At 42.9% G+C, this 144,179-nt stretch overlaps 2 protein-coding genes across 11 annotated transcripts; one reads left to right on the plus strand and one right to left on the minus strand.

Annotated features, from left to right (window-relative positions):
- Positions 1-12,315: 12,315 nt before the first annotated feature.
- COIL (coilin) lies at positions 12,316-25,782 on the minus strand. The gene is made up of 7 exons (XM_029213216.1): positions 25,521-25,782; positions 20,384-21,488; positions 20,174-20,260; positions 19,631-19,678; positions 17,681-17,750; positions 14,921-15,009; positions 12,316-13,271 (listed from the first exon to the last, which is right to left on the minus strand). The coding sequence occupies exons 1-7, from the start codon at positions 25,763-25,765 to the stop codon at positions 13,161-13,163; spliced, it is 1,755 nt and encodes a 584-aa protein (XP_029069049.1). The 5' UTR covers positions 25,766-25,782; the 3' UTR covers positions 12,316-13,160.
- A 9,033-nt stretch (positions 25,783-34,815) lies between these two features.
- On the plus strand, positions 34,816-108,036 carry SCPEP1 (serine carboxypeptidase 1). Of its 10 annotated transcripts, none has more exons than XR_003791937.1 (17): positions 34,832-34,936; positions 37,001-37,149; positions 41,840-41,929; positions 44,418-44,573; positions 44,918-44,992; positions 57,501-57,573; positions 61,515-61,552; positions 62,076-62,204; positions 62,836-62,929; positions 63,711-63,824; positions 66,368-66,505; positions 67,517-67,680; positions 84,197-84,338; positions 84,650-85,068; positions 87,416-87,528; positions 107,230-107,402; positions 107,795-108,036. XR_003791937.1 is itself a non-coding variant. In XM_029211728.1 (13 exons), the coding sequence occupies exons 1-13, from the start codon at positions 34,873-34,875 to the stop codon at positions 79,484-79,486; spliced, it is 1,347 nt and encodes a 448-aa protein (XP_029067561.1). In that variant the 5' UTR covers positions 34,816-34,872; the 3' UTR covers positions 79,487-79,649. The 10 variants fall into 10 exon arrangements, 3 of the variants coding, with proteins under 3 accessions (XP_029067561.1, XP_029067562.1, XP_029067559.1); XR_003791939.1 differs by having other exon boundaries at positions 84,836-85,068; XR_003791933.1 differs by having other exon boundaries at positions 84,197-85,068.
- The last annotated feature ends 36,143 nt before the right edge of the window (positions 108,037-144,179 follow it).

A 144,179-nucleotide genomic window follows, 5' to 3' on the forward strand; every position in this document is an offset into this window, starting at 1 on the left:
TAGACAGAGTTCATTTATACTTAGAACATTAGCCCATTCTTTTAACTGGACTCACAGAGGAAGCAATAGTTCTACGAATTCAAAACATCAAATAATTGCTTAACAACAAACAAACACGATGGGCATTTTAGAGCCCAGGAGTTTATCATCCTGAGTAGTATGCTTTACACTAATTTTAAAAATGAGTTGTGGGCCCCCCCTGGTGGCGCAGTGGTTGGGAGTCCGCCTGCCGATGCAGGGAACACGCGTTCGTGCCCCGGTCCGGGAGGATCCCACATGCCGCGGAGCGGCTGGGCCCGTGAGCCATGGCCGCTGAGCCTGCGCGTCCGGAGCCTGTGCTCCGCAACGGGAGAGGCCACAGCAGTGAGAGGCCTGCGTACCACAAAAAAAAAAACAAAAAAACGAGTTGTATTTCTATGCATTTTATCCCCAATGATATTCACTGTGGCTTTTTTTCATAATAACAGCAACCTGGAAACTTCCTAAACATTTAGTAATAAAGGACTGCTTAAGTAAATTGATACATCCATGTGATGTGACAGTATACAAACCTCCACAAAGATGCTACAGGCGAATATTTAAGGACATGGGGGAATACTTTCATGATAACTTTTTTTGTTTGTTTAGTTTTTGAGGTGATTGTATTTTTATTCTAGCTTTAATTCCATTTTAAGAAAAACAGTTTGCTAAAATGTTTTATTAAAAATTATGAAACATTTGGGGAAAACATATTTTTACTTTGTTTCCCTATCTCTCTTTTTTTTTCTTTTGAGAAAGACCAAAGACACACCATCATTTTGCATCTGTTATATTTACTTATATTCTTTTTTGTTGCTATTGTTCTAGCCATGATGTGATATTCTAGGTGAAGTTTTTAACCACTATATAGCAACATCATTTGGGAGTAGGTTAAATAGCCATTTGCCTGTATTGATTTTATCTTTCTAGATATTAATGTTTTTTCTTTTCTCCTTTTTGGTTTTCTTGAAGTATAGTTGATTACTGTTGTGTAATTTCTGCTATACAGCAAAGTGATTCAGTTTTATATATATATATATATATATATATATTCCTTTTTTATATTCTTTTCCGTTATGGTTTATCACAGGTTATTGAATATTAGTTCCCTGTGCTATATAGTAGGACCCTGTTGTTTATCCATTGTATATATAATAGCTTACATCATGATAACATTCTTTTTTTTATTATTATTATTTGCGGTACGCGGGCCTCTCACTGTTGCGGCCTCTCCCGTTGCGGAGCACAGGCTCCGGACACGCAGGCTCAGCGGCCATGGCTCACGGGCCCAGCCGCTCCGCGGCATGTGGGATCTTCCCAGACCGGGGCACGAACCCGTGTCCCCTGCATCAGCAGGCGGACTCTCAACCACTGCGCCACCAGGGAAGCCCCATGATAATATTTTTAAGTGAACAAAGCAACTATACAATTTGATCCTGTTTCATTTAAATTTATTTGTGTGTAGAAAGAGTTTATACATCAAAATGTTTAGTTATTTGTGGGTAAATGTATTATGGGCATTTTTCTTCTTTATCATTTATGCATATTCTAAATTTTTACAATGTGTATATTGTTTTTAAGAAGAAAAATATATAATTTTTAAAATGAGTTGAATGATATGAACAAAAAGGAGTTAATGTTAGAAATAGGGAAGATGTTGATTTTTATCAACTTTATTTCCACAGAAGAATGATGGTTCATGACATTAAGCAAAATGTTATTACATTAAATTAGAATCATACTAATGGTCTCATAAGGTGCCCCCCGCCCAAAAAAAGGAAGTAGTAAGTGAACAGTATTTTCTATAGTTTACCCTTCTTCTATAGGAAATGGCCAGGTACGCCTCTTATATACCAGGAGCTTTGTATCAATTTTTTAGGAACCCTCACAACTCTGACTTTGCGTTCTCCCTGTTTCTTCAGCTCCCCGTTTCTTCGGAGCTGTTAAGTGACTTGTCCAAGTTCCTATGACTTTTATATGAGACATCTGTTAAAAACAAACAAAAACAAACAAACAAAAAAACCCCAACAACCTACATTATAAGATTCCGAAATACACACTTGAGCGGGTTAAGATTCTTGCTGGTATAGCACAGCGGTCAGAGACACCAACACCAACTCCGGAGCTCAGAATAGCTGGTTTCAAATCCCAAATCTGCCGTTTATTCTGTGTGTCTTCTGGACAAATTACTTGGCTTCTTGGTGCCTCCGTGTGTTAGCCATAAAAGGGAGGCAACTTGACTTAGGGTTTCTGTGAGGATCAAATGAGTGAAGGTATGTAAAGCACTTAAAACAGTAAGAACTCAATAACTGATAAAGGTCAGCTGGAGTGCAATGTCACATCCATTCTCTTCCATCCTAGGAGCCAGATCATTGCTCAGATGCAGTATTGTCAGTGGAAAGCAGGGCTCCAACTCTGCTGATCTATTGTTCTTAGCTCCTGTCTGCCAGGGAGCCCTCAGTAGTTTAAATCGCCATGGCCTCTGAGGGTGTGCGACCTGCAAAAAGCTACCTTGAGGGTATGATCAGAGCGTTAGTATACTCCTTCAGTTAAATGAGCCAAAAGAAATTCTCTAAAGTTGGAGTTTTTCATCTGAGGTCCTTGGATCTCCAGTGTTACCAAGGTATTTAAAACTGTGTTTGTGGCTGTCCTTCAAACCCACACAGTAAAATCAGGGACATTATATTATAGTTGTACCTCATTTGGAAACAAAGATGGTATCTCCACTTTGTCCACCAAACTTGGCTGTTTCCAGAAATTAAATCTGGAATTCAAAATAGAAGATTAGCCATATTTTTATCACTGTCATTACTGTAATTATTTGACTAGCTTTCTCTAGATTGTTGCCCAGAATGAGATCCAAAGAGGGTTGGCGGACTGGCAGCTTTAATGCAATAAGTGTTTGGAAATCCAAGGGTTTTATAAGACAGCATTTGTTTTAAAAAATGGGAAGGGGGAGCATGTTACCTATATTTCTTCTATTTCTATATTGTTGTTAAAAATCTTAATATGACCATGCATGACACATCATACATTTGGATTTATATGGAAGGGAAAAAAAAAAAACTAAAAATATTTCACTGGTTATTATCATAAAGAATTAAAAAAAAAAAAGCAGCAAGACCCTTATTCATGTTGCACACAGAGCAGCTCATTCTAATTATCTATTAAGAGGCCAAAAACACATTCTGGAACTCAATTGTGCTTGGCTTTTTTTACCTAATGATTTTGCAAGAGCTCATTCTTAAGAGATTTAGCTCCAAACCTTTTGCTCAGCTCCTAACAGTGGAATTTTGTTTGTTTGTTTCTTCTTGCTCAGCTACTTAACCACGTGATGGGGAGGTGGGACCCTGCACGTTTGGCCACACCCCGTCAGCTGCTGGCAACTGGCCACTGCCAGGTCCAGACGTCCGCGGAGGCACCGTGATTGAGGCCCTGGGTCACATTTCCTTGGTGTCCCCCAGGCTCTCCGCCCCCACAGAGGGTTATGCTTTTGGACAATTGCAGATCCCTTATTCTTTCCGCCGTCGCCTGGGGTAACTGTGGAGCCTCAGGAAGACAGAAACATCTATGGTGGTCAAGGTTTGCTGTACATTTCTCACTCCATATTGGAAATCCATCAGGGCCTGTATCACTAAGCTGCTTCTGCATCTTCTCTCCCCGCGCCCACCCCAACCCTACAACTTCTGTCCTTCCTGTTGCCCAGTAGTTCTACTTTCTGATGTTTTCCTAAGTAACATTCCTACTGATACCATATCCCTTTAAAACCTACTACAAAATTATACAGGTATGGCATGCTTGTGGCAATACATTTACAGAGAGGAAGGATTAAAACAGTGAAAAGCCCCCGTCCATCAGTCCCTCTGTGCAGAGGTGATCACTATTAAGTTTCACAGAAGTCCTTCCAGAATATTTTTATCCATATCCTGTATCAGGAACCTCTTTTCTAATGCAAATGGGAAATATACTCTATAAATATATTATGTGCTACAATTTGCATTTTCACTTAATACTACATCTGTGTCTTCCCTGGAATCTCCTACTGCTGGGGAGGTGGTAGAGCTTAGTGGTTAAGAGGACAGACCCTGAAGCGGACAACCTAGATCTGGACCCCGGCTCCCTCATCTGCTAGCTGTGTGATCACAGGCAAGGGACTTAACCTCTGTGCCTCAGTTTGCTCTTCTGTAGAAAGGAAATACTGACAGTTCCTATCTCATGTAAATGAATTAACACATGTAAAGTGCTTAGAAAAACATCGGGCCCAGAGCTATCGTCATCACCTCTATTCTCCAAACTTCCCTGTCACAATCTTCTCACCTCCAGTCGTGGGTCTCAGTCTGGGGCCCCTCCTAGGCTATGAGGATGACTGGGCCAGCATGGTGGTAGGGCTGCTCAGAGCTGCTCAGGCCATGCTGGGTCCACTTCCTGCTCCTGAATGAACTGCTGTGTCATGAAACAGTGTCCAAATGTGTGAGGTGCCCAAAGGGCTCATGGCACCCTGTGTGCCAAGACTTGGATCCCCACAGCTTTGGGCCAGCCAGAACCCATGAGTGGTCACCTCTGGCCACTAACAGCATCATTTTCTTCTCCCAGTATGCCCTACCAATATAATTCTCTATGTGAGCCCCTGTGTGAGAAAGGTCACAAAGCACTGCTCACAGCCCTCACTGAATGTATCAGTCCTGGCCCAAATAAAACATTCAGCCTCTGAAAGCCCTGAGCCAGCCCCCAGTTGTAGTAGCTGCGTCACTCCCTTTTTCCTCTGCAATGAAAGAGAATCTCAGGTTTGCCAGGTCAGCCCCCAAGAGAAAGCTTCACAGCAGAGAGCAGGTGTAGTCAAGCAGAAGTCCCTTTGAGTAGTCTGATGGGCAGGGCAGTGCCAGCGTTCCGCCTGTGTCCTCCCCTGCCTCAGTACTTGGCAGATCTTCCTGTGCACGCGTCCCCTGTTTGGTTGGGGTTTGGTTAATGCAACTTCCGACACAGCAGGTCTGGGGTGGGCGGAGACCCTGCGTCCCTAATCAGCTCCCGGGGGGGGGGGGGCCGCTGCTGATGTGTGGACCCACGGAGCAGCAAGGTCTGGGCTCAGCCTGCTGAACCCTTTCCCTTAGTGTTTGAAATCCAGCAGCCAAGAGAGTGGTCTGTGCCATTGACCCCGAGGCTGTATCTCAGCGAAACCGACCTGGTTCAGTGGAAACTTGCTGGCTGAGATGTGTAACCAACACAACCAATGCCTTTGGACTCTGTTATGATGGGTTTGTTTTTTAAAAGAAAAAAATTCAGACATTACCTTATAGCCACATTTCATACAGAAAAACCCTCCCCAAACCCTGCCCCAATCCAGTCACTTAACACGTGGGGTAGCATTACTGCAAGGTTAACAAATTTACCAGCCTGTGTGTCCTGCAGAGCAAACTGCCAATCCCCTTATATCCCAAATGCATTTTTTCTGCGGTTTCATTATACTTACGTTCCCATAATCTCTCACTGGTTCATCTCCGAATGACTTTTCTGTTAACTGGAACAAAACAAAACAAAACAAAAAACCACCTGAGTTGTTTTCTTAATATAACCACTTTGAAAGTGGAGATCATGTGTTCTAAGTGGCTAGAAACCTGGGAGAAAAGCTGTACCACTCAAACATGAGAATAAGACACAACAGTTTGGAGATAATGGGTGGATGTGCAGGAATCTCCAAGCCTCCTATTCTAAAAAGCATCACTGATGAGAATTAGATGACTGACTTCCTCCTACCTGCAAGAGGAAATTAGAGAAAATCTAAACATGACAAATATGACATGAAATATGACACAAGTTATTTCTAACAGGTGAAAATAAATTAAAAATAAGGGGGTTCAAGTGCTACCAAAAATTTGGAGCAGGACCTTAGGCAAGTCACATAATGGAAACATAAATGATAACTAATGTCTCATCAAGCACTTACTGTGTGCCAGGGCCTGTGCTAAAATGCTTTACACGCATTATTATCTCACTCAGTCCTCACCACACTCCTACTGGCGGATATTGTGATGAGGAAAATCGAGGCTCGGAGAGGTTAGATAACTTGTCTTATGAAAAAACTACTAAGAAGAGTATAAGGCAGAACTGTACCTGGTTCATCAGACTCCAGCACCCATGTCCTAACCACAAGCATCTCTGTTATTTCACCTATGCTGAGTCTGCCGTTTCAGGGTAAAATGGAGGTTGGGCTTCATTATTCCAAAGGTGGCTTCTGGCTTTAACATTTTGTGACCCTACAATGACCGAAGATTGTATGCTTAGATTCCAGTAAAGACTCACAGTTCAGGGCTTCCCTGCTGGCGCAGTGGTTGAGAGTCCGCCTGCCGATTCAGGGGACACGGGTTCGTGCCCCGGTCCGGGAAGATTCCCACATGCCGCGGAGCGGCTGGGCCCGTGAGCCATGGCCGCTGAGCCTGCGCGTCCGGAGCCTGTGCTCCGCAACGGGAGAGGCCGCGATAGTGAGAGGCCCGCGTACCGCAAAAAAAGAAAAAAAAAAAAACGACTCGCAGTTCAGACCGGAGCTTTATTTCTCCCTTGAGTCCACTGGGACACGGAAGAGATGATATTCTCCTGGCTGACCCATTCCCATGGGGGTGCCTGGACTGTTTAAAGAGCTGGGTGCTCACTGTAACCCCACTCTCATTTAGGCAGTGAATCTTTAGAATGAACATCTTAAAACAGGATACCTAAATATAACTTGAAAGTGAAATGAATCCACCGTAAAGAATATCCTATGCTAATACTCAGTAGTGACTTTTCTTTCTGAAGTTTAAGTTGGAGTTTACTTCATTTTTATTTATTTATTTAATGGGGCCACGCTGCGTGGCATGGAGGATCTTGGTTCCCTGACCAGGGATAGAACCCGTTCCCCCTGCAGTAGAAGCACAGAGTCTTAACCACTGGACGGCCAAGGAAGTCCCAGAGTTGGAGTTTATTATTATTATTATTATTATTATTTGGCCACTCCACACGGCTTGTAGGATTTAAGTTCCCTGACCAGGGATCGAACCCAGGCCCTCGGCAGTAAGAGCAAGGAGCCCTAACCTCTGGACTGCCAGGGAATCCGCCAGAGTTGATTGATTAGCTTCTTTTGAGTCTTACTAAAGTCTTAAGAGTAGACCAATACTTTCTGAATGTAACGTTTTCAAGCATTACTTTAACACTTCATTATAAATCTAAGGGTGGGCTAGTCTCATTCTACAAATGAAGACACTCACCCTTTGTCACCCAGCTCAGATGAGGACCCAACTCGGATTTCAAAACCCGTTTTCTTTCCACTATGACAGCAGTTCTCCAGATGTAGTCTGTGGACTCCTGCAGGTCCTCTAGATGCTTTTGGCGGGGGTCTGTGAGGTCAAAACTCCTAAGACATCATTTGTCTTTTCACATCTTGATGTTTGCAATGACGGTTGCAAAAGCGACAAACTGCTGCACTCGAGCACCCATCTAGTCAGTGGTGTCCTTGGCCTCACTCGCAGTAGGAAAGAAAAAAAAAGCCAGTTGCGCTTAAGAATGTCCCTGATGGAGCAGAGACAATTGTTATTAAGTCGTGACCCTTAAAGGCACAGTTTCCACAGCATACCGCAGTACGGCAGTTGTCTCAAGGAAAACCACTCGTGCAACTGGTCCCATTGTGAGCTGGACTGCCCCATTTTTCAGGGAACACCAGTGTTACTTGAAATAAGTACAGACAGAAAATCAGTGGTCATTCTGACATGGGTATTGGCAGACATTGTCTTGACAATGAATGAAGTGAGCCTCTCAATTCAAGAACAACTGACAGTGTTAGTTGCCGATGAAAAAATTTGAGCTTTCAAGCAAAAATTAGAATTTTGGAAAACTCCTATCTGCTATAGTGAGCTGATAGCTTCCCACTACTTAAAGACTTTTCTGATGAGATGAGGTGCTTGGCAGTATTAATAAGTGTAATTTTAAAATACTGCGTAATTAAATGTGTCAGGATTTGAAAGATGGCAGATATCCAGCAACCCTCCCAACAAGGTCTGATCACAACCTAGGGGGTGAGGGTATTGCAGACTCTTCCTTGGCAGCTCTATCTCAGCCCTAGGGATTGTGGCTGCCCCTCATATATGACTCCAGCCCCTGCTATAGTTAGTAGTTCTCTGGTTGAATTAACGTGTGGTCTCTCTCTCTCCTGATTGGATGGAGGCTGATACAGCTGGCCTTGCAAGCAAGCGCTGAGATCAGTCACCAGGGAAGAAAACCAAACCAGAACAGTCACTGCTGTGAAGGGAAGAGAGCAAGGAGAGGGGCACGACCAACCACCCTCCTCATCTTTGTCAACAGCAAGAGCTGTCTATTTGACATGAAGGGGGGGCGGGGATGCGGTTTGAAGGAGAAAGTTTGGAACAGCTGCTTTTAGATATAAATAAAGAATTGAAAATTAGACTCAAGGGCTTCCCTGATGGCGCAGTGGTTGAGAGTCTGCCTGCCAATGCAAGGGACACGGGTTCGAGCTCTGGTCTGGGAAGATCCCACATGCCGCGGAGCAACTAGGCCCGTGAGCCACAACTACTGAGCCTGCGCGTCTGCAGCCTGTGCTCCGCAACAAGAGAGGCCGCGACAGTGAGAGGCCCGCGCACCGCGATGAAGAGTGGCCCCCACTTGCTGCAACTAGAGAAAGCCCTCGCACAGAAACGAAGACCCAACACAGCCAAAAATAAATAAGTAAATATTTTTTTAAAAAAAGTAAAATAAAATAATTTTTAAAAAAAATTTTTTAAAAAAGAAAGAAAATTGGACTCAAATAGTACCTACATCTCCAGCAGGCTAGTTCTTTCACCAGTGCAAAGAGTTTTCGTGACGTCATCCCTTCAGAACAGTTAAAGGACTAGGGAGTGAATGACCCAACCGGTTCAGGTTTGGAAGTAGCTTAAAAAATAGTTAACAGGTGATGAAGTTACCATCACAGTGTCCAAGATGAGGACAGCAAAGGGGAGACCAATCATATCAGTGACGCGAGTTGAGCTGGAGAGCTTGAAGGTTTCACAAGAAGAGGGAAAAGACCCAGTGAAATTGGACCAAGTCAGGGTCAGAGTCTTTCCATATAGAGTTGAACAGCTGAGAGCTAAAATAGTTTAGAACTTAACAGTGACCACGGTCACTGCAGCATTATTTACAATAGCCAAGATGTGGAAACAACCTAAGTGTCCATCCATGGTATGTATTATGTGGTAATACATACCATGGAGTATTATTCAGCCTTAAAAAAGGAAATCCTGCCTATGTGACAACATAGATGAACCAAAGGGCATTATGCTAAGTGAAATAAACCAGTCACAGGGGGACAAATACTGCATGACTGCACTTACATAAGGTATCTAGAAAAATCAAACCCACAGAAGCAGAGAATGGTGGTTTCCAGAGACTGGAGCTAGCGGAAATGGGGAGCTCTTGTTCAATGGGTATAAAGTTTGTTATGCGAGATGAATGCATTCTAGAGATCTGCTGTACAATATGGTTAAAAATACTGTATTGTGCACTTAAAATTTTTGTTAAGAGGGTACAAAACAAAACAAAACAAAAAAACAAAACAAAACCAAAAAGAAGTGTATGGAAACTTTTGGAGGTGACAGATATTACCTTGATTGTGGTGATGGTTTCACAACTGTGTGCATTTATCAAATTGAATAAATATGTGCAGAGTTTGGTATATCAGTTATAACTCAATAAAGCTGTTTTTTTTTAAAATTTTTAATCCAAACCAAAACAATAAACACTTGATTAAAAAAAAAAAGAAAAAAGAACTTAATGGTGAGGAGACAACGTGAAGATGGACAAAGCTGGGCCATGGGGCCAGAAAGGTAATTAGCCAGGAGGTTCACATGAGCTCCCAAGGATAAAGGCAGCAGGGGGAAAAGTGAGGCAGGCACCCTGACGCTGCTTACACTCAGGCCAAGACAGAGCCTCTTTAGGGACAGCCACCATCCTGCTCTGAAATGACACTAGACTCTCCCTCTTCTGCTTGGGTGGTCTTTGGCAAGTTATTCAATTTTGAGTTGAGAGGAGTCAGATGCTGTGAGCCCAGAGAATAATCCTAGAATAATACTGGCTGGCATCAAGAACCGTGCTTCTGGACCACCAGTCCAGGAGCAGCGAGGCACATTCAGTCCCTGGCATGGGCTTTTTGCCTAGCACCTATGTTTTCACCTCTCCTCTTCTCTGTCACTCCTAGGATAAACGGTATTGTTTAGAGTTTCCACAACTGAAAATTATGTCTGATTTCGAGCAGTAAGAAATACATTTACATTTTACATGGTGATCCAGGACACCTGGATACGGCATATGGCTATATGTAAATTACGTCTTTCATAAAGCAAACTGAAATTTACTAAATGTGGTGCACTATTTTTCTATTCTATTTCATTTTTCAAAATGCAGGTCATGACCCACTAAATCAATACCATGACTCTTCTAGTAGACTGCTATTCATAGTTTGAAAACCACCACCATAGAGGAAAAAGGTGACTAATAAACTGATTATAATCTGAAGAAAAGACACCCTGAGGTCAACACTTTCCTGTGCTCTAGTCAATGTTTAGTAGTTATCTTTTTTTTTAAACTGAGTTATAATTGACATATAACGTAAGTCTCAGGAGTACAATATATTCAGTATTTGTATACGTAGCAAAATGATCACCACAAGTCTAGTTACCAGACGTAGTAACAATTTTTTTTCTTGTGATGAGAATCTCTAAGATCTACTCTCTTAACAACTTTCAAATACAGTATGCAATACAGTATTAACTATAGTCACCATGCTGTATCTTACATCCCCAGGACTTATTTATTTTATAACTAGAAGTTTATACCTTTTGACCTCCTTCACCCATTTTGCCCACCACCCAGCCCCTGCCTCTGCCAACCACCAATCTGTTCTTTGTAAGTTTGGGGTTTTTTTGAAATTCCACAGATAAGTTGAGATCATACGCTATTTGTCTTTCTCTGTCTGACTTAATTCATTTAGCATAATGCCCTCAAGATCCATCCATGTTATCACAAATGACAAGATTTCATTCTTTTTTCTGGCTGAATATACATATATATATATATACACACACACACACCACATTTTCTTCATCCATTCATCCATCGATGGACATCAGCGTTTCCGTATCTTGGCTATCGTAAACAATGCTGCAATGAACATGGGGGTGCACATATCTTTTCGAGTTAGTGTTTTGCTTTTTTTCACATCTTTATTGGAGTATAAATGCTTTACAATGTTGTGTTAGTTTCTGCTGTACAACAAAGTGAACCAGCTATACATATACATATATCCCCATATCCTCTCCCTCTTGAGCCTCCCTCCCACCCTCCCTATCCCACCCCTCTAGGTGGTCACAAAGCACCGAGCTGATCTCCCTGTGCCATGCAGCAGCTTCCCACTAGCTATCTATTTTACATTCGGTAGTGTATACACGTCCATGCTACTCTCTCACTTCATCCCAGCTTCCCCTCCCCCGCCCCCTTGCCCTCAAGTCTGTTCTTTACGTCTGTGTCTTTATTCCTGCCCTGCCACTAGGTTCATCAGTACCGCTTTTCAAAATTCCATATGTATGTGTTAGCATACGGTACTTGTTTCTCTTTCTGACTTCGAGTCAGTGTTTTTGTTTTCTTTGGATAAATACCCACAAGTGAAATTGCTGGATCATATGGTAGTTCTACTTTTAATTTTTTGAGGAATCTCCATACTGTTTTCCATAGTGGATGTATCAATTTACATTTCCACCCATAGTGCACAGGGGTTCCCTTTTCTGCACATGCTTTCCAACAATTGTTATTTCTTGTCTTTTTGATAAAAGCCATCCTAACAGGTGTGAGGTGATATCTCACTGTGGTTTTGATTTGCATTTCCCAGATTAGTGATGTTGAGCATTTTTTTTTCATGCACCTGTTGGCCTTTACTATTTGTCTTGTTCTCCAAACCCCGGAAAGAAAGCATGCTTACACAAGAAACCCAGTGCCAAGATTCCATCATTCGTGTTAATCTCACTCTTTCTGGAGTCATACCTCTCAAATCAATAAATACACACTTTGATACACATCAATGTCATGCAAATTAAAACTGGACAGCATCTCCTTTGGTCCAATAGCTCCCAAATCTAACAAACTCCATTGGACTAAACCTTGCAACACCAGAGTCTTTAGTCAAGGCAAACCTTGCTCCAGAAATTTTTAATCTTTTGCACTACTATAAAACAAGACAGCAATTTGCAAAACTCAACCGAACAAGATGACTCAGCACGGAAGTTTAGCTCAATATGATTTTATTTAAAATCTGCAAAGCTGAAGGAGGGATCTGATGTTTTGTGAAAAGAAAACAATTTTCATACTATATATTTTAGCCTTTTTAGTTCTGTGCTGAATAATAACAGAAAAGGAAGTTTCTGTTCACGATCCTAACTCCAGCCCACTCAGCCAGGTGCTCGGGATCTTGCTACAAGCAAGATAACCCTGGTCTGAGCCCACAGTAAATCCTCTCCCCCGAGTGGAGCCCCAGTTCTTCCCCAGGCACACATACTTATTTCCACTGCTCTCCACAGGCCCTAAGAATCCTTCATTTTAAAGAAAGTTGAAAAGAGTATGAAAGGATTCCTTAACTCACTGCCTGCAATAAACCCAACTACTGGTTAACTCTTGACAATTACAAGTATAAAATACTTGAAATGTATAAGATGTTCCATATTGAATGGACCATCTTAAATGTTAAAAAATTAAGTCAAGTAACATGCTTTCACGTTTTAAAATATTACTTAATAAAACTTACTTGAGACAAGAAATGCAGCACTTTTTTGTACTTGGTATTATAAACTCCTACTGACAATGGCTACTTGATGGTCAAACAAAGTAAAAAAGAGAAGAAACCGTACATACTGCTTTATACACAATGCCTGAAGAATGTCATGTTTTGAATTTTGTTACTAAAATTCAGCCTGCGGAAAAAAAAGAGGTCTAAATAAGCAACACCCATGTTATTTTAAATGATGAGGTAGATTTTTTCCTATGCGGTAAAGATAACCAAAAATGCATACAACTCTCAAATTTTCTTTAAAAAAAAAAAAAAGAAGTTCAAGTTATAGTCACTTTCACAAATAAGACATTTATAAACCATGAGGTGGAGAGATCATACTCAGGGAAGCTCCGCACTTTGTGTTACTTGGAGATTCGATAATCAGTCTTGGATCAATTAATTCTCTCCAGAAAATGGTGATCTGAGGAAAACCAGAAAATATTCAGTTTAGAGACTTCATTTTGAGGTCGTATGAATTTTAGTCATTTAAAAAGTCAATTTCCATTTATGCAGAATGCTTGAAGACCTGGAGTAATTTGAGTCCCAGTAAACTCAGTTCAATTAGGGTAGAAGGTCTTGTTTACCTAGAATGCAGCTAAATTTTACAGTAAACATACTTCATCTTTCTTTGATTTAGAGCAGGGGCTGTATGGGGAGGGTAGCTGGTTACAAAGCGGTCAGGAGGATTTGCCCAGCAAGCCTCTGTGGAAAGGCAGCCCACAGACCTCCCGGGAGACAGATGTGGCCCAGGAAGGTTATCACTATACTGTTGATGCCCTTTTGTGCAGCTCTGTAGTTCTTTTCCTGTGCTGCCTAAAAATAGGAGGTATTTCACATTTTACCAAGAGAAAGCAAAGCTAACGTTGGCCATATGAATAATGAGAGCCACCTAGTGTCAAAAAAGGTAATTACAGGCCCTACTTCAGGCTGCTGTTTAGTAAGGCCTCCAAGAGGAAAGCCTTCAACGTTTAATTTTCCAATGTAGTTTCCAAGAATACATTTCAACAAAAAAGTGGGGCTGCATATATTGCAAATGAAGAAGTACAGGAGACTGGGCAATATCTGCTGGGCCTACCACAGACCCTAAAAATGTGCTTTTGGAGTAAATCCCTGAGTGGCATCTACCCCAAAGACGAAGCAAAACATACAGTCAGCTTAGGGTTTCCACAAATTCACATTTCAGATAAAACGTGCCTCCGCAGTACTAAAACTCAGAATACTATCATAACATTTCAAGTATAAACACCTTAAGAAGTGGTTTCTTAACTATAAATTCTACTCACTTTAATGCTACCATACTCTAATGAGGCAGCCGTTCCAGCAACTCTGCAAGTCTGCTGCCTACAAAGCTCTAAACCATATACTTCCTAAAATGGAAATTTAAGGACCGAAACAAAATCAAAAGACAGCTTCATCACTTCACGTCATTCTTCAAAATGACCTGTGCTGTTGTAAGTCAGAATCATGGTTAACGTTTGAGAGGTGGTAGTAAGTGCAAGGAGGCGTGATGGAGATTTCTGGAGGGGCTGCTCATGTGCTATTTCTTGATCTGGGTGCTGGTTACTACATGGGGTATGTTCATTGGTGAAAATCGCCCAAGCTGTACATTTATGTGTACTTTTGTTTTTAAAATGCTACTCTTTTCTACTGACACCCTTATAAAACTGTGATTTGGTTTGATTTTGATTTTTGGCCATGCCACATGGCTTGTGGGATCTCAGTTCCCTGACCAGGGACTAAACCAGGGCCATGGCAGTGAAAGCCCAGAATCCTAACCACTAGGCCACCAGGGAACTCCCAAAACTGATTTTATGCAACTGTACACTCTTAAATGAGATTTATTTGTGCATCTTGTCTTATAGGCTCTCTGACGTTCAAGATGGCACCCTAACTTGGCACTTGGCACCGTCACAGCCACCCTGCAGGCACGACAGAGATCCCCCAAGGCTGAGATCCTTTATGATTTTAACACAGGCAGTTCAGGAAGCTGCAGTGTCCCCTTCCAGGCCACCAGTGGCCAGTCAAGAGCGTGGACGACCAAGCAAATCCCAAGAAGAGAAGCGCGCCTACCCTCTTCTCCTGCGTCACCGCGTACTCCACTACCTCAGCTCCATTTTCGTTGTGATAAACCAGATCAAACTTCCCAGGTTCTTTCACGGCTGAAAGCAGACGGTAGGAAGGAGAGACAGTAAGTCATTTCCCAGTAGTGAAATGTTCCTCTACAGGGAATTCATATCATTAGAAAAACAACCACAAACACACTGTCCATTGATGTGGAGGCTGGCGACACACATGAAAGTATGGAGTGCTCAGTGACGGGAGAGCCTTCGAAAACCCCGCATCAAAAGACGGGAGCTTCTCGGCTACTGATCAGTGACAATCTTTCCTTCATCAAAAAGAAATGAGCTTGATCCGCTACCACTAGTAATCCCGGAAAAGAACGTGTAACCACAAGATAATCCCCAAAATAGCTGGTATGTTTCAACAAGGGAAGGTAATGTGAGTTCTGCCAAGTTTTTATATCTTGCTGTATCCTCAGAAATCACACAGGCTTACTACTTGGTAATACAGCAGTCCTCACCTTACGTGGTAGGGTGGGACCGTTAAAGTGACCATGCAGGCTGAAATCATGCAAAACAATCTTAATCATGGGGAAACTTATGATTGTCCCATGATCTTTAAAATTTTTTGTCAAAACTTTAAAACCTTTACTGTATAGGGAAATGAAAAAATACTACAACTGCTATTTATGTAGTACACGGATCTAATTTAAAGCAGAAATACTGAGAATTAAAGTGTTCTATGTCTTTGTAAGAAACTTATCAAGGGTACTTTAAGCAGTGCTCACCTTCTTGTCATGTAACCACAGTACACAGCGAGAACCTTTTCTACGCCTTACATAACTGTCATACTCCTCTGTTTGTTATTCTTTGAGCTTTTAACGTCATGAAATAGCTCTGAGAGTTTTTCACAGCTTTGCGAAGTTTTTGCTGATGTCACTTCTAGGACATCCTCATCCCTTTCATCACAACCACTTTCCTCGTTGACGTCAAGAAGCTCACATAAAGCTCAATGTCAACATTCCCACAGTGAGCTACTTCTTCTATGATTTCACTTAAACTCGATTTGGATGTCACTTTTAGCATTATCACTTTTTGTTTCTTTGCTGTGCTTTCATCTTTGTTGGCCAATTCCCTATTTCAATTATCCATTTTTGTAAAGTGTTATGTTACGTGGATTTATCACTGAGAGACAAGGAAGCAGCACAACTACACACTTTGCTGTGTTATGGGAATTGAGTAACAGATGCACGTGACCAACCACCAAAAGACTTTGAAAGAAGTGATGTGACTTGTCACTAATCATATGGCCATGTGTTATTTATGCAGTGATTTGTGGACAGGAGAGCTAGCGGTACTCTATACAGTTACTTTTAACAGTTAACATACCAATGTCACCGGGGAGCTGGTTTTATTTAACTAAATCATGGTAACTGAAATTCATGTATATTAGAACCATGCAAAGTGAGGACTACCTGTACTTTTGCTAGAAAACAGATGAAGTGTTTCTTGATGCTCCCAAAAAGGAAAGTTCTAATTGGATGTCATCACTGTCAATCACCTGACAAGAAGTGATCAGGCTGTGTCCACAAAATTTGATCATGGACAAACCTGTCCACCATTCCAAAGAAGAGGGATTTCTTCAAATGAAACCTAATCAGAAGAAAGCTGGAAAACCAGTGGAAGGTGTGTGTGTGTGTGTGTGTGTGTGTGTGTGTGTGTGTGTCTGTGTGCGTGTGTCCGTGTGTGTGTGTGTGTGTGTTTTCTGGCTGCACTGCACGGCTTGTGTGATCTTTGTTCCCCGACCAGGGGTTTCTCTGAAAAACCTTTTTGAATGATTTCTATGTACTGGAGTTTTGAATCTTTTACTCACTACCTTATTTAAACACGAACAGAAAATAATAAATTCCTTAGAGTCTGCTAAAGAAAAAGAGATCTCCTCTACTCCCTGGCCGGGGACCCCTGCAAACACAACCCCAGTTAAGCCATATACAGTAAAAGCCCTCTTATTCCAGGATTTCAGAACCAAAAATGGGTGGGGTGAATCAGGGATAAAGCAGGGAACCATTTAAAATAATGTGTGAGCGTGTGGATACACTTACACTTTAGACATTTTATTTTGACTTAACACACAGAAGTATGTTCATTTGCCAGTCTTTTGAAACAGAGCTAGCAGGTCTTATAAGTCCACCAACTAGAGCTGTCTTTCTTTTATAAATCATATCCTTAATGTATATATGTAATTTCCACAATTTTTGAGTTTTGAGGGTTTTTTTAAAGTGATGCAAGAATGAATAATAATAAAAAAAAGAATACAAAAGCTAGCAACACAATGTAAGTGTAGAATCTTCACAGATTTTTACCAAATTCCTCCCAATCTCTTATAGCTGACCCACCACATATAATTCAAAAGCAAATTTTTCAGTAACAATCCTGAGTCAGCATTCAACTTCGGTTTCACAGACATAATTTTTTTTGCCATCAATTTTCATCAATTTATGTAATTTTACGAAACTACATAACTACAGTAACAAGAACAACTCGCCTAACAGCTCTGGGAACAAACCCAACAACTCTTAGTAGACACGCACCTCCACTTGTGGCAATGCAGCACCCACCCTCCCGGCCGCTCTGTGCTGACAGAGGTATGCAGAGCGCCAGGCAGCCATGGGGGCCAAGGCAGACAGCAGCGCCTGCGTGTGAAAGCTGTTTAGAAACCAGTGCAGATGTGAAGAGCCTACATTGCCAAATTCTTTTCCAGAACACTCACCAGGTAAAGATGAAAGAATTTCTATATCTACTTGCTGGGTCTCCGGATTATGGCTTAATATTTTTCCTTCCTTTCAAAAACAAAAGCTCAAGTCAAAAATCAACATGTCAACTATTATGAATATACTAAAGCCACTGAATTGCACACTTTAAAACAGTTAAACAGTGAGTTTTGTTATGTGGGTTTTATCTCAACAAAAAAAGTTTTTAAATAAATCAACATGCATTTGAAATAAAACTCCCACATACCAAGCCAGCATTTCCCCTGGTCTCAATCATCCCAGGAGCAGGTACCAAACAGGGACAGCCCCTATAGCCAACAGCCTGCTACTTATTCAGACTAGCTGATCCTAAGCTGTCTCCCTCACCCTGCCTTGCCTACACCAAGGAAACCCCAATAAAAGCTCCTCCCTCCTGCTTCTGCCTCCCAGCCACAACCAGGTGCTGTCCCCTGTGGTCCTGCCTGGTGTGGCATCCCCCTCTTCTCTCGGGAAATGTAAGTAATAAATTCCTTTCTCAGTAGCACTGACTTCTCTGTGTCATCACTCAGTCACCTCCATAAATTAAAATTCCACGGATACAAATGAGACAGGTTAGAGGCTGAGGAGACTACATTCTCTGAAGGTAGATTTGACTTTTAAAGACAAGCTTAATGAATAAAGCCAATGATCTAGCTGGATAAAAGTACTTGACATCAAAGCAAAAAAGTGATACTGATTTTCACCCTTGAAAGGTTTTGAAAGCAACTTCAAAAAAGTTCTAAAAACACTGGGAAATAAAGTAAGCAAATAGCTTACCAAGATGATAACTATAATGACCAACATCCATTTAATATGAGTTTTAAAAAAATCAATATCATCTAGAATCAACAATTGGTAGAGGCTGTGGGACATACCAATTCATGTTTATCTCCATTTCCTCATGTACCACAGAATTGAATTAGTCATCTATGGCAGGGTGAAAAAACATCCTGGTTTGCCCAAGACAGGTCCCTTTACATTTCCTTTCAGTATAATTATTAATACAATATTCATCCTTTTCACTCACAAGTGTTCTGATTTATATAAGTTATGTGGTCACCTATATTAAGGGACTTAGATGATAAAACACCAGTTACCCAGAACTAACCAACCAAATCCCTTCATGAACTGATTCTTCTTCTAGCCTGCTTTTGAAGAAAGATTCTTACCAAGATTTTAAAAGGCTACCTAGGGATCAACTCAGATTGAATCAAATCTTCTTATACCTTATCCGTATCACTATATTAACGTTATCAATTATTCCCTTAAAAAAATGGACTTACATTCTGAATCTCACATCAAAATAAGAAAGTATGCATTTTAACAAGATTCTCAGCAAAATTTTGAATGCGTGAGAAAGGGAAGGAAACATGTAATTACTGATTGAGTCAAACTTTTACTGAACTGTGATAAAGTTCACATGCCAACATGAAGTCCATTACAAATATTAAGTGAGTAAATTCCAAGGACAGTATTTGTGAATTACCAGTGGTTAACTGGTAAAGCAAAACAAACCATATTAGATGATAATAACCAGTAGTAATGTACAAATATATGAAGTAGATTCCTCTGCTGAAAATAATCAAATTTTCTGGCTGAGAGCTATCTATTTTTCTCTTTCAAAGTTTAGGATCATGGGAGAGGGGTACTCAAATAACTTTGTGTATCTAAGCTGATTAGAAATAAATGAGTAATAAAAAAAAATTAAATTCATCATTCTCATTCTATATTCTTCCCGAGTATTAAGAAAAATAACATTGGGAGACTTCAAAGTGATACTATCAAAAAGTTTACATTTTGAAAATATTTTTTCTACTTTATGACATTATTTACTCCATAAAAATCCGTATTATCCATATTAGCAGTATTAAACATGACTTTAGCTTCTTTAATATACTGACATTTGATTACTTTAAAATAAAGAAACTTACCTTGTAGTCAGAAACATCAGGAGAATAATCGGATGTTAGTTCCAAAAGCTAAAAAAGAAGAAAAAAACTCACAAATACACATGCCCTGTGGCACCTTTCCCCTACTCCTGAGAAAACAAAACACGCAGTATTGGGGTGCAACTCCACCTCTCTGGGAGCCCTACCATGAGCCTGGGGCAAAACAGGGGTTCCAGTAGGAAAGTTTTTTTTGGGGTTTCGGAGGCTTTTGGGGTGATATGTAGAGGCTTTTTTTATTGAGCACTTGCTATGTTCCAGACACCAGGCTGAGCCATTTCTACTCATTCAGAAAACAATTACTAGGCACCTACTACATGCTAGGCAAGAGAACACGAAAGATATGATCCAGGAAGAGTTATTATAAATATGATTTAATATAAAGTAGTTTAATAAATTTATTAAATTTTATTAATATAATTTATATTAAATTTAAATATAAATGTAACCTGACACGTTAATGAGTACGTTTATTTAGGGGGGAATAATCTTTTTTGTTGTAACTATTGCTGTTTTTTAAAAATATACCTTAAATGCAATCTTTTCTCCAACTTGAGGGGCAGCTGCTAAAAGCGGTAAGAGACTGTAGTCCTTCTTGTGTGTCTCTATGGGATTCTGAAAAACAGTATTAGTCATGTGATTTTGTTACTAGTGAGAAACTGTGAACCCATGACATCAATTCCAGAAACACTACGTGAGGAAAGGGGAAGAGGTAAACTCACAATAAATAATACTTACCTGGATAACAGTAGATGAGTTCGTCACCATTTCATTCAACTGCTGTTGCTTCTGATAATCAGCATTTCTATTTAAAACACAGGGAACAGCATGCCCTCGTCCTCGACCTCTGCCCCGCATACCCCGACCCCTCGCTCCCTTCCAAGAAAGAAGGTCCTCTCCCCTACTCCAACCTCTTCCCAAAGTGATGGGGAGAGTCACATTGGGAGGAGGACCAAGGGCCTGTCTGCCACCATTTGAGTCCGACTGCTTCCATCCAGCAGCATTTGGAACCTGTGAGGATGGCCCTGGACAACGTTTTCCTGCAAAGAGACCTACAGTCTTTAAGAAATCTGCAGTACACACCGGGGTACTCTTTGACGTCACACATTGGTCATCTGACTCTGAACTAGAGTCTGAACTAGAAGATGATGTTCTGGAGGTCTTGCCCTTGATGGGGGTAGAGGTAAAACCAGTATTTGCAGCCCCTTTGTTCGCAGTTGTGGTTTTCGTAGAGGATCCTTCCTTTGATACTTCAGTCGAGATTTTCTCTGGGGAATGTGTGACCTCCAAGATGACATTGCTGAGACCATCACTGGTTGATTCATGATGAGACTCAGACTCTGAGGAGGAGTCGGGACTCTCTTTTGTACGAATGCCTGGGCCACCTTTTCTTTTGGCTTTCACAAGGCTGTTTCTAGCAGGAGGACCTTTTGGAGGACTGTACTTCAGGATGGTCCACTCTTTCACTGCCTGTGCTTTAGAAGACTTGGGAGTCTTTGCCTGCTTTTTATATTCACATTTCTCCGTTTTCTTTGGTGATTTTCTTTCGGTCTCTCCACCATCAGCATCCACTACACCACTTGTGGCTTTCTTTTTCCTCTTGTTTTTTTTACTCACACTCTGATCTGTGACAGCTTTTGGTTCTAGATCCAAGGTCTTCTCACTGTTATTGTTCTCATGCCTCTTCCAACGTTTCTTTGAATTTTTGTAATCTAGTTCGGTTTCTTCATCTTCCTCCAACTTAAATGCCCGCTTCTTTGCTTTTCTAGATAATAAACGAGTACTATCACCATTGTTAACTGTTACAGGACTCTCAGCAACTCCTCTCTCTTCTAATTTAACTCTATCAAAAGAACAAGAGAGAAAGCTTTAGTAAGTAATTCATAAGCATGTCTCCAGGATGTAGTTATATACTAAGAGGACTGCAAACTGTCACTGTCATCAGGCAATGAAAAAATGTCAAATCGCTTAAGGACAAAAGACTCTTTTTAACAAAATGGCCTATATGGCATCACTTACGGTCAACTTGCAAATGACTAATTTTATTTATTGATCAACTACTGCATCCTAAACATTTCCTATAGATTTTCTCTAATCTAAACACGACCATGAAGTAAGTATCTTTCATTTTAAAACAGATCACAAAATTACGGTTCAGACAAGTAACTGCCCAGGGTCCACAGCTAATATGCCACAGAAATAGGATTCAAACCTGTTTGTGTAACGTCAACGTTCACAATCTTTCCACTACATTATATGCCTACGCTAAATGGTGATAATGCTAACTATCCATTTTTGTTTTTAACTGTAAGCTACTATTTTAAAACTCAGATTTCATTTTTATTTTGCTTAAATTTAGGAAAACACCGAACAATTTATAATTTATGTTCTCTGGGGTACTGACAGCCATCGTAAAATTCCATAACATTTGGTGATTATTGATTTTATGTGCCAACTTGACTAGGCCCTGGGGTGACCAGATATTTGGTTAAACATTGTTCTGGGCATGTCTGTCAGGGTGTTTCAGGATCAGATTAACATTTGAATTTGTACACTAAATAGACTGCCTTTGTGAGCAGATGGTCCCAGTGTGAATGGCCCTCACCCAACCCACTGAAGGCCTGAACGGAATAAAAGGCTGAGCAAGAGGGAATCCGCTTTCCCTGCCTGCCAGTCTTTGAGCTGGGACGTCAGAAGAACTTCTGCCTCAGACTAGGAATCAGACTGAAACACACCATCTGCTTTCCTGGCCTTTGCACTTGGGCCGGAACTTTATCATCAGCTTTCCCAGGTCTCCAGCTTGCCGACTGCAGATCTTGGGACTTCTCTGTCTCCATAATCTCATGAGTCAGGTCCTTATAATAAATCTCATTTCTGTACCTAGAGCTATAGCTATGTCTATATCTATATCACCTCCTATTGTTTCTGTTTCTCTGGAGAACTCTAATATACAGTTCATCCAAAATCATTTCACTATAGTAAAGGAATTCTGTTCCTCCATGAACCGGCAACAGCTAACTCTAATAGGCACAGCCCAGTGACAGAGAGCTGAGTGAGTGTCGTCAATGTCAAGCACATAGTGGGTGCTTAAAAATGCCTGCTGGGGCTTCCCAGCTCCCGAGGTTTCAGGAAGCCAAACTGCCCTCAGCCTGGCTCAGATGCTCTGTCTTCTTCACTCCCACTGCCGGCCTCACAGACATATCAAGAGGGGCTTGGCTGGCTATCCAAGGAGCCACTAATCACAGCAACATGAAATGAGAGCTCATCTTTAATGTTCAGCATTTAATAATCAGTATTAAATGCCGCAGAGTCAAAAAAGTGACAGAGGAGAGAAGGCATTCTGTTTCCTCACAGAATGACTCTTCAACAGGGAGAGCTCACTCGCTCTCCAGGTGCTGCAGCCAGGCCTCTGTGAAGCTCTCTTCAGGGGGTGTTATGGGATGTACTGTGTCCCCTCAAAATTCTTATGCTGAAGCCCTAACCCATAGTACCTCTAAATGTGACTGTATTTAGAGACAGGGCCTTTAAAGAGGTAATCAAGTTAAGATGAGGCCGTTAAGAGCGGGGCCCTAATCCAATCCGACTGGTGTCCTTATGAGAGAGAAAATCTGGACACACAAAGAGACACCAGGTCACGTGCCTTTTTCTGAGGACAGAAAAAAGGTCATGTGAGGACACAGTAAGAAGAGAGACACCTACTAGCCAAGGAGAGAGGCCTCAAAAAGAAACAAAACTTGCCAACACTTAACCTTGGACTTCCAGCCTCCAGAACTGTGAGAGGGAAATTTCGGTTGCTTAAGCCTGTGGTGTTTTGTTAGAGCAGCCCTAGCAGATGGATGGGGCTCCAGGCAAATGGGAGCACTTCCTCCTCCCAGGGGAGATGGAGACCGCCTTGAGGAGCTCCACGTTAGCAGCCTGGGGGCAGAGGAAGTCAGATTCTGGGGGCTCAAAAGAAGGGGCTGTGAGGAAGTGGCCATGGCACACAAGTGTGGAGATGCTCGCGCCTCCAGGGCTAGTTCTCAGGATTCCCACAGCCAGGCTCCGCTTTTCCTCATGAGAGCTCTCTCAGCACTCCTGGCAATCCCAACAGAATTCTTCTGCTGGTCAAACTCATCCCTTCACCAAGTCAGGGTAGCTTTTGCCTCCACAACTGTACGAGGCTATCCAACCTTCAAGGTACTGTGAAATTCGCTGACCATTTGTGTTCCACGATGATCTCTTCTTTTCAACCATCTTCTGCACTTAGCAGCAAAACCTGGTATGATTATCCAGTCAGATAATTATCCACTCCACATGACACAAGAACATAATATACAGAAGCACAAAACTAGTTATTTTGGTCTACTCCAACAATACTGGGTACCTTTGAGAAAAGAAACTGTTTTCTTCTGTAGCTCTGAAGAAAAGTGAGTCTGTCAGGGGAAGACAGAGAATGACTATGGACATGAAACCACGAAAACATACAAAACTTTTCCAAATTCAACTTTTTCCTAAGGTCTGCCCCATTTACCACTGAAGCTAGCTGCAGAGGTATTTCTTGCCATATGCAATCGTGCATTCTGGTGTTTAGGAGGAATTCTGCCTGCCATTGTGCTGTATTTATTTCCCATAACAGCTTTCATGGTTTGCTTTTGACACTGTTGACTTCATTATAAAGAGTCTAATTTCCAGACGATTCATTAAATGAAGTATAACTGCAGTTAGCCATCAGCAAGTTATTAATTCATTAGACAGGAGATAGATCAGAAAGTAAACTTAACAGAAGAGGATGCAGTCCTTACAACTGCAATATTTAAATAGTCCCTGAATTGCAGAGAGAATGGAGATCTATTTCACAGTGAATAAAAAGGAAAAAGACCTCTTTCTGAAACTTGGATTATTCCAAATTGTCACTGGAAACAGCTAAACATTATTAGTAAATCAGTGTTCCTGATTTACTCCATTTATGCTCAAAGATGTAGCAGTTGTTCCAAGTTAAATTCCCTGATGCCCTGAAGAAATCTTATGAATCTGACATACTCTGGGGAAAGGAATATTCAACATGCAACAAATGGCAAGCAGAAGTAAGTAGCCTGGTTCACAACTCTAGAATTTTTTTCACTGTAGATGAAGCTTTTAAAAAGAAGCCCTGAATAAATCAGTCCAAGATATGAATCCGAACTGAAATCACCATTTTATTGAGATAAATCAGCCACACGTGAGCAATTTACACCACAACCGCTCCTTGATACTCATCTCAGTATCATCTTTTAAAACTTCTTTTAAAAGCATATTTAAAACTATTTTGTTTCCCAATCCACAACCCAAAAGGTTCCAAACACCTATTTAAGTGAACCCAGGTGAGACACTGAATGACGCCCACCAGTCCCAGCGGGTATCGCAGGAGCTCTGAGATTGGACACGCTGCAAGCGGTGAAGAAAACATGACTTTGGGTCCGTTTGCTTGGGTCTCCGGCACCTGACCCTGTGAACTGCCAGGGGAAGGCCGGGTCTCAGGCACGCCCGGCACCCCGCGCACCTAACACAGTGCCCGGCTAAGTGAGCGCTTGCTAAGTCAAGGCTGGAAGAAACGCGGGCCCTGCCCACACCCAAGATCAGGGTTTTTCCAAGTGTGGTCCACCAACCTTCTGCATTAGAAGCTTCCCGGGGAAAGATGCTCGTTACAATGCAGACTCCTGAGCCCCAAACCTGACTGGACCAATCAGAATCTCCGGGGTTCACGGAAGTGCAGTTTGACAGCCCCCCTCCCCCAGCTCACCCCGACCCTCACCCGGACCCACACCCACACGCGGTCTTCAGACGCCGGAGGCGCCCCCGGACGTGCGCAGGCTCGTCCCCGGCGCCCCACCGCCGTGCCCCCATCCCGCCCGCGCACCTGAGGCAGTCGTTGTCTCGTACGAGGCGCGCGCTCTCGGCGGGGGGCAAGAGCCCCCCCTCCAAGTAGAGGCCCAGGAGGGCCCCAGAACTGAAGCCGAAGCGCTGGCGGATGAGACTGATGAGATCCGTGACTACTCGGCATCTGTTCAAGTCGATGAGAAGCCAGAAGGACGTGCAGTGCGGGGTGGCGGGCGGCGGGTAATCAAATTGAAGGCGTAGCCTAACCGTCTCGGAGGCTGCCATCTTGCTCGATGCGCAACGGAAGCCTAGAGACTCCACGGGACCGCCGAGAGGCGTGCTCGGGGCCCGCCCCCTGGAGCCTGTTCACGGGTGCCACCTTTTGGTGGCAAACGGCTGCTCCAGGCTTTGTGAATGACGAGAACGCGGAGCGGGATTGATTCAGGTCCGCTCAAGACAGGGCCAGGGAAGAGAATAAGCGAAATGCCTTTATTCCTTTCCCGCTGAGCCCTACGTAGGGTCCGAATTTAGGCAACTCTCTAGATAAACAAGCACTGCTCAGCTGTGGTCTTCTTCTAAGATATTTGCTCATATACATAAAATAATTTCAAAAACGTAACTCCCAATGCATCTAGTTTACAAAATGTTTCATCATACAGAGTTGCAAAAGATGTAATTCCTAATGTATTGTAAATATTGACATTTTAAAATAAAACCATTAATCACTCTTTTCAAAGTATTCAGTGGAATTTAAATACCTTGGCAGTTTAATACCTACCACCATGCAAATTTTAAAATATAAAAAATAGTCCTCTTATTAACTCTTAGGTAAGTGAATCAGAAGTTTTACATCACTTGAATTTCCATTCCATTTCTTCCACATAGTATATTAACTCCTTTAGTTTTCCTTACAAAGGTATGAATTATAAGCTATTATTATTCCCATTTTGAAGATTAAAAAAAAACAAAAAGTTAAGAGAGGTTAAGTAACTTCCCCAGGGTCACTGGACTAAGTACGTGGCTAATACCTTGCAGTCAGTAGATACGTTTTAAAAAGTTTTTTTTTAAGTTTTATTTTCCTGTGAGCCTAATGCTCTAGGTCTTCTGGATTGAGTTATTACTATTATTAGAGGTACACAATTGATCAAAATAGCATAAAACGCCACACATTTTGTTACATAATTATTAAACGGAGAAAATAAAATGGACATGGACCATATCTATTAATAAAATAAATGGAGGTCTGTGTGGGTTTTTTTAATTAGTCCAAGTCTCTGTGAATGGATATTGCTAAATGAGACAGGGCTCCCCATCAATTCTGGACTTATTTTTTGTTTTTATAGATGTGACGTCCTGAGAAAACATGTTCATTTATGTAAGTAGATAAGAATGGAAGGACTTATGTTATTGGCTATATCAGTCAATTCCTTAAAACTCTTTCCAACTTACATGCTAAAATCACCTAGAGATCGTTCGTTAAAAATTATTTTCAGTACTCCTTCAGCCAACAATTCAGTTAGGTTCAATAATGTTAAAAACAAAGAACTGGGAATCACCTGACTTTCAAAGAAAGTGTTTACCCAGTCGCTAGAGTTGTTCACTTTCTCAATATCTGGGAAGGCTCTACTAAGATTCAAGTGATTATTATTCCACTTACTTTTACAATTAGAGGTGCCTTGTCTATGGAGCTAAACTTAGATGAAACGGGGGTAAAAATGACAATTCATAAAAATGGGGATTATGATCAAAGACCTGTATATTGATGACAGATGGATAGAGAGATGGATGATTATATATAAATCATCCCTATAAATCATCCATATATAATCATCCATATAAAACTCTTACATGTAGATTTATTAGCAATTTAATCTGATAGTTGAAATCAATTATGTTTATAAATATATTCATTTGATAGAATTGGAAGAGCATATCAACATCTAAGAAAGAAGAGTTAATCCCAATAAAATGAAGCTGGGTTCTCAAGTTCAGGGCATTGTTACATTTTTTGTATGAATGATTGCTGTTATGGACATGATTTACAGCAGAATCCACTACATGTTTCCCTAAAGTTAATCTAAATTTAATAATAGCTGGAGGAAACAAACAAGTACAGTAGGTGCCGTAAGGCTATGTGGATGGGGTCAGGAGGGAGAAAGACACTTTGAGGAGAACAGAAACAGTGCACAGGCGCATTCTCAGGCAATCAGCTGTAGGAAGGAGTCCCAGTGAAAGAGGGAGATGAACTGAATTCTCTTAAAACCACGCAGGCCTACCTCTCCTTAGAAAGTGCGTGCGACTCCTCAGGACACATTTACGCCCAGTTTGAAGACTGCTACTCCAAAACATGGAAAGTTAGCTAAGCAGTGTTTACCTGGCTAGTCTTGTTTCCTTTCTGGAGATACGCAAAACACCACCATTCCCCCTATTATCGGGACCTCGAGTGTGTCCTCTGTGGTTTCTGGTGAGAAATCTGCTATCCTTGGAATTGTCTTTACTTTATAGGTAAGGTGTCATTTTTCTCTGCTTTCAAGATTTTTTTTTTTGTCTTTGGGTTTCAAAATTTTAATTATGCTGTGTCTTGGCATGGATTTTTTTAGGTTTATCCTGCTGGAGTTTCACTCAGCTTTGAGAATCTGTAGGTTTATATCTCATGCCAAATTTGGGGCATTTTCAGCCATTATTTCTTTGGGTACTTTTTCAGCCTCTCTTCCTAGGATTCCAATCGCTTAAACGTTAGGTCTCTTATTATAGTCCCACAGATCCTTGAGGCTCTTTTTTTTTTAACTTTATTTTCTCTCAGTTGTTCAGATTGTGAATTTTCTATTGTTCTCTTTCAGATCACTGATTATTTCCTCTCTCCCCTCCATTTTGTTGTAGAGTCCATCACTGAGCTTCTTACTTTGGTAATTGTATTTTTCAGTTCTAAAATTTCCTTCTGGTTCTCCTTTACATTCTTCTATTCCTTTGCTGAGACTTTATATTCCTTGCTGAGTCTTTCTTTTCTTTCATTCATTTCAACATGTTTATCCTGTCTGCTTTAAAATATTTGTCAGATAATTCTAACATCTCCATTATCTCCGTGTCAGCATCTATTAATTGTCTTTTTTTCAGTTTGAGATCTTCCTGGTTCTGGGTATGAAACTGAAGAAGTTGAAATCTGAACATTTTCATATTATGGTCTGAGATTCTGGATCTTGTTTATTCTGTTTTAGCTGTCTTTCTCTGACACTGCTCTGGTGGGGGAGGGGAGGTACGGCAGGTGGGGATTGAAGTCCAAGTTCCTTACCTGGGCTATGTTAACACCTGAAGGTGCAAGTGGCAGAGAAGCTCCTCCTTGCTGAGAAGCTCCTCCCACTGGTGGGAGTTCCCATCCTGGTTGACATGTAAGAATGGACTCAAGCAAACTCATTTGTCTCTGGTCCCTGATTTATTTTTATCTGAGTTTGGAAATTTGAGAAACAAGGTGCATTCTGATTCACCCCACATATAGAGTTGAATTCCTGTTGTTGCACCTACAGGATTTAAATTTAGAAACTGAAGCTGAAACTAAGGAGCATGAAATAGCATTGGCCTCCTGGGTTTTCCTTGCTCCTAAGAATTATTTCTAGTCCATTCCTTCTCTCATATTTTCCTGTTCGCACTCAGCTTTGTCAAGCACATTTATATCTTCCCTCCTCCTTGACTGGGGGGCTTTGTTATGATTCCCTACCTGCTATCATCCTTTTTGAGTTTTGGAAATAATTGCTATGGCGTTTAGCCCGGTTCCTTCAGGAAATTAGCCCTGAAGAAGAGAAAAAACACTTTTGTTGCAACTATGAAACAAAATTGCCTGCCCCCCCACCCCCCGCAGATCTGGTCATGTGATTGCCTGCCGACTCCTCTTCCCCGGATTCACACCACCTGCAGTGAATCCTGAATTAGTAGCTTGTCAGCAGTAGCTGCATTCTGATCCAGACCAGCCAAGACCCCTTGTACTTTATTCTGCAACAATTCACTGGGAAGGCCTTTAACGAACCCCCAGGCAATGAGCCTCCATCAGCTTCTCATACCTTTCCCCAACATATAATTTAAAAAATAAAGTATTGTTGCAAACACAGTTTTGAGATAAGTTTCTTCCAATCCTGTTGCCTCCCCCAAAGCTCTATTACATTTTTGATCTGTCCCGAGAGGACGAGTTTACATCACAGAAAATGCAAGTTCAAACTGAACCACAAGCACAAGCATCGCCTTAGAAAATGTGCTTTTGCCACTCTCCATGAGAGAAAATTCCATTGGCTCTTCAGTCTTAACTCTCTTTTGCTGGTCTTTCGGCACAGTCCCCTTCTTTTCATCTATCTCGCTTCTTTCTCTCCTAGAAGGACACCAAATTCCTCTCAAATTCCTGTGCAGCACAGTTTAGCAAGTCTTTGTTGCCTTTGCTGATGCCCCTATACTCTCAGCTCCCACCTCCTCATGTCAAGGAACCAATAAGTTCTTTTTTTTCTCATTATGGTTTATTACAGGATATTGAATACAGTTCTCTGTGCTATACAGTAGGACCGTGTTGTTTCTGTATTTTATATATAGTAGTTCGTATCTCCTAACCCCAAACTCCTAATTTATCCCTCCCCACACCCTTTTCCCTTTTTAATCATCCATTGGTTTTCTATGTCTGAGTCTATTTCTGTTTCATACATAAGTTAATTTGGGTCGTATTTTAGATTCCACGTATAAGTGATATTTGTCTTTCTCTTTCTGACTTACTTCAGTTAGTACAGTGGTTTCTAGGTCCATCCATGTTGCTGCAAATGGCATTATTTCATTCAAAAATATATTTTTCTTAAACAAAGACCATTCCAGTTGTTGGGAGGAACTTTACTGCTGGCTCTTAGAATAATAATCTTTCACTTGGTTCCCAGGTGTGTTTTGTTGCTTTGATTCTAGTGATTATAAACTGTAAAGAAAAGGGGATATGTTAGTGTTTGCCCTCATAAAAGACCACCCAGTGTTGAAGGCCAGATTCAAATGGAGATTATGGTGCACCTACTCGCAGTGTGCCATACTTAACACCACATTTATCTACACAGCCACTGTAAGTGACTCATTGTTCGGTGATTCTTGTGTCATAAGAGCATTTTGGGGGGTTCCCTTGTTTGGTTAGCCTTTGCTTATATCATCAAAAACTTAAACAGATAAAATAGTATGCATTTCAGGTCCTAAGGCATTTTAAGAATGGACTTCTACAATCCATCAGAGGTCTAGTCCTACTTTTTCCAAGCTTTTTCCTTATATTTTATTATAAAAATTTCCGGACACATATAAAGTTTGAAAAAATATATAGTGAACACCCATATACCTGCCACCCATATTCTACCATTAACATCTTACTATAATACTTGCTTTATCACATATTTATCCATCTATTCATTGCTCTTTCCACCCATCATTCCATCGTATATTTTGGATACATTTTAAAGATTGCATACACTTCCTCCTAAACACTTCAAACCCATATGATTAACTAAAGGTGAAGTTTTGTTTACAATTTTTTCCTTTTCAAGCAAAATTTGTCTCTTATAAAACGAGCAAATCAAGTGTATGTTTGCTGAGTTTTGACAAATATATACATCTTTGTAATCCAAACACCTGTTACAAACAAGACAACAGGCCCCAAATGAAGTCACTTATGCTCAGCCCCACATCACCAAATCGAGACTTGATTACAGTTTTGGCTGTCCCAGAAATGGAATCTTAAACCAGTCCATCAGGATTTGCCTATTCAGCACTAGTTAATCTGCCTGATAGACCCCTGCTATCCCGTAAAGGCAAGTAAACTTGCAATAACCAACTTTTTTGTCTGTATAACTTCCTCATTCTGCTCCTTTCTACCTATAAAAGTCTTTCATTTTGTACATTGGAGCTCCTTTCTATCTGCTAGGTTGAATGATGCCTGATTCATGGATCACTGAATAAAGCCAGTAAGATCTTTAAAATTTACTCAGTTGAGGGGACTTCCCTGGCGGCCCAATGGTTAAGACTCCACCCTCCCAATGCAGCGGGCCCAGGTTTGATCCCTAGTCAAGGAACTAAGATCCCGCATGCTGCAAGACGTGGCCAAAAAAAAAAAAATTTTTTTTACTCAGATGAATTTTCTTCGTTAACACACCTATCAAAATGTGCAATATTACCACTACCCCCAGGAAATTTCATATCCCTTCCCTGTCAATGCCTGCCTTTTATCCCTTTGATACCTGCCTTTTATCAACCACAGTTTCTAGTTGATTTTTACTCTGTCATTTTATCAGGGAGTTCCCTCCCCTCCATTACTTCTACTGAATAAGCCCATCCCATGATTTAAAAATAACACTTTTAATGTTATATTCAGTCGCCCCTAAGTATCTATAGGGAATTGGTTCCAAATCACCCCACAGATACCAAAATTCACAGATGCTCAAGTCCCTCATGTAAAATAGTGTAGTATTTGCATATAATCTCCCATACACTTTAAATCATCTCTAGATTACTTATAATACCTAATACATGCTATGTAAATAGTTGTAGATACAGGCATGACTCATTTTATTGTACTTCACAGGTATTGCATTTTTCACAAATTGAAGGTTTGTGGCAACCCTGTTTCAAGGAAGTCTATTGGTGCCATTTTTCCAATAACATTTGCTCACTTTGCATCTTGTGTAACATTTTGGTAATTCTTCACAATTTGCCAATATTTCAAACTTTCATTATTATTATATTTGTTACGGTGATTTGTGATCTGTGATCTCTGGTGTTACTATTACAAAAAGATTATGACTTGCTGAAGGCTCAGATGATGGTCAGTATTTTTTTTAGCAATAAAATTTTTTTTAATTAAGGCATGTACAATTTTTAAGACATAACGCTATTGCACACTTAATAGACTAAAGTATACTGTAGACGTAATTTTACATGCACTGGGAAACAAAAACATCTGTGTGACTCTATTGGGGTGGTCTGGAATCAAACCGGCAATATCTCCAAGGTATGCCTGTACAATGTTAATGCTACGTAAATAGTTGCTTGCATGCAGTAAATTCAAGTTTTGCTTTTAGGAACTTTCTAGAATTTTTTCCAAATATTTTTGATCTCCTGTTGGTTGAATCCACCGATGAGGAATTCACAGATATGGAACCAGCCAATAGTGAGGGAGGGCTGACTTGCAGAATAACGGTTGCAGCCTTTAATGCAATAGTACCACTTCTATTTTATCTTAGAGAAATAACCCCAAATATGGAAAATACCATAGGCAAAATATAGATACTTATCATAGTGCTATTTTTCTGTGACAAAGTGAAGCCCTAGAGTCTAATTATGGAAGGGTTTAAGTGTATTTGAGGCTCTGGCGACACAGAACAACTTTGAATTGTTTAGCTAGGAAAAGTTTAGGACAATCTTTGTTACATCATTACTTCTGTTTGACTAACGGTGTAACTTTTATATAAATAATATCTTTCAAATATTTCTTCAGAGGCTCATCCCCAATACCAGCATTATGGGATTTTACTCCTTCTGGAGCATCCCATGCTAAAGTTTAAGAGAACCTGGTTGCATATTTCTCTTCTCTGGCCCAAATCTCAGCACCCTCCCCCTTCGTCTGCAGCACTCTGCCATTTCACAAGGCTACAGATGAAAACGTCTGTCCGTTAATTACCTGCAGGGGCAGAGGGTTAGAGAAGGGAACAGGAGAGAGAGAGTTGTCACATGTACTTCGTTTTTCTGTTTTGCCATGTGCACCTTTGAAGCAGAATATTTAGAAGTAACCTGACCCTCATACCGCCCTGCACATTCTTGTTTCCTAGCTCTGAGGTGAGTTATTCTGTACACCCTAAAATAAAAATGACATTTAGACACACACACACACACACACACAAGAAAACACCTCTCCCGTCCTTTCTCCTCCCTTCCCCTTCCCAAACCTCTAATTGTCTCTTTAAAATGACTGTTGTCGTGTTAACGAAACGGTTAGGTGTTATTTAGGGGGCTCGGTCCTTATGCCTCAGCGTAGAAAGAATTCAGCGAGGCAAACTGATAGATAAGAAGTGATTTATTAGAATAGGACACTTGTGAGGCTTAACAAGCAGTCGGGCAAGCATTGCGATGCCCCGAGTACTTAGTGGGTTACATTTTTAAAATCAGAGGAAGAGAGAGGAGGGGGAGAAGACCTTCTTTGTCTTTCTTGAGTAGATGTCATGCTTTCCTCATCGGTTCCTCCTCCAGATTGGGTTTTTTGTCCCTACATAGTCAGGCCAGGACTGTCATGGCACTTTGGAAAAATTATTTCAGGTCTCAGTACAATGAGGACCTTTCACTTTGATACGTCACCTTTCCATAAATGATTGTTTTTTGTGTGCAGACCATGTGCCGGTTGTCATTAACTTGATGACACCACTGGGCAGAATATAGGTCTCATGCCACCATTTTTGTATTGTTCCGGGGCATGTCTCAGGCTTCTGTTGCATTATTTTGTTGCTAATCAAGCTAGCTTTATTTTGTTGTTAAGCAAGCCAATCTGGCTTTGATGCTAAGCCACTTGTTCTGCTTTGAGTCAAGCAAGTCCACATTTTTTCAGGATTTTCCCATTACTTTCTTGAGTGATCATTAATCTTACTGTGGTCTCCCAAAGCTCCCTAAAGTTCCCTATCAACAATCCCCCTAACGGGGTTTCTAAGCTAACTATTTGATTATCCTACTCAATCCCTATCATTAACAACACAGGATTATGCCAATGACAAATTATCGAGAAAAAAAACAGAATAAAAAAATTTATTATCGTATTTAAAAAGATGACGTAAAAGACTAGAGGAAAAAAAAATCCCAAATGCCAACAATGTTTATGTAGTATCTAATTTTTCCCCCAAATTTCCAAAATGTCCATTATGTTCGTAATTTTATAAGAAAAATAATTTTAAGAACAAATCTATGAAAATGGAATCCCACAGTTTCCAGATTAAGCTGGCCAGGTTTAATCTGATTTGGAGCAGATGCAGCAGTTTGAAATGCCAGGTCTTTTGTTGGGGAAGGAAGAGATGGGCGGGGCAGGAAGGACGGTCCTCCTGGTTATTTCTCTGTAGCGTCTCAGTTCTGTCGCACAACCCAAGTCAAATCAATGCATTAAACGCCTCTTCCTTTCTGCTTGTCCCCCAAACGGCAAAAAGAACACCCCGAGCGCCGTTGCAGGGATCCTAGTGGGCCAGTTGGGCAGAGGGCGCGCGAGACGTCGCTAGCCTCTCCACCCGTCCAAGCCCCGCCCCGCCCCGGCCCCGACGCCCAGGCTCCGCCCCCGTCCCGGCTCGGCCTCGCCCAGCCCGCCACCGTCACGTGGTGAGGCGCGGGGCCCAGCCCGTAGCTGATGCTGCCGCGCGGTATTCGTCATGGAGCTGGCGCCGCGGAGTTGTCGTATGCCGCTGCTGCTGCTGCTCCTGGGCCTGAGCACGGGTAGGTTCGGGCAAAAGTGCTTCAGCGGCCGGTGCCTCCTTCTCTTCTTTAGGGATAAGAATCAGTTAGTGGGTTTGTGCTTTTTAAAGCATATTCCTTTTCCCCTGTTTCTGCCTTGTGTAATTATTTTTGCTTTTGAGCCTCACTTTTTTTTTTTTTTTTCCTGATTCAAAGTTCTTTTTCTACTTTTTTCTGGCTCTGGGTGGTCTGCTGCCTTGTTTCTTCCCTGCGTGTAGGTAGAAGCAGTTTTGCAAAATGTAAGATTTGGAGAAGCTCCTGATCAATGAGGGTTCCGCAATCTTAAGGCCACCTCCCTTTTCCTGCCGTGATTGGCTGCTAAATGAGATTATAAGGTCTTTTTATTTTGAGCTGAAACACACGGCACCAAGACTCTGAAAAATCCTACCACGAATGGGACGTTTAATTGCGAGTAAGCCTTTCTCCCTCTACCTGATCAGAACAGGCAAGATAATATGTCCCCTCACCGCAGTCCGTTTTGGCAAAAACAAATTCGTGTTTAATGGGATGACTTGCAAATTGATTTTCAGTCTTTTCTTTAAGCAAAATGAGCCCTGGTGTGAATCAAGAACTGAGAATTCGAACTAACCACAAACTTGCCTTGTGATCTTAGGCAAGTTGCTTAACTTGTTTTCCCTTTTGTAAAATGGGGATCATATGACCCTTCGACTTGTGTCTGGGAAATGTTGTCGAATAGGTTGCCCCCCCGATTTTTTTTATATAAATTTATTTTATTTTATTATTATTTATTTTTGGCTGCGTTGGGTCTTTGTTGCTGCGCGCGGGCTTTCTCTAGTTGCGGCGAGCGGGGGCATTTATTGAATGCCTGGTAAGTGCTAGGTATTGTACAACTATCTTGATTGTTTCAAGGATCTTGCATTTTTTTAGTTGGTCTAACGATTAAGGAAATACCGTTTTTCATATTTGCTGCCGACCTTTCTTTGTTGTTTTGCCTTTTATTTTTGTTGTACAGAAATGTAACAAGTTTCTGTCCTCAACTCTTAATATTTGTTTTATAGTCTCTAGGGTATGCTTTAATCGCTTCCCCATCCAGAGGTCAAAAAGACTTTCAACTCTATTTTCATATTATTTTTCACATCTAAATTTTAAAATTGAAATATCTGAACCACTTGGAATTTATTTTGGTTTAGAGTGTTAAGAAAGAACCTACATCTCTATAATCTTGCCCCACTAACTTGTGATGCTTCTCTTTGTTTTTTTTTTTTGGTTATGCGGGCCTCTCACTGTTGTGGCCTCTCCCATTGCGGAGCACAGGCTCCGGAGGTGCAGGCTCAGCGGCCATGGCTCACGGGCCCAGCCGCTCCATGGCATGCGGGATCCTCCCGGACCGGGGCATGAACCCATGTCCCCTGCATCGGCAGGCGGACTCTCAACCACTGCGCCACCAGGGAAGCCCGTGATGCTTCTTTAATTGTATATTAAATGAGGAACAAAAATCAACGTGCTGCATTTTGAGATTTTTCTTTTTTCCCCCAAGTGTAAATCTCTCTCTCTCTTTTAAACAGAATTATAAACACGTTTTATGCTTCCTGTTAAAAATCCAAACATTGGGCTTCCCTGGTGGCGCAGTGGTTGAGAGTCCGCCTGCCAATGCAGGGGACGCGGGTTCGTGCCCCGGCCCGGGAAGATCCCACATGCCGCGGAGCGGCTGGGCCCGTGAGCCGTGGCCGCTGAGCCTGCGCGTCCGGAGCCTGTGCTCCGCAACGGGAGAGGCCACAACGGTGAGAGGCCCGCGTACCGCAAAAAAAAAAAAAAAAAAAAAAAAAAAAATCCAAACATTACAGAGGGTGTAGGTGAAAACGTGAAAGCCTCCAGCACCCTGTGCCACTATTAAGTTTGGTATGTTTTTTCATAGCTGAGTTTTTTGAGTTTTTTTTCCCTTATCCCCACAATAAATTGGAGTAAATAAATTGTCTGAAGTATAAACCAAGTCATCACTAGCCAAACCCAGCCGTGTCTCCTGGGCTGGGAATTTAACTGGACATAGACATTCTTCCGGAAAATCGAACTGTGCTTCTGTTTCAGGAGCTGTCATCAGCTGGCCCACAGAAGAGGGCAAGGAAGTATGGGATTATGTGACTGTCCGGAAGGACGCCCACATGTTCTGGTGGCTCTATTATGCCACCAGCCCCAGCAAGAACTTCTCAGAACTGCCCCTGGTCATGTGGCTTCAGGTAAAATTGGTTTCACTGCCTGGCCTGAGGTTGAGGCCAGGTTTCCCCCACTTACCACCTTGCTTGCCCTTAAAGGCTCACAGCTCAGCGATGAAGAACTGATGTGGTCCAGCAGCCAGCTGGGGCTCTCCTAGGCTTGGGGATTCAGCGTCCTTCTGAGGCAGGCAAAGGCGATGGTACAGTCAAGGAAGCCAAATCAGAGAGTGAGAGGTTCTGGCCTTTTACGGGGGTCTTTTTCTATTGAGCCCAGCACAGGCAGCAGTAGGAACCCTTACTGGAAGCTCCTGAAGACACATTTGACAATATGCTGACAGAAAGTGTTTCTGGAAGGTTCCAAAGCAAAGACTGAGGTACCCTGACCAGCCCTTCCTCTCCCTCACCTCCCAGTCCTTTCCTAGACCTGAATTCCTTGCCCCTAGAAAAACTGGTATTTTGAAAGAACTCAGCCTTTTGTATCTTAGCATTAAGTGTTGGGCCCTATCCTTCTCCCTAAAGAGTGTTTGCATCTTAACCTTGAGCTCTAGTGGAAGGATTGAAGACAGGAAACTGGTTGGAAATTATTTGAGGGCAGGCAGAGGATCCTTCCTTTCATTCCTAAAATGTCTGTACAAAGGTGGCCCACACCCACCTGGAAGACCAAGATCTAGGGAGGGGTTGAGGAATGCGGTCTTGCTTCACCTTCTGGAAACTGTAGGCATGGCCCAGCTGGGGCGCCAGGTTGCTCACCAGTAAATAGGGCGCCCTAGGGCTACCCTGGTGGCGCAGTGGTTGAGAGTCCGCCTGCCGATGCAGGGGACATGGGTTCGTGCCCCGGTCCGGGAAGATCCCACATGCCGCGGAGCGGCTGGGCCCGTGAGCCATGGCCGCTGAGCCTGCGCGTCCGGAGCCTGTGCACCGCAGCGGGAGAGGCCACAACAGTGAGAGGCCCGCGTACCGGAAAAAAAAAAAAAAAAAAAAAAAATAGTGCGCCCTGATACTCACCCCCATGGGATGTAAATGTCACTTCCTCCAAAAATGTCATTATTCATAAGCAGCCTCCCAGTGCCCCCAGCTTTGCCTTCCAGACCAGTGGATACAGGCTTTCTGATGAGATAAGAAGAGCAGTTTGCATGGAGGGGCCTTTTTCTCTTGGGATTATCGCAAGTATTTTCTTTGAAGGCTGGGGTGAGGCTCAGCCCGAGAGTGCAGATATGAAAATGTCTCAGAAGAAGAACCCGTCTGTGTGGCCCAGGGAGCTTTTGTGCATCCCGGGCGGCTGGAGATGAAGCTGTGGCAGGGCTGTCAGGGAGAGCCGTGCAGTGGACAAGCCCAGTTCTGCCTTCCTGCCACTTAGAGCTGTGGCAAAACACTTCCCTTCTCTGGGCTTTGGTCTGTGGGATTTCAGCAGTTTTCAAACTTTTTATTAATCAGAAGAACTTCTTCCCCTCCCAAGTGAAGGCTTGCAGACCAGCCAAAGCAGAAGAAAGAAGTGCTGGGGCCGAGGTTGGGGCGGAGTGCCAAGTCCCACCCATTCAGCCTCCCCTTTGTCACATGCTGCCCCTCAGGTACTTTCTGGGCTTCCAGGGACACAATTTGAAAACCACTGAATTTCTGAAACTGCAAACCTTCCTTCTAGTTGACTGCAGAGTAGGGCAGTTGTTTTATTTGAATGAGTTGCCAGCATTTACAAATCAAGACATTTCCTTCCTTTTTCCAAAAACCAGGAGATGCGATTGCTTGGGGCCTGAACTTGCTGTCCCGGAGCGGAGTGGTGGGGCCCCTCCTGCACACAGGCAGGAGCTTCTGGGGGAGGGGACCCACCTGCCCTCTCTGCTCCGTGTGGTGTACTTCTGGCCCCTCGAGACCGTGCAGTTGGTGACCTTTGGTTTCTGTGAGCTGAGATGCTGTTTGATGGTTATCAACTGGTTCACTGTCCTGCTCTTCATCTCCTCAGAGGCCCAAGGGAAGGGGAAAAGTGTATGATTAAGGAAGAAATAATTCAGGTTAAAAGGAGATCTCTCTTAGCAGCCTACTGAGAATCCATGCACTGACTTCTCTGGACAGGTCTTTGGGAATCAAGGTCACGTCACCTGAGTGGAGTAGCTCTGAGTGATGTAGTGTGCTACTTTAGGTACAGTTTCAAGTCATTTAAGCGTTTTAGTTTGTCCTTGGACACACTTGCCATATTTCAGAGTCACTGCATAGTCCCGGGCCATGACAGTACCCCCATCCCAAAGTTCTAGACAAAGAGATTTTGCAGTGGTATGTTATCAAGTAGAACAGAACAGGAGAATGGGATTTCTCCCACAAAGACCATACCTCTAGGATTCCAGCTTCTCTCCTTTCACTTTGGTCCTATCCCAGCCCAGTAAGTCCACTAGGAAAAAGGGGCCCAGCTTTCACTCAAGGACCCTTGCTTTTATTTTATTTTGTTTTTGTTTTTCGCTTTGCTTTTTTTTAAATTGAAGAATAGTTGGTGTACAGTATTATATGTTACAGGTATACAGTATAGTGATTCACAATTTTTAAAGGTTCTACTCCATTTATAGTTCTATAAATATGGGCTATATTCCCCGTGTTGTACAATATATCCTTGTAGTTTATTTTATACGTAGTGGTTTGTATCTCTTAATCCCCTTCCTTTACATTCCCCCCTCCCTTCCCTCTCCCCCCTGGTAACCACTAGTTTGTTCTCTGTATCTGTGAGTCTGCTTCTTTTCTGTTACAGCCACTAGTTTGTTGTATTTTTTAGATTTTCCATATAAGTGACATCATACAGTATTTGTCTTTCTTTGACTTATTTCACTTAGCATAATACCCTCAAAGTCCAATCATGTTGCTGCAGTTGGCAAAATTTCATTCTTTTTTATGGCTGAGTAGTATTCCATTGTATATATATACACCGCATCTTCTTTATCCATTCATCTGTTGATGGGCCCTTAGGTTGCTTCCATATCTTGGCTATTATAAATAATGCTTCTATGAACATTAGGGTGCATGTATTTTTTCAAATTAGTGTTTATGTTTTTTTCAAATATATACTCAGGAGTGGAATCACTGGATCATGTGGTAGTTCTATTTTTAGGTTTTTTTTTTGCGGTACGCGGGCCTCTCACTGCTGTGGCCTCTCCCGCCGCGGAGCACAGGCTCCGGACGCACAGGCTCAGCGGCCATGGCTCACGGGCCCAGCCGCTCCACGCCATGTGGGATCTTCCCGGACCAGGCACGAACCTGCGTCCCCTGCATCGGCAAGCGGACTCTCAACCACTGCGCCACCAGGGAAGCCCCTATTTTTAGTTTTTTGAGAAACCTCCATACTGTTTTCCACAGTGGCTGCACCAATTTACATTCCCACCGACAGTGTTACAAGGATTCCCTTTTCTCCACATCCTTGCCAACATTTGTTATTTGTGGTCTTTTTGATGACCGCCATTCTGACAGGTGTGAGGTGGTATCTCATTGTGGTTTTGATTTGCATGTCCCTGATGATGAGCATCTCTTCATGTTCATGCTGGCCACCTGCATTTCCTCTTTGGAAAAATGTCTATTGAGTTCTTCTGCCCCTTTTTTAATCAGGTTGTTTGTTTTTTTGATGTTGAGTTATATGAACTGTTCATATATGTTGGATATTAACCCCTTATTGGTCGTATCATTTGCAACTATTTTCTCCCGTTCCATAGGTCTTTTCATTCTGTCGATGGTGAGGACGTTGCTTAGAGGGATTTATAGCCTCCCAGTTTTATAATAGTTAGCTTGGTGTCGGTTCAAAACATTCAATAGTTTCATAAACTCTCTGTTGGGGTCCTTTAGTTACCCCTGAGCCCTGACTCTATGTTGTCTTTTTTTTTCCTTTAGATTTCCCTGGACAGATTGCCCTGGTTTCTGTTTTGCCTGAGCTGTTTCCTTCCATCATTGTGTATCTCCCTTTCCTAACCATCTTGCACAGGGAGACAGCATCCTTTTATTCAAGGCCCTCGGCCTATCCTGTTGGCTCAGCTGACCCCTGAGGTTTTGTCCAGAAAAGCACTGACCATCCTTACCCCTGACCATCTCCTGAAGGACCTCCTCCCCTCTCTTAGCCCTTAGAAGCCATAGAACCTCTGCCTCCCATTGTCTGGGCCCCCAGCACTGAGCTTCTGTTCAGAATCCTGCCTCGCCCCTGGCCTTGGATGCCCACAGTGTTGAGTGCTTCCTGCCCAGGGACTTCCGCATTTACTATGTTATATCCTGGGGATCATCTTGATCAAACTGCCCCTCAGTCTGGGTCCCTTGTAAATCCTCAGGGACACTGAGGAGAGGGTGGTGGAGAGTCACAAGGCCCCGGGTCCAGTCCTGATGGAGCCCCTAATTGCCACGTTCCCTCTCTGGGCCATACTGCTCATCTTTGAAGGGAGAGGTTTGGACGAGATGTTTTGAGGTCAGCAAACCCCACGTGAGGCCAAGGCTCAAGCTCAGAGAATCAGAGGTAGGAACGTTCCCTCTGGGGGCTCTTAGCCCGGTTGCTTCCTTTTTTTAGAAAGACTTGAGCAGTTACCAGGGGGCTCAGTTAGTGCAGACACTGGATCAGTTGTGTCCTGTGTGTAAGGTTGACCGAGCCATCACTGACTCATAAATTGTTTATAGTGATTGGGGTCATTGTTGTAGTGACGAAGGTTTGACTAACATTTTCTCTGACTTTATTTTTGTTTGTTTGTTTTTTTTGCTTTCACAGGGTGGTCCAGGTGGTTCCAGCACTGGATTTGGGAACTTTGAGGAAATCGGGCCCCTTGACAGAGATCTCAAACCACGAAGAACTACTTGGGTACAGTGAGGAAGGCCTCGAACTCAAACTGCCGTGTGGCCTCCCCCAGGCTGAGTCCCACCCAGCCCTACCCCATTCTGGGTGGCGTCACAAGTTGAACGATCCCACTCCACCCCCCTCCCTCTTCCTCTGTGTCCAGGGGGACCTTGCGTACTTGTCCACAGGCTTCCTCTTTGGCCAGCCTCTTCCATTTCTTGGGACAGCTTATCCCACGCTGGACACCTTCCCAACTCGGTGACCTTTCTCTCCACTTGCCTGCAGAAACCTCTGTCTACTCTAGCAGACCCCCTGGACCTTGTCATTACCCACATATTGGCCATCCCTGCAATCTGAGACACCAGGGTCCCACCTTCTGGCCACAACCTGCAATCCTTTCCCCTCCTACCCTCCTACTTCCATTCTTGTCTTCCTCAGGACTTCAAACCCCTTGTCCTCTGCCCTTTTGATGTCTCTCTAGTTCTCTGTCTCACCCCGCCCCTTCATTCTTCGCTTCACTTCCTTACCTAACCCCCACCCCTGGTTCCCTCATTCTTCTCCCTCCGCATCCTTGCCACGCCCAGCCTGGGGTCAGTCCCCCTGTCCACCTGCTCAGCCCCTTCCTCCAGGCTGCCAAACACTGGTGGGTAAAACCACACCAGTGGGCAGGGTGGGGCTGTTGCTCCCAGCTGGTGGCCACCCTCTGCTCTGTGCTTCTCCTCTGCTCCTCTCCCATCTGTTGATGGACACTTAGGTTGTTTTCACCTTTTGGCTGTTGTGAATAACGCAGGGAACATTAGCGTACAAATATTTGTTTGGGCCCCTGTTTTCAATTTGGCAGGGCGGTGGGGAATTGCTGGGTCCTATGCTCTATGTTTAATACCCAAGTGTTGTTAATATTCTTCATCCACCCCTTTTCCATCGCCTCTCATGGGTGCTTTCAAAATGCCCACCCCCCACCCCCAATCCACTTCCCACATGGTGCTTGGGTGAAACCCTCCAATGCCAGTCACTCCTTAGTTTACTGTCTTTCAGTTCCCCAAAGATCGGATCCAGATTCCTGGGCATAAACTGGCTTCTGCTAGCCACACCTCCCAGGTTCTCTCCATGTGCACTCTCCTTGAGGCCTCTGCGTAGGCCATTCCTGGGCTTGCACTTCATTCCTTTGGTCACCCGGTCACACCTAGCTCACCATACTCACCTCTAAGACTCAGTGCGGGAGCATCTCCACCTGAAGATCCCCTCTGAGCCCTTTGATTTTCTTGTCTGTCTCCATACTGGTCTTCTTTAAGCACATTTTACTTTTGCCTCAGGGCCTTTGCACATGCTGTTCCCTCAGCCTAGAACATTCACATACTCACTTCCAGTAGCAGAGTACCCCACTGGCTTGTCCCCAAGCCTCCCACGACTAATAGGGTAATGTGACTGGGGCAGAGAGCCTGAACAAGAAGTGAGGAGATGCTGGCCTTGGTCCTGACGCTGCCATTACCTATCCAACTTTGTGACCTTGGACAAGTCCTGGGCCTTTCTGGGTTTTAATGTCCTGATCAGTAAAGGACATGGCTGTAGTGTGCCATCACTAGGGATCCTTCAGGATGTAAAATTATATAACTCTAAACCTCTTTGGGAAAGGTGTTAGAATAAATTCTGTTCTTGTAGTGTTCAGCAAAGCCAGGCCAATGTGGAAACTGGATTCATCTTGAAGAAAACAGATGTGTGGTATTCCGACCTCTCACTGCATCGAGCTGTTGCTCAGACTGACACTGCATGGTTCTACCTGCACGAATGAATTACATTCAGGACATTTGTAGTGTCTGAAAGTAACAGCCTAGATGCTTTGATCCCTGTGTATATGTTAATTTTTCCTTCTTGCCTCTCCTTTTCTTTGCCTTTCTTTGCTATACTAGTCTGTGTTCTGTTCCAATTTTTTTTTTTTTTTTTTGCGGTACGCAGGCCTCTCACTGTTGTGGCCTCTCCCATTGCGGAGCACAGGCTCCGGACGCACAGGCTCAGCAGCCATGGCTCACGGGCCCAGCCGCTCCACGGCATGTGGGATCTTTCCGGACCAGGGCACGAACCCGTGTCCCCTGCGTCGGCAGGTGGACTCTCAACCGCTGTGCCACCAGGGGAAGCCCCCCAATTTTCTTTTTTTAATCCATTTTAGTAACATCATAACCACACTGATATCCTCACATGTGTGGTTTTTGTTGAGCTCATATAAGGTGATCAAAAGATAGCTGGTGACTGGCTGGCTGATTGCAACATTTCTTTTTTTTTTTTTTTTTGGTACGCGGGCCTCTCACTGTTGTGGCCTCTCCCGTTGCAGAGCACAGGCTCCTGACGCGCAGGCTCAGCGGCCATGGCTCACGGGCCCAGCAGCTCCGCGGCGTGTGGGATCTTCCCGGACCGGGACACGAACCCGTGTCCCCTGCATTGGCAGGCGGACTCTCAACCACTGCGTCACCAGGGAAGCCCCTGATTGCAACATTTGACTTTCCTCTGTGGCTTGTAGCTCCAGTCGGCCAGTCTCCTGTTTGTGGATAACCCAGTGGGCACTGGGTTCAGTTATGTGAACAAGAGTGACGCGTACACCAAAGACCTGGCCATGGTGGCATCAGACATGATGGTTCTCCTGAAGACTTTCTTTGAATGCCACAAAGAATTCCAGGTAAGCAAGCTCGGATGGGGGCTCGCAGTTGCAGCACTGCATCCATCAGATGCAAACTTCCCTGAGAGTTACATGCCTAGCTGATTCCAGAGAAAACCTTTTTGCACCCAGGATCAGACTGTGGGCTTCTGTTTCAGTCATCACTAAAGGTGGTTTTAGCTTGAAAGAAATGACCCTGCAGCCAGTATTCTAATTAAACCTAATAATCAGATATGGGAGGAAAGATCAGCAAAAGCAGATTTGTTTTGTCTGGCCATTACATGCAATAGAAATTTGAAATTGATTCGTGTGAATTAAAAGACATTCAGGATATTTAATTCTTTGTAAATTCCTTTTCTTCCTAGATGATTCCATTCTACATTTTCTCAGAGTCCTATGGAGGAAAAATGGCTGCTGGCATTGCTCTAGAACTTTATAAGGTAACAAGGAAGATGACTTTGTTTTGATGTTGGACAGAAACTGATTATCTTACTTGTTATACTCACCTGATAATTGAATACTCTTTGAATAGGACCTTGTACCTACAGAGTAAGTCTGTAATAATAACCCTGAAAAGTTTCCAAAAGAACAATGAAGTTTGCCCCACCAGATATCGAACGGGCTATACAGCTAAGCGAGTAAAGCAATTTGGGGCTGGCATAGCAACAGAGAAATGCAGATACATGCATCAGGCTAAAGAATCTAGAAACATATTTTATATATACTTATGTATACGTATATATGTATCTGTGTATGTTTATAACACATACATATGTATCATACTTACATATGAACATATATAAATGATAAGGTGGTATTTCAAATCATTGAGGAAAACAGAACGTTCAATAAATGATATGGAGACAAGTGGCTATCACTTTGGAAAATAGTAAAGTTAGATTCTTGCCTTACATGAAACATCAGTTCCTTTTTTTAAAATTTAATTTATATATTTTATTTTTGGCTGCATTGGGTCTTTGTTGCTGTCCACGGGCTTTCTCTAGTTGTGGCGAGCGGGGGCTACTCTGTTGCATTGAGTGGGCTTCTCATTGCGGTGGCTTCTCTTGTTGTAGAGCACAGGCTCTAGGTGTGCGGGTTTCAGTAGTTGTGGCTTGCGGGCTCTAGAGCACAGGCTCAGTAGTTGTGGTGCATGGACTTAGTTGCTCCGCGGCATGTGGGTTCTTCCCAGACCAGGGCTTGAACCCATGTCCCCTGCATTTGCAGGTGGATTCTTTACCACTGCGCCACCAGGGAAGCCCCGGAACATCAGTTCTTGATAGATTAAAAATCTAAACATAAAAATCAAAACTGTAAGAGAACCTGAAAATATAGGAGAAAAGTTTTATAATCTTGGGTACGAAAAACTTGCTTTTCCTTCATAAGATGAAACACCCAAAAGCAAAAAGAGTAAGTTTGACGTATTTAGACCACATAGAAATTTAAAAGTAATTAGAGTTTCATAAACAATTTTAAAAGATATATACACACAAATAAATATATAGTAGAAGTAGTATTCACATCAATAAGTCCATTAAAAAAGATAATATTCTAGGGGGCTTCCCTGGTGGCGCAGTGGTTGAGAGTCCACCTGCCCATACAGGGGACGCGGGTTCGTGCCTCAGTCCGGGAAGATCCCACATGCCACAGAGCAGCTAGGCCCGTGAGCCATGGCCGCTGAGCCTGCACGTCCGGAGCCTGTGCTCTGCAACGGGAGAGGCCACAACAGTGAGAGGCCCGCGTACCGCGCCAAAAAAAAAAAAAAAAAAAAAAAAAAAAGATAATATTCTAATAGGATATTGGCCAGAAAATATGGGCAAACAATTTATAGAAGAAATGCAAACTGCCTATGGACATGTGAACAATGTTCAACTTTTAGTAGTAAGTCAAATCTGTGCGATTTGCAAATATTTTTAAAAATCGGTGGGAGGTCTCTGGGGGTCCAGTGATTAGCACTCCACACTTCCACTGCAGGGGGCACGGGTTCGATTCCTGGTCGGGGAACTAAGATCCCGCATGCCACGTGGCATGGCCAAAAAAACAAATAAATAAAATAAAATAAAGTAAAAATTTGGTAACCCCCAGTTTTGGTAAGCAGTCAGGAAAATAAGTGCTCTTGTGCACGTTTGATGGGAATGAAAATTGGTAAATCATTGTAAAAGGGCACTTTGGCAGTATCTATAAACTTTTAAAATGTATGTGCCCTTTGACCCAATAATTTCACTTCCAGGAATCTGTCCTGTGGGAATACTTATACACGTGTGTGTGTCAGAGGATGTTAAGTTCATCGTTGCTTATAATGTCCATAAACGGAAAACAAGATCAGTGGCTGTGTGTAGAGGATTACTTAACTGAAATACGTGGATCCTTCCGTGATGGACACTTTGAAGCCATCAGAAAGAATGGGTAGATCTGTGCATATGTATACATGTATGTATATATATATGCTTGTGAAAACAAAGAAAGGAGTTAGAAGGATATATACCATGTTAACTGGTTAGTGAGCGTGAGGGTGCAGGTGGGGCAGAGGTAGAAGTTTTTCCACATTTTCTCCTGTCTCCTTCTGTGATTAAACTTTTTACAGTGAGCTTGTATGAGCTTTTTTTAATTGAAGTATAGTTGATGTACAATATTATATAAGTTACACATATACAATATATGATTCACAATTTATAAAGATTATACTCTATTTATAGTAAAATATTGGCTATATTCCTCGTGTTTTACAGTATGAGCTTTTTTTTTAAGATTTATTAATTCTCTTTAAAAATGAACCTTTTATAAGAAGCAGTATAGGTGCCTAACAGAAAATTAGAAAATACAGCAAGCACAAATTTTAAAAATTAAAAAGAGATCACCATTGTTAACACCTCAGTGTATAGCCTTTAAATCTTTTTCTGCGCTTTTAGAAATAAGTAAATTTTTTAACCAATAGGAGATAGTAGTATACGTAATGTCTGTAGCCTGCTTGCTTCCGTCACTAGTCCTCCCTTTCCTACTTCAGTAAATTTTCATCTCAAATATTCAGGCTTTAATAATCCCAACACGTCCTTTGTGGTCAGTTTGTTTAAGCCAGGACTCAGTCCAGATCCGTGAATTACATGTGGCTGGGATGTCCCTAAAGTCCGTTCTCATCTAACACAGTTCCTTTTTTATGACCCCCATTTGATAAAGAAACCAGACTAACAGAATATCCCATTTTCTGGAATTGTGTGGTAGCATCTTCATGGTGTAATTTAGTTTATTCCTCTCTTCATGGTGTTTCCTACAAAACTGGAGGTCGTAGTTAAAGGCCTGATGCATTCAAGGTAAAAGTTTTGGAGAGAATATATTATAATAGATCAGATTTCAGGAAACGATGGCCTATAGGTCAAATTCAGTCCACCACCTGCTTTGTATACGACCCATGAGCCAAGAATGGATTTTACATTATCAAGTGACAGTGGTGGGGTGGGGTGGATTAAAAGAAGAATAATATTTCATGACACATGAAAATTGTGTGAAAATCAAATTTCAAGGTCCACAAATAAAGCTGGGTTTTTTTGTAATTTTTATTTTATTTTTTTAACATCTTTAGTGGAGTATAATTGCTTTACATTGCTTACACAATGGTGTGTTAGTTTCTGCTTTATAACCAAGTGAATCAGTTATACATATGTCGACATATCTCTTCCCTCTTGCATCTCCCTCCCTCCCACCCTCCCTATCCCACCCCTCTAGGTGGTCAAAAAGCACCAAGCTGATCTCCCTGTGCTTTGTGGCTGCTTCCCACTAGCTATCTATTTTACGTTTGGTAGTGTATATATGTCCATGCCACTCTCTCACTTTGTCCCAGCTTACCCTGCTCTCTCCCCATATCCTCAAGTCCATGCTCTACTAGGTCTGTGTCTTTATTCCCATCTTGCCCCTAGGTTCTTCAGAACTTTTTTTTTTTTTATGTTCCATATATGTGTGTTAGAATATGGTATTTGCTTTTCTCTTTCTGACTTACTTCAATCTGTATGACAGACTCTAGGTCCATCCACCTCACTACAAATAACTCAATTTCGTTTCTTTTTATGGCTGAGTAATATTCCATTGTATATATGTGCCACATCTTCTTTATCCATTCCTCTGTTGATGGACACTTAAGTTGCTTCCATGCCCTGGCTATTGTAAATAGAGCTGCAATGAACATTTTGGTACATGACTCTATTTGAATTATGGTTTTCTCAGGGTATATGCCCAGTAGTGGGATTGCTGGGTCGTATGGTAGTTCTATTTGTAGTTTTTTAAGGAACCTCCATACTGTTCTCCATAGTGGCTGTACCAATTTAAATTCCCACCAACAGTGCAAGAGGGTTCCCTTTTCTCCCCACCCTCTCCAGTATTTATTGTTTGTACATTTTTTGATGATGGCCATTCTGACCGGTGTGAGATGATATCTCATTGTAGTTTTGATTTGCATTTCTCTAATGATTAATGATGTTGAGCATTCTTTCATGTGTTTCTTGGCAATCCATATACCTTCTTGGGAGAAGTGTCTATTTAGGTCTTCTGCCCATTTTTGGATTGGGTTGTTAGTTTTTCTGATATTGAGCTGAATGACCTGCTTGTAAATTTTGGAGATTAATCCTTTGTCAGTTGCTTCATTTGCAAATATCTTCTCCCACTCTGAGGGTTGTCTTTTTGCCTTGTTTATGGTTTCCTTTGCTGTGCAAAAGCTTTTAAGTTTCATTAGGTCCCATTTGTTTATTTTTGTTTTTTTTCCATTTCTCTAGGAGGTGCGTCAAAACGGATCTTGCTGTGATTTATGTCATAGAGTGTTCTGCCTATGTTTTCCTCTAAGAGTTTGACAGTGTCTGGCCTTACATTTAGGTCTTCAATCCATTTTGAGCTTATTTTTGTGTATGGTGTTAGGGAGTGTTCTAATTTCATTCTTTTACATGTAGCTGTCTAGTTTTCCCAGCACCACTTATTGAAGAGGCTGTCTTTGCTCCACTGTATATTCTTGCCTCCTTTATCAAAGATAAGGTGACCATATGTGTGTGGGTTTATCTCTGGGCTTTCTGTCCTGTTCCATTGATCTATATTTATGTTTTTATGCCAGTACCATACTGTCTTGATTACTGTATCTTTGTAGTGTAGCCTGAAGTCCGGGAGCCTGATTCCTCTGGCCCCGTTTTTCGTTCTCAAGATTGCTTTGGCTATTTGGGGTCTTTTGTGTTTCCATACAACTTGTGAAATTTTTTGTTCTAGTTCTGTGAAAAATACCTGTGGTAGTTTGATAGGGATTGCATTGAGTCTGTAGATTGCTTTGGGTAGTAGAATCATTTTCACAATGCTGATTCTTCCAATCCAAGAACATGTTATATCTCTCGATCTATTTGTATCATCCTTAATTTCTTTCATCAGTGTCTTATAATTTTCTGCATACAGGTCTTTTGTCTCCTTAGGTAGGTTTACTCCTAGATATTTTATTGTTTTTGTTGCGGTAGTAAATGGTAGTCTTTTCTTAATTTCACTTTCAGATTTTTCATCATTAGTGTATGGGAATGCAAGAGATTTCTGTGCATTAATTTTGTATCCTGCTACTTTACCAGATTCATTGATTACCTCTAGTAGTTTTCTGGTAGCATCTTTAGGATTCTCTGTGTACACGTCTCTATGTATCACGTCATCTGCAAACAGTGACAGCTTTACTTCTTTTCCGATTTGGATACCTTCTATTTCTTTTTCTTCTCTGATTGCTGTGGCTAAAACTTCCAAAACTATGTTGCATAATAGTGGTGAGAGTGGGCAACCTTGTCTTGTTCCTGATCTTAGTGGGAATGCTTTCAGTTTATTACCATTGAGGATGATGTTGGCTGTGGGTTTGTCATAGATGGCCTTTATTATGTTGAAGAAATTTCACTCTATGCCTACTTTCTGGAGGGTTTTTATCATAAATCGGTGTTGAATTTCGTCAAAAGCTTTCTCTGCATCTATTGAGAGGATCATATGGTTTTTCTCCTTCAGTTTGTTAATATGGTGTATCACATTGATTGATTTGCGTATATTGAAAAATCCTTGCATTCCTGGAATAAACCCCATTTAATCATGGTGTATGATCCTTTTAATGTGCTGTTGCATTCTGTTTGCTAGCATTTTGTTGAGCATTTTTGCATCTATGTTCATCAGTGATATTGGCCTGTAGTTTTCTTTCTTTCTTACATCTTTGTCTGGCATTGGTATCAGGGTGATGGTGGCCTCGTAAAATGAGTTTGGGAGTGTTCCTCCCTCTGCTATATTTTGGAAGAGTTTGAGAAGGATAGGTGTTAGCTCTTCTCTAAGTGTTTGATAGAATTCGCCTGTGAAGCCATCTGGTCCTGGGCTTTTGTTTGTTGGAAGATTTTTAATCACAGTTTCAATTTCAGTGCTTGTGATTGGTCTGTTCATATTTTCTATTTCTTCCTGGTTCAGTCTTGGCAGGTTATGCATTTCTAAGAATTTGTCCATTTCTTCCAGGTTGTCTGTTTTATTGGCATAGAGTTGCTTGTAGTAATCTCTCATGATCCTTTGTATTTCTGCAGTGTCAGTTTTTACTTCTCCTTTTTCATTTCTAATTCTATTGATTTGAGTCTTCTCCCTTCTTTTCTTGATGAGTCTGGCTAATGGTTTATCAATTTTGTGTATCTTCTCAAAGAACCAGTTTTTAGTTTTATTGGTCTTTGCTATCGTTTCCTTCATTTCTTTTTCATTTATTCCTGATCTGATCTTTATGATTTCTTGCCTTCTGCTAACTTTGGGGTTCTTTTGTTCTTCTTTCTCTGATTGCTTTAGGTGTAAGGTTAGGTTGTTTATTTGAGATGTTTCTTGTTTTTAAGGTAGGATTGTATTTCTGTAAACTTCCCTCTTAGAACTGCTTTTGCTGCATCCCATAGGTTTTGGGTCATTGTGTTTTCATTGTAATTTGTTTTTAGGTATTTTTTGATTTGCTCTTTCATTTCTTCAGTGATCTTTTGGTTATTAAGTATAGCCTCCATGTGTTTGTATTAAGTTTATTAAGTTTGTATTAAGTTTATTAAGTTTTCTATTAAGTTTATTAAGTTTGTATTAAGTTTAGCCTCCATGTGTTTGTATTTTTTATAGATTTTTCCCTGTAATTGATATCTAGTCTCATAGCGTTGTGGTCGGAAAGTTACTTGATACAATTTCAATTTTCTTAAATACCAAGGCTTGATTTGTTACCCAAGATATGATCTATCCTGGAGAATGTTCCATGAGCACCTGAGAAAAATGTGTATTCTGTTGTTTTTGATGGAATGTCCTATAAGTATCAATTAAGTCCATCTTGTTTAATGTATCATTTAAAGCTTGTGGTTTTTAATTTATTTTCATTTTGGATGATCTGTCCATTTCTGAAAGTGGGGTGTTAAAAGTCCCCTACTATGATTGTGTTATTGTCGATTTCCCCTTTTATGGCTGTTAGTATTTGCCTTATGTATTGAGGTGCTCCTATGTTGGGTACATAAATATTTACAATTGTTATATCTTCTTGGATTGATCCCTTGATCATTATGTAATGTCCTTCTTTGTCTCTTGTAATAGTCTTTTTTTAAAGTCTGTTTTGTCTGATATGAGAATTGCTACTCCAGCTTTCTTTTGATTTCCATTTGCATGGAATATCTTTTTCCATCCCCTCACTTTCAGTCTGTATGTGTCCCTAGGTCTGAAGTGGGTCTCTTGTAGACAGCATATATACGGGTCTTCTTTTCGTATCCATTCAGCCAGTCTATGTCTTTTGGTTAAATTACATTTAAGGTAATTATCGATATGTATGTTCCTATGACCATTTTCTTAATTGTTTTGGGTTTGTTATTGTAGGTCTTTTCCTTCTCTTGTGTTCCCTGCCTAGAGAAGTTCCTTTAGCATTTGTTGTAAAGTTGGTTTGGTGGTGCTGAATTCTCTTAGCTTTTGCTTATCTGTAAAGGTTTTAATTTCTCTGTCAAATCTGAATGTGATCCTTGCTGGTTCGAGTAATCTTGGTTGTAGGTTTTTCTCCTTCATCAGTTTAATATGTCCTGCTACCCCCTTCTGGCTTGCAGAGTTTCTGCTGAAAGATCAGCTGTTAACCTTATGGGGATTCCCTTGTGTGTTATTTGTTGTTTTTCCCTTGCTGCTTTTAATATTTTTTCTTTGTATTTAATTTTTTTTTTCTTTTCTTTCTGTGGTACGCGGGCCTCTCACTGCTGTGGCCTCTCCCGTTGCGGAGCACAGGATCCGGATGCACAGGCTCAGCGGCCATGGCTCATGGGCCCAGCCACTCCGCGGCATATGGGATCTTCCCAGACCAGGGCACGAACCTGTGTCCCCTGCATCGGCAGGCGGACTCCCAACCACTGCACCACCAAGGAAGCCCTGTATTTAATTTTTGATAGTTTGATTAGTATGTGTCTTGGCATGTTCCTCCTTGTATTTATCCTGTATGGGACTCTCTGTGCTTCCTGGACTTGATTAATTATTTCCTTTCCCAGATTAGGGAAGTTTTCAACTATAATCTCTTCATATATTTTCTCAATCCCTTTCTATTTCTCTTCTTCTTCTAGGACCCCTATAATTCAAATGTTGGTGCGTTTAATGTTGTCCCAGAGGTCTCTGAGATTGTCCTCAATTCTTTCATTCTTTTTTCTTTATTCTGCTCTGCGGTAGTTATTTCCACTATTTTATCTTCCAGGTCGCTTATCCGTTCTTCTGCCTCAGTTATTCTGCTACTGACCCCTTCTAGAGAATTTTTAATTTCATTTATTGTGTTGTTCATCATTGTTTGTTTCCTCTTTAGTTCTTCTAGGTCCTTGGTAAATGTTTCTTGCATTTTCTCTATTCTATTTCCAATAAAGATTGGATCATCTTTACTATCATTATTCTGAATTCTTTTTCAGGCAGACTGCCTATTTCCTCTTCATTTGTTAGGTCTGGTTGGTTTTTACCTTGCTCCTTCATGTGCTGTGTGTTTTTCTGTCTTTTCATTTTGCTTATCTTACTGTGTTTGGGGTCTCCTTTTCGCAGGCTGCAGGTTCGTAGTTCCCGTTGTTTTTGGTGTCTGTCCCCAGTGGCTAAGGTTGGTTCAGTGGGTTGTGTAGGCTTCTTGGTGGAGGGAACTAGTGCCTGTGTTCTGGTGGATGAGGCTGGATCTTGTCTTTCTGTTGGGCAGGTCCACGTCTGGTGGTGTGTTTTGGGGTGTCTGTGGCCTTACTATGATTTTAGGCAGCCTCTCTGATAATGGATGGGGTTGTGTTCCTGTGTTGCTAGTTGTTTGGCGTAGGGTGTCCAGCACTGTAGCTTGGTGGTTGTTTAGTGGCGTTGGGTCTTGGTGTTGCGATGGAGATCTCTGGGAGATTTTCGCCATTTGATATTACGTGGTGCTGGGAGGTCTCTTGTGGATCAGTGTCCTGAACTTGGCTCTCCCACCTGAGAGGCACAGCCCTGACGCCTGGCTGAAGCACAAAGAGCCCGTCATCCACACGGCTCAGAATAAAAGGGAGAAAAGAAAGAAAGAAGAAGATAAAATAAAGTAAAATAAAACAAAGTCATTAAAATTAAAAATAATTATTAAAAATTTTTTAAAGTAATAAAAAAAAACAGAGAGAAAGAAAGAAAGAAGAGAGCAACCAAACCAAAAAACAAATCCAGAAATGATAACAAGTGTTAAAAACTATACTAGCGGGAAAAAAATGGACAGACAGAACCCTAGGACAAACTGTAAAAGCCAAGCTATACAGACAAAATCACACACAGAAGCATACACATACACACTCACAAAAAGAGAAAAAGGGGGAAAAAAAAAAATATATATATATATATATATCGTTGCTCCCGAAGTCCACCTCCTCAATTTGGGATGATTCGTTGTCTATTCAGGTGTTCCACAGATGCAGGGTACATCAAGTTGATTGTGGAGCTTTAATCCGCTGCTCCTGAGGCTGCTGGGAGAGATTTCCCTTTCTCTTCTCTGTTCGCACAGTTCCCGGGGTTCAGGTTTGGATTTGGCCCCGCCTCTTTGTGTAGGTCGCCTGAGGGCATCTGTTCCCGCTCAGACAGGATGAGGTTAAAGGAGCAGGTGATTCGGGGGCTCTGGCTCACTCAGGCAGGGAGGAGGGAGGGGTACGGATGTAGGGCGAGCCTGCGGCGGCAGAGGCCAGCATGACGTTGCACCAGCCTGAGGCACGCCATGGGTTCTCCAGGGGAAGTTGTCCCTGGATCCCGGGACCCTGGCAGTGGCGGACTTCACAGGCTCCTCAGAAGGGGGGTGTGGATAGTGACCTGTGCTTGCACACAGGCTTCTTGGTGGCGGTAGCAGCAGCCTTTGCATCTCATGCCCGTCTCTGGGGTCCGCGCTGTTAGCCGCGGCTCGCGCCCGTCTCTGGAGCTCCTTTAAGCAGCGCTCTTAATCCCCTCTCCTCGCGCACCAGGAAACGGAGGCAAGAAAAAGTCTCTTGTCTCTTCGGCAGCTCCAGACTTTTCCTGGACTCCCTCCCGTCTAGCTGTGGTGCACTAGCCCCCTTCAGGCTGTGTTCACACCGCCAACCCCAGTCCTCTCCCTGGGATCTGACCTCCGAAGCCCGAGCCTCAGCTTCCAGCCCCCGCCTGTTCCAGCGGGTGAGCAGACAAGCCTCTCGGGCTGGTGAGTGCTGGTTGGCACTGATCCTCTGTGTGGGAATCTCTCCCCGCTTTGCCCTCCGCACCCCTGTTGCTGTGCTCTCCGAAGCTTTCCCCCTCCGCCACCCGCAGTCTCCGCCCGCGAAGGGGCTTCTAGTGTGTGGAAACCTTTCCTCCTTCACAGCTCCCTCCCCCGGGTGCGGGTCCCGTCCCTATTCTTTTGTCTCTTTTTTCTTTTGCCCTACCCAGGTACGTGGGGAGTTTCTTGCCTTTTGGGAGGTCTGAGGTCTTCTGCCAGCGTTCAGTAGGTGTTCTGTAGGAGTTGTTCCACATGTAGATGTATTTCTGATGTATTTGTGGGGAGGAAGGTGGTTTCCACATCTTACTCTTACGCCATCTTGAAGCTCCTCCACAAATAAAGTTTTATTAGAACTCTCACTTGTTTACATATTGCTTGTGGCTGCTTTAGCAGTACAGTGGTAGAGTTGAGTAGCTGCAATGTAGTAGACTTTTGTTCTACAAAGCCTAGAATATTTAATATCTGCCCCTTATAGAAAAAATTGCCAGCCTCTGACGTAGGGGATGTTGTGCACTTCATTTTGCTTTGAGTCAGAGGGCACATAATAACCAGATCTAGTCTGATCCCTCCATTGGACTCCTATACCCTCCGCCTGGACAGAAAATGATCTGAGTGGTGTTATTTTCACCTGACATGGATGTCCAGTTCTTCATCCATCTTTCACTGAATAATGGTTTTAACATCAATTTTTAATTCTTACGCAAGTCAGTAATTTCATTAGGAGTTTCCAAATGATGGTTTTCTCCTCCCTTCATTTTGTTCGCATTTGTTAGCTGGTGTTCTCCTATAAAGTGGAACTTTTCCTCATCAACTGGTAGTATTTAAGTAACTTGAAATAAGTTCCTTTTGGAAAAGCCAAATAATGGCATAATTTTTTCTCTTTTATTACCAGTGTTCAAAGTCAGGCTATTCATTGTTTTCTTATTTTAGATCTCTGAATAGCCTGTGCATTCACATAATTCAAAATTCAAAATATGTAAAAGGTATGCTATAAAAATTCTCCGTCTTGGGCTTCCCTGGTGGCGCAGTGGTTGAGAGTCCGCCTGCCGATGCAGGGGGCACGGGTTCGTGCCCCGGTCCGGGAAGATTCCACGTGCTGCGCAAGCGCGGAGAGGCTGGGCCCGTGAGCCATGGCCGCTGAGCCTGCGCGTCCGGAGCCTGTGCTCCGCAACGGGAGAGGCCACAACAGTGAGAGGCCCGCGTACTGCAAAAAAAAAAAAAAAAAATGTCCGTCTTGCCTCTGTCCCCCGCCCAAGGCAACCTCTGTTAGTTTTTTCAGTACCTTTTCAGAGTATTTCATGCCTATATAAGCTAGTTCATGTATATTCTTTTCCCCCATTTTTATACAAATGATTGTATATACTGCACACTGTTCCACATGTCTCTTTTTTACTTTAACAATATACCCTGGAGATCTTTTTATATTCGACCATAAAAAGCCTTCTCATTCCTTTTGTTTGTTCGTTTGTTTTTTGTGGTATGCGGGCCTCTCACTGTTGTGGCCTCTCCTGTTGCGGAGCACAGGCTCCAGACGCACAGGCTCAGTGGCTGCGGCTCACGGGCCCAGGCGCTCCGTGGCATCTTCCCGGACCGGGGAACGAACCCATGTCCCCTGCATCGGCAGGCAGACTCTCAACCACTGCGCCACCAGGGAAGCCCCTCATTCCTTTTTTTAAGCTGCATCATGCACCATGGAAATAACCATAATTAATTTAGCCCACCGTATTGATAAATATTTCAGTTGTTTCCAATGTTCTGCTACTGGGCAGATGAATTCCTTTTAAATGGATAAAAGCAGCAGGGGGCATGAGTTCCCAGTCCTAAGGCATCCATCCCACCCTCAAGGACCTTCTGAGGAGGCCTCCCAGCTCTCCAGTGTCCACTGGAGACAGTGGCGATTGTACCCAGAGAGCCCCCAGAGCACCTTGTGAGAAATCAGAGACCTCCAGGGGAAAGAGTGCCAGCGTCCTTTCTAAGGAAGAGATAGGAGCTACACCAGGTCCCCCGCACATCCTGCCAACACCCTTGGGAAAACTCAAACAGTTCTTACTCATTTTGCAAATGGCAGCAGGAAAGAGTTACCCTTGCCTTCTAGTGGGCATCTGTTGTCTTTGGATATCCAGGGTATCCTGGGTGGGCAGGAGCTGTCTCTGCTCAGGAAAGGCAGTGTATAAAGGCCTGGCTCCCTCATGTTGAGGAAGGGATGGAGGCCCCTGGGTCTTCTTGACAAGGATATTTCTTGGCTTCTCTTTCAGGCCATTCAGCAAGGGACCATCCAGTGCAACTTTGCCGGGGTTGCTTTGGGTGATTCCTGGATCTCTCCCATCGGTAAGTAGGGAATTTTCAGACATTTTAAAAGTCCCTTTCCCTACCCTTCGGGACTTTGGCTGTGGTATCTAGATCAAAGAACAAGGCAATGGAATTCTCTGGGTCCTTGAAAAAGTCAGCACAGAAAGTGTTTGCTCCAGGAGTATTCCAAGAAATTCAGGAGTGAGAACTCACAGTGCACCTTCCATGGACTGCTACAGGCTGAACCGAGGTCTCTTATTTGATTTTCACAACAAAAGAATCAAATTTTACAGTTGAAGACATTCTAGAGACGTAGAAAGATGATGGAATTTGCCCTCTGACACACAGAATGAGTTGCCTGGGCAGGATACAAACCCAAGTCTGTTTGTCATCTCGTCCTGTCCACCATCCTTATGCTAACATGAGCATTTGGGGTGAAATTCCCACCTGTTGCTCATTTTGATGGTGAGGCAGGGCTACCATCTGGTCCTGTAACTCAGAGGTTCGAAGTTTCATAACCTGAGCATCCTTGTTGGGAGTATAGATAAAAGTTGTTTGGATTGTATACACCCAAGGTGTGGCTTCAGGCGTCTGAAATAGTCACTGTGGTAGGGTTAACTCTAGTGAGGATTTCTAAATCTCAGCAATGTTGATGTTTTGAGCGTCATGTGATTCTTTGTTGTGGGGGGGGTGTCCTGTGCAGTGAAGGATATTAGCAGCATCTCTACCCGTTAGATGCCAGTATTTCCACCCCAGCTTGGCAACCAACAATATCTCCAGACATATTGCCAAATGTCCCCAGGGGACAAAATCACCCCAGTTAGGAACTACTGCCCTAACCTAACAAAAGGTGACTTTTCACAGACAAAACCAAACGGTAGAGTTAGATTTCAGAAGAGAAGTTGCCTCTGAAATAGGGAGGGGAATAAGCTGGAAAGGGACACGAAGGAACTTTTTAGGCTCTCGTTGGGTGGTTGTTACGTGAGTGGATGTGTTAATCGAAACTCTTCTAAATGTATGTCTGTGGTTTGTGATGATGCCTCAGGTTTTTAAAAATAATAATTTATACAAGGTAATATTTTCCCCTTAAAAGATAGAGATTTGGCTTGTTACAGAGCCATGTCCCTGATGGATTCAAGACATTCTGAAGCTGCTTGGAATGGTTATTTCTTGCCCTCGTTCTTGGCATCTCCAGGGCAGGGGTTAAAGGACAGAACTGAAAGCTCAGTCCGCATTGTGAAAAGGGCTGCTCTTTGTGTTTCCTTCCTGGATGTACTTCCTAGGACGCCAAGATGTTGCAGAAGCCTTGACCTGAGGCGTGAGGGAGTCAGCAGGTTTCCTGACAGGTGTCTCACTCAGAGTGACGGTCCTGGCCTCACACTTCCTTCGAGGGTCTCATCACAGCTGTGTTAATAACACTAAACACTTTTCATGTGTTAACTTCACTTAATGTTTGCAACAGCTCCATGGGATGGATGGTATTATTATCCTAGTTTTGGAGGTGATGAAATGGAGACTCAGAGAGGTTAAGCAATCTTCCTAAAGTCACACAGCTAAAGCCAGGATGCACATGAAGGCAGCAGGCAGTGGAATCCATGCACTTAACCATTACCCTGCATTCCTCCCTGAGACCAGTAAGTTAGCCTCATGGCTTTGCATGTGCTCTTCATCTGGTCCAAAATCTCCCGAATTCACATTGTTGTGACCCACCTCCCCTTTTGAATCTTCCTGCCCAGCTCTTAATCCCTCCTTCCAGGTCCACCTTGATCCCTTCTTCCAGATCCACCTTACGTATCACTCTTCCACCCCAGGAGTACTCTCTTTTTTGAAGAAGTACTATTAATTTTCACAAGCAATTATTAATTGCTCGCTAGGGAGTAGTTGTTTTGTTGGGTGCTAGGAAAGATGCACAGACATGCTTCATTTCTTCAAGAGGATCTGCACAGTTCAATATGGTAGCCGTAGCCACATATGACTATTTACATTAATTAAAATACATAAAATTTTCCATCTTTCATTTGTACTACACACAATTTCAAAGTGCCCAGTAGCCACATGTGGCTGTTGACTATTGTTTTGGACCACACAGATACAGAACATTTTGAGAATTCCCTGGCGGTCCAGTGGGTTAGGACTCTGTGCTTCCACTGCAGGGGGCACGGGTTCAATCCCTGGTCGGGGAACTACGATCCCACAAGCCTCGCGGTGTGGAAGAAAAAGAAAAAGATATAGAACATTTCCATCATTGCAGAAAGTTCTACTGGACATCAGAGGTCCGCATCAGAGTTCAGCAACTACGGCCTCCAAGTCAATTCTGTCCTGCCACTCTGCTTTAGTAAATAAAGTTTTTACTGGGACACAGTCACACCTATTTATTTACATATCCTCTGACTGTTTGGAGGCTGCCGAAACAGAGTTGAGTAGTTGTAACAGAGATCAGCTGGCCTGCCAAGCCAGAAATATTTATTATTTATCTCTTTCTTTCAGAAAAAGTTTGTCAGTCCCTGGTCTAGATCAAGCAGGGAATGGGATGCATTGGAGAACTGCAGGTGATTCTTTATAAGAAACTGAGGGGGCTTCCCTGGTGGCGCAGTGGTTGAGAGTCCGCCCGCCGATGCAGGGGACACGGGTTCGTGCCCCGGTCCGGGAAGATCCCACATGCCGCGGAGCGGCTGGGCCCGTGAGCCATGGCCGCTGAGCCTGCGCGTCCGGAGCCTGTGCTCCGCAACGGGAGAGGCCACAACAGTGAGAGGCCCGCGTACCTCAAAAAAAAAAAAAAAAAAAAAAGAGAGAAACTGAGGCACAGGTTTGATGGTTTAGCTGGAGAGGTGAATGACAACTGGGTCCTGTAGGACCTGGTGTGCCTGCATTTCTCAGGGTGTGCTCTGAAGAATATCAGTCCAATGAAGTGCTATGCAAAGGGCTCCATGGCCAAATAAGTTTCAGAAGTGCCAAATACTGGTCCCACTTCCTCACGGTTCACAGGTACATTAAAGGCTCTGAGAAGTCCTGCAGTAAAAAATAAAAATATGTTGTCTTTTGCATAACCCCAAAGGTATTTCACCACCAAGTCATTTTTCCTTCTAATACTTTGGTTAACATTCTGTAGAACTGGGGTTATTTGAAACAAACTTTGAGATACTTGGGCTTAGGGGGAACCATTGAAGGCTTTTAAGCAAAGGAGTGACGTGTTCAAATGTGCTCTATAAGTTGTGGTCCTTGATGGAAATCAACTATACTTCAGTTTCTTTTTTTAATTACAGAAGAAGAAAATCACATAAGCCAAAAAAAAAAAAGTTGTGGGCCTTGCTACTTTTTTGGCACATCTCTCAATGGCACTAGCCGTACCTAGTGTTATGGTAGTTGTGAACTTGTCCAAACCAAGCCCAGCTATGCTCTTTGAAGTCAGGTGTTGTCTTACTCATGTTTATATCTTATAAAGCTCTTTACTGGCTTTTGGCCCATAGTAAACTCTCAATACATTTTCGGGATTGAAATGAATTGATTGGCAGTTACAGCACAGACACTTGTGAGGTCATTAGTCTTCTTCCTTAATTAGCTCCTTGACGGAAGCTGGCGTCCCCAAATTGGAGGAGCAGGCAGGATGCAGAGCAGAACTCTGAAGGTGGGGAAATATTTTAGGCTGTCACAAAGTCTAGAAGTCTGCAAATGAGGGCCTCCACTGCACACGCACTGCTTGGCTGTGGTGCCATCCCTGGCGACTCACTGGCTGTGCCAGTATCAGGCCAAATTAATGTAGCATTTAGTCCTGAGTCACCAGAAAGACCCCCACAGCCTCGCCCCACCTCCCAGCCACTGAGACATCAGCCCTGCATGGGCCCTGGTGAGTTAAGGGGCCTTCAGACCCAAAGCCACTGCATTTCTTCTGTCTCTTTCTGCTTTGGAAGGAAAACTAGTTAGGTATTTTGTGGGGAGGACAGAGCCACAACAAACTTATTTTATTATGTGGTTTCCTTTAGATTCAGTGCTCTCCTGGGGACCTTACTTGTACAGCATGGTAAGTAGATGAGTCCCCAACTCTGCACGTTCTGTGGTTAACAGCCCAGCTGACCTCTTCTGGCTCTGTCCGAAGGAAGGACAAAGCTAGCTGGGTTTGCCTGTGTGGTTGACATTGCCCCTTAGGGACTTATCAAATAATCTGTATCAAATCAAAGACCCTAAGCAACAGCCGGCCTTGGGGACAAATTTAAAGAAATATCAGCACAGTTACCCATTTCTCCAGCTATAAGAAATGCACATTTTAAAATTCCCCCCCCCCAGCTTTTTATTACAGACATTTTCAAATATGCAGAAAAGTTGAAAGATCATGGGGAACACCCATATACCCATCACTTAGACTCAGTTACCATTTTCCTATATTTCCGTCATCAATAAACACAGCACTTGTAATGCTGTGCTTTCATATGGACGGTCCCCTTTCTCCTTCCTGCCGTTCTTTCTGTTACCCATCCCTAACTGGAGCAATGCCAGATTTGTGTCTCTCACAAAGTGGGCCTTTTAGTTCTTGCTTTGCGTTCCAGTCTCTTCTCGACGACCAAGGTCTGGCAGAGGTGTCTCGGGTTGCAGAACAAGTCCTGGATGCCATAAATAAGAGACTCTACAAAGAGGCCACTGAGCTGTGGGGGAAAGCAGAAATGGTCATTGAACAGGTAAGAGGGGACGCGCTCGGGGCCAGCCTGCTTGGCTTTTCCCCTTGGGTGAAGGGACCTTGGTTGGTGTTGTTAGGATTGGGATCTATCCTGAGACTGCCCACAAGTCGAGAAATGCTGTCAAACTAAACGATAAATCTGACGAGTCTGAGCAAAGACGGGGTCAGAAAGCCACCCAGCCTGCAAGACTTGCCTGCCTCTTGACTGAAGGTATGGCTTCTATAAAAAAGAATATGTCCCACAGATTTGCCAAACACAGAGGCAAGTGTTTGGATCCTTGCCGAGCAGTGCTTTGGCCCCAGTGAGCCAGGAGGGAAGAATGCACAGGCTGAGGACTTCAGTATGTAGGACACTGTAGCTCGGTTTTCCCTGGTAATTAACACACAGGCCCTTGGTTTCCTCCTGCGGCATCGGAGCTCCACTCGGATGAGCTGCTCACTATGCCAGGAGACTGGGCTGACACTGCTGCTGGTCTCTGAGCCTTAAGGTCTACATTTCTTTCTGGTCCGAGCAAGTGTACAGAGTTAAAGCTGTCCTCGGATAAGGTGGAGAGCCAGGTGCCGTTCTGTTTTGCAACTTTGATAATGAATAAATAAAACAAACAGCCAAATATATTTCTTCTGTATTTCAGAACACAGACGGGGTGAACTTCTATAACATCTTAACTAAGACGTCTCCCACGTCTACCATGAAATCGAGTCTAGAATTCACCCAGAGCCACATAGGTGAGTGGACCTTGAAGTTGCTAGACCCTGTCTCAGCCTCCGTGTGAGAAGAAACCAATTTTTTAAAAAGCTTTATTGATATATAATTTACATACCATAAAATTCACCCATTTTAAGTGTGTAATTCCATGGTTTTTAGTTTATTTACAGAGCTGTGCACTCATCACCACAATCGAGTTTTAGCACATTTCCATCACCCCAGAAAAATCCCACATGTCTGTCTGCAATCAGTTTCTGTTCCCACGCCCAGCCCCAGGCAACCACTAGTCTGCTTTCAGTCTCTGTACATTTGCCATTTCAGGACATTTCACATAGATGGAGTCATGCACTAGGTAGTATTTTGCATCCGGCTTCTTGCACTTAGACAGTGTTTTGAAGTTTGGAAACCAGCTTCTGCACATTGAATTACGATGTCAGTTCTCCTAAAGGCTGGATTGAGTTGTCTTCCCTGTGGGTGCTGAATGCCTGGTATCCTTCTGCCATGTAGAAGCTGCAGGAGGCCTCTAGATTCCACTCAGCTGATTGCCTTTGGCCGTGCTGGATAATCTCAGTGGCCCCAGAGTACATAAAATGCAGCAATCAAAACCAATAAAGCATCTCCACTTTGAACATGTTCCTGACTCCCCCCACCCCCCCGCCATCTGGGGGGAATCAGGGGGACACCTTTCTTCTTCCAGGTGCAGGCCTCCCTCTTACACACAGCATCCCCGGCAGCTTAGAAAAGAGGTTCTCTTGGTCTTATTTCCAGTCTTTCGACTCACCGTGTACCAGTTTGTTTTAGTTTACCTTTTCCAGCGCCACGTGAGACACTTACAGCAGGATGCCTTAAGTCAGCTCATGAATGGTCCCATCAGAAAGAAACTCAAAATTATTCCTGAAGATTGCTCCTGGGGAGGTAACTTGTGTGACCTAATTAAAGCGTCTTTTGTAGAGCTGGGGGGTGGTGAAAAAGGTGGAAATTCAAAGGCCTTAATTTGTTGAATGGGCTTTGGTGGTGGCGATAGTGTGTTGCAGGTAGAATAGTATTGACATTGATAGATGAGCAAACATAGAAAGACAGTAAATAACATGCCAAAATTGGTTCAGAATCGGGGGTTGGTAAGGGAAGTGGGTGGGGAGAGAAACGAAGCGACTTTTTATAAGTGGAAGCCAGGAGTGAGTACATGGGAATCATCACACCCTCCTCTTTACTTTTGTATCAGTGTGAGGTTTTCCATAATAAAAAATTGAGATTAAAAAAGCCATGCCCAGGGTTTCCCTGGTGGCGCAGTGGTTGAGAGTCCGCCTGCCGATGCAGGGGACACGGGTTCGTGCCCCGGTCCGGGAAGATCCTGTGCTCCGCAGCGGGAGAGGCCACAACAGTGAGAGGCCCGCGTACCGCAAAAAAAAATAAAATAAAATAAAAGCCATGCCCAAGGCCACAGTTGGTTGTGGGTGAGACTTCCAGACAAAGGTCCTTTCGGACAGGGTTTGAGAAGCTCTCTCGGGCTGGCCTCTGCAGGCGTCCTGATGTGGATGTGGTCTGGCTTCTACTGCATTCTGGTCTGAAGGTCATAGTGGGGAAATACTGGGGTCCTCAGGGACCCCAGTAAGTTCCTGCTCAGTCTTATAGGGAAGCCGTGAGCAAGTGGGACTCCCAGACTCCTGGAGGGGAAACACTCAAGCTGAGGAGGGTTTTGTTCATGTCTAAGAGACCCCAAAGCTATGCCTCTGTTAGGGCAGAACGTTGACAGCGGCGGACAGGCTGGGACTTGGCTCTGGCCCTGGCTTCTTCAGGGGACACGGCCACCCTCTCAACACGCAGTCAACAGAGGACTCTTCCTAGACCTAGTGTCTTCATTTCCCCCCCCATCCCTTAGAGTTTTCTAGTAATGAGGGAAAAGTTAGCTCAAACAAAAGAATGTGGTGTCAGAACTTTAAGGGGTACAGACACCCATGGGAGGTTGGATGCTGAGAAGGAGGAGATATGAGCACCCCCAGGAGGCCAGGTGAAGGTCAAGCTCACAAGAGCACATCTTTTCAGCTCAACCCCCTCATCTTACCTTCATGACAGTGTTGTCCAGCCCCAGCTTCTCTCGTTATAGGGACCCTCCCTCGCTGCCCAGTGTGTCTGGACGGGCGAGCCAACTACACTTTTGCAGATGAAAACTGATAAGAGCAAACTCTCCCTGGCTCAGGTGTGCCTGTGTATGGGTCTGGAAAGGACAGACTGTCCTTTCCGGGTACCCTCAGTGTCCCAAGTCCAGTTTGTAGTTAAGGCCTACATACTTTGGAGTCAGCCAGGCCTGCGTTCCGGTCCCAGCTTGCCACTGGCTGTTTCGCCCGGGGCGTGTTGCTCAGCCTCTCTGAGCCTTATTTTCTTTAGCCATTGCACAGGCTAAAGAAGCTAACCTCGCAGGGTTGGTGAAGGGAGGAGGCAATGGGATGTTGCTTGCAGAGTGCTTACTTAGCACAGTGACTGGCAACTAAAAGTCAATGATGGCTGCTGCCGTCGTTCAGTACATACGATGACAGTGATGGTCAGGGATCCAGCAAGAAGGCTGTGCGGACCGCCTCCTCTCTTGCCTGGGGCTAGTCATCCATGTGACTTTACCAAGGGCCAGCTCCGGATTGGTTTAGTACTGATTTGTTGATTACTAAGGTAGCCCTACTGGTTCAGAGCTTAAAACTTGGCCCTGAAAAAGCAAAAACAAAGCAAAACAAAAAAACCTTGTCTCTGGTGTGACTCAGCAAAGGAGGAAAACTAATGCTGGCCCCAAATCAGTTTGTCCCCTGAGAGGACCAGCGCGATGGTATTTTCTTTTTTTTTAAATTTTATTTATTTTTTTGGCTGCATTGGGTCTTCGTTGCTGCGCGCGGGCTTTCTGTAGTTGTGGAGAGTGGAGGCTAATCTTTGTTGCGGTGCGTGGGCTTCTCATTGTGGTGACTTCTCTTGTTGTGGAGCACGGGCTCTAGGCACACGGGCTTCAGTTGTTGCGGCATGTGGGCTCAGTAATTGTGGCGCACGGGCTTAGTTGATCCGCGGCGTGTGTGATCTTCCCGAACCAGGGATTGAACCCGTGTCCCCTGTGTTGGCAGGCGGATTCTTAACCACTGCGCCACCAGGGAAGTCCCTCAAAGGGTATTTTCTAAACCTCCCTGTTTCCTTGGGTGTTAGCTTTCTCTGGGTTTCCATCCCTCATGACAGATGGCATCTGCTGTCATCACAAGCACCCGGATGACCGGACACGTGTGCTGTTTGGGATCCCCTTCTACACGGCCAGCTCGGGACACAGATTTCTGGGCCAGCTGGTCCCTGTTGGTGAAGCAGCTGTGTATTCGGTCTTTGTTAGGTGCTGCACGGTGGTCACTTTTGGGTGCTGGGTGCTCTGGGCTGAAAGGTGCCTCTTGTTCTGGCAGGTTCCAAGCTGCTACCTCTTTCTCCTTCCCCTTGTACAGGCCAGGCTGCCAGCGTCTTCCTGAACATGGAGGGGGACTTCATGAAACCCGTCATCAGCATTGTGGACGAGCTGCTGGAAGCCGGGGTCAACGTGACCGTGTATAATGGGCAGCTTGACCTCATCGTGGACACCATGGGTAGGAACCACTCGGGGCCCATGGAAGCAGTGTCGTGGGTTGAGCTGGAAGGGAACTGGCCTCTTGGGGGACTGTTGACATTGAAATGGCAGGAGGAAGGCCATTTCCTGTTACATGCATCCACCCCTGACCTTGACTCTTTGAAGAGGGTAGGGCTGCCCGAGGTTGTGACCCCTCAGAGAAGCCTGGCCTGTCCAGCTTTTGAGGCCTTAGGTATGATTACAGAAAAGGATAATACCCACGCCCACCTCGAAATTTAAAAAGAAGGCATTTCCCTAGCCACCGGACAGAGGCACCATTTAACTGAGGGAAAACCTCATTTTTGTGCAGCGTCACAGGGGATGGTAAAGCACTGCAGCGTGAATCAAGACAGCCCTGCTGACCCTGTAAAGATGAGGACCCAGGGGAAATGGTCTTGGTGGGGTCCCTCCCGCGTTGGCTGCCACCTGTGCCCACCTCTGGTTTCAGGGAGGGCCAGGGAGAAGCTCAGGCAGGTTCTCAGAACTGGCAGATAAATCGAGGCACATGGTCTGGAGGGTATGAGCATTCCTCAGAGTCAGCGGGATTGAATATTTTTGCGACTTGGGAGCCAAGGGTACTGAGGACGATTTGAAAAGGTTCTGTGTTTCTTCCACGACCTCCCCGATGTGATCCAGCATCTCCTTACCCTGAGGCTTCTCCGTCCTCCTGACAGTGCTGTCCACCTCCAGAGGTCCCCAATTTCCTTCCTACAGAGCGTAGGGCAGGGGGAGGGTCAGGAGCAAAAAGTAGTCACAGCTGTTAGGTTTCTCCTGGGCAGCCTGGCTGTGGCTGGGACAAACAGTGCTACAAATGCAGAGTCCCAGGCCATGCCCAGACCTACTGCATTGGAATGTGCATTTTAACAAGATCCCAAAGTGAGTTTTATGTACATCCCAGCTTGCAGATTCCATGCCGAATCATGGGACCCAGATTTTGGGTTCTCCTCCACTCAGCTCTTAATGCTGGGCCCTTCTTTATCCCCCTCACCAGGTCAGGAGGCCTGGGTGCGAAAACTGGAGTGGGCAGAACTGCCCAAATTCAGTCAGCTGAAGTGGAAGCCCCTGCACAGTGACCCTAAGACTTCAGAAACGTCTGCCTTTGTCAAGTCCCACAAGAACCTGGCTTTCTACTGGATTCTCAGAGCTGGACACATGGTGAGAGAGGGTCAGCGTTTGTTCCAGATTTGCCACTCGAGTTGGGGGTGGAAGAGCCACACGCACTGGTCTCATAAGTGCATTGGGCTTGGGGGTGTTTTGGGGTTGCTAATGAAACTCTGTTTGTGAGTAAATCCTCCTGAGAGACTTACGCTGGGTTCTCTATCCTCTGCTCTTTAGATTAAATGAGTTGAATGTTACTTTCCTCTGGACAGTTTGTCCTGAAGGAACAACTTGTCCCGAGGGAGGGAGGGAGGGAGAAATTGTCTTTCCCTGACATTTTCAGGGAGTGAAATCAGAGCTCGGTGGTCTGTAAGGCTGAGCACAGTGCAGAGCACAAGTGTTTGTGAGGCGCGGTGGCTCTGGAACTTCAATTCAGAAGTGGCTTCACCTGCAACGACGGGCACTGAGGCTGCAGCACTCTTGCACTTGCCTAGCGAACACGGTGTTTCCCCTTAGGCTGTAGGTGGACTGAGTAGCTTTCCCTGGGCCGAGGGAGATGATGGAGGGATGGATCCACTATGCAAGCACATGCACACACGTGCACACGCATACACACACAGACTACCTGCAAAGGAGCCAAAGACGGGAATGCCCAGGAAGCAGAGGGGCCCAGGTGTTTCCCTCACGGTTATGCTTTGGTCCAGCCGTTTAAATGCAGGCTCTCCTTTCGTCCCGGATGGCAGTTTGCTGGAGGAGATCTGTGGGAGGGATGGTAAGGCTTGGCGCCATAGCGCTAAGACAGAATCTCCACAGAGAAGGGGCTGAGGGACAGCTATCTGGCTAGAAAGGAGAGCCTAAGGAACTGGCCTTAAAGCTTCATTTGCACAGTGAGCACATCATAGAGCATTCACTTGGACCGCCAAGGAAATGCTGAGGGACTTGAGGGTTACCAACAGTGGTTCTCAACTGGGGTCAGTTTTGCCCCAAGGGGACTTCAGGGATGTCTGGAGACATTTGGGGTTGTCACAGCTTGGGGAAGGTTGCTACTGGTATGTGGTGGGCAGAGGCCATGGATCCTCGTAAACATCCTGCCGCACACAGGCCAGCCCCCCGCCACAGAGAATTGTGCTGCGTGAAACGTTAGTCATGTCAAGGGTGAGAAACCCTGACCTAGAGGAAAGTGGGAGCTTGGGTATATGGTATACCTGTTCTCACAATATTTATTAGGTATCTTAACCATGAATAACTTATCCTCAACCTCTCTGACCCTTAGTCTTCTATATTTTTTTATATATAAATTTATTTATTTTATTTATTTATTTTTGGCTGTGTTGGGTCTTCGCTGCTGCGCGTGGGCTTTCTCTAGTTGTGGTGGGGGGGGGCTACTCTTCGTTGCTGTGGGCAGGCTTCTTCACTGCAGTGGCTTCTCTTGTTGTGGAGCACAGGCTCTAGGCGCTCGGGCTTCAGTAGTTGTGGCACGTGCGCTCAGTAGTTGTGGCTCATGGGATCTAGAGCGCAGGCTCAGTAGTTGTGACGCATGGGCTTAGTTGCTCCGCGGCATGTGGGATCTTCCCAAACCAGAGATCGAACCCATGTCCCTTGCATGGGCAGGCAGACTCTCAACCACTGCGCCACCAGGAAAGCCCTTCCCTTAGTCTTCTCTTAAGAACCTCCCAGAGAGAGACAGGAAGATAGCAGAAGAGTAGGACGTGGAGATCACCTTCCTCCCCACAGATACATCAGAAATACATCTACACGTGGAATAACTCCTACAGAACACCCACTGAACGCTGGCAGAAGACCTCAGACCTCCCAAAAGGCAAGAAACTCCCCACGTACCTGGGTAGGGCAAAAGAAAAAAAGAAAGAACAGAGACAAAAGAATAGGGATGGGACCTGCACCAGTGGGAGGGAGCTGTGAAGGAGGACAGGTTTCCAGACACTAGAAGCCCCTTCGCAGGCAAAGACTGCGGGTGGCGGAGGGAGAAAGAAGCTTCAGAGCCACGGAGAACGCAGCAACAGGGGTGCGGAGGGCAAAGCGGAGAGATTCCCGCACAGAGGATCGGTGCCGACCAGCACTCACCAGCCCGAGAGACTTGTCTGCTCAACTGCCGGGGCGGGCTGGGGCTGGTAGCTGAGGCTCGGGCTTTGGAGGTCAGATCCCAGGGAGAGGACTGGGGTTGGCGGCATGAACACAGCCTGAAGGGGTTAGTGCGCCATGGCTAGCTGGGAGGGAGTCTGGGAAAAGTCTGGAGCTGCCGAAGAGACGAGACATTTTCTTGCCTCTTTGTTTCCTGGTGCGTGAGGAGAGGGGATTAAGAGCGCTGCTTAAAGGAGCTACGGAGACGGGCGCGAGCTGCGGCTAACAGCGAGGACCCCAGACACGGGCATGAGATGCTAAGGCTGCTGCTGCAGCGACCAAGAAGCCTGTGTGCAAGCACAGGTCACTATCCACACCTCACCTCCCAGGAGCCTGTGCAGCCCGCCACTGCCAGGGTCCCGGGATCCAGGGACAACTTACCCAGGAGAACACACGGCGTGCCTTGGGCTGGTGCAACGTCACGCTGGCTTCTGCTGCCGTGGACTCACCCTGCATCCGCAACCCTCCCTCCCCCCGGCCTGAGTGAGCCAGAGCCCGCGAATCAGCTGCTCCTTTAACCCTGTCCTGTCTGAGCAAAGAACAGACGCCCTCAGGCGACCTACATGCACAGGCAGGGCCAAATCCAAACCTGAACCCCGGGAGCTGTGAGAACAAAGAAGAGAAAGAGAAATCTCTCCCAGCAGCCTCAGAAGCAGCGGATTAAAGCTCCACAGTCAACTTGATGTACCCTCCATCTGTGAAATACCTGAATAGACAATGAACCATCCCAAATTGAGAAGGTGGACTTTGGGAGCAAGATAGATTATTTTTTTCTCCTTTTCCTCTTTTTGTAAGTGTGTATGTGTATGCTTCTGTGTGACATTTTTTCTGTATACCTTTGCTTTCACCATTTGTCCTAGGGTTCTGTCTGTCTGTTTTTTGTTTTGTTTTGTTTTACTTTTCAAAATTTTTTTCTTAATAATTATTTTATTTTACCTTACTTTATTTTATTTTATCTCCTTCCTTCCTTCCTTTTTTTTCTACCTTTTATTCTGAGCCATGTGGAGGACAGTCTCTTGGTGCTCCAGCCAGGCGTCAGGGCTGTGCCACTGAGGTGAGAGAGCCAAGTTCAGGACACTGGTCCACAATAGACCTCCCAGCTCCACATAATATCAAACAGCGAAAATCTCCCAGAAATCTCCATCTCAATGCCAAGACCCAGCTTCACTCAACGACCAGCAAGCTACAGTGCTGGACACCATATGCCAAACAACTAGCAAGACAGGAACACAGCCCCACCCATTAGCAGAGAGGCTGCCTAAAATCATAATAAGGCCACAGACACCACAAAACACAACACCAGACGTGGACCTGCCCACCAGAAAGACAAGATCCAGCCTCATCCACCAGAACACAGGCACTAGTGCCCTACACCAGGAAGCCTACACAACCCACTGAAACAACCTTAGCCACTGGGGGCAGACACCAAAAACAACGGGAACTACGAACCTGCAGCCTGCGAAAAGGAGACCCCAAACACAGTAAGATAAGCAAAATGAAAAGACAGAAAAACACACAGCACATGAAGGAGCAAGGTAAAAACCAACCAGACCTAACAAATGAAGAGGAAATAGGCAGTCTGCCTGAAAAAGAATTCAGAATAATGATAGTAAAGATGATCCAAAATCTTGGAAATAGAATAGAGGAAATGCAAGAAACATTTACCAAGGACCTAGAAGAACTAAAGAGGAAACAAACAATGATGAACAACACAATAAATGAAATTAAACATACTCTAGAAGGGATCAATAGCAGAATAACTGAGGCAGAAGAACGGATAAGTGACCTGGAAGATAAAATCGTGGAAATAACTACTGCAGAGCAGAATAAAGAAAAAAGAATGAAAAGAACTGAGGACAGTCTCAGAGACCTCTGGGACAACATTAAATGCACCAACATTCGAACTATAGGGGTCCCAGAAGAAGAACAGAAAAAGAAAGGGATTGAGAAAATATTTGAAGAGATTATAGTTGAAAACTTCCCTAATATGGGAAAGGAAATAGTTAATCAAGTCCAGGAAGCACAGAGTCCCATACAGGATAAATCCAAGGAGAAACACACCAAGACCCATATTAATCAAACTATCAAAAATTAAATACAAAGAAAACATATTAAAAGCAGCAAGGGAAAAACAACACACAAGGGAATCCCCATAAGTTTAACAGCTGATCTTTCAGCAGAAACTCTGCAAGCCAGAAGGGAGTGGCAGGGCATATTTAAAGTGAAGAAGGAGAAAAACCTACAAGCAAGATTACTCTACCCAGCAAGGATCTCATTCAGATTTGATGGAGAAATTAAAACCTTTACAGACAAGCAGAAGCTGAGAGAGCTCAGCACCACCAAACCAGCTTTACAAAAAATGCTAAAGGAACTTCTCTAGGCAAGACACACAAGAGAAGGAAAAGATCTACAATAAAACACCCAAAACAATTAAGAAAATGGGACTAGGAAAATACATATCGATAATTACCTTAAATGTAAATGGATTAAATGCTCCCAGCAAAAGACACAGACTGGCTGAATGGATACAAAAACAAGACCTGTGTATATGCTGTCTACAAGAGACCCACTTCAGACCTAGGCACACATACAGACTGAAAGTGAGGGGATGGAAAAAGATATTCCATGCAAATGGAAATCAGAAGAAATCTGGAGTAGCAATTCTCATATCAGACAAAATAGACTTTAAAATAAAGACTATTACAAGAGACAAAGAAGGACACTACATAATGATCAAGGGATCAATCCAAGAAAAGGTATAACAATTGTAAATATTTATGTACCCAGCATAGGATCACCTCAATACATAAGGCAAATACTAACAGCCATAAAAGGGGAAATCAGCAGTAACACAATCATAGTAGGGGACTTTTAACACCCCACTTTCACCAATAGACAGATCATGCAAAATGAAAATAAATAAGGAAACACAAGCCTTAAATGATACATTAAACAAGATGGACTTAATTGATATTTATAGGACATTCCATCCAAAAACAGCAGAATACACATTTTTCTCAAGTGCTCATGGAACATTCTGCAGGATAGATCATATCTTCGGTCACAAATCTAGCCTTGGTAAATTTAAGAAAATTGAAATCGTATCAAGTATCTTTCCGACCACAATGATATGAGGCTAGATACCAATTACAGGAAAAGATCTGTAAAAAATACAAACACATGGAGGCTAAACAATACGCTACTTAATAACGAAGTGATCACTGAATAAATCAAAGGAAATCAAAAAATACCTGGAAACAAATGACAATGGATACACGACGACCCAAAACCTATGGGATGCAACAAAAGCAGTTCTAAGAGGGAAGTTTATAGCAATACAATCCTACCTTAAGAAACAGGAAAGGGCTTCCCTGGTGGCGCAGTGGTTGAGAGTCCACCTGCCGCTGCAGGAGACATGGGTTCATGCCCCCGTCTGGGAAGATCCCACATGCCGCGGAGTGGCTAGGCCCATGAGCCTGCGCGTCCAGAGCCTGTGCTCCGCAGCGGGAGAGGCCACAACAGTGAGAAGCCCGCATACCACAAAAAAAAAAAAGAAAGAAACAGGAAACATCTCAAATAAACAACCTAACCTTGCACCTAAAGCAATTAGAGAAAGAAGAACAAAAAAAACCCAAATTTAGCAGAAGGAAAGAAGTCATAAAGATCGGATCAGGAATAAATGAAAAAGAAATGAAGGAAATGATAGCAAAGATCAATAAAACTAAAAGCTTGTTCTTTGAGAAGATAAACAAAATTGATAAACCATTAGCCAGACTCATCGAGAAAAAAAGGGAGAAGACTCAAATCAATAGAATTATAAATGAAAAGGGAGAAGTAAAAACTGATACTGCAGAAATACAAAAGATCATGAGAGATTACTACAAGCAACACTATACCAATAAAATGGACAACCTGGAAGAAATGGACAAATTCTTAGAAATGCACAACCTGCCAAGACTGAACCAGGAAGAAATAGAAAATATGAACAGACCAATCACAGGCACTGAAATTGAAACTGTGATTAAAAATCTTCCAACAAACAAAAGCCCAGGACCAGATGGCTTCACTTGCGAATTCTGTCAAACACTTAGAGAAGAGCTAACACCTATCCTTCTCAAACTCTTCCAAAATATAGTAGAGGGAGGAACACTCCCAAACTCATTCTACGGGGCCGCCACCACCCTGATACCAAAACCAGGCAAAGATGTCACAAAGAAAGAAAACTACAGGCCAATATCACTGATGAACATAGATGCAAAAATGCTCGACAAAATGCTAGCAAACAGAATGCAACAGCACATTAAAAGGATCATACACCATGATCAAGTGGGGTTTACTCCAGGAATGCAAGGATTCTTCAATATACGCAAATCAATCAACGTGACACACCATATTAACAAACTGAAGGAGAAAAACCATATGATCCTCTCAATAGATGCAGAGAAAGCATTCGACAAAATTCAACACCCATTTATGATAAAAACCCTGCAGAAAGTAGGCATAGAGGGAACTTTCCTCAACATAATAAAGGCCATATATGACAAGCCCACAGCCAACATCTTCCTCAATGGTGAAAAACTGAAAGCATTCCCACTAAGATCAGGAACAAGACAAGCTTGCCCACTCTCGCCACTCTTATTCAACATAGTTTTGGAAGTTTTAGCCACAGCGATCAGAGAAGAAAAATAAAAGGAATCCAAATCAGAAAAGAAGAAGTAAAACTGTTACTATTTGCAGATGACATGATACTATACATAGAGAATCCTAAAGATGCTACCAGAAAACTACTAGAGGTAATCAATGAATCTGGTAAAGTAGCAGGATACAAAATTAATGCACAGAAATCTCTGGCATTCTTGTACACTAGTGATGAAAAATCTGAAAGTGAAATTAAGAAGACACTCCCACTTACCATTGCAACAAAAAGATTAAAATATCTAGGAAAAAACCTACCTAAGGAGACAAAAGACCTGTATGCAGAAAATTATAAGACACTGATGAAAGAAATTAAGGATGATACAAATAGATCGAGAGATATACCATGTTCTTGGATTGGAAGAATCAACATTGTGAAAATGACTCTATTACCCAAAGCAATCTACAGATTCAATGCAATCCCTATCAAACTACCACAGGCATTTTTCACAGAACTAGAACAAAAAATTTCACAAGTTGTATGGAAACACAAAAGACCCCGAATAGCCAAAGCAATCTTGAGAACAAAAAACGGAGCTGGAGGAATCAGGCTCCGGACTTCAGGCTATACTACAAAGATACAGTAATCAAGACAGTATGGTACTGGCGCAAAAACAGAAATATACATCAATGGAACAGGATAGAAAGCCCAGAGATAAACCCATGCACATATGGTCACCTTATCTTTGATAAAGGAGGCAAGTGTATACAGTGGAGGAAAGAGAGCCTCTTCAATAAGTGGTGCTGGAAAAACTAGACAGCTACATGTAAATGTATGAGATTAGAACACTCCCTAACACCATACACAAAAATAAGCTCAAAATGGATTAAAGACCTAAATGTAAGGCCAGAAACTATCAAACTCTTAGAGGAAAACATAGGCAGAACACTCTATGACATAAATCACAGCAAGATCCTTTTTGACACACCTCCTAGAGAAATGGAAATAAAAACAAAAATAAACAAATGGGACCTAATGAAACTTAAAAGCTTTTGCACAGCAAAGGAAACCATAAACAAGACCAAAAGACAACCCTCAGAATGGGAAAAAATATTTGCAAATGAAGCAACTGACAAAGGATTAATCTCCAAAATTTACAAGCAGCTCACGCAGCTCAATAACAAAAAAACAAACAACCCAATCCAAAAATGGGCAGAAGACCTAAATAGACATTTCTCCAAAGAAGATATACAGGTTGCCAACAAACACATGAAAGAATGCTCAACATCATTAATCATTAGAGAAATGCAAATCAAAACTACAATGAGATATCATCTCACACCGGTCAGAATGGCCATCATCAAAAAATCTAGAAACAATAAATGCTGGAGAGGGTGTGGAGAAAAGGGAACCCTCTTGCACTGTTGGTGGGAATTTAAATTGGTACAGCCACTATGGAGAACAGTATGGAGGTTCCTTAAAAAACTACAAATAGAACTACCATACGACCCAGCAATCCCACTACTGGGCATATACCCTGAGAGAACCATAATTCAGAAAGAGTCATGTACCAAAATGTTCATTGCAGCTCTATTTACAATAGCCCGGAGATGGAAACAACCTAAGTGTCCATCATCAGATGAATGGATAAAGAAGATGTGGCACATATATACAATGGAATATTACTCAGCCATGGAAAGAAACGAAATTGAGTTATTATTTGTAGTGAGGTGGATGGACCTAGAGTCTGTCATACAGAGTGAAGTAAGTCAGAAAGAGAAAAACAAATACCGTATGCTAACACATATATATGGAATCTAAGAAAAAGGAAAAAAAGGTCATGAAGAACCTAGGGGTAAGACAGGAATAAAGACACAAACCTACTAGAGCATGGACTTGAGGATATGGGGAGGAGGAGGGGTAAGCTGTGACAAAGTGAGAGAGTGGCATGGACATATATACACTACCAAGCGTAACATAGATAGCTAGTGGGAAGTAGCGACATAGCACAGGGAGATCAGCTAGGTGGTTAGTGACCACCTAGAGGGGTGGGATATGGAGGGTGGTAGGGAGGGAGACGCAAGAGCGAATAGATGGGAACATATGTATATGTATAGCTGATTCACTTTGTTATAAAGCAGAAACTAACACACCATTGTAAAGCAATTATACTCCAATAAAGATGTTAAAAAGAAAAATACAGTCAATCATTAGGATGCTTGAAACAGGAAGGGAAGTGACCATAACATCTCATGTAGCTCAGAGTCTCTCTGATTATGTCACAGTGAGTACTTAAAACGCGTGCAAAACTTGAAGCAAAGCTGCCTGTTATTCTTTAAAAAAAGAACAAGTATCCCAAACTTAATGACCTTTTCTCTAATGACAAGTGGCTGTCTAGCAGGTATTTTACTGTTTGGTTCCTTTATTCACTGAGCAAAGATTTTAGTGTCTCATAACTACTCATCTCTGTGCCAGGTACTGGGAGTACACAGATGGATGATACACCATCTCTGTGCTCTGGGAGCTCATGGACCAGAACGGCAGACAGGCAAAGAGACTCTAGTAACATGGGGTGAGACATCCCACGATGGGGCTTGGCCCTGGGAATGGGGCCCAGCCCAGGCTTGGGGGTCAAAGACGAGGCCCTAAGGATGGGCAGGAGTTAGCTGGGTAAAGAGGAGAAGGTGTGGGGTCAAAGAGAGCAGTGCATGCAAGGCCAGAGGCGCCTTCAGGCAACTGCGGCCTCGGAGGGTTGTCTCCGCATCACTGAGGAGACATGAGGCTGGAGAGGGAGACTTTGCATGCCTTGGTAAGGAGCTTAGACCTACCCTGAAAGCAGTGATGTGCCACTGGGGGGTTTTAAGCAAAGGAGTAAAATTACCAGATTTGTCTAAGAAATAACATTCTAGCAATAGAGGGCATGGGACAAGACTGGAACAGAGAGCTGATCTAAGATGCTTTTATGATAATCCTGGCGGGGGTGACATACAGAGGAATTTGATGTTAGAAGGGAGAATAAGCAGGACTTGGTAACTGTTTTTCGATAGACCAGCCGAGTGGGCTATCCATAGGCAATTGACTATATAAACTGTGTATTTGTGGGTCTGGAGTTAAATGTTTGTCCTTAGAGATAGAGATGCGGGAGTCAAATATGGAAAAGGCCAGGGTCAGGGCCCTGGATACACCAGTATTTAAGAGGCAGGAGGAGAAAGAAGGACTCTCAAATGAGACTTGAGTAAAGAACAGCTAGAAAAGTAGGAGGGAGACCCGGGGCATCCCCAAAGCAGAGAGGGGCCAGTGGTGTCAAATGCTGCCAAGAACTCAGATAAAGGACTGAGGCGTAAGCAGTGATTTGGGTGCACCGATGTTGGTGGTAATTGTGGCAAAAGCATGTTTAGTGAATCGGCAGGCTCAGAAGCCAGCACGGAAAGGACAGAGTGAATGAATGAGCAGTGAAGACACCATTTAAGAAACCAGAAGGAAGTAGTAGCCCACCCTTTTAATAAACTTGATCCGAAGAGACAGTGGACAAGGCAGCAGGACACAGGGTTAAAAAGGCATTTTGTCATGGCTCTGAGTACCTTCGGTGTTGACTGGGAAAAGGCAGTAGGAGGTCTTAGAGCAGAACACTATTCCAAGAAAGGGTCTCTGTGGAGTCAGAGAGGAGGGGGAGGCAGGAGGAACCAGCTGTGGGCTGTCACTGGTGTGAGGAGTTCAGGCCCATTTCCTGTTGGTTTGTCACCCATAGAACAAGGCATCAGTTGGGGCAGCCTTAAAATAGCTGTTGGAGACTGTTATTAAATCATCCCCCAACCACTTCCTCTTTAGTTGATTAAGTGTCATTTTGGCATACCCCACCGTGCCTGTGCCTCCTGGGGACCGAGCCTGGCAGGAGAGTCGGCAGGAGTGTGAGAGAATCGTGGAGCCGCAGAATTTCAGAACTTGGAGCCATCTACTCTACCGCCATCCTTGTGGAGGACAAACTGAGGCCTCTGCCCCTCCCCCTCTTGATGGTGTGTGGGAAGGAGATTTTTTTACAAGGATTATTTGAAAAATCTTACAGGAAAACAGAAAGTTGAATAACTGTAAAAGCAGGGGTGCCCCAAACAAAGGGTCTTGTTGGTTTACAGATTTGCTGTTAGTTTCCCTTCCACTCTGGGACCCTTCCTACACATAGAATCCTTTAAAATGTTTACAATTTTCCCTCTTCCTTGAACAGGCTGGATCCTAGTAACATAAGCACAGCCCTTATAAAGAAATCAACAGGGACTTCCCTCGTGGTCCAGGGGTTAAGACTCCACGCTTCCACTGCAGGGGGTGAGGGTTCCATCCCTGGTTGGGGAACTAAGATCCTGCATGCAGTGTGGCCAAAAAAAAAAAAAAAAAAGAAAGAAAGATATCAGCAGATCAGCCCCAATGGAATAGGAGATTCCTTCCTAAATGCTGGCTTCTCTAGACCCCTGCAGCCCAGCAGGTGGGGGCCCAGACGTAGGGTCATTTCACAGAAGCGACAATCTTTTTTTTTTTTTTTTTTTTTTTAAGCAGAGGCCTTCTTAGAAGCCCATATGATTTAGATTTATTTATTTTTATTTATGACTGTGTTGGGTCTTCGTTTCAGTGCGAGGGCTTTCTCTAGTTGTGGCAAGCGGGGGCCACTCTTCATCGCGGTGCGCGGGCCTCTCACTATCGCGGCCTCTCTTGTTGCGGAGCACAGGCTCCAGACGCGCAGGCTCAGTAACTGTGGCTCACGGGCCCAATCGCTCCGCGGCATGTGGGAGCAACTTCCCAGACCAGGGCTCGAACCCGTGTCCCCTGCATTGGCAGGCAGATTGTCAACCACTGCGCCACCAGGGAAGCCCTAGAAGGGATGCTCTTTTACGGAGTGGCACCCAGGTGCAGCTGTCCTCCCAGGTTGCTGTCACAGAGCTAGCCCCCTTCCCGGGAGCAGGGTCTCGGGATGCCGGCCCCGACCCCAGCTCCAGGCATAGAAGCAGGAGTGCTAACGCAGACACTGCTTGCTTCCAGGTTCCTTCCGACCGAGGGGACGTGGCTCTGCAGATAATGAGGCTGGTGACGCAGCAAGAATAGGACGGCCCGGGCTGCAGGTGGGCTGCTTGGCCCTGGGGCACGGAAGCCGCAGCAAGCGCCCTGAAGGGGTAGGAAGCACTCTTCTCCCTTTGAATCTGACTCGGGGGGGGAGAACCTCACTTGGGCTGTGATTGTGAAGGGTCCCATCAGCTTCGACAGAGAACAAAATCAGTGCCTCTGTGACAACTTGGAAATCATTTCTGCTTCTGAAAACTGAGTTTTAAAAAACTGGATTTGGGGCTTCCCTGGTGGCGCAGTGGCTGAGAGTCCGCCTGCCGATGCAGGGGACACGGGTTCGTGCCCCGGTCCAGGAAGATCCCACATGCCGCGGAGCAGCTGGGCCCGTGAGCCCTGGCCGCTGAGCCTGCGCATCCGGAGCCTGTGCTCCGCAACGGGAGAGGCCACAGCAGTGAGAGGCCCGCGTATCGCAAAAAAAAAAATAAATAAATAAAAATTAAAAATTGGATTTCTTTTCATCAAAATAAAGGGTTGAAAAAGATTAACATTTTCTTACTACAAAAGCAAATTATGCGATTTATAGAAAAAACAGGAAATACAGGCAAGCAACAAAATGAACACTCATATGCTCCCTTCCCACGGATAAGCACTGTTACCACTTAAGTGTTTATTCTTGAAAATCTTTTTTTGCTGTGTATACATATATATTTTACACAAAAAAACGCAATCATTGCTATGTTATTTCACAGTCTACTTTGTTCACACATCAGTATGATGTCTGCTGAGCATTCCATTTTATGCATGTACCATAATTTACCTACCAAATGCCCAGTGTTGCCCATAAGCAGTGTCTAGTTTGTCGCTTTTATAAACGGTGCTCTGGTGATTTATCCTGTTAGTTACATTTTTACACACATCCTTATCATTTTCTTAGAATAATTTCCTAAAAGCATACTTGTTCAGTTAAAAAATTGTAACATTTCTTTAAAATTAAAATGATGAGTTTGGGACTTTAGAGTTTTAATTCATGGCTCAAGATCTGCAAAGGGACCTGATAGCTTCTATGATAGCCCTGAAAGAAATACTACTTCCTGTAGTTGTGGGGCTGAGATTTTGAAAACCAAACCCAAAGTCTCGTCCTGCAGTACGTGAGGAAAGAGTTACTAACAGGTTACGCCTACGTGACCAGCCCCTTCTGACCTGAGACTAAAAACAGGCTTCCTTGGGTGGTGCTCCACGCTTTCCCCACAGTTTGGTTTGCTGTTGGGAAAAGAGGGCTCCTGTACTCCTGTGTGGACGGGGAAGAATGCCAGAGGCTTGTGCTGGGCCCCCCTGGACTCCACCAATGCGTATCGTTCTCCTGCTGCTTCTGCCAGGTGTCATTTGCTGGAAAAAAATTGAGCTATGAGTATAACTAGTTACTGGGTCTTATGAGTCCTTTGGACGTTGAATTACAACACAAATTGAATTCCCAGCCTCACAGAGTCTTTTTGTTAGAGGTTAGGGTATTTCGGGGGAAGGAGTGAAAGTTTGAACATTAGGATATGTCATATGGGCAGATTCCAATGAACCTGGGACCTCAAAGCTTTTTTGCCATTGGGAGCAGCCCTTCCATCCCTGTCTGAGGAGGTTAGTCTCTTGTCCTAAGATCCTATAGCAAATTCCCAGACTTGCCTAAGGCCCCTGTTCCTGCTACATTGTATTCTCTCTCAATCCACACCCATGCCTTCATGGGATTCCCTATGATGTGTCGACTGAGGAAGAAAAATCTCAGGCTTGGTTTGTAGATGGTTCTGTGTGATATGCATGCATCGCCTGAAAGTGGACCGCTTTGGCACTGGAGTTCCTCCCTGGGACAGCCCTGGAAGATGGTGGTGAAGGGAAATCCTCCTACTGGACAGAACTGGGAGCAGTGCACCTGTTTATTTTGCCTGCAAAGAGAGACGGCCAGAAGAAAGGGTCTGCCCCGAGTCATGGTTTGGTTGGGTCGTTGAACTGGAAGGAGCACAACTGGAAAATCGAAAGGTCTGAAGGAGAGAGGTCTGAGGATAGAGCTCTCGGATTGGCAGAGCGTGAAGATATTTGGGTTCCACGTGAATGCTCACTGAAGGGCAGGGGAAGGTTTTAATAATCGGGTGGATGGGATGACCCATTTGGTAGACATCAGACAGCCCCCTTCCCCAGCAACTCCTGTGGACTTGTGAACAGAGTGGCCCTGGTGACAGTGATGGAGGCTATGCATGGCCTCAGCAACATGAACATGTGTTCACCAAGACTGACCTGGCTACAGCTGCTGCTCAGTGCCCAACCTGCCAGCAGGAGACAGCGCTGAGCCCCTAATGTGGCACCATTGCCGCAAGGAATCAGCCAGCTACCTGGTGTTAGGTTGATTACATTGGACCACTTTCATTTTGGAAGAGGCAGCAAGTTGCTCTTACTGGAATTGACACTTGCTCTGGACATAGATTTGCCTTCCCTGCCCACAATGCTTCTGTCAAAACTACCACCTGTGGCCTTACAGGATGTCTCATCCACCATCATGGTATTCACAGCAAATGACATGCAGCAGTGGGTTCATGCTCTTGGAATTCACTGGTCCAACCCTAGTCTTCATCATCTTGAAGCAACTGCTTTGACAGACAATTGAATGACTTTTTGAAGATTCAGTTATATTGCCGAATAGGTGGTGACATCTTGCAAGGGCTGGGGCAGTGTCCTCCGGTTTGTGGTAAATTCTCTAAATCAGCATTATGTTTCTCCCATACCCTGGATTCAGAAGTTCAGGAATCAAGGGAAAAATATGAAAGTCCATCCTCTCAGTATTAACCCTAATGATCCAATAGTCAAAGCTTTGCTTCCCATCTCTGCAGTTTTAGCATCTGCTGGTGTAGAGATCTTGGAGAAATGCTTTCACAAGGAGACACAGCAAAGATTGCATTAAATTGGAACTTGAAGCTGCCATCTGGCCTCTTTGGGCACTGAATCAATAGGCAGAGTGCTGGCTGGGGTGATTGACCTGACTATCAAGGGGAAACTGGTTTGCTGCTGCACGGTGGGGGTAAGAAGGGGTACTGCAGGAGACCCTTTGGGGTGCCTCTTAGTACTCCCATATCCTCTGATTAAGATCAATGGAAAACACAGAAACAACAAGGTCCTGCTACTGTATAGCACAGAGAACCATATTCAGTATCCTATGATGAACGATAATGGAAAAGAATATTAAAAGAATATATATATATATAACTGAATCACTTTTCTGTACAGCAGAAATTAACACAACATTGTAAATCAACTAGATGTCAATAAAACAAGCAAACAAAAATCAGTGGAAAACTACAACAACCCAATTTAGACTGCTAATGTCCCAGATCCTTCAGCAAGGGCTTGAGTCATTCCACCAGGCAGGGAACTATGACAACGGAGGTGTTTGCTGAGGGCAAAGGAAACGTGGAAGGAGCAGTAGGTGGTGATAGTTACAAATACTAGCTGTGGCCCTGTGACCAGCTGTAGAACGAGGACTCTAATAGTTTAAAGTATTTCTTCTTTATTTTGATGTGACTATATTTTAATAAATATTAACCAAAAATTTTGTATCTCCTCTCTCAATCTCTATCATCTAACCTGAGATGTGCTCATAATCACTTTATATGTAAGTGTTTTAAGTTACAAGATGTCAAAACAGGAGTGTGAATCAGCTAGGAAAAGAACGAATGTTATCCAAAGACGAAAAAGGGACCTTGATGCTCTCCTGGGGATGAGGTTAGAATGGTTTTGGTTGTAAGAGGGATAGTGTGTCATGTTAAGCAGAAGCATAGCTTTGTTTTTGTCTTTATTTGGAGATTAAATGGTGTTTCGGGCAACATGTGGGTGGCCAGTTGAGAAGGGGTAGACTGTAGTCTTTGTAATGTTTCAACTTGCCTTGGCCAAACTCTGTTTTCCAGAGTTAAATTTCCGCTATGTTTCTGATTAGAGTGGCCTAGAAGACTGGAGATTCTATGACCTTTGGAGGATGGAAATTGATTTTTCCTAGTTAGGCCAGCTGCTGTTTCACCTTGTGAACTGTTGTCTTCTCATCTGTTTCTTAATTTCTTATTTCATGAACTCAGTGTTTGCTTTAATTTCCTTGAGAGGAAGCAAAGTGTTTAGAGTTTCCTAGTACAAACCTTCCAAGGAATGTTTCTCATCTGTTTCATCTATCTTTTGTATTTTGTGTTGATTTCCTCCATTTTAGTTGAGGTTGGTTGTGTGTGTGTTTTTTCATGTTTATTGTGTTTGCTTGTTTATGTATACTTATCTTTGAATGAGGGTAGTTACAGAATAATCTCATTCCCCATCCTGTTCTTTTGGTTAATTTTTAGCTTGTCCCCTTAGTTCTTATTCTGGAAGATTGGATGTTGTGGGTCCATATGGTCTGTTTAGTTGTTCAGGTGCCTAAGGGAGGTGGATGCTGGGATCTTGAGCAATAAGAACAGATCTCCCTCGACTTTGATGGGGTTACATCCTGGTAAATCCATCGTAAGTTGAAAATAAGTCAAAACTGCATTTAGTATACCTAACCTACCTAGCTTACCTAGCTTAGCCTAACCTACCTTAAACGTGCTCAGAACACTTCCGTTAGCCTACGGTTGGGCACAATCATCCAACACAAAGCCTGTTTTATAATGAACTGTTGAATATCTCATGTAATTTGTTGAATACTGTACTGAAAGTGAAAGAATGGTTGTCAGTGTCTCATGATCATGTGGCCGACAGGGAGCTGTGGCTGCTGCTGCCCAGCATGACAAGGGAGTGTTGTACCAGGTGTCGCAGCCCGGGGAAAGATCACAATTCAAAATCTGATGTATGGTTTCTACTGAATGCATATTGCTTTTGCACCATCTAACGTCGAAAAATTGTAAGTCAAACCATTGTAAGTCGTGGACTGTCTGTATTGGGAACCTTACTTGGGGCCCTTATTCACTAATGGCAGAGGCACCTAGATTTTGTTGTGGTCTCCTGCTGCAGGATGGACCAATCACTTTGGGTTTTTTCTTTGTTTGTTTTTGTTTATTTGTTTTTTTGGACCAACCACTTTGGTAAGAAGCAAAGTCCAGAGAGACCTAGGGACTCCTTATTTGATGGATTAGTATTAGTTACCTATTGCTGCGTAATAAATCACCCAGAAATGTAGTGACTTAGAACATTATTATCTGATCGTTTCTGTAGGTCAAGTTGGGGTCTCTCCTGGGGCTGCCATCAAGCTATTAGCCAGAGCTGCAGTCATCTCAAGGCTCAACTGGGGAAGGATCTGCTTACAAGCTCGCTCATGAGATTGTTGGCAAGACTCAGCTCATCACAGGCGGTTGGACTGAGGGCCTCTCTCAGTTGTTTGCCATGTGAATCTCTCCGCAGGGCAGCGCATGACGTGGCAAAGTGAGAGAGAAGAATCAGGGAGAGAAAGTGAGCAAGGTACAGGTCACCGTCCTTTGTAGCCGAATCCCAGTGTGCTATCTTATCACCTTTGCCTATTCTATTCTTAAGAAGCAAGTCAGTATGTCCTGCCCCGTTCAAGTGGAGGGAATTACACAAGGGCATGAATACAGGAAGCAGACATCGCTGAGAGCCATTGAGAGACTGTCTACCAGGTGGGCCAGCACTCATTTTCTCATACCTCCCTCTGTCTTTCTTCACCTCAGAACTCTTCTTGTCATGAGAGGGGTCAGAGGAGAAAGTATGGTGATGTGTAGACTTTCAGGCTCTCCTCACACCTCACACTCCTGAGGTGGAAGAATGGGCTTCCCCATGGCCTTAGATTCAAGTCCAAAATCCTTAACCAGACCCTAAGACCTAATAGAATCAGGGCCCTCTTCAGCCTCATTGGTGTCTCTCTACCCCTTTCTCTTTTCACTGCAGTGCTCTTAGAAGTTGGGTTCCTGGAGAGGGCCCTATAAGTTGTATCCTCTTCCTTACCCAAGCTCTGAAACAACTGAAAACAACACAATAAAGTCAGCAGATAAGAAACCAAATAAACTGGAAGACGTAGCTCAGTGTGCGAATCAGAATGCACTTGCTAATTGTAAATACCCAGTCTTGACCTTGGACCAGCCCATCCAAGGGAAAGGGACAGTGTGTAGGGCAGACACTGCCTCCTGCTCATCCTGGTAGAGAGGGGAAAAGAAAGCCAAATCCCCCCAAGCCAGCATTCATGCTAGATTGGCTCTACCCAGTCAAGAAATGTAGACCACCATCTGTGCCCCAGTGTGACGGACACTATGAATTAGCTTGCCAGTCCACCCTCACAGGCACCTTCCGGAGTGCAGAGGTCAGAAAGCCCAAACTATACTCACAGATGCCTTTGTAGCTAGGGTTCGTATGTAAATAAGGTGGATATTAGATGGTGGCCCTTTTGGGTTTTTTTTTTTCTCGCAAGCCAGGTTGTAGAATCGTGAGATTTTTCAGCAGCAACGTTCCAGGACCCATTCTTCCTGTGTATGAAGGATCTTTTGGGGTGGCATCTTCTTGCCTGAGGGCTCCTGGTCCCTGACTTACAACTATGGTGGTCTGTGTTAAATCAGTGTTCCAGTGGTAGGAGCTACAGTAGTGGACGAGTTCTTCCATGTTCTTGGACTCACCCCTGGAGACCCTATCCTCGAGCCATTTCTTCCCTCCTTCCAGTCTTTCCAATGAAGTAGTGAGCACTGATACTGATAAATCCTTTCCTACCCAAAATATCTACAGTGCTTTCTATTTCCTGCACTAAACTTTGGATGATATTGTAGTGGAAGTGCCTGACGATTAGCTTATTTGATTGTAATGTAGGTGCCTGACATTAAACTTTCGATTGAATAAGCACATTGCCAGCTACACAAGTACATAAAGAGCCAGGCCACTGCACCTATGAAGTTCCCCCTTTAGAAAGCCCTGGGTGACCTAGATGACTGACCGCTTGAGTGATCCTGCTTTTTCCCTTCCTGCTCCTTCATTCCCAATCCTGTGTTCTAAATTAACCAATAAAGAGTGAACTCATGAAACTCTAGGCACCCCAGTAAAGGCAGAACCCAGGTATGCACTCTCTTTCTCTTTGGCCATGACCTCAGTATGTAGGCCCCAGGCATGCCTGTACCCTCCAGGGCTTGTGAGTAATCAACCTTGCTTTTTCAAAGTTCCCTGAGGGTTGCTGTGAGGTGCATCTTGCAATCATGATCAGAACCACAAGAGCTAATCCAGCCACAACACTGGCTCCAGTAGGGGAAGAGGAGGCTCACCACAGGTAGCAGGGGCCCAGGTGAGTGCCCGCAGGCATTCCGAGCAGATAGGTAGCATCACTGTCCATAGGCTGAGACTGCCACAAAACAGATACCCATCAGATAACTCAGCCTTCCTCATTGCGGAGGATTAAAGCGAGGCCAGAGCTCTGAGTCTTCAGGAAGACTTAAAGCCAGAAACAGGGAAGAAGCCTTTCCCCTCTCCACTCTTCAGCACCCAACACTGGACTTTTCATGTGTCCTTCTTACTGAAAGACCTCCTGCCCCTCCCCACGTAGCTACTTTCTTACTCATCTTTCAGGTTTCAGCATAAACCTGACCTTCTCTCATAAGCCTTCCCTGATTCCCCTGGGAAGTTAGCAGCCCCCTTACTCAGTCTCATAGCCCTCTACCTGTACTCTGTGATCCTCAGTCTTCTAGTGATTACTTCCTGGGGCCCTGGTACAGGGTAGGCCTTCAGTGTTCGCTAGTTGTTTGGCTGAGTGACACTCCAGAGCAGGAATGAGGAATGAACACAATGGACCTCTTGCAAATTGTGCAGTCCCTGAGCTGCACTTGAGTTTGCTTTGTTCCAGGTGCTTGTCTTCCTCATTGGCTCTGACTGGGATTTCACCATTCAGTGATACCCACTTTTTGCCGTATCTGTGCATGAAAATTTGCCACATTTTCTCGTTTCAAAAACTTGACCTTTTCATTTGTGCTGTTCTCTTTCCAACTTTGTTGGCAGATGTAGTTCACTGTTGCAGAAGTCTTGGGAGCAATGTCTTCAATGATAGCAAGAACAAGAATTGTATTTCTCACGAGGAACTGTGCCCCTGACTTAGGGCCATCTGTTGCAAGGTTAGTTACACTTTATGGAGGTCTATCTATGCTGTAGGATAGGTAATCGAGCAGGTTGTAGGCAGAGTGTGCCAGTACGAAAGCCCTTCTGAATGAGATATCACCTCACAGAGGTCAGAATGGCCATCATTAAAAACTCTGCAACAGTAAATGCTGGAGAGGGTGTGGAGAAAAGGGAACCTTCCTACATTGTTGGTGGGAATGTAAATTGGTACAACCACTATGGAGAACAGTATGGAGGTTCCTTAAAAAAACTAAAAATAGAATAAAGATGCAGATGTAGAGAATAGACTTGAGGACATGGGGAGGGGAAGGGTAAGCTGGGACAAAGTGAGAGAGTGGCATGGACATATATACACTACCAAACGTAAAATAGATAGCTAGTGGGAAGCAGCCGCATAGCACAAAGAGGTCAGCTCGGTGCTTTGTGACCACCCAGAGGGGTGGGATAGGGAGGGTGGGAGGGAGACGCAAGAGGGAGGAGATATGGAGATATATGTATACATATAGCTGATTCACTTTGTTATACAATGGAAACTAACACACCATTGTAAAGCAATTATACTCTGATAAAGATGTTTAAAAAAAAAAACTAAACTAAAAATAGAACTACCACATGATCCAGCAATCCCACTCCTGGGCATATATCTGGAGAAAACCATAATTTGAAAAGATATATGCACCCCAGTGTTCACTGGAGCACTATTTACAATACAGAAGACATGGAAGCAACCTAAATGTCCATCGACAGAGGAATGGATAAAGAAGATGGGATATGTATATACAATGGACTGTTACTCGGCCATAAAAAAAGAATGAAATAACACCATTTGCAGCAACACGGGTGGACCTAGAGATTATCATACTAAGTGAAGTCAGACAGAGAAGGACAAATAGCATATGATATCACTTATATGTGGAATCTAAAAACATGACATAAATAAACTTATTTACAAAACAGAAACAGACTCACAGACTTCGAAAACAAACTTATGGTTACCAAAGGGGAAAGGCTGGGGGGAGGGAGAAATTAGGAGCTTGAGATTAACATATACACACTACTATATATAAAATAGAGGGAGTCAAGATGGCGGTGTGGGAAGACAGGGAGTTAGCATCTCCCCACTACTAGGGCACCTGCTGGCTGCTGGTGGGAGACTCTGATGCCCAAGGAGACGGGCGGAATGCCAAAGTGAACCGGTAGGATGTAGGGGGACTAAGCGGGGAGGAGAAGTGGAGGCCAGACAGGATTGGCGCCACTGAGGGTGGGGAGATCAGGAGAGGCAGATGGGAGGGACTCTCCAGGAAGAGCAGGAGAGGAGTGGAGGGCGATTGCCTGACCCACTCGGGCCGGGGAGCCTGCTGAGCTCCCAGGCCGGTACCCCCACTCCAAAGCCCCATCCAGGCCACGTAGGTCCTGGGGGCATAGGAGGGAGGCTGGGGGGATCAGGAGAGGCAGGTGGGAGGAGCCACCCAGGAGGAGCAGGAGAGGAGCAGAGGGTGATTGCCCTGTTTACTTGGGCCTGGGGAGCCTGCTGAGCTCCCAGGCCAATCCCCTGCCATCGAAAGCACCCTCCAAACCCCCCTCCAGGTCATGTGGCTCCTTGGGGGCATAGGAAGGAAGCCGAGGGGAGAACAGGAGAGGCAGGTGAGAGGAGTGGGAGAGGAGCAGAGGGCAATTGCCATGCCCACTAGGGAGCAGGGAGGCTGCTGAGCTCCCAGGCTGATCCCCTGCCCTCCAAAGCCCCCTCCAGGCCACGCGGGTCCTTGGGGTCATAGGAGGGAGGCCAGGGAGATCAGGAGAGGCAGGTGGGAGGGGCCCTTCCAGACCAGATGAGCAGGAGAGGAGAGGAGGGCGGTGCCTTGCCCACTTGAGCCCGGGAAGCCTGCTGGGCTCCCAGGTGAGGTCCCCTGCCGTCTGAGACCGGGGATGGGTGATATGCCTGGGCCCCTTCTGTTTCTTGAACCGAAGCCCCACACCCCACACCCCACAGCTCCCAGGGCCTTTTCTGACTCTGTGGGTCCTGAGCATTGGCCCCACCCACCGCCCAAACCTTTCCCTTGTTTAGTTCCTGCCCTCCACAGCCAAGGCCTTTCCCCACCCTTTTTTTTTCTTTTCCCTCCTCCTTTTTACTATTGTGGTACTGATGTACCTTCTGGTTGTTGATTCATCTATATTTTTATTTTTATATTCTTCCTAACATATCTGTTAGTTTACTAGTCTACTTTTATTTTTTACTTTTTTTTTTCTTGCTGCCCCAGGCAGCTTGAAGGATCTTGGTTCACGAGCCTAGGGTCAGGCCAAAGCTCCTGCAGTGGGAGCTCTGTGTCCCAATCACTGGACTAACAGAGAACCTCAGACCCCAGGGAATATTCATAGGAGTGAGATCTCACGGAGTTCTTCATCTCAGCACCAAGACCCAGCTCTACCCAACAGCCTACAAACCCCAGTGTTGGAAGCCTCAGGCCAAACAACCAGTGAGACAGGGACACAGTCCCACCTGTCAAAAAAATAAATAAGATGACAAAAAAATGTCACACATGAAGGAGCAAGGTAAAAACCTACAAGACCAAATAAATGAAGTAGGCAACCTACCTGAAAAAGAATTCAGAGTAATGATAGTGAACATGATCCAGAATCTAAGAAATAGAATGGAGACATGGATTGAGAAAATACAAGAAATGCTTAACAAAGATCTAGGAGAAGTAAAGAACAAACAAACAGAGATGAACAACACAATAACTGAAATGAAAAATACATGAGAAGGAATCAATAACAGAATAACTGAGGCAGAAAAACGAATAAGTGAGTTGGAAGACAAAATGTTGGAAATAACTGCCAACGGGCAGAATAAAGAAAAAAGAAGGAAAAGAATTGAAGACAGGGGGCTTCCCTGGTGGCACAGTGGTTAAGAATCCACCAGCCAATGCAGGGGACACGAGTTGGAGCCCTGGTCTAGGAAAATCCCACATGCTGAGGAGCAACTAAGCCTGTGAGCCACAACTACTGAGCCTGTGCTCTAGAGCCCATGCTTTGCAAAAAGAGAAGCCACCACAATGAGAAGCCCACGCACTGCAACGAAGAATAGCCCCCGCTTACCGCAACTAGAGAAAGCCCACGCACAGCAATGAAGACCCAATGCAGCCAAAAATAAATAAATAAAATAATTTTATTAAATAAAAAATTGAAGGCAATCTCAGAGACCTCTGGGACAGCACTAAACACACCAACATTCGAATTATAGGGGTCCCAGGAGAAGAAAAGAGAAAGAAAGGGTCTGAGAAAATATTTGAAGAGACTATAGTGGAAAACTTCTCTAACATGGGAAAGGAAAGAGGCAACCAAGTCCAGGAAGCACAGAGAATCCCATACAGGATAAACCCTAGGAGAAACACACCAAGACACATATTAATCAAAGTAACAAAAATTAAATTCAAAGAAAAAATATTAAAAGCAGCAAGGGAAAAGCAAAAAATAACATACAAAGGAATCCCTATAAGGTTATTAGCTGATTTTTCAGCAGAAACTCTGCAGGCCAGAAAGGAGTGGCAGGATATACTTAAAATGATGAAAGAAAAACACCTACAACCAAGATTACTCTACCCAGCAAGGATCTCATTCAGATTCGATGGAGAAGTCAAAAGCTTTTCAGACAAGCAAAAGCTAAGAGAATTCAGCACCACCAAACTAGCTTTACAACAAATGCTAAAGAAACTTCTCTAAGTGGGAAACACAAGAGAAGAAAAAGACCTACAAAAACAAACCCAAAACAATTTAAGAAAATGGTAATAGGAACATATTGATAATAACCTTGAATGTAAATGGATTAAATGCCCCAACCAAAAGACACAGACTGGCTGAATTGATACAAAAACAAGACCCATATATATGCTACCTACAGAAGACTCACTTCAGTCCTAGGGACACATACAGACTGAAAGTGAAGGGATGGAAAAATATATTCCATGCAAATGGAAATCGAAAGATGGAGTAGTAATACTTGTATCAGATAAAATAGACTTTAAAATAAAGACTGTTACAAGAGGTAAGGAGGGACACTACATAATGATCAAAGGATCAATCCAAGAAGAAGATATAATAATTATAAAGGTTTATGCACTCAACATAGGAGCACCTCAATACATACGGCAATTGCTAAAAACCATGGAAAGAGAAATCAACAGTAAAACAATAATAGTAGGGGACTTTAACACCCCACTTACACCAATGGACAGATCATCCAAACAGAAAATAAATAAGGAAACACAAGCTTTAAATGACACAATAGACCAGATAGATCTAATTGGTATTTATAGAACATTCCACCCAAAAGTGGCTGAGTACACTTTCTTCTCAAGTGCACAGAGAACATTCTCCAGGATAGATCATATCTTGGGTCACAAAGCAAGCCTTGGAAAATTTAAGAAGATTGTAATAGTATCAAACATCTTTTCTGACCACAATGCTATGAGATTGGAAATCAATTACAGGAAAAAAAACCCTGTAAAAAACACAAATACATGGAGGCTAAACAGTGCACTACTAAATAACCAAGAGATCATGGAAGAAATCAAAGAAGAAATTAAAAAATACATAGAAACAAATGACGATGAGAACATGATAAGCCAAAATCTATGGGGTGCAGCAAAAACAGTTCTAAGAGGGAAGTCTATAGCAATACAGCCTCACCTCAAGAAACAAGAAAAATCTCAAATAAAACAATCTAACCCTACACTTTAAACAACCAGAGAGTGAAGAACACAGAAAACCCAAAGTCAGTAGAAGTAAAGAAACCATAAAGATCAGAGCAGAAATAAATGAAATAGAAATGAAGAAAACAATAGCAAAGATCAATCAAACTAAAGGCTGGTTCTTTGGGAAGATAAACAAAATTGATAAATCCTTAGCCAAACTCATCAAGAAAAAAAGGGAGAGGACACAAATCAATAAAATTAGAAAAGAAAAAGGAGAAATCACAGCTGACACTGCAGAAATAAAATGGATGATAAGAGGCTACTACAAACAACTATATGCCAATAAAATGAACAACCACGAAGAAATGGACAAATTCTTTGAAAGGTACAATTTTCCAGACTGAACCAGGGAGAATTAGAAAATATAAACAGACCTATCACAAGCAGTGAAATTGAAACCATAATTTAAAATCCTCAAACAAACAAAAGTCCAGGACCAGATGGCTTCACAGGAGAATTCTATCAAACATTTAGAGAAGAGCTAACACTGATCCTTCTCAAACTCCTCCAAAAAATTGCAGAGGGAGAAACATTCCCAGATTCATTCTACAAAGCCACTATCACCCTGACACCAAAACCAAACAAAGATAATCACACACAAAAAAGAAAATTACAGACCAATATCACTGGTGAACATAGATGTAAAAATCCTGAACAAAATACTAGCAAACAGAATCCAACAACACATTAAAAGGATCATACACCATGATCAAGTGACATTTATCCCAGGGATGCAAGGATTCTTCAATATACGCAAATCAATCAGTGTGATACACTACATTAACAAATTAAGGAATAAAAACCATATGATCATCTCAGTAGATGCAGAAAAAGCTTTTGGCAAAATTCAACACTGGTTTATGATGAAAACTCTCCAGAATATGGGCATAGAGGGAACTTACCTCAACATAATAAAGGCCATATGTGACAAACCCACAGCAAGCATCATACTCAATGGTGAAAAACTGAAAGCATTTCCACTAAGATCAGGAACAAGACAAGGATGTCCACTCTCGCCACTCTTATTCAACATAGTTTTGGAAGTCCTTGCCACAGCAGTCAGAGAATAAAAAGCAATAAAAAGAATACAAATTGGAAAAGAAGAAGTAAAACTGTCACTGTTTGCCAATGACATGATACTGTACACAGAAAATCCTAAAGATTTCACCAGAAAACTACTAGAACTATTCAATGAATTTGGTAAGGTTGCAGGATACAAAATTAATGCACAGAAATCTCTGGCATTCCTATGCACCAACAGTGAAAAATCAGAAAGAGAAATTAAGGAAACACTTCCATTTACCACTGCAAGATAAAGAATAAAATACCTAGAAATAACCCTGCCTAAGGATGCAAAAGACTTGTACTCAAAACTATAAAACACTGATGAAAGAAATCAAAGATGACATAAACAGATGGAAAAATATACCATGTTCATAGATTGGAAGAATCAATATTGTGAAAAGGACTATACTAACCAAAGCAATCTGCACATTCAGTGCAATCCCTATCAAACTACCAATGCCATTCTTCACAGAATTAGAACAAAAAACTTTACAATTTGTATGGAAACACAAAAGACCCCGAATAGCCAAAGCAATCTGGAGAAAGAAAAACTGAGTTGGAGGAATCAGGCTTCAAGCTATACCACAAAGCTACAGTAATTAAGACAGTATGGTAATGGCACAAAAACAGAAATATAGATCAATGGTACAAGATAGAATGCCCAGAGATAAACTCACACACATACAGGCACCTAATTTACGACAAAGGAGGCAAGAACATACAATGGAGAAAAGACAGCCTCTTCAACAAGTGGTGCTGGGAAAACTGGACAGCTACATATAAAAGAATGAAATTAGAACACTGTCTAACACCATACACAAAAATAAACTCCAAATGGATTAAAGACTTAAATAAGACCAGACCCTATAAAACTCTTAGAGGAAAACATAGGGAAAATACTCCTTGACATAAGCCACAGCAAGATCTTTTTTGAACCACCTCCTAGAGTAACAGAAATAAAAACAAACAAATGGGATTTAATTAAACTTAAAAGCTTTTGCACAGCAAAGGAAACTATAAACAAGACAAAAAGACAACCCTCAGAATTGGAGAAAATATTTGCAAATGAAACAACAAAGGATTAATCTCCAAAATATACAAACAGCTCATGGAGCTCAATATCAAAAAAACAAACAATCCAGTTAAAAAATGAGTGAAAGACCTAAATAGACATTTCACCAAGGAAGACATACAGATGGCCAAGAGGCACATGAAAAGATGCTCAGCATCACTAATCATTAGAGAAATGCAAATCAAAACTCCAATGAGGGGGCTTCCCTGGTGGCACAGTGGTTAAGAATCCGCCTGCCAATGCAGGGGACACAGGTTCGTGCCCTGGTCCGGGAAGACCCCACATGCTGTGAAGCAGCTAAGCCCAGAAGCCACAACAACTGAGCCCAAATGCCACAACTACTGCAGCCCACGTGCCTAGAGCCCATGCTCCGCAACAAGAGAAGGCACCACAATGAGAAGCCCACGCACGCACCATAATGAAGAATAGCCCCCGCTCACTCCAACTAGAGAAAGCCCGTGTGCAGCAACGAAGAGCCAACGTAGCCAAAAATAAATAAATAAATTTATTTAAAAAAAAAAAAAACTCCAATGAGGTATCACCTCACACCAGTCAGAATGGCCATTATCAAAAAATCTGGAAACAATAAATGCTGGAAAGGGTGTGGTGAAAAGGTAAATTGCTATCAATTTACAAAAAGGGATCAATTTACAATCCATAGTAAATTGATACACCCACTATGGAAAACAGTATGGAGGCTCCTTAAAAAACTAAAAATAGAACTACCATATGACCCAGCAATCCCAGTACTGGGTATATACCCTGAGAAAACCATAATTCAAAAAGAGACATGTACCACAGTTTTCATTGCAGCACTATTTACAATAGCCAGGACATGGAACCAACGTAAATGTCCATCAACAGATGAATGGATAAAGAAGATGTGGCACATATAAACCATGGAATATTACTCAGCCATAAAAAGAAACGAAATTGAGTTATTTGTAGTGAGGTGGATGGACCTAGAGTCTGTCATACAGAGTGAAGTAAGTCAGAAAGAGAAAAAGAAATACCGTATGCTAACACATATGTATGGAATCTAAAAAACAAACAGAAACAACGGTACTGAGTAACCTAGTTGCAGGGCAGGAATAAAAAGGTAGACAGAAAATGGACTTGAGGACATGGGGTGGGAGGGGGAAGCTGGGGCGAAGTGAGAGTAGCATCGACATATATACACTACCGAATGTAAAATAGATAGCTAGTTGGAAGCAGCCGCATAGCACAGGGAGATCAGCTCGGTGCTTTGTGACCACCTAGAGGGGTGGGATAGGGACGGTGGGAGGGAGATGCAAGATGGAGGAGATATGGGAATATATGTATATGTATAGCTGATTCACTTTGTTATACAGTAGAAACTAACACACCATTGTAAAGCAGTTATACTCCAATAAAGATGTTTTAAAAATAAATATAAATAAACAAATAAAAGAATGTGTCTTGCTCATCTTCAGATCCCAAGTACCTGTCCCAATGCCTGACATACAAGAGCACGTGGTAAATATTCGACAAACCAAACTAAATTATGAGCATCACGCAGGAAGCCTGGAACCTACTTAAGAAATGGAGAAGTGCATTTCCAGTTTCATGTTTCCAGTTTCATTTGGGACTTAGGTGATACATATATCTTTTCTAGTTAGTGTTTTTGTTTTCTTCAGATAAATACCCAGTAGTGGAATTGATGGATCATATGGTAGTTCTATTTTTAATTTTTTGAGGAATCTCCATACTGTTTTCCATAGTGACTGCACCAATTTACATTGCCACCAACAGTGCGTAAGGGTTCCCATTTCTCCACACCCTCACCAACACATGGTATTTGTTGTCTTTTTAATTAATTAATTTATTTTTTTGCGGTACTCGGGCCTCTCACTGCTGTGGCCTCTCCCGCCGCGGAGCACAGGCTCCGGACGCGCAGGCTCAGCGGCCATGGCACGGGCCCAGCCGCTCTGCGGCATGTGGGATCTTCCCAGACCGGGGCACAAACGCGCGTCCCCTGCATCGGCCGGCGGACTCGCAACCACTGCGCTGACAGGGAAGCCCCTGTTGTCTTTTTAATGATAGCCATTCTGACAGTTATGAGGTGATAAATCATAGTATAGTTTATTTACTGATTCATATGTATATATATATATACATATGTATATATATGTGTATATATATATATATTCTTTTTCAGATTCTTTTCCAATACAGGTAATTACAGGACATTGAATATAGTTCCCTGTGCTATATAGTGAGTCCTTGTTATTTATCTACTCACTGTGGTTTTGATTTACATTTCCTTGATGATTAGTGATGTTGAGCATCTTTTCATGTACTGGTTGGCCATCTGTATGTCTCCTTTGGAAAAAATGTTCTGCTCATTTTTTAATTGAGTGGTGTTTTTGATGTTGAGTTGTATGCATTCTTTGTATATTTTGGATATTAACCCCTTATAGGAGATATTGTTTGCAAATGTCTTCTCCCATTCAGTAGGTGGCCTGTTCATTTTGTTGATAGTTTCCTTCACTGTGCAAAAACTTTTTAATTTGAAGCAGCCCAATTTGTCTGTTTTTGCTTTTGTTTCCCTTGCCTCAGGAGATATATCCAAAAAAATGTTACAAAGACTGATGTAAAAGTGTAGTGGTTATGTTTTCTTCTAGGAATTTTACGGTTTCAAGTCTTTGATCCATTTTGAATTTATTTTTGTGCATGGTGTGAGAACATACTCTAGCTTGAGTCTTTTGCATGTAGCTGTCGAGTTTTCTGAACACCATTTATTAGGCTGTCTTTTCCCCATGATGTATTCTTACCTCCTTTGTCATAGATTAATTGCCCACACAAGTGTGGGTTCATTTCTGGGCTCTCTATTCTGCTCCATTGATCTGTGTGTCTATTTTTGTGCCAGTACCATACTGTTTTTTTTTTTTAATTTATTTTTGGCTGCATTGGGTCTTCGTTGCTGTTGCGTGGGCCCTCTCTAGTTGCGGCGAGTGTACGGGCACACCAACCCTCGCCATGGTGTGCGAGCTTCTCATTGCGGTGGCCTGTCCCATCACGGAGCATGGGCTCTAGGCGCACGGGCCTCAACAGTTGTGGCACGTGGGCTCAGTAGTCGTGGCTCGCGGGCTCCAGAGTGCAGGCTCAGCAGTTGTGGCACACAGGCCCACTTGCTCCACGGCATGTGGGATTCCCCTGGACCAGGGCTCGAACCCATGTGCCCTGCATTGGCAGGCAGACTCTCAACCACTGTGCCACCGGGGAAACCCCAGTACCATACTGTTTTGTTTTGTTTTTTTTTATGGTACGTGGGCCTCTCACTGTTGTGGCCTCTCCCGTTGCGGAGCACAGGCTCCGGATGCACAGGCTCAGTGGCCATGGCTCACAGTCCCAGCCGCTCCGCAGCATGTGGGATCTTCCCGGACTGGGGCATGAACCCGTATCCCCTGCATTGGCAGGCGGACTCTCAACCACTGCGCCACCAGGGAAGCCCAATACTGTTTTGATTACTGTAGCTTTGTAGTATAGTTTGAAGTCAGGGAGCATGATACCTCCAGCTTGGTTCTTCTTTCTCAAGAGTGTTTTGGCTATTCAAGTCCTTTTGTGTTTCCATACAAATTATAGAATTATTTGTTCTAGTTCTGTGGAAAGTGCCATTGGTATTTTGATAGGGATTGCATTGTATCTGTAGATTGCTTTGGGTATTATGGTCATTTTAACAATATTAATTCTTCCAATCCATGAGCACCGTATATCTGTCCATCTGTGTCATCTTTAATTTCTTTCATCAGTGCCCTACAGTTTCCACCTACAGGTCTTTTACCTCCTTAGTTAGATTTATTTCGAGGTATTTTATTATTTTTGATACAATTTTAATGGGATTATTTTGTTAACTTCTCTTCCAATAGTTTATTGTTAGTGTATAGAAACACAACGTATTTCTGTATATTAATTTTATATCTTGCAACTTTACCAAATTCTGATGAGTTCTATTAGTTTTTTGGTGGCATTTTTAGGATTTTCTATGTATAGTATCATGTCATTTGCAAACACTGACACTTTTACTTATTCCTTTACAATTTGGATTCCTTTTATTTCTTTTTCTTATCTGCTTGCTGTGGCTGGGACTTCTAATACTATGTTGGATAAAAGTGGCGAGAGTGGGCATCCTTGTCTTGTTCCTGATCTTAGAGGAAGTGCTTTCTGCTTTTCATCATGGAAAATAATGTTCAGCTGTGTGCTTGTCATATGTGGCCTTTATTATGTTGAGGTATGTTCCCTCTATACCCACTTTCTGGAGAGTTTTTAATCATAAATGGATGCTGACATTTGTCAAAAGCTTTTTTTCTGCATTTATTGAGGTGATTATATGATTTTTGTTCTTCAGTTTGTTAATGTAATGTGTCACATTGATTGATTTGTGGATATTGATCCATCCTTGCATCCCTGGGGTAAATCCCCTGGATCGTGATGTATGATCCTTTTAATGTATTGTTGCATAGGTTTGCTAATATTTTGTTGAGGAATTTTGCATCTATGTTCATTCATCAGTGATATTGGCCTATAATTTTCTTCTTTTGTGATATCTTTGGTTTTGGTCTCAGGGTGATGCTGGCCTCATTGAATGAGTTCAGAAGCATTTCTTCCTCTGCAATTTTTTGGAATAGTTTGAGAAGGATAGATGTTAACTCTTCTCTAAACATCTGATAGAATTTACCTATGAAGCCATCTGATCCTGGGCTTTTGTTTGCTGGAAGTTTTAAAATTACTGATTCAATTTCTTTACTGGTAATTGGTCTGTTCGTATTTTCTATTTCTTCCTGATTCAGTCTTGAGAGGTTGTACATTTCTAGGAATTTGTCCCTTTCTTCTAACTTGTCCATTTTATTGGTGTTTAATTGTGTCATGGTAATTTATTATGATCCTTTGTATTTCTGTGGTTTTGGTGTTGACTTCTTTTTCATTTCTGATTTTATTAAGTTGGGCCCTCTCTTTTTTCTTGATGAATCTGGCTAAAGGTTTATCAGTTTCGCTTATCTTCTCAAAGAACCAGCTCTTAATTTTATCGATTTTTTTTTTTGCCTCTATGTCATTTATTTCTGCTCTGATCTTTATGATTTCATTCCTTCTACTAACTTTGGGTTTTGTTTGTTCTTCTTTTTCTAGTTACTTTAGGTGTAAATTTAGGTTGTTTATTTGAGATTTTTCTTGTTTCCTGAGGTTAGCTTCTATCACTATAAACTTTCCCCTCAGAACTGCTTTTGCTATGTCCCATAGATTTTTGGATTGTTGTGTTTTCATTTTCACTTGCCTCTAGGTACTTTTTTATTTCCTCTTTGATTTCTTCAGTGACCCATTTGTCACTTGGCTTAATTTTCTCTATTCCTGATGATCACTGTCTGAGTACAGTTGTAAAGAATAGCTACCTCCCAAATACTTTTCCTGGACTCATGGTAGTTTCACACCTTCTTTCGTAACTTCAGCCTTACCATCTGGGATCAAGAAGAGAGCGATCAAGCTCAGGCACCATGTGGAAATTTAATTTTTATGTGTTTTTAGTCATCATGTATTTATATTTTATATCCTACCCTTTTTTTCATTTAATAGTATTTCATATAAAACTTTCCAGTTATTGGACCTTCTGGATTGGTGAACACATCAAGGTGCTGGGAGGGTGTTGTGTCTGGAGAGGACATGGAAGCTGTGTACCCCTCACCCCATACTGTGCCCTACGTATCTCTTCCATTTGACTGTTCCTAAGTTGTATCCTTCATAATAAACCTGTAATAGTAAGTAAATTGTTTCCTGAGTGAGTTGTTCTAGTGAATTATTGAACCTTGGAGATGGATTTGTAGGAACCCCCAAACTTTAGCCAATTTAGATAGAAGTGTGGGTACCCTAACCACCCCATTTGTGACCAGTGTCTGATGTATGAGACTGAGCCCTTAAACCTGTGGGCCTGATGCTAACTCTGGGTGGTTAGTGTCAGAATTGAGTTGAATTGTAAGACACCTAGTTGGTGTCAGAGAATCAGAGAATTGGTTGTTGATGTGAAAAAAAAAACCCACGTTTGGTATCACAAGTATTGTGTGTTAAAACAGCTCTTTCAGTGTCAGAAAAAATGTGGGATTTGCTAAAACGGCCTTGCTCACTGAAACATGTGATTTGGGAAGAGGAAAAGTGAGTGGAGTATAAGGAACCTTTAATCCCTGGGTAGTCATGTGGCCATCCACAGTATGGAGCAGCAGCTGTGGTGGGATAAATTACTAACAGTAAAAATTAATAGCTCCCAGGGAGTTGGTACACTGGATACATAAGAAATGCAAACGAGGGCTTCCCTGGTGGTGCAGTGGTTAAGAATCCGCCTGCCAATGCAGGGGACAGGGGTTCGAGCCCTGGTCCAGGAAGATCCCACATGCCGCGGAGCAACTAAGCCCGTGCGCCACAACTACTGAGCCTGCGTGCTACAGCTATTGAAGCCCGGGCGCCTAGAGCCCATGCTCCACAACGAGAGAAGCCACCGCAATGAGAAGACCGTGCACCACAACAAAGAGTAGCCCCGCTTGCTGCAACTAGAGAAAGCCCGCGCACAGCAATGAAGACCTAATGCAGCCAAAAATAAATAAATAAAAATTTTAAAAGAAACTGCAAACGAATAAGAAAAAAGCAAAACACACAGTCCCTAAGTTATTGTTATCTGTAAAGACTAAAATGATATTAAAAGAGAGTGCTGGGTCAGACCTTGATACTGAACCGTGCTCACATTTCTATCAGTCTGAGCTTCAGCCTCAAGCCTCAAAGCCACCCCAAAAGGATGGATTATGTGGGGACAACAGAGAGTAGCTCCAATACCTCTGGTCACCAAGGAGGTGGTCCACATTGGGGGAGGGCAAAATCAAGAAACAATTGAAACTAGAGGGTACAGCGTGAGGAATCTTATTTTGTGGATTGGTATCATCAGTTTCCTGAAGAACCTTTACTAGAATAGATTATGAGAGTAATTTAGGAGCACTGTCTCTGGTTTTGAAAGCTGCAAAGTGGAAGAGCATGTTTGGGTTGGTGTAGGACCCACAGCTCACGATGGAGCAATCACAGGTGGCTGTGCAAGATTCAGAAACATAACAGGCTGTTCCCAAGGAAACACCAGTCTGGTGAATGACTAAAATGTCTCCTGAGAAGGGAGACAGTCTGACTCTCCCTATAAAGGCCAAGTGAACACCGCACATGAAGCGGCTGGTATGCTCTGTATGCAAGCCGTGTGGGACTGGCTTTATGGTGACCAGGGTATTCACCTGCAGCAAAATGGGTTTATTTGGGAACAGCAAAGAACTACAATTCAGGACATAAAATCTTTGACGAAGCACCAGCAAGTTTGGAGAACAAAGGAAAAGAATGTTCCTTTATAAAGGAAAAGGAGGTATTGGGAGGGGCTGTTGTAAATAAAGAGTCCATTGGAGGAAACTGGGAGTGCCAAGTGTAGTGGCTTTTCATTGGCTGAGTGGTGACAGCCTCTCATTGGCTGGGCTGTTGCTGGGCAAGGAGAAATTCTTCCTTCTCCTGCTCGGTAGTAAAGTAGTAATCTTCTTCCTGTTGGAGATGCAAAGGTATGTCTCTTCCTATTGGGTCTGCAATTGACTACAAGTGGTAGTGCATAAGAGCTCCCCATTCTGGCCTCCTGACTCCATTTTATTTAATTAATTAGTTTATTTTGGCCACACAGCATGTGTGATCTTAGTTCCCCGACCAGGATTCGAACCTGTGCCCCCTGCAGTGGAAACGTGGAGTCTTAACCACTGGACCACCAGGGAAGTCTCATCCTGACTCCATTTTTTTTTTTTTTTTTTTTTTTTTTATGTGGTATGCAGGCCTCTCACTGTTGTGGCCTCTCCCATTGCGGAGCACAGGCTCCGGACGCGCAGGCTCAGTGGTCATGGCTCACGGGCCCAGCCGCTCCACGGCATGTGGGATCTTCCCGGACCGGGGCATGAACCCGTGTCCCCTGCATCGGCAGGTGGACTCTCAACCACTTGCGCCACCAGGGAAGCCCCTGACTCCATTTTAAATGAGGTTTCTGTTTATCAATTTTCACACCTGTAACCCAGGTCATGGTAAATTCTGTGGTTAAGGGGTGCCCTTTTTCGCTGGGCACCCTGTGTAACTTTACTGCTGCAAAATCAGCAATAATCCCAGAAGCCTTATCGAATTTGCTGTCTCAGTTTCTCCTCATGGGCTTTACAGATGCTAATAAAAACTCTAGGTTAATGAACAAGAGAATGTGGAAAGGTGGGGGGAGGGGCGGATCAAGGGATGCATCCCAGCAGGATGGAAATCCTTAGAAATGAGATAAATAAAACTGGACATTGATGGGATTGAAACAAAAGTCTTAATACAGCACGCTTGAAGGTTGGGTGGACAAAAGGGACCCCCTGGTGGCCCCAAACAAGTCCACTCTACTTACTTCAGTTTGAAGAAATTTTTGTAAATTTAAAAAGCTGGCAGACAAAGATCACAGTGAGAAACCTGACCTGGAGTAAGTTGGGGCAATAGCTAGGCAGTAAACCAAGATGAAGACTGTTAAAGTAACCAGATTAGGGCCAAGATGGAGTCACTCACGCTAAACCACATGTCATCAAACCAAAACTTCACTAAGTTTTTATGTTGGGCTCTCCTGGAAAAGGAAGACCTAAGCCAACCCATCAGCTCTTGCCTGCTCAGCACAAATTACCTGGCCCAGCTCTTCTAAGACTTCCCTTTGCTCCATGTAAGGAAAGAAACCCTGCCTTAACAAATCAGCAAATGCCCAGTATAACTTCCTTGTTCCTGCTCCCTTCTGCCTATAAAATTTCTTGCCTTGTATAGTTCTTTGAGGTTCCTATCTATCTATTGCTAGATTGATGCTCCCCAATTTATGAACCTCTGAATAAAGCCAACGAGGTCTTTAAATTTTACTCATTTGGGGCTTCCCTGGTGGCGCAGTCGTTGAGAGTCCGCCTGCCGATGCAGGGGACACGTGTTCGTGCCCCGGTTCGGGAAGATCCCACATGCCGCGGAGCGGCTGGGCCTGTGAGCCATGGCCGCTGAGCCTGCGCGTCGGGAGCCTGTGCTCCGCAACGGGAGAGTCCACAGCAGTGAGAGGCCCGCGTACCGCAAAAAAAAAAAAAAAAAAGATAAGCAAAGCTGAACACTAGCTAAAGTGGTGAGGCTAGACTTCATTCAGTAATACTTTTGCAACAGGAGAGTCCAGCATAAACTCAACTCAACTTCAATTTGTGCAGGGGTCTGAGATAGAATTATAAATTTGAGGTCAGTGGTATATAAATGGTGTGTTGATTGCCTTCCCAATATCATTTCTCTTCCTTTTTTTTCCCAGTTGAGATATAATTGACATATGACATTGTGTAAGTTTAGGGTGTACAGTGTGTTGGTTTGACACATTCCTGTGTTGCAATATGATTACTACAATAGTGTTTGCTAACACCTCTATTACGTCCCCTAATTATCATCTCTTTTTTGTGATGAGAACAATTAAAATCTAGTCTCTTAGCAATTTTGAAGTTTATAATAGAGCATTGTTGACTATAAGTACTATGCTATGCATTAGATCTCCAGAACTTTTTTATTTACTAGTAGCAAGTTTGCACCCTTAAACATCTCCCAGTTCCCCCACCCACCCGACCCCACACACCCAGCCCCTGGTAACCACCATTCTATTCTCTGTTTTTAGTTCAGCTTTTTAGATTCCACATACAAGTGATATCGTATAGTATTTGTCTTTCTCTGTCTGACTTATCTCTTAGCATTATGCCCTCAAGTTCCATCCATGTTGTTGGATGCAAATGGATGAATTTCCTTCCTTCTTTCTCATGGCTGAATAGTATTTCACTGTATATATTTAAATTTCCTCCCTTCTATCAGAGTCTTAAATTTGTTCAGGATACCATGTGCCCAGTTAAATATACCTTCCCTGACTTCCTGGCTGCTGGAAATTGTCAGCTCTGACCAAAGAGGTAAACAGAAGTAGTCAGGTAAGAGTTCCAGGAAACTTTATACAAAGTGATAGATTAGGCTTTCATAAATTTTTGTCATTCCCCCATCTACCTGCCTGGAATATGAAGTTGAACCTGGGGGCAGAGCATCTATCTTGTTATTTAAGGCAAAAAGAGCATGAGAATGAAAGCTACATGTGAGGATGGTGGAGAGGAACAGTCAAGGGTCCCTAGGACGCTGATGACATGGCAGAGCCCAGATCATGTATTTTTTTTTAACATCTTTATTGGAGTATAATTGCTTTCCAATGGTGTGTTAGTTTCTGCTGTATAACAAAGTGAATCAGCTATACGTATACATGTATAGCTATACATGTACATATATAGATATATAGTATTTTTAATCTTACTAGAAAAATAAGCCCCCGTTTGGTTAAGCTAGAATAGTCACTTTTTTAGCTGTACAGTCGTCCCTCAGTATCCATGGGGGATTAGTTCTGTTGCAGGAAAGGGGATCCCTCCCAGGGCTCTTGTCTAACACTCAGAAATGAATTGTCCGAGGAGACACATGCTGGCAAAGCAAGAGACGTTATTGGGAAGGGGTGCCCGGGTGGAGAACAGTAGGGTAAGGGAACCCAGGAGATCTGCTCTGCCACGTGGCTCACAGTCTCAGGTTTTAGGGTAATGGGGTTAGTTTCCAGGTTGTCTCTGGTCAATCATTCTGACTCAGGGTCCTTCCTGGTGGCCCGTGCATTGCTCAGCCAAGATGGATTCCAGCAAGAAGGATTCTGAGAGGTTGGTAGGACATATAGACTGGAGTCTCCTCTCTCCTTTTGACCTTTACCAAATTCTTCCGGTTGGCGGTAGCTTATTAGTTCCACGTCCCTTACCAGGACCTCCTGTTGTAAGATAACTCACGCAAGTGGTTAGGATCATATCTGGCCAGGGTGTGTGGTTTTGGTCAGTGGTTCCCCTAACAGTTCCAGAACCCTCCCCAAAAGGATGCCAAAATCTAAGGAAGGTCAAGTCCCTTATACAAAATGGCATAGTTGGCCCTCTGTATCCGTGAGTTCCACACCCATGGGTACAGAAGGGGCCAACTGTATGTAGGCAAATGCAGTCCTGACACTGATGGCAACTGAACCCAAGGGCCTTAATGCAATTGCACAGGGATAGAATCTAGACAGTGAGAGGAGAGGAGGGCCTAGGAAGAATCCTGTGAGAACTTGTAACACTTAACGGCCAGGTACTGGAGGCTGACTTGCAAGGGAGAGTGTTTGAGAAAGAGTGCTTGGAAGTATCGGCAAGACCAAGAAGGAGAGGGATTAAAAGAACGAGCTCTGTCACCAGAATTCAATCCTGGCTCAGGTTACTACTAGCCAGATGACCTACGGTGATTGACTTAATTGTTCTGTGCCTCAACTTCCTCATTTGTAAAATGAGGATAATAATAGGGTTATTGTGAGGATGAAATGTGAAGGGCATAGAGTAAGCCCTCAGTCAAGACTAGCTGCTGTTATTGGTAATCATCCCACAGAAAGAGGAAGTTTTTCTTTTTCGTAAAGGCTTATCTCTTGGGAAGCCTGGCACATGGTATTATCCCCCATGGGATTATCAGACATTAGTCATCAGACAGGTCTAATGAAATTTCTCTCTATGGTGTCGCAAAATTCCTTTTCCAAGTCTGCCTGGTTGGCCCTGTAGTTGTACACTGGCAAAAAGTTTTCCATTCAAAAAAACATTTAGAAGCGTTTGTTGAACCCCTTTCATGTGCGAGGACTGTGTTGGGTGATGGTGGGATACAAAGATGAATGTAATATTGTGTGTGTGTGTGTGTGTGTGTGTGTGTATGCATGGGGGAGGGGGCGGCAACAGCGACTGCTACTCTCTTGTTTTTGCTAGACTTGAACCAGATCAGATGCGAACCTGAGGGAAGCACCTTGTGGAGTCCAAGGATGAAGCTAACTTGGCAGACGGCAGAGCCAAGAGACAGAGAGATATAGAGAGTCCCAGTGCAATGGCATGTTTGAACACTGGCTCGAACAACGCCTTGTGAAAATTAATAAAGGGAAACCCTACTAAAATTGTCAGGAGGCCAGAAAGGGGAGATCTCATGCACATACAATTCAGATCCCAACCAGAAGAGATGTACCTTGCGTCTCCAGCAGGAAGTGACAATACTTTATCACCTCCAGAAAGAAGAAAAAAGATTCTCTTTGCTTGGCAAGAGCTCAGCCAATGAGAGAGTGTCACGACTCAGCCAATGAAAAGCCACTCTACTGGGAAACTTCCAGTTTTCCTCTAGTGGACATTTTGTTTGTAATAGCCCCTCCCAACTTCCCCTTCTCTTCTATAAAAGAGTCTCCTCTCCTTTGCTTTACCGGGACTTGCATGTGGTTTTCTGTAATTGCATGTCCCAAACTGCAATTTTTTGCTACTTCCAAGTAAACCCATTTTGCTGATAAAATAACCGGCTGTTTATTGTTTTAGGTTAACAAGCTGAAGAGAGTCGTATTTTCTAACTTTTCACGAATGGGATCCAATAAATTGCTTAAACCATTTTGAATTAGATTTTCCTTCACTTAGAATGGAAACAGCCCTAAATGATGCTGGTGATAACATTTGCCTCCTGCCTTAAAATTTACTAATGACTTTGTTCCCAGTTGTTAATGCCCTAATTAAATGAACTGTTGAAGTTGCATAGTTAGCCAGTTTCAGAAACTGGAGTAAATTCTAAGTATCTTTTTTCTTTTTAATTACATTATGGAAAATTTCAAACAAATACAAAAGTAGAGACAATGGTATAATGAACCACTATGCTTCTCTCACTCTTTTCAACAGTTAACCAACTCATGAACAAACTTATTGCACCTAGTCTGCCCTCCATCCCCTCCATCTGATTAGTATGCCCGGATCATAGGACTGCATCGTATCTGCCAAGGAGCAGGGAGAGGGGAGATCTAGCCCACTTTAGACCCCAAGACTCCTCCAGCAGAGGATTCCCCTTGATGGTGGTAAGTCAAAAAAGCTGACTTTCCATTTTAAGTGGTAATAACAGTAATACAAAAGAGAGAGAGGGTAATCAGGAAAAGCTTTTGTATAGGAAAAAGGATTAAACTGAGCTCTATGAGGTGGGTTGAATGTAGGTACCTAAAGAGACAAGAGAATAGGATTTATTTTTTATTTCGAATATAATAAATAAGTATAATAGTAAGAAAACTTGGAAAATTAAGAAATGTAGGAAAAATAGTCATTAAAATTCTTATTAACCAAAAAGCCATTGGGGTTTGGATTTTAATGTTTGATTTTTTTTTTGTTTTGTTTACTTGTTTTTTGTTTTTCTTTCTATATATAGGTTAATTGTAACTGTACTGCAAGTTTATATCCCTATATTTTTATTTAACAGGGTAAGCAGTATTCTAAGTTACCGTGGACTCTTTGTAAACATAATTTTTTTTTCTTGCTGTGCCATGTGGCTTGCGGGATCTTAGTTCCCTGACCAGTGATCAAACCTGGACCCCTGGACCCCAGCAGTAAAAGCACTGAGTCCTAACCACCAGACTGCCGGGGAAGTCCCTGTAAACATAATTTTTAATAGATGCATATTTCATTAAGGATGTATAGCATGGTTTATTTGATCAATCTCCCATATTTTGGCATTCTGATCCCTTTTATTGTGTCTGATTATATATAACTGTGTAATGAGTATATTTTTTCTTTAAAACTTTTTCTGAATTTTGAGTTAAATTGTAGCAAAATTACTGGTAAAAGAGTATGAATATTATAGAATGGGGTATTTCTAATACTGATTTTACACCATCTTATATTGTTATCTCAAAAGGTGATTCAAACTTCTTAAGGTAAAATTGATAGAAACATTAATTTTAAGAATATAAGACCTAGAGTGTATGTCACAGAAATATAATTTGGGGTTTGCTTTTTTTTTTTTCTGGCCGTGCTGCACGGTTTGTGTGTGGGATTTTAGTTGCCCAACCACCAGGGAATTCCCCTACAAATATAATTTTTAAGTGGGCACACAGCCATCCAGAAAAAAGACTACATTTCCCAGCCTCCCTTGTAGCTAAGTGTGATCATGTGATTAAGTTCTGGTCAGTGAGATATAAGCAGAAGTGTTCTCTTGGCAGTGGATGGAAACCTTCCCCAATGGGTGCTTTTTGCCTTTTTTTTTTTCCTCTTCTTTTTTTACTTTACTGGCTGGTAATATGCATGCCATCATTTGGGATAATGAGCATAAGGACAAAAGCCTAGTCACAGTGGGAGACAAGCTGGAAGAGGCCAGGGTCACTGAGAACTTTGAGGAATGCACCCACCATTCCACTCCCTCCACTTCCCTCCCCTTTGCATGGGAGAGAGGAAGTTCCATCTTAAGCCACTGGCGGTTTGGGTTTTCTACCACATACAGCCAAACCTTATTCTAACTAAATATGGCTTTAGAAACTAGGAATAGCATTGTTACACTCTTTTTCATCAGCCCAGAGAAGGAAAGAGTTACTGCCCTGGCAAAAAGCATTTCAAATGTACTTCGAGAACATGTCATTAGGTTTGGCTTAAGTATTGCTGATTCCAACAAAAAAGAAAACTTTAGTGGCAACAGCCGGAAATCCCAAGTAAAACTATAGGATTCATGATGTCCAACTTCCAATTTAGTTACCTCAAGTGTAAAAGAAAAAAAAAGAGAGTAGGGGTAGGGTAAATATATCCCAGTTTATCTTTTTTCCAGAGATTACCATCCCTACTCCAAGAACTATTAAAAAGTCCTCTTTAGAAAACTGAAACCAAAAATAAAGTGGCACTGGCATCTCTCTGGGAACACATTTAACTCTGCTCTGAGAAGGATAACCTGTTTTAATTTGCTAAAGCCCAAGTCTAGCTCTGTTTTCCTCTGAGCTGGGAAAAAGAAACCACTAAGAAAATATTTTAAAACAAAAATGTCAATCTAAAAAAGAGAAACAAAATGCCAAGTCAAAAGAAAGTCACGTTAGAATGTATTTTGGTGAAAGCACAGATAACTCTGGGGCTCAGATATGTTGGGAATGGGGAATCAGGGATTTTTGTTGTTGTTTGTCAAAATAAAGTGCCCATTTCTGGGGGCAGCGAAGTGAGTAAAATGTTTTGCTGGGATGTTTAGAAGCAATCCTGGCCCTTGCTTTTTCCTGCCATTAGGAATTTGTCGGCAGTTAAAATCAGGGTCAGGTTCAAAAGCAAAGAGCAGCCTGTAGGTGACCCTCTTCAGAATGAAATAGCATCGCCAATGACATAGCTTAATTTGATGTCTTCGGGTGTAAAGAACTCTCTCGACCAGATCTCCCCACTCAGTGTCCTCTTTGCCAAACCACGTGTGATAGGTCTGACCAGTTCCTGTAAGATGCCTTCTTTACCTCTAACTCATCCTGGATTGAAGCTTTGGGTGCTTGCAAACGAGCTATAGAGGGGCCATCCAGTCTGTGATTACACATGGCAAGATATCAACCCAAGCCAGCTTCTTCCCGCCGGTCTGCACACCTCTGAACTACTCCAATCAGTGTTCACCTGGGGAAAGCAAAGTTGAGTTTTGTCTTAGGCAAAGCCTAACAGAGGTAGCAAATCTGTTTCCAAAATAAATCGTATAGTGCATCTCAAAGCCAATGGGATTAAAAAGAAACCTGCAGGGCTTCCCTGGTGGCACAGTGGTTGAGAGTCCGCCTGCCGATGCAGGGGACGCAGGTTTGTGCCCCGGTCCGGGAGGATCCCGCATGCCGCGGAGCGGCTGGGCCCGTGAGCCATGGCCGCTGAGCCTGCGCGTCCGGAGCCTGTGCTTCGCAACGGGAGAGGCCGCAGCAGTGAGAGGCCCGCGTACCGCAAAAAAAAAAAAAAAAAAAAGAAACCTGCAAACATCCTCAGCCATTCTATTATTGTGATAAATAATTAACCTTCAGCAAGTCAAATTTACGTATGGACTTTAGGAAGTTTCTGATATCATAAGTCTTTTTTTTTTTTGCGGTACGCAGGCCTCTCACTGTTGTGGCCTAGGGTAAAGGAGAGGGTTGTAGAACTTGGCGATGAAACCTATACTCTCTTGGAGAAAAAGAAAAAAAGACTGGGGCGTATAACTTTAATCGCTGATGGGTTTTAGCATTACATTCCAGTGTGTTCCACCAGCGACACAGCTCGTTATTACCTTGGGCTTTTTCTTCAAAAGCCACCTGCCTGCTTCCCTAGCGCCTGGAAGGTTGCCCTTGTTCCTTGCTCACTTTCCCTTTAAGACTCGTTAGTGTTTCAGCTGGTAAAGGTCCAAGTGCCCTCTGGAATAATTGGCATGATGTGCAAATTTTCCATTTCGGAAGCGAAAGAGCCTGTTCTCCAGGGAGGGCTCTTCCAGGTAATTGCTCTCTGAGAGATTCCTGCCGCTACCTTTGGCAGCCTTCACCAGAGACAAATCCCTTTTGCTGTTAGGACAAGCTAGAAACCCAGAGATGGAAAAACAGGAGCTCAGGACAGACATGCCAAGAACTTTGAAACCAGTGACCTTTCCAAACAGAGGTCAGCACAGGCCAAGGCATATGAACCCCGCCTCCCCCCTCCCGGCAAGACAGGCACAACAGCTCTGCCCCAACATTTCCATCGCCTTCCTTTCTCAAAAGAGCTTCCTTTTTCGAAGGAGGGTTGGTAGAGGGAGCTAATGTATTAATCAGGATTCCAAGCAGGGAGAGAAAAGCCTTTAACAACTTGGGCTGGAGGGAGGCACCCAAAGGATGTGCTGGATGAGGAAAACTGGTTTGCTAACCCGAGGGCGCTCCAAGAGGAATTTGGGTGAGAAGGGGAGAGTGAGAAGGAGAGACTTGGAAAAGAGGGAAGTCCTCCCTCAGCCACCACCTGCCACCCCAGGCAGAGGATGTGTGGGGGAGGGGGGAGGGAGGCTGGAGGGAGCGGTGACAGAAGAACGGGTGGCAGGCTGGAAAGAAGCATGGAAGAATAAAAATGGAGTTGTTGTCTCCTGTGAGTTGTGCGCTGGAGATCCCCTTCCTCAGCTCTGCTTTGAAATCTTCAGTAACGTTTCTGTTGCTCCCTGTTGTGGTCAGTGCATCCTTTTGGTTTTTTCGTCGTTGTTCGTTTGTCTGTTTTGTTTTGCTTTTTGTGGGGCTATTTTGGCCCTGCTGCGTGGCATGTGGGATCTTGGTTCCCCGACCAGGGCTCGAACCCGCACCCCCTGCATCGGCAGCGCTGAGTCTTAACCACTGGACAGCCAGGGAAGTCCCGAGTGCATCCTTTTGGGGGACGCTGGGGAGCTGCTCATTCTGTGGTCTGTTGACACTGGGTGAAAAGAGGGAGCGGCTGGACACAGGAGATAGGAAAGCCCCGGCTGGGTTATGGCACTTTGGGGTGGAGAAGGGAGGCTCGAAGCCCCCAGGATGAGGGGAGATGTGAACTTGGAACTGCCTGACTCCAAAGCTCATGCCTTAATTATCTGTACAGTCGCATCTTCCCACACCCCCCTTTCCCAGCCCCTGCATGGAGCTTTGGGACTGTGGGAATTCATGTCTACGAGCTTCTGGCCCCTATATCTGGTAGGAGGAGCATAGCATGGGGCATAAATATGTGGGTTTTGGAGCCAGATTCTCTGGGTTTGAATCCTAGCTTGGCCATTTACTAGTAGTGTGACCTTGGGCAAGTTATTCCGATTCTCTGCACCTTTCTTATCTGCAAAGGCGAGACAATAACCATGCCTTCTTTAAAGAGTTGTTAGGGGAAGTAATTGAGATACGCACAGAAGAATTTTAGGACAATGCAGTAAATGTTAGTTGTTATCATTATTTCTGACAACAACACAGGATCATGCCACGAAGAGCCCTGCAGTTCAGTGATGGTTATGGTACCCTTATATCCATCTTTCTGATCCACAGAAAGAGTTCAGGTTCTGAGGCCAAACAGACTGGGTTCCAATCTCAGCTCTGCCCCTTCTGGCTGAATCACTCTGGGCAAATTACTTAACCTCCCTGTGAAAGGGGTAAAAAACCACCTCACCTGAGGTGCAGGCTTGTTGGGTGGGTAAACTAACATGAAAAGTAGCTGACCAAGGCCTGTCCATCTGTTTTGATCATGACACTGTCTAGGAGCTCCCCTGCCCTACTATGCTTTACTACACATATATTCTAAATAGCTCTGGGGGCTCCTAGGACATCAGACTTTTCCCACATTTGGTTAAGTTTGACTGGAGTCAAACTCAGTGAGAACTGTTCCCTCTGTTTTGTCTGGAAACCCAGTTGGCCTCATCTTAGCATCTTGCTGGGCAGGTTGGCTGAAGTATGACAAAGGCTATTTTGAGATTGCTGGGAAAACTAAACTGGCTAAGATGGAATAAACTAAGTCAAACACATTTATTATAAGCCAGAGCCTTTTCCTCTAGCTTTGGGCAGTTCTGCATGTTAGCTGCTTCCTCTTCCCCGTCCAGGGACCTCCCCAAAGGCTTTTGTCACTGATTGCCACAATCTGTAATGTTTATTCCTCCTAGGATACCAAGTCCCATTATAGTCCCTCTAGAAGGCTTGATTTCCCTTTGTGTGTTGCCCGGGGACCAAGACATTTTGTTTGGCTGTTGAAAGAGTAGCCCCAGAAAGTTGAAGGACTTGGGAGCATATATATCCCTATATATGTGGGTAGAGATGCATTGAAATTGCCCTAGAAGAATACACCTGAAGGCTAATGCAGCTATCTCTAAATGTGAGATAACATGTTTTGTTTTGTTTTTTTAATCTGTACTTTCTAATCTTTTCTACAATGAAAAGTATGGCTTTTGCAATAGGGGAAAAATAATTGTTAAAGATAAAAGTGATATTTTTAGCTAGAAAATCCCTCCAACAGATGTTTATCAAGGCTGTATTGTGGACAGCACTGGGCGTGGCACTGGATGAACAAAAGGGATAAGACCGCTGCACTCAGAGAAACTGTAATAAATCGAGGGAAACCTTCAGTAAACTAATAAATATGTCATGACAAAATGAGATGCATGCTTTGAAAGAAATGGCCTGGGTGCTATGGTTGAGAGTGATGGAACCTGCTTGAGAAAGCAGTTCCCTAGGCTCAGATTTTTAGGAGGAAAAGGAGGCTGCAATGCACAGAGCGGGCAGAGGACGGTTCCAGACACCGGAAGTGTCTGCAGGATGGTCCTGAGACAAGAGCAAGCTTGACACATGGGAAGGAGTGTTTGGAGAACAGAGGTGAGATTTGGAGGGGAGGGGCCAGTTCATGCAGAGCCCCTAGGCCTTGATAAAGAGTTTTTTGGTCTTTATTCTAAGTGCAAGAGGAAGACTGTTAGGAGGCTCTTGAAAGAAAGGAGGCTGGGATGGTGCCCATGGAGATGGAAAGAGGTGCGTGGATTTAGGGCATTTTGAAGACAAAACATGCCGTTGGACTGGAGGTGGGGAGTGAGAGAGGGCAGTGACACAGATGGCTTCCCATTTCCTGGCTTGGAATTATCCATCAAAGTGAGACAGACTGTGGGAGGAACAGGTTTGGACTTAAACTTCAGATGACTGGGTTTATTAAAAGGGCGGCATTCAGAGGTGGCTCAGACCTCTGATGTGATAAAGTTCAATGCAAACAAGAGAAACAATTCACCCAGTTGCTTTGGCCCAAGTTAACAGCTTTAAAAAGGTTTAGTTCCTTATTTATAGAACTGTTAAGGACTTAAAAGAGTCATGTATATGTTTGAGTTGTACTTGATTTCATTTTATGTCTGATAATACGTGCTAGAGGGGCAGTTGGTGGCTTGAGGTTTCACAAAGATAACAGGTATAACCCTTGTGCAATAAAAGTCTTATTTTTATGGCAAGACAAGAAAAATTTAAACAAAAATCTCTGCCCTTTGGCCTCCTCTCTCCCCCACTGTGCATTGTGTATCTGCATTGTACATTGACCAGACCTCCCCCATCGGTAGAAATACCTGCTCAGCCATAAAGAACAACATTCTCCCAGCATCAACAAGACAACTCCTTAAAAGATAGCATTCCTTCTTGATCTTGTAAGGGGTCACATGACCCACCACGATGAGGCTTATATCTGGATTATGTAAACTGTCAATAATACGTCATTTGAGGTACCGTCCTCTGTCTCAAAAAACTTATGTAACTGTGCCTTGACTTCTAAGGGGGTGGAACAGTTCTCAGAGCTTTCTGAGATGCTCTTCCCAGGTTATAATCCTCAAACTTGGCTTGAATAAAATTTTCCTTTTTTTTCTTAGATTGAATGATTAATTTTTTGTCGACACCCTCATGAAAATCAAAGGTCTACTATAGATATACTAGACAACATATTTTGGACAAATTACTGGAATAATTTCCAATAAACTTTATGGAAAATATAAAGTGGCTACTAGTTGGTATATAGCCTAAGGATAGACAATAGTTGTCCTTTTTTTTTTTTTTTACGGTACGCGGGCCTCTCACTTTTGTGGCCTCTCCCGTTGCAGAGCACAGGCTCCGGACGTGCAGGCTCAGTGGCCATGGTTCACAGGCCCAGCCGCTCTGCGGCATGTGGGATCTTCCCGGACCGGGGCACGAACCCGTGTCCCCCGCATCGGCAGGCGGACTCTCGACCACTGCGCCACCAGGGAAGCCCAAAAGTTGTCCTTTATCTAGCACTTACTATGTGTCGCTCATTCTGTTGTACACCGTAAATAAAAATCCTGTTTGAGCCCCACGTTATTTACCATCCAATTTACATGTGAGAAAAAAGGCTCAGAAAGGTTAAGTAACTTCCACAGAGTCACAGAACTAGCATGGGGCAAAGTCTGTATTGGACCCAGGTCTGGGCTGACTAGAAAGCTTGGGCTTCTATGAAGCAGCTGTTGTCTTTGGTTTGCAGAATGGGTTATCTGGGAAGCGTAGGCTGAGATGGGATTGGGAACGAGAAAGGTTTATTGGGGAGTGACACCCATGGAAAGGCAAGACTCCAGTGCAGACCTGTCAAAGTCTCTGGAGCCCAACGTGATCTGTAAGCAAAGACAGAGATGGAGATGGCCAAGCCCTTGTACCACTACTTCAGCTTACCTGTTGGCTGGGGAAGGCACTTAAGAAAAGTGTGATCTCAGCCTGAAAGCTGGGCTGGACCCCAAAGGCTGTCAGTTAACTGTACTCCTTGCATCTGGGCAGGAGTCCATCCTTAAATGGGGATCTGAACACTGCATCTCCTTGTTTGCCACATGCTCTAAAAATTACCAGCGCTTCTTCATCCAAGAAAAGGCAGTGTATTAGTCATCCATTGCTGTGTAACAAATTGCCCCCAAATGTAGTAGCTTAAAACAGCAAATATGCATTATCTCATAGTTTCTGTGGGTCAGGAATCCAGGCCCAGTTTGGCTGGGAGCCTCTGACTGAAGGTCTCTCAAGAGGTTGTAGTCAAGCTCTACTGGGGCCACGGTCTCATCTGAAGGCTCCACTGGAGAGGGAATATGCCTCAAAGCTCACTTGTATGGTGGTTGACAGGACTTCGTCCCTCATCCCAGGGACCTCTCCTCAGGACTACCTCATTACGTGGCAGCTGACTTCCCCCAGGGACAGTGAGAAAGAGGACCCAAGGTGGAAGTCATGGCCCTTTATAATCGAATCTTGGAAGTGACATCTTATCACTCCTGCCACATTCTATCAGGAGGCAGGGACCATTGGCAGCCATTGCAGAGGCTTCCTCCCATAGGCAGGTGCATATTCAAGTAAACAACACTGATGACAATAATAATTTTAGCCACCATGTGTTGACCATTTGCTATGAATCAGGTGTGGGATTTGGCCCTGAATACATCATCTCACCATGACGCCTTCATTCACACAAGATTCATCAGGTATCAGGCCCTGTGAGCTGCTGAGAGCAGAATGATACATGATGTGCATTTCCTGCTCTTGAGGTGCTCATGTCCAGGGATACAATTTGACAAAGGAGGAAAAGAGAGGTCACACAGTTAGTGGGTAAGTGGCTGAGCCAGGAGGGCAAAACTGGTTAGTGTGACTTCAAGGCCAGTAATTTTTATGAAGACAGCCTACTCCAGAAAACATTGCTAGTCTAAGAACAATTGGGAGGAAGGAACAAGTCACAAGAATATATGCAATGTCCTTCCATTTGTATGAAGTTCAAATACGGGGGCTTGCGGCTTCCCTGGTGGCACAGTGGTTGAGAATCTGCCTGCTAATGTGGGGGACACGGGTTCGGGCCCTGGTCTGGGAGGATCCCACATGCTGCGGAGCAACTGGGCCCATGAGCCACAACTACTGAGCCTGCGCATCTGGAGCCTGTGCTCCGCAACAAGAGAGGCCGCGATAGTGAGAGGCCCGTGCACTGCGATGAAGAGTAGCCCCCGCTTGCCGCAACTAGAGAAAGCCCTCGCACAGAAATGAAGACCCAACACAGCCAAAAAATAAAAATTAATTAATTTTTTAAAAAACTGGCTTGCTTAGCGGTGCACAAATAGTCATAACCCTAAAGAGAAAAGCATGGAAATGATTTGCACAGGTTAGGATAGTGACCGTCTCTGGAGGAGGAGGGGAATATGATTTGCGATGGGGGCCTCACAAGGCTGAGTGCCCTTTTAGACCTGGTTGGTTGTTATATGGGTGTCCAGTTTATAATGATGCATTAAACTGTACATGTGTTTTTATTTACTCCTCTGTATATATCAGATATCTCACAATAAATAAAATGACAATAAAAAACCAATTGCATTGAGTGGGGTGTTATTTGCCAGGTGCAGGCACCTGTGATGGCAGGTAAAGAGGTCTCTTTTATAGACATGAGGGGCATAAGGTCTTTTTGCCTTTGGCACACATAGATTCACAGCCTGGCTCACCCCTATGTTCTTAACATGTGTTACACCCAAAATAAATTCTGAGGAGGACAAGCGCTTGGTGAGATCATCTTGCAATTTGATACAGCAAGGCTGAGCAAGTGGGGTTTTCCTATTCCAGAAAGGGCTGCTGGAGACGATTCCCATTATAACAATGGCCACTTAGATCAGTACAAAGCAAAGAGCAACTTTGTAGAGAAGTGCCAGGGAAAGCTCACTCCCTGGGTACCTCAGATTAATTAGGCTTTAATTTATTCCCTTTTAGAATCTGTCCAAAAAGCAGAGGGGTCTTTTAGGGTGGGTTCTGTGTGAGGCTGTGAAGCCAGACCAGCTGGAAATACTTGAGAGGGATTTGGAAGCCAGTCTCTGTCCATCGGTAGGTTAGGGGCCTGGGGGTCAGGAGCTGGGAGATGTCCTATCCCCTTGGGGTATTTGGAGCTCCTTCTAACCAGTCCCACTTTAGTCAGTTGGAGCTTTGCTCTCTGAATTACCAGCCCTCTAGATGCCCTGGGCTCATGACAGCATCCTTCCACCATCAATTTCAGAGGAGGTAAGGTTGCCAGATAAAGTACTGGATGCCTGTTAAATCTGAATATCAGATAAACAATGAATAACTTTTTAGTATAAGCATGCCCCAAGTATTGCATGGGACATACTTATACTAAAAAAATTATTCATTGCTTATCTGAAATTCAAATCCAACTATTCAACTGAGCATCCTCTATTTTTATTTGTGTATTTATTTGGCAACCCTAGGGGAGAGAGTACCCAGCATCTAGCAAAGGAAAGGACAGCTGGATGCAGGCAAAATGCTCCTGGGCTCTGTGCAGCCAGCAGTGCCTACACTTGCTTGATCTGCTCACATTTCTCTCCCTTTTGCCAGCCCTTGGGGGTTTCTACCTAGTGTGCAGGATGCACACCTGCTTTGCACTGGATATTTGATAATATTAAGGAATTATTGTTGATTATGAAGTATAATAATGACATTTGGGTTTTTTTCATTTTGTTTTTTACTTTTTTTTTGGCCACACAGTGTGGCATGCAGGATCTTAGTTCCCTGACCAGGGATCGAACCCATGCCCTGCTGCAGTGGAAGCACAGAGTCTTAACCACTGGACCACCAGGGAAGTCCTGACATTACATATTTTTAAGGAGCTCTTATCTCTTAGAAATGTAGAGTAAAATATTTATAGATTAAGCAATATGTGACATTTGCTTCAAAATAATATGAGGAGGGAACGTACGTTGTCCAAAAAAAAAAAAAGGCAGCTCATGGTTGCCTGAGGACAGCAGCAGAGGGAGGGATGGACTGCAAATGGGCACAAGAAAATTTGGGGGATGATAGAAGTGTTTTGTGTTTTGATTATGGCAGCGGTTTCAAGGATGTATATATACATCTGTTAAATCTCATCAAATTGTACACTAAAATGGATGCAATTTATTGTATATAAATTTTACTTTAATAAAGGTATAACCTCAATAAAGGCATACCTCAATAAAAGTACTAGTTGAGGGCTTCCCTGGTGGCGCAGTGGTTGAGAGTCTGCCTGCCGATGCAGGGGACGCGGGTTCGTGCCCCGGTCCGGGAAGATCCCACATGCCGCGGAGCGGCTGGGCCCGTGAGCCATGGCCGCTGAGCCTGCGCGTCGGGAGCCTGTGCTCCGCAACGGGAGAGGCCACAGCAGTGAGAGGCCCGCGTACCGCAAAAAAAAAAAAAAAAAGATAATAAGGAAAAAAGAAGAAGAAAACTCCAAATTAGATGTTTTGGCATTTCTCAATAAGAGACAGCTGCTAAAAAAAATTAGATTTGATTCAAATAACTGCAAATGACTGAAAGATAATTATTTTCTGGAAAAATGCTATACTTAGATCTCCTCTGACTGCAAATTTTCACTGCACATTAATGAAAACAAAACACGAGAATCCAAAAGAGTGGGAGTGCAAAATAATACAGCCGCTTTGGAAGACAGTCTGGCGGTTTCTGAAAAACTAGACATAGTCTTCCCACATGATCCGGCAATCAGATTTCTTGGTATTAACCCAAATGCGTTGGAAACTCATGTCTACACACAAACCTGTATCCAAATGTTTATAGCAGCTTTATTCATAACTGCCAAAACTTGGAACCAAGCAAGATGTGCTTCAATAGGTGAATGGATAAACGAATCATGGTACATCCGTACAATGTAATATTATTCAATGATAAAAAGATATAAGCCACTTGGGGGCAGGGGTGGGGGAAATATTGGTCAAAGAGTACAAACTTCCAGTTATACGATTAACAAGTTTGGGGATCTGAGGTACAACGTGGTGATTGTGGCTAATAATACTGTTTCATTTACTTGAAAGTTGCTAAGAGAATAGATCTTAAATGTTCTCACCACAAAAAAAAAGGGAGGAAGGAGGGAGGAAGGAAGGAAGAGAGGAAGCAAACAAGCAAGCCACCAAGCCAGGAAAAGCCATGGAAGAACTATAAATGCATATTTCTAAGTGAAAGAAGCCAATCTGAAAAGATTACATACTGTATGATTCTAAATATATGGTGTTCTGGAAAAGGCAAAACTACAGAGACAGTAAAAAGATCAGTGTTGTCAGGGGTTGGGAACAGGGGACGAATGAGTAAGTGGAACACAGGGGATTTTTAGGGCAGTGAATCTATTGTCTGATACTGTGCATGACATTATTATGCATTTGTCAAAACACATAGAACTGTATGACACAAAGAGTGAGGCCTAATGTCAACTAGGGCCCTTAGTTAATAATAATGCATCATTATTGATTCATTAATTGTAACAGGTATAACACACTAATGCCAGATGTTAATAACACGGGAAAGTGTATACTTGGGGAGAGGGGGTATATGGGAACCCTTTGTACTTTCCGCCCAATTTTTCTATAAACCTAAAACTGCTCGAATAAATGTCTACTAATTTTTTAAAAGATAAGGAAAATAGAAGAAAAAATCCAAATAAGATGTTTTGGCATTTTTCAAAAGATAAAAATTTTTGGAATTAAAAAAAAAATCATTGGAATTAGATTTGGTTGAGACAACTACAAACACCTGGAAGAAAATTATTACCGTCTAGAAGGATTGTACACACAGATTTTCTCTACAAATGTGCCCTTTGGTCTCTCTTTGTTTAGCCCAGCGGCATCTTGCCTGTAACTGTCCGGTGTTTGCACCATTGTTCTCTGGTTCAGAAGGGTGACTCCCGTTCACAAAGGGTGAAAGAGCAGGGTATGCAGGGAGGCCTTCCAAAAATTTGACAAGAGTGAGGGGGACTTTGAAATATTAATCCAGCCACACTTACAAATCCTGCTGACAAGGCTGGGAAGTTGGGATACTGAGCTGCTTATAAGCCTTCTCGCAGCAGGGGTGGCCTCCTTTAGCTGTTGGGAACCAGCCTCCAGCCTCGTGTCCGTGTCTGGGAGGACACACCCAGTTCTGACTAAATGAGAACGTGAAAGGTTCTGACTGGATTCTGCTGGCTGGGAATGGAGCCACCTGTCTGGAGGGAGAACAGGTCGTGTCTAACTCAAGGGTGCTCCCAAGTGGCTGTGGACCAGCAATGGTCCCCTGCAGAGAAGCAAGAAATGTGAGCCCAACTCTAAGTATCAGGACATGGAGAACATGGAGAAGCCTGGGATACAGGATCCTTGACTGCAACTTCCACTAGTGGGCTGGATATGTGAGCATCACAGGGTAAACCAGAAGTTCAGAACAACTACTGATGATAACTAATATTTATTCAGCACTTACTCTGTACAGGCATTGGGCTATGTGTTTATGTGAAATACCGCATGTAATCTTCACAACCATCACAAAGCAGTTACTATTTGCATCTCCATTTTAAGAGATTAAGTAACTTGCCCAGGTCACAAAACTATTACGTGGTAGAGCTGGGATTTCACTCTGCCCGCTGGACCTTCCAGCCTATCCTCGTAAACACTGTCCTAGTGAGGAGGAGGGCAAAGAGATTAGAAAGAGGGAGTGTTCTTTAAATGGCTACAATGGCTTTGAGTCATTACTGCTTGATGAGGCCTATAGATGGGTCTAGTGATAATACAAGAACCTGAAAGTGGGGGTGGGGGGTGGGCAGGGAGTCGAGGATGACGAACAGCTGTGATGAGTTGATGAACAGCTGTGATGAGTGCCCTCTTGCTGGATGAAAGCTTTTCAAGAGCAAAAGTGTGGTCTCTGTAGCCCCAGTGCCTAGCATGGTGATAGGCACATAGTAGGTGCTCAATAAAGGTCTGCTGAATGAATGCAAGAAAGAATTTTTTTGGCCATCAGAGCCATTTACATGGAACTCTCCCATAGGGCCCTAATAAATACCTGATTGCCTGCTCCTGATATTTTTTATTATGATAAAATATAGATAGCATAAAATTGACAATTTTAACCTTTTTTTTCCAGAAGAAAGTAACCTGGCCTTTTAATGTTATCTTCAGAGCTGTCATAGGGCATCATACTATATCCGAACTGGAGAGTGGAATTTTGAAATTTGGTATTGCTCATGGTTACAGTCCAATCAGAAACCTCATATACATGCCCCTGCATTGCTCTCTGTGCTGTAGTGGGATTGAAGATGGACAGAAGTGGAAGGGGCTACATCAGTCTGGTGCTGAGCTAGGTGAGAGTGAGCAACTTTAAAGTGTAAATGAAGAGCATCATTCATGAAGGTGACTGATGTCACAGCTCCGGTACTTGGGATCACAGCCTGCAGTAAAGTGGTGATGATACTGTAACCCCCTTAAAGGGGCTGTGCCGTTTTAACCATTTTTAAGAGTACAGTTCAGTGGCATTGTGTATATTTACATTATTGTGCATGCTGACGATTTTTAAATGATACACAGATTAACAAAGCAATAATCCCTTTCCTTTCTAAACTAGTGTATATTAGTGTTGGTCAGGATGGCATAGGTTATGCTGCAGTAACAAAAAACTCCAAAATCTCAGTAGCTTGAAAACAATAAAGGTTTATTTTTAGCTCACGCTACATGTCCATTGCAGGTCAGCTGGGAACCAGGCTGACGGGAGAGACGCTATCTGGAGTATTGCTGGCTGCTACGGCACAGAGAAAAAAGTGGCATATCTTGTACTGGCTCTTAAAATATCTGTTCACACGTAATTGGTCGAAGCAGGTCCCATAACCACCCCTAACTTAAAGAGGATGTGGAAGTACAGTCCTATCACGTGTCTGGAAAGAAAGAAGCAGAGTATTTGTGAAGAGCCCTGTGAAAGCTACAAGTCTCTTTCAGTTACAAATGGCAAATCATATTTGAATCGGCCAGAGCAGTAAGGGGAATTTGCTGACTTACCTGAGTCTAGGGGTCGTTTGGCTTCAGACACAGTTGGATCTAGATACTCAGAGTCGTCTTCAGTGATCCAGCTCCCTTTTGTTTGGGCTTCATTCTCAACTAGTGTCTCCCTAGTCATGATAAAAATAGCAACCAGCAGTTTCTTATTATCCACCAACTCTGAAAGGAAGAGTCTCTTCCCATTATTTCCTACAAAACTCCCTGGACTGATTTTCTGGTCCTCCATTCTCTGGGGCCCCCTCCAGTCTTGTGGATCCTAGGGGCATAGGAGGGAGAGAGGAGGGGGGAAGAGGAGAGAGGCTGACGGTGGGGGGCAGACCCTCCAGGACTGGAGGATCTGGGGTGGCATGGAGGGTATCTCCCCCACCCACTTGGCCCCAGGAAGCCTGTTGGGCTTCCGGGTCTGGTCCCCTCCCTGCCTTCTGGGGCCCCCTCTGTCCGTATGGCTACTAGGGGCATAGGAGGGAGGGGAGGGGAAGAAAAAGAGATGCCAGTGGGGAGGGAGCCTCTGGGATCAGGGGATCGGGGGGAACGTGCCTAGCATTTCCCCCACCCATTTGGGCCCAGTGAGCCTGCTGGGATCCTGGACCTGGTCCTCCAACCTCCAAGGCCAGAGGCACTCCTGGACCCCTCCTGCTGAGTTAAGCCTAAGCCCCACCCCCCAGCCAAGGCCTTTTCCAGCTTCTTCTTTTTTTTTTGTCTCCTCTTTTTTACTACAGTGGTTCTGTTTTACCTTCTGGTTGCTGTTTCATCTATATTTTTACTTTTTTACTCTTTCTAACATATCTGTTAATTTTCTAACCTTATTTTATTTTTTACTCTTTGTTACAGTTCTGCACCTTTTATTCTTTTCTGTTTTTTGCTGCCCCACACGGCTTGTGGGACTTTGGTTCACAAGCCCGCGGTCGGGCCAGAGCTCATGCGGTTGGAGCTCCAGGTCCAAACCACTGGACTAACAGAGAGCCTCAGACCCCAGGGAATATTCATCAGAGTGAGGTCTCCAGGAGGGCCTCATCTTGGCACCAAGACCCAGCTCTACCAAACAGCCTACAAATTCCAGTGCTGGAAGACTCAGGCCAAACAACCAGTAAGACAGGAACACAATCCCAACCCATCAAAAAAAAAAAAAAAAAAAAAAATGAGGGCATCTCTGGTAGCGCAGTGGTTGAGAGTCCACCTGCTGATGCAGGGGACACAGGTTCGTGCCCCGGTCCGGGAAGATCCCACATGCTGTGGAGCGGCTGGGCCCGTGAGCCATGGCTGCTGGGCCTGCGCATCCGGAGCCTGTGCTCCACAGCGGGAGAGGCCACAACAGTGAGAGGCCCGCGTACCACAAAAAAAAAAAAAAAAAAAAAAAATGAGATGACAAAAAAATATGCCACAGATGAAGGAGCAAGGTAAAAACCTAAAAGACCAAATAAATAAAGAGGAAAAAGGCAACCCATCTGAAAAATAATTCAGAGTAATGATAGTAAAGATGATCCAGAATCTCGGAAATAGAATGGAGGAACAGATTGAGAAAATACAAGGAACGTTTAACAAAGGTCTAGAAGAACTAATGAACAAACAAACAGAGATAAACAACACAATAACTGAAATGAAAAACACACTAGAAGGAATCGATAGCAGAATAACTGAGGCAGAAGAACGAATAAGTGAGCTGGAAGAAAGAATGGTGGAAATAACTGCCAAGGAGCAGAATAAAGAAAAAAGAATGAAAAGAATTGAGGACAGTCTCAGAGACCTCTGGTACAACACTAAACATGCCAGCATTCGAATTATAGGGGTCCCAGAACAAGAGAGAAAGAAAGGGTCTGAGAAAATATTTGAAGAGACTATAGTGGAAAACTTCCCTAAGATGAGAAAGGAAATAGGCACCCAAGTTCAGGAAGCACACAGAATCCCATACAGGATAAACCCTAGAAGAAACACACCAAGACACATATTAATCAAACTAACAAAAACTAAATTCAAAGAAAAAATATTAAAAGCAAAGGGAAAAGCAAAAATAACATACAAAGGAATCCCCATAAGGTTATCAGCTGATTTTTCAGCAGAAACTCTGCAGACCAGAAGGGAGTGGCAGGATATACTTAAAGTGATGAAAGAAAAAAACTTACAACCAATATTACCCAGCAAGGATCTCATTCACATTCAACGGAGAAATCAAAAGTTTTACAGACAAGCAAAAGCTAAGAGAATTCAGCACCACCAAACAGGCTTTACAACAAATGCTAAAGAAACTTCTCTAGGTGGGAAACACAAGAGAAGAAAAAGACCCACAAAAACAAACCCAAAACAAGAAAACGGTAATAGGAACATACATACTGGTAATGACCTTGAATGTAAATGGATTAAATGCTCCAAACAAAAGACACAGGCTGACTGAATGAATACAAAAACAAGACCCATATATATGCTGTCTACAAGAGACCCACTTCAGACCTAGGGACACATACAGACTGAAAGTGAAGGGATGGAAAAAGATATTCCATGCAAATGGAAATCAAAAGAAAAATGGAGTAGCAATACTCGCATCAGATAAAATAAACTTTAAAATAAAGACTGTTACAAGAGATAAGGAAGGACAATACATAATGATCAAGGGATCAATCCAAGAAGAAGATATAACAATAATAAATATTTATGCACCCAACATAGGAGTACCTCAATACATAAGGCAATGCTAACAACAATGAAAGGGGAAATGACAGTAACACAATAATAGTAGGGGAATTTAACACCCCACTTACACCAATGGAAAGATCATCCAAACAGAAAATAAATAAGGAAACACAAGCTTTAAATGACACAATAGACCAGATAGATTTAGTTGATATTTATAGGACATTCCACCCAAAAGTGGCAGAATACACTCTCTTCTCAAGTGCACACGGAACATTCTCAAGGATAGATCACATCTTGGGTCACAAATCAAGCTTTGGGAAATTTAAGAAAATTGCAATCGTATCAAGCATCTTTTCTGACCACAACACTATGAGATTGGAAATAAATTACAGGAAAAAAACTGTAAAAAGCACAAATACATGGAGACCAAACAGTGTGCTACTAAATAACCAAGAGATCACTGAGGAAATCAAAAAAGAAATAAAAAAATACATAGAAACAAATGACAACAAAAACACAATGACCCAAAACCTATGAGACACAGCAAAAACAGTTCTAAGAGGGAAGTTTATAGCAATTCAATCTCACCTCAAGAAACGAAAAATCTCAAATAAACAATCTATCCTTATACCTAAAGCAACTAGAGAAAGAAGAACAAAGAAAACCCAGAGTCAGTAGAAGGAAAGAAATCATAAGGATCAGAACAAAAATAAATGAAATAGAAACAAAGAAAACAAAAGCAAAGTTCAATAAAACTAAAAGTTGGTTCTTTGAGAAGATAAACAAAATTGATAAACCTTTAGCCAGACGCATCAAGAAAAACTGGGAGAGGATGCAATTCAATGAAATCAGAAATGAAGAAGGAGAAATCATAACTGACACCACAGAAATACAAAGGATTATAAGAGACTACTACAAAAAACTATATGCCAATAAAAAGGAGACCCACAAAGAAATGGACAAATTCTTGGAAAGGTACAGTTTTCCAAGACTGAACCAGGAAGAATTAGAAAATATAAACAGACCTAACACAAGCACTGTAATTGAAACTGTAATTAATATTCTTCCAACAAACAAAAGTCCAGGACCAGATGGCTTCACAGGAGAATTCTATCAAACATTTAGAGAAGAGCTAATACCTATCCTTCTCAAACTCCTCCAAAAAATTACAGAGGAAGGAACACTCCCAAATTCGTTCTATGAGGCCACCATCACTCTGATACCAAAACCAGAAAAAGATAAAACAAAAAAAGGAAATTACAGACCAATATCACTGATGAACATAGATGCAAAAATCCTGAACAAAATACTAGCAAATAGAATCCAACAGCACATTAAAAGAGTCATACACCATGATCAAGTGGCATTTATCCCAGGGATGCAAGGATTCTTCAATATATGCAAATCAATCAATGTGATACACCACAATAACAAATTAAGAAATAAAAACCATATGATCATCTCAATAGATGCAGAAAAAGCTTTTGGCAAAATTCAATACCGATTTATGATAAAAACTCTCCAGAAAATAGGCATAGAGGGAACCTACCTCAGCATAATAAAGACCATATATGACAAAACCACAGCAAGCATAGTACTCAATGGTGAAAAACTGAAAGCATTTCCACTAAGATCAGGAACAAGACAAGGATGTCCACTCTCACCACTCTTATTCAACATAGCTTTTGGAAGTCCCAGCTGCAGCAACCAGAGAAGAAAAAGCAATAAAACGAATACAAATTGGAAAAGAAGTAAAACTGTCACTGTTTACCAATGACATGATACTGTACATAGAAAATCCTAAAGATGCCACCAGAAAACTACTAGAACTAATCAATGAATTTGGTAAGGTTGCAGGATACAAAGTTAATGCACAGAAATCTCTGGCATTCCTATACACCAACAGTGAAAAATCAGAAAGAGAAATTAAGGAAACACTTCCATTTACCATTGCAACAAAAAGAATAAAATACCTAGGAATAACCCTGCCTAAGGAGGCAAAAGACTTGTACTCAGAAAACTATAAAGCACTGATGAAAGAAATCAAAGATGACATAAACAGGTAGAGAAATATACCATGTTCTTGGATTGGAAGAATCAATATTGTGAAAATGACTATACTACCCAAAGCAATCTACAGATTCAGTGCAATCCCTATCAAACTACCAATGGCATTTTTCACAGAATTAGAACAAAAATTTTACAATTTGTATGGAAACACAAAAGACCCCAAATAGCCAAAGCAATCTGGAGAAAGAAAAATGGAGCTGGAGGAATCAGGCTCCCTGAATTCAAACTATACTACAGAGCTACAGTAATCAAGAAAGTATGGTACTGGCACAAAAACAGAAATATAGATCAATGGTACAGGATAGAAAGCCCAGAGATAAACCCATGCACGTATGGTAACCTAATTTAGGACAAAGTAGGCAAGAATATACAATGGAGATAAGACAGTCTCTTCAATAAGTGGTGCTGGGAAAACTGGACAGCTACATGTAAAAGAATGAAACTAGAACACTACCTAACACCATACACAAAAATAAACTCCAAATAGATTAAAGACCTAAATATAAGACTGGACACTATAAAACTCTTAGAGGAAAACATAGGAAAAACACACTTTGACATAAACCCCAGCAAGATCTTTTCTGACCCACCTTCCAGAGTAATGGAAATACAAACAAAAATAAACAAATGTGACCTAATTAAACTTAAAAGTTTTTGCAAAGCGAAGGAAGCCATAAAGAAGATGAAAAGACAACCCTCAGAATGGGAGAAAATATTTACAAATGAAGCAACGGACAAAGGATTAATCTCCAAAATATACAAACAGCTCATGGAGCTCAATATCAGAAAAACAAACACAAAAATGGGCAGAAGACCTAAATAGATATTTCACCAAAGAAGACATACAGATGGCCGAGAGACACATGAAAAGATGCTCAACATCACTAATTATTAGAGAAGAGCAAATCAAAGCTACAATGAGGTATCACCTCACACCAGTCAGAATGACCATCATCAAAAAATCAACAAACAATAAATGCTGGAGAGGGTGTGGAGAAAAGGGAACCCTCTTGCACTGTTGGTGGGAATGTAAATTGATACAGCACTATGGAGAACAGTATGGATGTTCCTTAAAAAACTAAAAATAGAACTACCATACGACCCAGCAATCCCACTACAGGGCATATACCCTGAGAAAACCATAATTCAAAAGAACACATGTACTCCAATGTTCATTTCATCACTATTTACAGTAGCCAGGACATGGAAACAACCTAAATGTCCAGAAATAGATGAATGGATAAAGAAGATGTGGTACATATATACAATGGAATATTACTCAGCCATAAAAAGGAATGAAATTGGGTCATTTGTAGAGACGTAGATGGACCTAGAGTCTGTCATACAGAGTGAAGTAAGTCAGAAAGAGAAAAACAAATATCATATATTAACGCATACATGTAGAAAAATGGTACAGATGAACCTATTTGTGGGCAGGAATAGAGACATAGATGTAGAGAACATGGTGGGGAACACGGTGGGGAAGGGTGCAACAAATTGGGAGATTACGTTTGACATAAATACACTACCATGTGTAAAATAGATAGTTAGTGGGAACCTGCTGTATAGCACAGGGAACTCAGCTTGGTGCTCTGTGACGACCTAGATAGGTGGGATGGGGGAGTGGGAGGGAGGTCCATGAGGGAGGGGATATAGGTATACATACAGCTGATTCACTTCATTGTACAGCAGAAACTAACAGAACATTGTAAAGAATTTTACTCCAATAGAAGAAAAAAAGAGTTAAGGGGGAACTAAAGGGTAGTTTCTACTTCTCCAAGACATCCACAACTTATCCAGGGAAAGAATGAGAACATTTTCTACGTCATTGCCTCTGACCTTACTCTCTCTTCTGGTTTTCCTTCTTTTGATCCTGGATTATATGCGCACGTGTGTGTGTGTCTACAAATACCCATGCACATCCATGTATATGATGACATGCTCGCCTATATTTACATATGTTTATGTATATCTTTTGATTGTTGATCTCCCTACTACCTGTTGATCTATCCATGTTTCTAACTAAAAGGTTATTAGAACACTCAATTCTGCTAATCAGAATTATTATCATATTGGTTAAAAACCTGAGCTCTGTCAGCAGAGAGAACTGGGCTCCAATCTGCTATGCCATTTACTAACTCTTTGGCATATTTTAACTTACTCAATCTCTCTGAGACTTAATTTCCTAATCTGTGAAATGGGGATAATAATGCCTACTTCCCAGGGTCACAGAAATGATTAAATGACATAGGTGAAGTGCTTAGTATAGTACATGGCACATAGAAGTAGCTATCATATACTGAGAATTCATTTTCAATAATAATAATCATGATAATATAGCAGAAAATTCGAAGCCATGAAAACCTATTCATAATATTATAGATTAAAAAGTCAGATTGTCAAAAGAGCATTTACAACATGATCTCATTTTTATTAAAATACACACACACACACACACACACACACACACACACACACACCTGGAAGGATATACACCAGAGTTTACCAATGATAGTGTGGGTAGAACTACAGGTGATTTTTAAAATTATATTTTACTTTGCACATATGCAGTTGGCTGTATATTATTCTGCCAATCTGTAATTCCTCTAGTTTGTACAATACATAGCAACTCTTATGGAATGATAAAAAGAAACAAAAAAAAACATGTCACTGTAAAAGAAAGAGAAACAGTGAGTGATTTTCTGGAAGATCTAGCAAAGCTTCATGACCAGATGCCATGGGATGGATAAGGTACCAGCCTATCTTGGCAGGCTTCAGTTGTCCTATTTTTTTTGTTTTGTTTTGTTTTGTTTTTTGTTTGTTTTTTCACTCTCTCAGTCTGTCTTTGATGAATACAAGCACCGCTCCCAGGGAAATCCTACCACACAGACTCAAGGCTATCCTGGACATCAAAGAGCCTGGAGCAGTTTGTCGCTTATCTGGATGTGGGCACAGCTTGCCACTAAATTCTTCTCTTTACAGCTACTCTTAAGGATCTGTGATAATAGAAAGGAGCAGTGATAGAAAACATGAGGAGATCCTCCAAACTATTGGTGATTGAACCCAGGGTGTTCATCTACAGGTACTTAGTTTTTGTTTTTTGAACCAGCAAATGTACTGCTCTGACAATTCGAAAGAGCTTGTATCCCACAAGAGAGTGGCTGATGAGAGAGGAAACCAGGCTGGGGACTTTGGGCGAAGGTAAGGGTCCAATTCATACAGGAGATCAGTAATTTGAATAATTAATACGTGACTTCCCCGACTCTACACAGCCATTTGAGTTCACACAGACGAATGGCCATGACATAATTAGGCTCTGGATGAGGAAGATTAGTATAAACTTAAATCTCTCTTCACTTCCCATAGGTCTGGTACTCCAAACACTAGTTGTCTGGGAGTCTAGAGTGTGGGAGAAAGAAGTAGGATCATTTCGTCAGCTGGTAAAAGTGTTCATCTGTGAGGCTGCTCCTCACACATGGTTGATTTAGTATGTTTTACACTTTGGAGACTTTTATGGTAGTTACATATGTGCCCTTGTGCCTGAGACCTGATGGTACATCAACAACTAGCTATGTGGGTTGTGGAAGAAGCTGGGAATTGGTGTGACCAGGACTTGGCAAACTGGTGTAGCTGCAAGTTGGGTTCCTAAAGGCTCTGAGTCTGCAGACCTGAGAAAGGTGGTGGGTGGCAACTGGGTCTACACCTAACATTTGCTGGGCCCAAGTAAGAATATTAAATAGATTCATGTACCATATGTCTAAATAATTAAGAGTTTAGAATCAAACTAATAAACGGTTAAATAAATTCTAACTCTCACATACAGCGTCATCACAACAAAACAAACATACTTTCATAACAACAAAATTTTTTTTAAATCCATAAAACTGTGGTTTTTAACATGACTTAAAGCCAACAAAATAGCAAAGATAACTGAATGTAATTATTACTGCAGTGAATATTAATTTCAATTTCCTTGTTTGTTTTTTTTCCTTCTGGTGGTTCATCGATATATGTAATATATACGACTTGTTTTCCATGACTTTTGAAATGTTACCTTTATAATAATAAAGAAAAAGAAATAATACTTTTGATTATATTCTGTAATAGATCTAAGTAAATTGAGTACCTAAGTACAATTTACTTCTAAGTATGTTGTATATGATTTTTCCTCTTACTTTAAAACACATTAAATTAATAATCTCATTTTGAGTCCTCCATTCTATATAGTGATCATCTGATGCATTTTTAAAATTTTTTATTTTTTTTTTGCGGTATACGGGCCTCCCACTGTTGTGGCCTCTCCCGTTGCGGAGCACAGGCTCCGGACGCGCAGGCTCAGCGGCCGTGGCTCACGGGCCCAGCCGCTCCGCGGCATGTGGGATCTTCCCAGAACAGGGCACGAACCCGCGTCCCCTGCATCGGCAGGCAGACTCTCAACGACTGCACCACCAGGGAAGCCCCATCTGATGCATTTTTTAACCTATATTACATGCGGAACATTTTTTCCCTTTTTTGTAGTTGTTTTTTCTTTTTTATCTTTTGTTTTTCTGTTTTTAAATTTATTTTTTCTTTTTTTCTCTTTTTCCATGCTGAACATTTTTGCATTATGTTGTAAAATAATTTTTATGAAACTGAGAAAATTTCCATTGTTTTCTGTAAATATTGAGCTGCCATTGCCACAAAAAGCATCATTATGCTTGATTAAATATTGGACACATACTATTTTATCCTCTAATTTAAAAAATTATTTTCCATTATGGTTTATTACAGGATATTGAATATAGTTCCCTGTGCTATAGAGTAGGATCTGGTTGTTTATCCATTCTATACATAATAGTTTGCATCTGCTAATCCCAAACTCCCAATCCAACCCTCCTCCATCCCCCTTTCCCTTGGCAACCACAAGTCCATTCTCTATGTCTGTGAGTCTGTTTATTTTGTAGATAAGTTCATTTGTGTCATATTTTAGATTCCACATATAAGTGATATCCTATGGTATTTGTCTTTCTCTTTCTGATTTATGTCGCTTCATACGATAATCTGTAGGTCCATCCATGTAGCTGCAATAGCATTAATTCATTCTTTTTTATGGCTGAGTAGTATTTCATTGTGTATATGTACCACATCTTCTTTATCCATTCATCTGTTGATGGACATTTAAGTTGTTTCCATGTCTTGGCTATTGTAAATAGTGCTGCTATGATCATGCGGGTGCATGTATCTTTTTTTTTTTTTAATTTTATTTATTTATTTATTTATTTATGGCTGTGTTGGCTCTTCGTCTCTGTGTGAGGGCTTTCTCTAGTTGCGGCGAGCGGGGGCCCCTGTTCATCGCGGTGCGCGGGCCTCTCACTATCGTGGCCTCTCTTGTTGCGGAGCACAGGCTCCAGACGCGCAGGCTCAGTAATTGTGGCTCACGGGGCTAGTTGCTCCGCGGCATGTGGGTCCTTCCCAGACCAGGGCTCAAACCCATGTCCCCTGCATTGGCAGGCAGATTCTCAACCACTGCGCCACCAGGGAAGCCCTCATGTATCTTTTTGAATTATAGTTTTGTCTGGATATATGCCCAGGAGTGGGATTCCTGGATCATATGACAAGTCTATTTTTAGTTTTTTAAGGAACCTTCATACTGTTCTCCTAGTGACTGCCTCAATTTACATTCCCATCAACAGTGTAGGAGGGTTCCCTTTTCTCCACACCCTCTCCAGCATTTATTGTATGTGTTTTTGTTTTTGTTTTTGTTTTGTGGTACACGGGCCTCTCACTGTTGTGGCCTCCCCTGTTGCGGAGCACAGGCTCCGGACGCACAGGCTCAGCGGCCACAGCTCACGGGCCCAGCCGCTCTGCGGCATGTGGGATCTTCCCAGACCGGGGCACGAACCTGCGTCCCCTGCATCGGCAGGTGGACTCTCAACTACTGCGCCACCAGGGAAGCCCTGTATGTGTATTTTTGATGATGGCCATTCTGACTGGTGTGAGGTGATACCTCATTGTAGTTTTGATTTGCATTTTTCTAATAATCAGCGATGTTGAGCTTCTTTTCATGTGCCTATTTGCCATCTGGACACATACTATTTTATAAGAGCATCATACATAATATAAGAACATCATTTGTCTCTGTTGAGTACTATTTTTGTTTTGCTGTTTATTCAATCTTTTAAAAATTAATTGTAGTAGTTACATATGTAATACTTTTTGTGTGCAAGTGGTGTTTCATTTTAGTCAAGAACCTAAGTGATTCCAGAAACAAATACCTTAATTGGCCAAAACTGATCATGAGGCTTGCTTTAAAATTTTGTCACAGCGGTAACAAAATACTGCTTTTGGACCTAGGATATAAAAACATATAACAGCTATTTCTACAATTTCTTTCTCCATCTAAAATAATTTTGCTGTAAAATTAAATACTAAATTTAATTCTGCCATATTCATACAATGGAAAATTGTACTCATTAATTTGAATTGGATTGCATCTTGCTAGAAATATATTTACACTGTCAGAAAGACGTGACAGCCATTTTTCAGGATCACTGTCCAATAAGCACAGTAAAGCTCCAGAGGTTTTTCGTTTTCACATTCAATTTCAGCTTTTATAAATGCAATTTTCTTCATATGCTATCGGACAGGCCAGAATTGCATTTGGCTCCCTGAGTCATAATTTTGTTATGAATAATTCTTTTTGTTGCTGTTATCATTTTAATCAATAATTAAGCCTTTATTTAATGGAGAATATGAAGTTGCAGGGATTTCATCTAATCTTTCCAAAATGTGAGTTGGAAATTATTTTGTTCATTGTTATTTGATTAGTAATGAAATCTTTATTAGGTAAAAAATTTGTAAAATCCTGTCTGTCTCTTTATGTGGGTCATGCTCAGCAGAAACCTGCTCACTTTCATTGTTTCTAGTTTTTAGAAATTTAAGCACTGATTTTTTTTCTTATTGAAGTGTAGTCGACTTACAATGTTGTGTTAATTTCTGCTGTACAGCAAAGTGATTCAGTTACACATACATATATGTATGTGTATATATATATATATTCTTTTTTATATTCTTTTCCATTATGGTTTATCACAGGATATTGAATATAGCTCCCTGTGCTATACAGTAGGACATGTTGTTTATCCATTCTATATATAATAGTTTGCATCTGCTAACCTCAAACTCCCAATTAGTTCCTCTCCCACCCTCTCTTCCCCTTGGCAACCACAAGTCTGTTCTCTATCTAAGCGGACTGCTTTCTGAATCAATACTTCCTTTTCCTTCATCTTTTTTCTTTACTGAGCTTCACTTTTGTATTTTCTATCTCTATGATGATCTTGTACTCATTTTCAAAATTATTTAAATAAAGCTGAAATGTATATCTAAATTTTGGAAAAATTTACATCTTATTCAAATGTTAATGAAAATTAATCATTTTAGCATTCAATGTGCATCTAGTTGCCACTGTATTTGTCCACCTAGTTGCCAATTCATATAATGTTTCCTTAATGTTGCATCTAAACTTGCATATATACAAATTTAAGAGTGATATGAATTATTTAGTGTTACAAAATATCCCTTAGCTTTTACTTGCAACTCTTGCAAATACCAGAACCATGCACCACCGGGAAATGATAACCTTGTTATGCAGGAATCTGTTGCATTCAAGCTAGCTGAGAGGAAGGATTTGGCAAGTTAATTGATTTGTCTTTTTTTCTTAAATTCTTCCTCCTCCTCGCGCTCGGAGGCAATGTCTAGCTCTATGTTAGCGGTAGCACCACTGACAAATCTTCATGGCATTTGGTCTCAGTCCCTTTGTATTTCAAGGACATAGGGTTAGAAATGTAAGGAAGCCATTTCTTGGGACCTGAGCAGTGTGAGTCATGAGAACAAATGTTTAGGGTTTATGGATTGTGCTGTGGTAGCACTGACTGCCAAACCCCAAATGATGGGCACTCTTACATTCCTTAATACACTTATCTGTTGTGTAAAGCTCAAGGCTTGGGCCCCTTTTGCCTGGATTAAGGGCTGTGGTGGCCACTTTGGATGTTGTCTTTGGAATAGTGAGAATCTATGGAGACTGGAAAACCTGGCAGATCAGCAACTAGGAGAAAGGAGACCCGCTAGGTGAGATTTGGGAGAGCGGGCAGAGGCAGATCACCATGAGGCTAAATGAGGCTTAAGCTTCCAAGCCCTTTATTTGCACAGACTGCTCCAAGACCCATACCTAATTTTCTGTTCTTTTTCTTAAAGGTGGCCCCCAGTCCATAAAACTTTTCAAGTGGAATACCAGGACTCAAGACAGGCAGGGAACTTCAGGACTGGTCCTCCTTCTGGCAGCATCCTGGAGTACTCAACAGGGACTAGAGGCATCTGAGCTGGAAGCAAAGCCTGGTCCAACCCAGTCAGGTTTCACAGTAATAAAAGAAACCCCAGCAGCAAGATTCATCCAAATCCCTAGAACGGCACTGATCAATAGAAGTATAATGCAAGTCACAGGTGTAACTTTAAATTTTCTAGTGGCTACATTTAAACAAGTAAAAATAATCAGGTGAAAGGAATCCTAATGGTATATTTTATTTAACCCAATGTATCAAAAATGTTAATGAAGTTCCTAAAATCTGGTGTGTATTTTACACTGGCAGCACATCTTAATTCAGACCTCCCACCTTTCAACTGCTCAGTAGCTACGTGTGGCTATGGCTACCATATTGGACAGCACGGCTCTAGATAAGCCCTCTGTCTCTACCTTCTAGTCAATGTTGGCTGGGGCACTGTATTAGTTTCTTATTGCTGCTGTAACAAGTCACCCCAAATTGAGTGGCATAAGACAACACAAATTTATTTTCTTATAGTTCTGGAGATCAGAAGTCCAAAATGGGTATTACTGGGCTAAGATATTGGTCAGGTTGCCTTCTTTCTGGAGACACTGTTACCTCGCCTCTTTCAGCTTCTAGAGGCTGTCCACATTCCTTGGCTCATAGCCCCACATCATTCCAACTTCTGCTTCCATAGTCACATCTCCTTCTCTGGCTCTAACCCTCCTGCATCCCTCTTATAAGGACCGTTTTGATTATGTTGTGCCCACACAAATAATCCAGGATAATCTTCCCATCTCAAGATCCTTCACTTAATGACATCTGCCAAGTCCCCTTTGCCCTGCAAGGTAGCATATTCCCGTGTTCTGGGGATTAAGATGTGGACATCCCTGGGAGGTACTTAGGAGAGGCTGAGGCTTCAGGGAAAAGATGCTAGGGCCTCTAGACAAAGTAGGGTCAAGATAAAAAGGAATGGCTCCATTTTTTTTTTTTTTTAAATGGGCTGAAGATCTTTATTATTTTTTAGTTGAAGTATAGTTGATTTACAATATTATATGGGGCTGAAGATATTAACCTCATCAAAGAAGATATACAGAAGGCAAATAAGCATATGAAAAGATGCTCCACATCATATGGTATCAGGGAAATGCAAATTAAAACAAGATCTACCATACAGCTATTAGAATGGCCAAAATCCAGAACACTGAACACACCAAATGCTGGTGAGGATGTGGAGCAACAGGAACTCTCATTCATTGCTGGTGGGAACACAAAATGGTATAGTCCTTTGGAAGACTGTGTGGCAGCTTCTTACAAAACGAAACATACTCTTAGCATACAATCCAGCAATCGTACTCCTTGGTATTTACCCAGAGGAGCTGAAAACTGACGTCCACACAAAAACCTGCACACAGATATTTACGGCAGCTTTAATCATAATTGTCAAAACTTGGAAGCAACCAAGATGTCCTGCAGTAGGCAAATGGATAAATTAATTTTGGTACATCCAGACAATGGAATATTACTCAGCACTGAAAAGAAATGAGCTATCAAGACATAAAAACACACGGAACAATCTTAAATGCATATTACTTAGTACAAGAAGCCAATCTAAAAAGGCTGTATGCTGTATGATTCTAACTATATACCGTTCTGGAAAAGGCAAACCTATGGAGACCATAAAAAGATCAGCGGTAGCTGGGATGGGGGTGGGAACAAATGATTATGCAGAGCACAGAGGATTTTTAGAGCCGTGAAAATACTCTGTAGGATATTATAAGAATGGATATATGCCATTATACATTTGTCCAAACCCTTAGAATGTACAACACCAAGGGGGAACCCTAAAGTAAACAATGGACTTTGGGTGATTATGATAGGTCAATGTACGTTCATCCTTGGTAAAAAATGTACCATTCTGGTGAATAACGTTGATAATCGGAAAGGCTATTCATGTATGGGGGTAAGGAGTATATGGGAAACCTCTGTACCTCTGCGATTTTGTGGTAAATCTAAAACTGCTCTAAAAAAATAAAGTCTTAAAAACAAAACAAAACACCTGATTGACAGAAGTCTACACAGTGAGTTGGGTATTTAATTTTGATAAAACTGGTCTTCATTAGGAGTAAATGTCTCCAAGGCACTATGGTTTGAAGGAGGCAGCATGAATTCCAGAGTTCAATGATGCAAAGAATTGACTGGACTGTAAATCCAGTGGAGACTTAACCATGCTGCTCTTTTTATTAGGATTGCTATGGTTTACAAAGTTCTATTGGTTTTGAGTGATCTATCCCTAACCCAATCCCCCACCCCCTGCCACGCTTAAGACCTGTTATTTGTGTCGCGTACTTCTGTAGAATGCAGTTTTTCAGGAACGCATAAGGTTACTAGAGTAGAAGCACCTCTGTTATTTGTATATAACAAAGTATTTTTTGGGCTGGATACACCGGGACAGACGAGGGCATCTACTGATAACATAGCTCAGCTTTTAGACTTAAAAACCCTTAATAAAAGAACGCGGGACTAGGGAATCACAGTACTCCACATATTGAAAAAGTGCTTCTGGTATAGCATATCACAGCTTACAGCGAGTGAGGACCGAGAATCAAAACTCTGCTTTAGGGATGAGAAAACTATAACCTAGAAGTTATTTTCTACTTCGCATCTTGCCTCCCTAGTAAAGTGTTACAACAAGCCTTCTTGTATAGGCCAATGTTCATTATGCCAAATAACTGGCCATCTTAACAGTTTCTGCATCACGTTACAGCCAAGTCAACAAGGAGGCTTTGTCCTTCCCCAATGCAGTTCCAGTTTTATTCTGTGGTTCCACAGCAACCTCAGCAACTGCACATCATGTAGTACTGCAGTATTTACAGAAAAAAAAATCCAGGTAAAGGTAGATTCTCACTGCTCAGACAGCTGTTGTTCAAGGGTTAACTACAATCACCTTTCTCAATCCTCATAACTGACACCCCCAGTTCCGCCACGGTTGCCATCACCGTCCTCCTCTCCTTGGGTAGCAGCCCCCTGTGTCTTCTGGCTCCATTTTGTCCAGAGAAAGAACAAGAATGAGCTGAAATTCTAAGGGAGGAAACCTAGGGGAAGCTGAAGATGTTGAATCTTTGGGGGAGCCTGGCTCAGGGTCATCCCAACCAGCAGGCTGTCTACTTTTACTGCCATTTGGGAAACTTGTCACACTTATCAGTCCTAGAATAGAGCTTCTTCTCCAAGGATCATATCCATTCCACACCACCCCATCCCTCACTATTGGCTACACACACACACACAGACACACACACACTCAGCGCACACATCAGAGGCAGACTGCTCATGAGGTCCTCAGTAGCAGAACGGATCATGTGAACATTAACATATTCATTGAATGAAAAAATAAAGATGTATTTCATTTCTTCATAGGAATACTATTAAAATGGGACAGTGGGCTCCTAACCAAGGACTCAGCATTAAATAAGTCAGAGACATGGTCAAAAATACATCCTAGGAGAAAAGATTATAAAATCTGTTATCACCTAGAACAATAAAAGTGTGCTGCTTCAACTTCTATAAAACAGACTTAAATATAGCTGCAATGATTACACAAGAGCCCAATGAGCTGTAAGTGCATAAAAGTGCCATTGGATCATACACTTGAGCTAGAGCCTAATTTGATGGCTATAAAGGGTAAATGCTAATCTTGCTCAACTTGTTAGAGTTTAGATGGCTCATAAGAGGTGATTTAATGATCTAAGATATCTTACGGATTCCTGTATTTTCTCTTGATATGTTTCCCTGGAACCAGCTGAGGTATTTAAAACTATTTCCATGAGTCAGTATATCCAGTGTTCAATGTGTTATTGGTAATGGCAGCCATCCTAGCCAATCTGGTCCAGAGCATTGAAGAAACAAGGTGCACTGGAAGGGGTGGGGACCTGGCACTTGACACACCCACCCAGGATATGCCCTGGGAATGCAGCCCACAGGTTGGGGTGCTAGGAGGCTCTCCAGTGTTGCAGGCAGAACATGGAATCTGGGGAACAGGGCAATCAATGATAAGCAGTTGTTTTGTAAAATAGGAGACATCAGGGTCATCTGATACGACAAGAGGCGGATACAGGGTAACAACAGAGCAGCTAATAAATTAACACCCTTGGCATTCTTGGATGTCACAGTCACCACTTAAAATACTTTTGAGGGACCCCAAAGATCCATGACATGCAGCCATTTGTCATTCTGCCAGGACAAGCATCTTAAATACCTGAGCACGGGTGAGCTAATTGAGCGAATGACTGGTCTTCCATCTCACCATGATGCTGTGCTTCTTTGCTCATTGTTGGGCATAGAGAAATTTTCCTTAGGTAATTAAAAAATAACAATAACCACAATGTTTTTTTTTTCTTTGAAAGAGGAAGTTAGCTGCTGATGCTGGTATTAAACTGAAGAGAAATTTAGTCAGAAAAATGAAATATAACTGAATGTCAAACTCAGCTGTGCTGGGCTGGAAGGGATGAACAGGTCCACTTGTGTTCTATACAAAAAAAAGAAATTAAAGAAGCTGTTTGTGTATGGCACAGAAACTGGTCATCAAAAGAGAGTTAAATTTTAGTGAACGTTGAAAGGGAGGTGAGTAGGTGATGAGAGGCTACACACGACAAGCAGGTGACCCTTTGATTCTGGAGAACAAGAGTCACTTATACAGGGCTTCCCTGGTGGCACAGTGGTTGAGAGTCCGCCTGACGATGCAGGGGACACGGGTTCATGCCCCGGTCCAGGAGTATCCCACATGCCGCGGAGCGGCTGGGCCCATGAGCCATGGCCGCTGAGCCTGCGCTCCGCAACGGAGTCACTTGTACAATGTTGGGGTTCGAAATGGCTTGGAAGAGTATTGCTCAAGCATGTCATGGGTTTGCTGCAATTGGAAATCAAGCCTGTAGGCGCCGGTTTCGGGAAAGCATGTTTGCAGGTAGCAGCCATTTCTCCCAGCTGGAGTTCAGAGGCAGGACTTGGGTGGGGCTTGGGCAGAGCCAAAGCAAGGTAAGGACTTAGTCCTGGGAGGACTAGGGTGATAAGAAAAAGGGCCTTGATGCTTCTATCTCTTTCTGCCATGTGAGGACACATGCTATTTGCAAGCTAGGAAGAGAGTCCTCACCAGAACCCAACCGTGCTGGCACCGTGATCTGGGGCTTCCAGCCTCCAGAAATGGGAAAAAAATAAATTTCTGTTGTTTAAGCTAAAAAAAAAAAGGCCTTGTTGGCCCCAGCCAAAGGAACCTAGGACAGAGCAAGAAGTCAAAGATGATCTCAGAGCAAGCGTACCTTTATGTCGTGTCCCTGGTCATCAGACTAAACATTAATCTTCCTTTTCTAAAGTTAGAATTGGTCCTAGAAATTGTGACAAGGCTGAGTCTACAGATTTGGGAGGAGGATCAAGGGCTCTTGGGTATAAGGGAAGAGAGCTGCAGAGCTAAGAACCTGGAAGGGGGTGAGAAAAATTGCCCGATGAGAAGTATCTGGAGGGTCATACTATTGCAGAGCCCACGGTCAAGTCAAGTGCAGTAGCGTCTGGTTGTCCTTCTCAATGGAGAACCTTTACAGGACGTTCTCAATGTGTGCCTCCTGGATAAAGTTAGGATAATTTGTACTGTGTCTGTTTGACTAAGTTGGGATGTACATTTCCCAGGATTCCCTTCTCTGTATGGTTCCAGGTAGGATTTGGCCAAAAAAGGAATTGGCATGAGATTTGGAAGGTGAAGGGGAAGAAGCAGCCATCACCCTCGGCAGGTTGTTGTGGTCAGAAGCGGTTACAGATAGATGCAGAGGTGCCTGTGGGTTCCAGCTCGTCCTCGTTCTCCTCTGCTCCTGATCTGCCTCTTTTTTTTTTTTTTTTGGTACGCGCGCCTCTCACTGTTGTGGCCTCTCCCGTTGCGGAGCACAGGCTCCGGACGCGCAGGCTCAGCAGCCATGGCTCACGGGCCCAGCCGCTCCGCGGCATGTGGGATCTTCCCGGACCGGGGTACGAACCCGCGTCCCCTGCCTCGGCAGGCGGACTCTCAACCACTGCACCACCAGGGAAGCCCCTGATCTGCCTCTTCTTACCAACTGCTAACCCTGATGACTAAGAGTGGCCCCCGACACCAGATGCTTGACAGTGATCCACAAAGGCAGTCGCTCCCCAAAGGCACAGCTTCCCACTGACCTCCCATGAGACTTGACTTTGCCACCTATCTCATTTTGGTGCTGGATGTGCTTAGCTTCTCAGATTGACCAAACAGTGATCTCTTCTCTGATCCCCAACTTTCCTCCTGGTCCTTCTCTTCACCAGATTCTCCCACCATTGTGTAAGTCTCCTTCCTATAATAAATTCCTACTCTATGACTTGGAGCATTTCTGCTTCCCTGAATAACCTCTGACTGCATTACTAGTAGCCTGTGGAGACTCCTGGGAAATCGATGCACGGAAGCTTCCACCTGCTTACTTATCGTGAAGATTCTTTTGTTGCAAGAGACGGAAAGCCATACTGAAATAATTTAAGCAAAACAGGGACCGTTTTGGGCTTATATCCTCAACCCATGAAAGAAGAGGGGTGACTGGAGCCAGGGTTTCAAAAACTATCAGTCTTTTATCTCTTCTGCTCTTTTCCTGTTACCTTTCTCCTTCCCCCTATCAGGAAATGCTGATCAGCCCAGCTCAGGTCATGTATCCACCACTGGTCCAATTACAGGCCTGAGGAATGAGGCATTATAATTAACCCAGGTGGGATTGCTTGCCCACCTCTGTGACTTGAGGTTGAGTTTATTATCAGGGGAACTGTCGCGCAAATGTGGCCACTAAGAGTATTATTGTGAGCCAGGAAGCTACCTTCATTTATCTCTATCGCACCCTGCTTAGTAAATTAAATTGGCAATTTCGAACACAAGAAAAGCCCTTTCTAGCTAAGCCATGCAAAGAGATATCCAATGGTTGGAAGACACAAATTGCCTAGGCCCCTCACAGAATCTGATATTACACGAATATTACACTGGAAACCTTAAAAACAACTACCAGGATACCATTGGGCATCTTTAGATGGAGCTCTAAAATGTGTCTCACTAGAGGCTTGTTAAGATAGGCAGAAGACATTCTGGCAATGAAAGAGCTACTACCTTCTTTGTTTTTGGACATTACAAGAAACAAGAAAATGAAAGGATGAGAAGTAAAGGTCTTCATTAGGAAGCAAAGGAAGTGAAAGGTGGAGACTATTACATCTTTACTACATTGAGTCTCCACAGCCACAGACATGGTATCATCTCTCCATTTGTTTAGGAATACTTTTAAGTCTTTCAGTAAAAGCTTTAAATTATTTTTCATAGAAGTCTGACCGTATTTTATAAGACTTATTCCTATATAGCTTCTAGATTTTTGTTCTATTATGAATGGTATTTTAAAATCAAATTTTCCAATTATTTGCTTTTTTTTTTTTTTGCAACTTTCTTTTTACTGGAAATTGTAGTCAACTTTTTCATCAGTTCTGAGGATTCGTCTGGAGAGGCTCTTGAATTTTCTAGAAATTTTATCTCCTAATTTTTACACAAAAGTTAATTTTCCTTAGGTGAAATATGCAAATTTAGTAATGTAAAGTTAGGATCATAATACCCTGTATTAATTTTCTTTGACTTAACAACTAACATTTATTTAGCTCTTACTGGAAATCATATGGTCTATGGAAGTGTTTTGCAAAGCATGTCTCATCGACCAAGAGGAGGTTTTCATATTCCATACTACAGTTCTTTCTCAGAGATTCACAAAGGCCCTGACAAGTCCTGCAAAGAAACCTCTCTACCTCAGTTAAATCCTGCATTCCAAATTTATTTCATCACAGAACCCCTTTTCAGGCGATACCTTTCAGCTTTCTGAGGAACTGCTTTTTACAAAGAGCTCACTTTGGGAAATGATGGTCTCAGGAAACAGTTATTGTGAAAATTGGTTAACTCCAGGATTTTCTCAAAGTATGTGCTGTCTCTTTCACTATATTCTGTGGAAGCTAAGTTGGGTAGAACAAGGCTCTATATGGCTTTATCTGTTCCTACTCTTCCGTTTTTAACAATAACTGTCTATGGGTTAATGTTAGCAATATAAAAAGAAAGAAAAGTATGCATATTAATTTTCATGAGCCTACCCACTACCTCTATTCCTCAAGAAAGGGCCACAGCTGGTCACAGTGGGAGATGATCCTTGAAATTCTGTCAATATCTTTTGACTGATATGGAGATGAGATTTTTTTTCTGGTGCTATTACTCTTCCTGCTAAACCCCAGGTCATCAGCTCTTATGTCATGTTGTTTCCTTACATTGTACAGAACCACACATGTTTATCGAAAGCTGTCCTTTCTGTGTTCTGGATTATGTACAAAGGCCACAGTTTATCAGAGTACAACTAAATAACTGGAAATGGAGAAGGCCCACAAGTAGGAACCAATTTTATTAGGGAAAAAGAGTTCTAGTTATGTAAGTTTTCCTTGTATTGCTATTTCTGATTAAACAGAGTGTTTATTAGATCATTTGAAAGGATAATGATGAGCTTCACCCTCGTGTACATCAAAATCATTTGTGGAGCTCTGAAAAAATATAAATAACTGAGCCCTATCTGGGACCTTCTGAATTAGAATCTCCA

The sequence above is a fragment of the Monodon monoceros genome, unplaced genomic scaffold (genome assembly GCF_005190385.1).
Source record: "Monodon monoceros isolate NGI ecotype Baffin Bay Population unplaced genomic scaffold, NGI_Narwhal_1 Super_Scaffold_9, whole genome shotgun sequence".
In the NCBI taxonomy this organism is placed as follows: domain Eukaryota; kingdom Metazoa; phylum Chordata; class Mammalia; order Artiodactyla; family Monodontidae; genus Monodon; species Monodon monoceros.

Excerpts from the sequence above, each read along its gene's own strand:
- COIL (XM_029213216.1), bottom strand. The coding sequence starts at position 25,765 with ATGGCAGCCTCCGAGACGGTTAGGCTACGCCTTCAATTTGATTACCCG. Across the intron at positions 20,261-20,383 it reads ACTCATCTACTGTTATCCAG|AATCCCATAGAGACACACAA; the intron begins GTAAGTATTATT and ends ACTGTTTTTCAG. Across the intron at positions 15,010-17,680 it reads AATTCTTTCATCTTTACCTG|CCGTGAAAGAACCTGGGAAG; the intron begins GTGAGTGTTCTG and ends GTCTGCTTTCAG.
- SCPEP1 (XM_029211726.1), top strand. The coding sequence starts at position 34,873 with ATGGAGCTGGCGCCGCGGAGTTGTCGTATGCCGCTGCTGCTGCTGCTC. Across the intron at positions 37,150-41,839 it reads CCCTGGTCATGTGGCTTCAG|GGTGGTCCAGGTGGTTCCAG; the intron begins GTAAAATTGGTT and ends TTGCTTTCACAG. Across the intron at positions 61,553-62,075 it reads GACCTTACTTGTACAGCATG|TCTCTTCTCGACGACCAAGG; the intron begins GTAAGTAGATGA and ends TTTGCGTTCCAG.